The 144179-nt window shown below is 36.5% G+C and overlaps 1 protein-coding gene, 1 long non-coding RNA gene and 2 pseudogenes across 3 annotated transcripts; 1 reads left to right on the forward strand and 3 right to left on the reverse strand.

Annotated features, from left to right (window-relative positions):
- Nucleotides 1-33100: 33100 nt before the first annotated feature.
- LOC131440008 (uncharacterized) lies at nt 33101-40030 on the reverse strand. The gene is made up of 3 exons (XM_058611095.1): nt 39997-40030; nt 34727-36963; nt 33101-33538 (listed from the first exon to the last, which is right to left on the reverse strand). Exons 1-3 carry the CDS (start codon nt 40028-40030, stop codon nt 33101-33103), a joined length of 2709 nt encoding a protein of 902 aa, XP_058467078.1.
- An 8832-nt stretch (nt 40031-48862) lies between these two features.
- LOC131440010 (tetratricopeptide repeat protein 21B-like) lies at nt 48863-56012 on the reverse strand (annotated as a pseudogene).
- Nucleotides 56013-57354: 1342 nt separating this feature from the next.
- LOC131440014 (uncharacterized) lies at nt 57355-59125 on the forward strand. Of its 2 annotated transcripts, XR_009231297.1 has the most exons (4): nt 57355-57619; nt 57690-57902; nt 57965-58428; nt 58487-59125. It is a non-coding gene; the product is annotated as an uncharacterized LOC131440014 (long non-coding RNA). The 2 variants fall into 2 exon arrangements; XR_009231296.1 differs by having other exon boundaries at nt 57379-57619; nt 57965-59125.
- Nucleotides 59126-59382: 257 nt separating this feature from the next.
- Nucleotides 59383-65099, reverse strand: LOC131440013 (aminopeptidase N-like; annotated as a pseudogene).
- Between the last annotated feature and the right edge of the window lie 79080 nt (nt 65100-144179).

A 144179-nucleotide genomic window follows, 5' to 3' on the forward strand; every position in this document is an offset into this window, starting at 1 on the left:
TTTGGTTTGGTGAACTTTCTTTGATTTCAGATTGTCATTTAAATTTAAATTTTGACTCACTCTCAGTCAGTAGACCTTTCCAACCGTGCCGAAATGAGATTTTTAGGACCAATAGAAAAAAAGGTATGGCCAGAGGGCAGAAAGTTGGTATGATTTTTGATAACGAAGTGCCGACTTTAGTAACAGCTACTGATGTTCTTCATTCATGAACCATTCCTAGATTAGGAGTAAAAATTGATGCTACTCCTGGATGATTAAATCAAACTAATTTTTTTTATAAATCAACCAGGTCTATTTTTGGTCAATGTTCAGAACCGTTTGCGGAGCTAACCATAGATTTATACTTATTGTAGTTGAAAGTATTCCTATATTTTTTTTTTGCCTTTGGCGACTTCCGGTTCAACAATATTCGTTACAAACCATCACAATATTGGTATGTTTTTCGAACGGGTTTGATGAGTAGATGTCAGAAAACGATGTTTGAAGTTGATTCAATATCCAAGATGGCGACTTCCGGTTTGTTGATATTCCTTGAAAACCCATACAATATGGACGATATTTTCGGAACGGAATTGATGAGTAGACGGGTCAGACCGGACGATGTTTGAGGTAGTTTTGAAATCCAAATTGCTGCGTCAATTGCTTAAAATTGCAAGTTCAGTTATTTATTTGAGTCCAAACGCGTCTTCAATTGGCCCAAACGCGATTCGAAATATATATCAACCCAGAGTGTTCCGAAATTTCAAATTATTTGCATTTGAATAACTGTGAACAGTTTCGTCCAATGTACTCGAACCATCCCGTTTGACTTCTTTTTGTTTTAAAATTGCATTGTAGAGTAGATTTTCGGGGCGGTATTGGAACAACGTATTTTCAACGCTTTTTAGAACAGTTTTTAGGTTTCTATTGCTGTGTGAATGGGCTAAATTTTAATCATTTAGAATCATGATTCATATATAATTCCCACAAACGAATTATATACAAATGGACTACGTCGACTTCCGAGATGTGGATAATAGAATTATTTTACTATTTTATAATCAAACTAGCCCGTCCCGTCGAACTTCGTCTCGACCAAAATAGTTTTCTTGAAATCTCTGTGAACTTTCACTGAAATTACTGTCGTAACTTTGTTTATCTTCTCTTCTGTTGAATACGAAGCCATTCAACAGAAGCCATACAGGATCGGAATAATGGTTTCTCTTATTCAATATGAGTTTTTTTCGAACAGATTTGACAAGTGGACAAGTCTGACGAAAACGATGTTTCGAGCCGTTTCTAAATCCAAGATGGCGACTTCCAATATGAGTATTTTTCGAACGGATTTGATGTGTGGATGACTGATTCTGAACGACGTTCGAAGCCGTTTCCGTTAATCCAAGATCCAAGACTTCCGGCTTTCATCGATATTCGTGATAAACCATCATAATATGAGTTTTGTCGTGAATACGACTTACTTACGACTTTCAGAAAGTTGATATGATTTTTGATAACGAAGTGCCGAATTCTGGGAAGCCTTTCTTTTTTGCTAATGTTTATATAAAAGGATTCCCTAATTAAAATAATTCTTTTTTTTTTATATGAAGGGCAAAAAAGTGATTGAAAACCGTTCAATTTGACCGTATTGGAGTCAAAATCCTGGATCCAATGGATCGACTCGGTCTGTGCCCCAAAAGGAAGAGAAGGAGTCAAAATTGAACGACTTTGATATCCTCTTATGTTGGACTTAGCTCACTTAGCGCATAATGAAACCACAAAATTAACATTGTTGAACAGATCTATGATTGATGATTCATGATTTCAACAAAGGCCGGATCTAGAAATGGTAAAGAAAAACGACGTATTCTTGCGCGTTCTTAAATTCGCGATAAGAATATTCCTAGAATGAAAACGCACTGAACTGCTAGAAGTACTGCTTTTTCACTCAAATGTTTGAAAATTCAACGCTTACTCTAATGTATGAATAAAGAAGAACTCGAGAGAACTCATGGCCTTAGTAGATTTTACTCAAATCCATACTCAAATCCATTTGACATATTGTTCCAGTTAAAGAATTTGAGTAAACGCAACTCAAACCATTAGTTATGTGTTTTCAAAGAGCCAACTATACCGATTTCTCGGTATTTATACCGACGGTATTTATACCGACTCGATACAGGAATACAGATATGCTCTCTCAAAATACCGATATTTCAATTTTCATACAGATAAATACCGATTTTCAGTTTTTGTGTTGGATTCCATAGGGGTAAACCAGGTCGAGCGACTTTTTGTTTTTTTTTTTTGGTCGCAAAATCAGTTTTCGCACAAAATTGATGTTTGATTTTTCGAGAAAGCTATTGTACAGATAGCAGATAGTTTTTTCTCGCCAAATACAGATTTTTGGAAAAAACAGAGCACGTTGGCAGTGAGACATTTTTTTTTTTTTGCTCACCAAGTTAGTTTCGAACAGCTACTATACTATGATGGAACGGGAAATGGTCACAGATTTTCACAGACAGGGTTTTGGCTTGATCACAGATTTTTCATAAAATGACCTGACATCCCTGTGCCTTTTTTTTTTGTTTTTTTTTTTTTTTTGGATAGTTCATTTCACGGCATTCACATATTTTCATAGCAATTGGTGAATTTAATGTTTTTATGTAAGTTATTAATCATTTGTAAGAAAGTTGATAAATCATTGCGTTTGATGATACAGAATATATCATCAACGTATCTCCACCAGCGATTAGGTAATAATCCCTGGTTTAAATAATTCGCATAAAAACGGGGAGAGCGGATTACCCATTGGTTCCCCCTAGTAACTCAGAGTTCGCAGATTTCTTTCCCCAACCTTTGAGAAGGCTATGTGAAAATATGAGAATGGTATTTTTTAGTGTTTTTGAAAACTGCTAATATTAATATTGCGCCATCGTGCAGGTCTAGCCGAAAATTCTGAGTACGCAGATTTCTTTCCCCAACCTTTGAGAAGGCTATGTGAAAATATGAGAATGGTATTTTTTAGTGTTTTTCAGTAGAATATGGGATCACCCTTCATACCTTCATTAGAGTGCAGAAATAATAAGTTGTAGAAGGCTTTTTGAATATATTCACAAAATGAAAACTTACCGCTAGGAATCAGTATTATCTATTTTTCGCAAGCAATCAATTCGCACCACTATTTTTTCTTTACAAATCTAGAAATTTTCACACCTTTACGTCCGAAAATGTTATGTTATTTGACAGATCTTTATTTCTGCTGATAGTGTGTATAGTGATGATTACTGAAATTCTTCATTATTTTTTATTAATTTTCCGGATATTGGTAAAACAACTTTCACTGCAGTTCGTCAAGAGAAATGACATTTCAGAGTTCACAGACCATGTCAGGCAAATAATAAATAATCGTAACTTTTACATAGGATTTTCCGATATTCAGTATAGTTCCGTAGATAGATGACCGTAAGTTGGATAAATTTTACGTATCTTTCAGTAAAAATAATATTTTACAGATCGTTGCTGGAAAAATTATTACCGAACACAAAAATAGAAAATTTTTGTGTATAAGAAATTGCTTTGAAGTTTGTTCTGTCGGGTATTCACACATTCACGTATGAGTAATTCCTTAAAACGGACTGTTCAGAATAGAAATCAGTGCATTTGTTCAATTTTAGCTTACATTAGCTGGTATTACATATTTTCACATTGATCTTTGGTGATATTTCTTCTGTTTGAGCTAAAGCGAGTGTGTGTCGAATTCCGATCCGTTGATTGTAAGTTAAGTAATCAGAAAAATAATGGAGCGAAACGTTGACCACTTAGTCTTTTGACAAGTTGTAATAGCAATTCTATGAGCAACATGTTTGAGAATTCCGATTTCCATTGTTCATTACTTTCTTGGAGGAAAATAGGACCATTCCACCACAATGAAATAGCAATGAGAAATCTTTTTTGTTTACACACCTCGCGATCATCAGATCAGCTGGGTTTTCTTTTGAACTGACATGATGCCGCCATTCTAGTATAGATGATCTTTGTTGAATAATAGTAACTCGATTAGCAATGGGGATGTAGGCTATTTGTTAGCGGGTTTACTGATAAAATTTAAGGTTAGCATTGAATCTGCCCAATAGTTCTACTGATTCTTCTTCTCGAATGTACATAACGCGAGGAATTGGGATGATTTGGGACAGTCCAACTATTTGTTGATTATACCATTCCCACTGCAGTCTTCCAGTCAGTTCTTTGGGTATTGCAGAATCCCAGTCTAATATTTAGCTTTTCAAAAATATTTTGCATGAGTATTTTTCCGTGATCAATCACAGGGCTTAATATTCCCAGAGTATCGAATATTTTCTGGATTTCAGACAGTATTTGTTTTTTTTGTCGTTTTTTGTTTATATTCCGTTTCGCTGCTGAAACCTAAACTGTCGGTTTTAGAATTCCAATTTAATTCCAAAATTTTAATTGATTTTCCTGGTTCATTTGCAATGTAACCTGAATTGGATTTCCATTTGTGAAATTCAAATCCAGCGTTTTGCATTGTTTCTGCATTAACTGCTGTTTTATTGTTATCCAGCGCTAATTTGTTTCAAATTATTTATAAATCTTAGGCAATAAGCAACGATTCTTTGTAATTTTGTGTAACTTGTAACTATTTTTCAAGAATTTCCCATTGTGTGTTTTCATTTTTGCCTTTCTCATATAGAAAGGTTATGCAATCACTTGAAAAACCGACTAGAGAAAATTTGTAGTTTTGCTTTGTAGTTTTGCTCAAAATTGCTACAGTGCTGCTCTAATAGTGTAACAGTCTTCTGTGCAATTTGTGAAAAGAAGGTCTAAATATGCGTTTTGTTGATTTTTTTTTGCGGAGTTTACTTGATGTAGGCCAAAATTAGAAATTTTGTCGAAAAAGTAGTGCAATGTTTCGCGCTTTCTCCTACTGTGGACTGTAGGTGTAAGATTGATTCATTTTTTCAATGTCAGAAATGAAGTCCGCATTACATGTTGTTGATCGAAGTCACCAAAAATATGAAGCTTTACTTCAGAGGTTCCATATTCGAAGTAATTTACGACAACTAGAACTAGAAAGTTATGACAAATTGCGTTTGCCCGAAATAAAAAAAAGGCAGGTAGGTCAGGCAGATTAATCACAGATGTTTCACAGATTTTGAATTTTCTGCACAGATTTCTGAAAATGACACAGATTTTCACAGATTTCTGAAAATGATCACACAGATTCCGATGAATAAATGACCGATTTTCACACACAGATTTTGTTTGGACAGAAGATCATCGAGCGAGCACAGTTTAGCCAAAGCCAAAGGGTAGGGGAAAGTCTTATAAAGCCTGCTCCTGCTAGCCAAAATGCCCTCCTTCCTTTCTTAAAAGCATTTAAGACTTTTCTAAACCAAAAATTTATCACTAACACTAACACTTTTCGTAGGATCTTTCTGCTATGAAAGTTTGGTATTTGTCGTTTGCTAGAAAGTATGAAAAAACTGAAAATTCCATTTGGCAGCTTTTCGATGTAAGATTTTGCTTCGACTAAATAAGCGTTTTATCCGCCATTTCTTTGACATTCTGATTATCTCAAAACAGTTGGACTTTATGGACATTTCAAGAAGCATAATGCATCTCATTGTTGTGGGGTAAAATGTCTTTCGTTGTGTGTGTGTCATGCCATTGACATATTGTTGTGAGACATATTTTACGGCTGCTGGAGCATGGCAATGTCTGAGGCAAGCGAAAAAAAAACTAAGAATGTGGTCATTTTGAAAAATGTGTTTATATCAATCTGAGAATTCTCATCTTTTCTATTTGAGTCATTGAAAATGTTATGTTCCTTAGCCGCATTGCAATGAAATACTCACATTCTCGAGTAAAATATATTAATACACTTGGAAATATCTTAATAATTTCTTAAGGCGGGGGCATATTATAACACTTCATTCAGCACATTCAGCATTCAGCGGTTGAGGAAAAAGGTACCGAAAACAAAAGGCGGAGCGTGTTTTTTGCTCACTAAATTGAATTCGATCTGCCTATACTGCCTGTGTGTGCCGATGATGGCCGATGATGATGTGGTACTACGGCGGGACGGACGGAGGAAAATGGGTAGGTAGTGAGACCTTTTGTTTTTTTTATTTTTTGCTCACCAAATTGTGTGATTGTGAACTGACACACTGCTATTGGGGTACGCCGCAAAACGAACGGTCACAGCAGATTTATTTTCACAGACACAGGTTTTGTTTGGGTTTGGTCACAGAATTTTTGGAAAAAATGGCCTGCCATCCCTGTGCTGGGTTGTTGCGCGCAGCATATCGCTCGCTAACACGAGTTGAGAATTATATACTCTCGTCGTTGTCTCTGACTCTGGGGGGGTGGGGTCTTTCATCACGTTCATCATAATAATTCGTATTTTTTTTTGGTTTGGTGAACTTTCTTTGATTTCAGATTGTCATTTAAATTTAAATTTTGACTCACTCTCAGTCAGTAGACCTTTCCAACCGTGCCGAAATGAGATTTTTAGGACCAATAGAAAAAAAGGTATGGCCAGAGGGCAGAAAGTTGGTATGATTTTTGATAACGAAGTGCCGACTTTAGTAACAGCTACTGATGTTCTTCATTCATGAACCATTCCTAGATTAGGAGTAAAAATTGATGCTACTCCTGGATGATTAAATCAAACTAATTTTTTTTATAAATCAACCAGGTCTATTTTTGGTCAATGTTCAGAACCGTTTGCGGAGCTAACCATAGATTTATACTTATTGTAGTTGAAAGTATTCCTATATTTTTTTTTTTGCCTTTGGCGACTTCCGGTTCAACAATATTCGTTACAAACCATCACAATATTGGTATGTTTTTCGAACGGGTTTGATGAGTAGATGTCAGAAAACGATGTTTGAAGTTGATTCAATATCCAAGATGGCGACTTCCGGTTTGTTGATATTCCTTGAAAACCCATACAATATGGACGATATTTTCGGAACGGAATTGATGAGTAGACGGGTCAGACCGGACGATGTTTGAGGTAGTTTTGAAATCCAAATTGCTGCGTCAATTGCTTAAAATTGCAAGTTCAGTTATTTATTTGAGTCCAAACGCGTCTTCAATTGGCCCAAACGCGATTCGAAATATATATCAACCCAGAGTGTTCCGAAATTTCAAATTATTTGCATTTGAATAACTGTGAACAGTTTCGTCCAATGTACTCGAACCATCCCGTTTGACTTCTTTTTGTTTTAAAATTGCATTGTAGAGTAGATTTTCGGGGCGGTATTGGAACAACGTATTTTCAACGCTTTTTAGAACAGTTTTTAGGTTTCTATTGCTGTGTGAATGGGCTAAATTTTAATCATTTAGAATCATGATTCATATATAATTCCCACAAACGAATTATATACAAATGGACTACGTCGACTTCCGAGATGTGGATAATAGAATTATTTTACTATTTTATAATCAAACTAGCCCGTCCCGTCGAACTTCGTCTCGACCAAAATAGTTTTCTTGAAATCTCTGTGAACTTTCACTGAAATTACTGTCGTAACTTTGTTTATCTTCTCTTCTGTTGAATACGAAGCCATTCAACAGAAGCCATACAGGATCGGAATAATGGTTTCTCTTATTCAATATGAGTTTTTTTCGAACAGATTTGACAAGTGGACAAGTCTGACGAAAACGATGTTTCGAGCCGTTTCTAAATCCAAGATGGCGACTTCCAATATGAGTATTTTTCGAACGGATTTGATGTGTGGATGACTGATTCTGAACGACGTTCGAAGCCGTTTCCGTTAATCCAAGATCCAAGACTTCCGGCTTTCATCGATATTCGTGATAAACCATCATAATATGAGTTTTGTCGTGAATACGACTTACTTACGACTTTCAGAAAGTTGATATGATTTTTGATAACGAAGTGCCGAATTCTGGGAAGCCTTTCTTTTTTGCTAATGTTTATATAAAAGGATTCCCTAATTAAAATAATTCTTTTTTTTTTTATATGAAGGGCAAAAAAGTGATTGAAAACCGTTCAATTTGACCGTATTGGAGTCAAAATCCTGGATCCAATGGATCGACTCGGTCTGTGCCCCAAAAGGAAGAGAAGGAGTCAAAATTGAACGACTTTGATATCCTCTTATGTTGGACTTAGCTTACTTAGCGCATAATGAAACCACAAAATTAACATTGTTGAACAGATCTATGATTGATGATTCATGATTTCAACAAAGGCCGGATCTAGAAATGGTAAAGAAAAACGACGTATTCTTGCGCGTTCTTAAATTCGCGATAAGAATATTCCTAGAATGAAAACGCACTGAACTGCTAGAAGTACTGCTTTTTCACTCAAATGTTTGAAAATTCAACGCTTACTCTAATGTATGAATAAAGAAGAACTCGAGAGAACTCATGGCCTTAGTAGATTTTACTCAAATCCATACTCAAATCCATTTGACATATTGTTCCAGTTAAAGAATTTGAGTAAACGCAACTCAAACCATTAGTTATGTGTTTTCAAAGAGCCAACTATACCGATTTCTCGGTATTTATACCGACGGTATTTATACCGACTCGATACAGGAATACAGATATGCTCTCTCAAAATACCGATATTTCAATTTTCATACAGATAAATACCGATTTTCAGTTTTTGTGTTGGATTCCATAGGGGTAAACCAGGTCGAGCGACTTTTTGTTTTTTTTTTTTGGTCGCAAAATCAGTTTTCGCACAAAATTGATGTTTGATTTTTCGAGAAAGCTATTGTACAGATAGCAGATAGTTTTTTCTCGCCAAATACAGATTTTTGGAAAAAACAGAGCACGTTGGCAGTGAGACATTTTTTTTTTTTTTGCTCACCAAGTTAGTTTCGAACAGCTACTATACTATGATGGAACGGGAAATGGTCACAGATTTTCACAGACAGGGTTTTGGCTTGATCACAGATTTTTCATAAAATGACCTGACATCCCTGTGCCTTTTTTTTTTTGTTTTTTTTTTTTTTGGATAGTTCATTTCACGGCATTCACATATTTTCATAGCAATTGGTGAATTTAATGTTTTTATGTAAGTTATTAATCATTTGTAAGAAAGTTGATAAATCATTGCGTTTGATGATACAGAATATATCATCAACGTATCTCCACCAGCGATTAGGTAATAATCCCTGGTTTTTCAAAAGTTCTTCAAGATTTGCCATAAATAATTCGCATAAAAACGGGGAGAGCGGATTACCCATTGGTTCCCCCTAGTAACTCAGAGTTCGCAGATTTCTTTCCCCAACCTTTGAGAAGGCTATGTGAAAATATGAGAATGGTATTTTTTAGTGTTTTTGAAAACTGCTAATATTAATATTGCGCCATCGTGCAGGTCTAGCCGAAAATTCTGAGTACGCAGATTTCTTTCCCCAACCTTTGAGAAGGCTATGTGAAAATATGAGAATGGTATTTTTTAGTGTTTTTCAGTAGAATATGGGATCACCCTTCATACCTTCATTAGAGTGCAGAAATAATAAGTTGTAGAAGGCTTTTTGAATATATTCACAAAATGAAAACTTACCGCTAGGAATCAGTATTATCTATTTTTCGCAAGCAATCAATTCGCACCACTATTTTTTCTTTACAAATCTAGAAATTTTCACACCTTTACGTCCGAAAATGTTATGTTATTTGACAGATCTTTATTTCTGCTGATAGTGTGTATAGTGATGATTACTGAAATTCTTCATTATTTTTTATTAATTTTCCGGATATTGGTAAAACAACTTTCACTGCAGTTCGTCAAGAGAAATGACATTTCAGAGTTCACAGACCATGTCAGGCAAATAATAAATAATCGTAACTTTTACATAGGATTTTCCGATATTCAGTATAGTTCCGTAGATAGATGACCGTAAGTTGGATAAATTTTACGTATCTTTCAGTAAAAATAATATTTTACAGATCGTTGCTGGAAAAATTATTACCGAACACAAAAATAGAAATTTTTTGTGTATAAGAAATTGCTTTGAAGTTTGTTCTGTCGGGTATTCACACATTCACGTATGAGTAATTCCTTAAAACGGACTGTTCAGAATAGAAATCAGTGCATTTGTTCAATTTTAGCTTACATTAGCTGGTATTACATATTTTCCACATTGATCTTTGGTGATATTTCTTCTTTTTGAGCTAAAGCGAGTGTGTGTCGAATTCCGATCCGTTGATTGTAAGTTAAGTAATCAGAAAAATAATGGAGCGAAACGTTGACCACTTAGTCTTTTGACAAGTTGTAATAGCAATTCTATGAGCAACATGTTTGAGAATTCCGATTTCCATTGTTCATTACTTTCTTGGAGGAAAATAGGACCATTCCACCACAATGAAATAGCAATGAGAAATCTTTTTTGTTTACACACCTCGCGATCATCAGATCAGCTGGGTTTTCTTTTGAACTGACATGATGCCGCCATTCTAGTATAGATGATCTTTGTTGAATAATAGTAACTCGATTAGCAATGGGGATGTAGGCTATTTGTTAGCGGGTTTACTGATAAAATTCAAGGTTAGCATTGAATCTGCCCAATAGTTCTACTGATTCTTCTTCTCGAATGTACATAACGCGAGGAATTGGGATGATTTGGGACAGTCCAACTATTTGTTGATTATACCATTCCCACTGCAGTCTTCCAGTCAGTTCTTTGGGTATTGCAGAATCCCAGTCTAATATTTAGCTTTTCAAAAATATTTTGCATGAGTATTTTTCCGTGATCAATCACAGGGCTTAATATTCCCAGAGTATCGAATATTTTCTGGATTTCAGACAGTATTTGTTTTTTTTGTCGTTTTTTGTTTATATTCCGTTTCGCTGCTGAAACCTAAACTGTCGGTTTTAGAATTCCAATTTAATTCCAAAATTTTAATTGATTTTCCTGGTTCATTTGCAATGTAACCTGAATTGGATTTCCATTTGTGAAATTCAAATCCAGCGTTTTGCATTGTTTCTGCATTAACTGCTGTTTTATTGTTATCCAGCGCTAATTTGTTTCAAATTATTTATAAATCTTAGGCAATAAGCAACGATTCTTTGTAATTTTGTGTAACTTGTAACTATTTTTCAAGAATTTCCCATTGTGTGTTTTCATTTTTGCCTTTCTCATATAGAAAGGTTATGCAATCACTTGAAAAACCGACTAGAGAAAATTTGTAGTTTTGCTTTGTAGTTTTGCTCAAAATTGCTACAGTGCTGCTCTAATAGTGTAACAGTCTTCTGTGCAATTTGTGAAAAGAAGGTCTAAATATGCGTTTTGTTGATTTTTTTTGCGGAGTTTACTTGATGTAGGCCAAAATTAGAAATTTTGTCGAAAAAGTAGTGCAATGTTTCGCGCTTTCTCCTACTGTGGACTGTAGGTGTAAGATTGATTCATTTTTTCAATGTCAGAAATGAAGTCCGCATTACATGTTGTTGATCGAAGTCACCAAAAATATGAAGCTTTACTTCAGAGGTTCCATATTCGAAGTAATTTACGACAACTAGAACTAGAAAGTTATGACAAATTGCGTTTGCCCGAAATAAAAAAAGGCAGGTAGGTCAGGCAGATTAATCACAGATGTTTCACAGATTTTGAATTTTCTGCACAGATTTCTGAAAATGACACAGATTTTCACAGATTTCTGAAAATGATCACACAGATTCCGATGAATAAATGACCGATTTTCACACACAGATTTTGTTTGGACAGAAGATCATCGAGCGAGCACAGTTTAGCCAAAGCCAAAGGGTAGGGGAAAGTCTTATAAAGCCTGCTCCTGCTAGCCAAAATGCCCTCCTTCCTTTCTTAAAAGCATTTAAGACTTTTCTAAACCAAAAATTTATCACTAACACTAACACTTTTCGTAGGATCTTTCTGCTATGAAAGTTTGGTATTTGTCGTTTGCTAGAAAGTATGAAAAAACTGAAAATTCCATTTGGCAGCTTTTCGATGTAAGATTTTGCTTCGACTAAATAAGCGTTTTATCCGCCATTTCTTTGACATTCTGATTATCTCAAAACAGTTGGACTTTATGGACATTTCAAGAAGCATAATGCATCTCATTGTTGTGGGGTAAAATGTCTTTCGTTGTGTGTGTGTCATGCCATTGACATATTGTTGTGAGACATATTTTACGGCTGCTGGAGCATGGCAATGTCTGAGGCAAGCGAAAAAAAAACTAAGAATGTGGTCATTTTGAAAAATGTGTTTATATCAATCTGAGAATTCTCATCTTTTCTATTTGAGTCATTGAAAATGTTATGTTCCTTAGCCGCATTGCAATGAAATACTCACATTCTCGAGTAAAATATATTAATACACTTGGAAATATCTTAATAATTTCTTAAGGCGGGGGCATATTATAACACTTCATTCAGCACATTCAGCATTCAGCGGTTGAGGAAAAAGGTACCGAAAACAAAAGGCGGAGCGTGTTTTTTGCTCACTAAATTGAATTCGATCTGCCTATACTGCCTGTGTGTGCCGATGATGGCCGATGATGATGTGGTACTACGGCGGGACGGACGGAGGAAAATGGGTAGGTAGTGAGACCTTTTGTTTTTTTTATTTTTTGCTCACCAAATTGTGTGATTGTGAACTGACACACTGCTATTGGGGTACGCCGTAAAACGAACGGTCACAGCAGATTTATTTTCACAGACACAGGTTTTGTTTGGGTTTGGTCACAGAATTTTTGGAAAAAATGGCCTGCCATCCCTGTGCTGGGTTGTTGCGCGCAGCATATCGCTCGCTAACACGAGTTGAGAATTATATACTCTCGTCGTTGTCTCTGACTCTGGGGGGGTGGGGTCTTTCATCACGTTCATCATAATAATTCGTATTTTTTTTTGGTTTGGTGAACTTTCTTTGATTTCAGATTGTCATTTAAATTTAAATTTTGACTCACTCTCAGTCAGTAGACCTTTCCAACCGTGCCGAAATGAGATTTTTAGGACCAATAGAAAAAAAGGTATGGCCAGAGGGCAGAAAGTTGGTATGATTTTTGATAACGAAGTGCCGACTTTAGTAACAGCTACTGATGTTCTTCATTCATGAACCATTCCTAGATTAGGAGTAAAAATTGATGCTACTCCTGGATGATTAAATCAAACTAATTTTTTTTATAAATCAACCAGGTCTATTTTTGGTCAATGTTCAGAACCGTTTGCGGAGCTAACCATAGATTTATACTTATTGTAGTTGAAAGTATTCCTATATTTTTTTTTTTGCCTTTGGCGACTTCCGGTTCAACAATATTCGTTACAAACCATCACAATATTGGTATGTTTTTCGAACGGGTTTGATGAGTAGATGTCAGAAAACGATGTTTGAAGTTGATTCAATATCCAAGATGGCGACTTCCGGTTTGTTGATATTCCTTGAAAACCCATACAATATGGACGATATTTTCGGAACGGAATTGATGAGTAGACGGGTCAGACCGGACGATGTTTGAGGTAGTTTTGAAATCCAAATTGCTGCGTCAATTGCTTAAAATTGCAAGTTCAGTTATTTATTTGAGTCCAAACGCGTCTTCAATTGGCCCAAACGCGATTCGAAATATATATCAACCCAGAGTGTTCCGAAATTTCAAATTATTTGCATTTGAATAACTGTGAACAGTTTCGTCCAATGTACTCGAACCATCCCGTTTGACTTCTTTTTGTTTTAAAATTGCATTGTAGAGTAGATTTTCGGGGCGGTATTGGAACAACGTATTTTCAACGCTTTTTAGAACAGTTTTTAGGTTTCTATTGCTGTGTGAATGGGCTAAATTTTAATCATTTAGAATCATGATTCATATATAATTCCCACAAACGAATTATATACAAATGGACTACGTCGACTTCCGAGATGTGGATAATAGAATTATTTTACTATTTTATAATCAAACTAGCCCGTCCCGTCGAACTTCGTCTCGACCAAAATAGTTTTCTTGAAATCTCTGTGAACTTTCACTGAAATTACTGTCGTAACTTTGTTTATCTTCTCTTCTGTTGAATACGAAGCCATTCAACAGAAGCCATACAGGATCGGAATAATGGTTTCTCTTATTCAATATGAGTTTTTTTCGAACAGATTTGACAAGTGGACAAGTCTGACGAAAACGATGTTTCGAGCCGTTTCTAAATCCAAGATGGCGACTTCCAATATGAGTATTTTTCGAACGGATTTGATGTGTGGATGACTGATTCTGAACGACGTTCGAAGCCGTTTCCGTTAATCCAAGATCCAAGACTTCCGGCTTTCATCGATATTCGTGATAAACCATCATAATATGAGTTTTGTCGTGAATACGACTTACTTACGACTTTCAGAAAGTTGATATGATTTTTGATAACGAAGTGCCGAATTCTGGGAAGCCTTTCTTTTTTGCTAATGTTTATATAAAAGGATTCCCTAATTAAAATAATTCTTTTTTTTTTTATATGAAGGGCAAAAAAGTGATTGAAAACCGTTCAATTTGACCGTATTGGAGTCAAAATCCTGGATCCAATGGATCGACTCGGTCTGTGCCCCAAAAGGAAGAGAAGGAGTCAAAATTGAACGACTTTGATATCCTCTTATGTTGGACTTAGCTCACTTAGCGCATAATGAAACCACAAAATTAACATTGTTGAACAGATCTATGATTGATGATTCATGATTTCAACAAAGGCCGGATCTAGAAATGGTAAAGAAAAACGACGTATTCTTGCGCGTTCTTAAATTCGCGATAAGAATATTCCTAGAATGAAAACGCACTGAACTGCTAGAAGTACTGCTTTTTCACTCAAATGTTTGAAAATTCAACGCTTACTCTAATGTATGAATAAAGAAGAACTCGAGAGAACTCATGGCCTTAGTAGATTTTACTCAAATCCATACTCAAATCCATTTGACATATTGTTCCAGTTAAAGAATTTGAGTAAACGCAACTCAAACCATTAGTTATGTGTTTTCAAAGAGCCAACTATACCGATTTCTCGGTATTTATACCGACGGTATTTATACCGACTCGATACAGGAATACAGATATGCTCTCTCAAAATACCGATATTTCAATTTTCATACAGATAAATACCGATTTTCAGTTTTTGTGTTGGATTCCATAGGGGTAAACCAGGTCGAGCGACTTTTTGTTTTTTTTTTTTTGGTCGCAAAATCAGTTTTCGCACAAAATTGATGTTTGATTTTTCGAGAAAGCTATTGTACAGATAGCAGATAGTTTTTTCTCGCCAAATACAGATTTTTGGAAAAAACAGAGCACGTTGGCAGTGAGACATTTTTTTTTTTTGCTCACCAAGTTAGTTTCGAACAGCTACTATACTATGATGGAACGGGAAATGGTCACAGATTTTCACAGACAGGGTTTTGGCTTGATCACAGATTTTTCATAAAATGACCTGACATCCCTGTGCCTTTTTTTTTTGTTTTTTTTTTTTTTTTTGGATAGTTCATTTCACGGCATTCACATATTTTCATAGCAATTGGTGAATTTAATGTTTTTATGTAAGTTATTAATCATTTGTAAGAAAGTTGATAAATCATTGCGTTTGATGATACAGAATATATCATCAACGTATCTCCACCAGCGATTAGGTAATAATCCCTGGTTTTTCAAAAGTTCTTCAAGATTTGCCATAAATAATTCGCATAAAAACGGGGAGAGCGGATTACCCATTGGTTCCCCCTAGTAACTCAGAGTTCGCAGATTTCTTTCCCCAACCTTTGAGAAGGCTATGTGAAAATATGAGAATGGTATTTTTTAGTGTTTTTGAAAACTGCTAATATTAATATTGCGCCATCGTGCAGGTCTAGCCGAAAATTCTGAGTACGCAGATTTCTTTCCCCAACCTTTGAGAAGGCTATGTGAAAATATGAGAATGGTATTTTTTAGTGTTTTTCAGTAGAATATGGGATCACCCTTCATACCTTCATTAGAGTGCAGAAATAATAAGTTGTAGAAGGCTTTTTGAATATATTCACAAAATGAAAACTTACCGCTAGGAATCAGTATTATCTATTTTTCGCAAGCAATCAATTCGCACCACTATTTTTTCTTTACAAATCTAGAAATTTTCACACCTTTACGTCCGAAAATGTTATGTTATTTGACAGATCTTTATTTCTGCTGATAGTGTGTATAGTGATGATTACTGAAATTCTTCATTATTTTTTATTAATTTTCCGGATATTGGTAAAACAACTTTCACTGCAGTTCGTCAAGAGAAATGACATTTCAGAGTTCACAGACCATGTCAGGCAAATAATAAATAATCGTAACTTTTACATAGGATTTTCCGATATTCAGTATAGTTCCGTAGATAGATGACCGTAAGTTGGATAAATTTTACGTATCTTTCAGTAAAAATAATATTTTACAGATCGTTGCTGGAAAAATTATTACCGAACACAAAAATAGAAATTTTTTGTGTATAAGAAATTGCTTTGAAGTTTGTTCTGTCGGGTATTCACACATTCACGTATGAGTAATTCCTTAAAACGGACTGTTCAGAATAGAAATCAGTGCATTTGTTCAATTTTAGCTTACATTAGCTGGTATTACATATTTTCCACATTGATCTTTGGTGATATTTCTTCTTTTTGAGCTAAAGCGAGTGTGTGTCGAATTCCGATCCGTTGATTGTAAGTTAAGTAATCAGAAAAATAATGGAGCGAAACGTTGACCACTTAGTCTTTTGACAAGTTGTAATAGCAATTCTATGAGCAACATGTTTGAGAATTCCGATTTCCATTGTTCATTACTTTCTTGGAGGAAAATAGGACCATTCCACCACAATGAAATAGCAATGAGAAATCTTTTTTGTTTACACACCTCGCGATCATCAGATCAGCTGGGTTTTCTTTTGAACTGACATGATGCCGCCATTCTAGTATAGATGATCTTTGTTGAATAATAGTAACTCGATTAGCAATGGGGATGTAGGCTATTTGTTAGCGGGTTTACTGATAAAATTCAAGGTTAGCATTGAATCTGCCCAATAGTTCTACTGATTCTTCTTCTCGAATGTACATAACGCGAGGAATTGGGATGATTTGGGACAGTCCAACTATTTGTTGATTATACCATTCCCACTGCAGTCTTCCAGTCAGTTCTTTGGGTATTGCAGAATCCCAGTCTAATATTTAGCTTTTCAAAAATATTTTGCATGAGTATTTTTCCGTGATCAATCACAGGGCTTAATATTCCCAGAGTATCGAATATTTTCTGGATTTCAGACAGTATTTGTTTTTTTTGTCGTTTTTTGTTTATATTCCGTTTCGCTGCTGAAACCTAAACTGTCGGTTTTAGAATTCCAATTTAATTCCAAAATTTTAATTGATTTTCCTGGTTCATTTGCAATGTAACCTGAATTGGATTTCCATTTGTGAAATTCAAATCCAGCGTTTTGCATTGTTTCTGCATTAACTGCTGTTTTATTGTTATCCAGCGCTAATTTGTTTCAAATTATTTATAAATCTTAGGCAATAAGCAACGATTCTTTGTAATTTTGTGTAACTTGTAACTATTTTTCAAGAATTTCCCATTGTGTGTTTTCATTTTTGCCTTTCTCATATAGAAAGGTTATGCAATCACTTGAAAAACCGACTAGAGAAAATTTGTAGTTTTGCTTTGTAGTTTTGCTCAAAATTGCTACAGTGCTGCTCTAATAGTGTAACAGTCTTCTGTGCAATTTGTGAAAAGAAGGTCTAAATATGCGTTTTGTTGATTTTTTTTTGCGGAGTTTACTTGATGTAGGCCAAAATTAGAAATTTTGTCGAAAAAGTAGTGCAATGTTTCGCGCTTTCTCCTACTGTGGACTGTAGGTGTAAGATTGATTCATTTTTTCAATGTCAGAAATGAAGTCCGCATTACATGTTGTTGATCGAAGTCACCAAAAATATGAAGCTTTACTTCAGAGGTTCCATATTCGAAGTAATTTACGACAACTAGAACTAGAAAGTTATGACAAATTGCGTTTGCCCGAAATAAAAAAAGGCAGGTAGGTCAGGCAGATTAATCACAGATGTTTCACAGATTTTGAATTTTCTGCACAGATTTCTGAAAATGACACAGATTTTCACAGATTTCTGAAAATGATCACACAGATTCCGATGAATAAATGACCGATTTTCACACACAGATTTTGTTTGGACAGAAGATCATCGAGCGAGCACAGTTTAGCCAAAGCCAAAGGGTAGGGGAAAGTCTTATAAAGCCTGCTCCTGCTAGCCAAAATGCCCTCCTTCCTTTCTTAAAAGCATTTAAGACTTTTCTAAACCAAAAATTTATCACTAACACTAACACTTTTCGTAGGATCTTTCTGCTATGAAAGTTTGGTATTTGTCGTTTGCTAGAAAGTATGAAAAAACTGAAAATTCCATTTGGCAGCTTTTCGATGTAAGATTTTGCTTCGACTAAATAAGCGTTTTATCCGCCATTTCTTTGACATTCTGATTATCTCAAAACAGTTGGACTTTATGGACATTTCAAGAAGCATAATGCATCTCATTGTTGTGGGGTAAAATGTCTTTCGTTGTGTGTGTGTCATGCCATTGACATATTGTTGTGAGACATATTTTACGGCTGCTGGAGCATGGCAATGTCTGAGGCAAGCGAAAAAAAAACTAAGAATGTGGTCATTTTGAAAAATGTGTTTATATCAATCTGAGAATTCTCATCTTTTCTATTTGAGTCATTGAAAATGTTATGTTCCTTAGCCGCATTGCAATGAAATACTCACATTCTCGAGTAAAATATATTAATACACTTGGAAATATCTTAATAATTTCTTAAGGCGGGGGCATATTATAACACTTCATTCAGCACATTCAGCATTCAGCGGTTGAGGAAAAAGGTACCGAAAACAAAAGGCGGAGCGTGTTTTTTGCTCACTAAATTGAATTCGATCTGCCTATACTGCCTGTGTGTGCCGATGATGGCCGATGATGATGTGGTACTACGGCGGGACGGACGGAGGAAAATGGGTAGGTAGTGAGACCTTTTGTTTTTTTTATTTTTTGCTCACCAAATTGTGTGATTGTGAACTGACACACTGCTATTGGGGTACGCCGCAAAACGAACGGTCACAGCAGATTTATTTTCACAGACACAGGTTTTGTTTGGGTTTGGTCACAGAATTTTTGGAAAAAATGGCCTGCCATCCCTGTGCTGGGTTGTTGCGCGCAGCATATCGCTCGCTAACACGAGTTGAGAATTATATACTCTCGTCGTTGTCTCTGACTCTGGGGGGGTGGGGTCTTTCATCACGTTCATCATAATAATTCGTATTTTTTTTGGTTTGGTGAACTTTCTTTGATTTCAGATTGTCATTTAAATTTAAATTTTGACTCACTCTCAGTCAGTAGACCTTTCCAACCGTGCCGAAATGAGATTTTTAGGACCAATAGAAAAAAAGGTATGGCCAGAGGGCAGAAAGTTGGTATGATTTTTGATAACGAAGTGCCGACTTTAGTAACAGCTACTGATGTTCTTCATTCATGAACCATTCCTAGATTAGGAGTAAAAATTGATGCTACTCCTGGATGATTAAATCAAACTAATTTTTTTTATAAATCAACCAGGTCTATTTTTGGTCAATGTTCAGAACCGTTTGCGGAGCTAACCATAGATTTATACTTATTGTAGTTGAAAGTATTCCTATATTTTTTTTTTGCCTTTGGCGACTTCCGGTTCAACAATATTCGTTACAAACCATCACAATATTGGTATGTTTTTCGAACGGGTTTGATGAGTAGATGTCAGAAAACGATGTTTGAAGTTGATTCAATATCCAAGATGGCGACTTCCGGTTTGTTGATATTCCTTGAAAACCCATACAATATGGACGATATTTTCGGAACGGAATTGATGAGTAGACGGGTCAGACCGGACGATGTTTGAGGTAGTTTTGAAATCCAAATTGCTGCGTCAATTGCTTAAAATTGCAAGTTCAGTTATTTATTTGAGTCCAAACGCGTCTTCAATTGGCCCAAACGCGATTCGAAATATATATCAACCCAGAGTGTTCCGAAATTTCAAATTATTTGCATTTGAATAACTGTGAACAGTTTCGTCCAATGTACTCGAACCATCCCGTTTGACTTCTTTTTGTTTTAAAATTGCATTGTAGAGTAGATTTTCGGGGCGGTATTGGAACAACGTATTTTCAACGCTTTTTAGAACAGTTTTTAGGTTTCTATTGCTGTGTGAATGGGCTAAATTTTAATCATTTAGAATCATGATTCATATATAATTCCCACAAACGAATTATATACAAATGGACTACGTCGACTTCCGAGATGTGGATAATAGAATTATTTTACTATTTTATAATCAAACTAGCCCGTCCCGTCGAACTTCGTCTCGACCAAAATAGTTTTCTTGAAATCTCTGTGAACTTTCACTGAAATTACTGTCGTAACTTTGTTTATCTTCTCTTCTGTTGAATACGAAGCCATTCAACAGAAGCCATACAGGATCGGAATAATGGTTTCTCTTATTCAATATGAGTTTTTTTCGAACAGATTTGACAAGTGGACAAGTCTGACGAAAACGATGTTTCGAGCCGTTTCTAAATCCAAGATGGCGACTTCCAATATGAGTATTTTTCGAACGGATTTGATGTGTGGATGACTGATTCTGAACGACGTTCGAAGCCGTTTCCGTTAATCCAAGATCCAAGACTTCCGGCTTTCATCGATATTCGTGATAAACCATCATAATATGAGTTTTGTCGTGAATACGACTTACTTACGACTTTCAGAAAGTTGATATGATTTTTGATAACGAAGTGCCGAATTCTGGGAAGCCTTTCTTTTTTGCTAATGTTTATATAAAAGGATTCCCTAATTAAAATAATTCTTTTTTTTTTTTATATGAAGGGCAAAAAAGTGATTGAAAACCGTTCAATTTGACCGTATTGGAGTCAAAATCCTGGATCCAATGGATCGACTCGGTCTGTGCCCCAAAAGGAAGAGAAGGAGTCAAAATTGAACGACTTTGATATCCTCTTATGTTGGACTTAGCTCACTTAGCGCATAATGAAACCACAAAATTAACATTGTTGAACAGATCTATGATTGATGATTCATGATTTCAACAAAGGCCGGATCTAGAAATGGTAAAGAAAAACGACGTATTCTTGCGCGTTCTTAAATTCGCGATAAGAATATTCCTAGAATGAAAACGCACTGAACTGCTAGAAGTACTGCTTTTTCACTCAAATGTTTGAAAATTCAACGCTTACTCTAATGTATGAATAAAGAAGAACTCGAGAGAACTCATGGCCTTAGTAGATTTTACTCAAATCCATACTCAAATCCATTTGACATATTGTTCCAGTTAAAGAATTTGAGTAAACGCAACTCAAACCATTAGTTATGTGTTTTCAAAGAGCCAACTATACCGATTTCTCGGTATTTATACCGACGGTATTTATACCGACTCGATACAGGAATACAGATATGCTCTCTCAAAATACCGATATTTCAATTTTCATACAGATAAATACCGATTTTCAGTTTTTGTGTTGGATTCCATAGGGGTAAACCAGGTCGAGCGACTTTTTGTTTTTTTTTTGGTCGCAAAATCAGTTTTCGCACAAAATTGATGTTTGATTTTTCGAGAAAGCTATTGTACAGATAGCAGATAGTTTTTTCTCGCCAAATACAGATTTTTGGAAAAAACAGAGCACGTTGGCAGTGAGACATTTTTTTTTTTTGCTCACCAAGTTAGTTTCGAACAGCTACTATACTATGATGGAACGGGAAATGGTCACAGATTTTCACAGACAGGGTTTTGGCTTGATCACAGATTTTTCATAAAATGACCTGACATCCCTGTGCCTTTTTTTTTTGTTTTTTTTTTTTTTTGGATAGTTCATTTCACGGCATTCACATATTTTCATAGCAATTGGTGAATTTAATGTTTTTATGTAAGTTATTAATCATTTGTAAGAAAGTTGATAAATCATTGCGTTTGATGATACAGAATATATCATCAACGTATCTCCACCAGCGATTAGGTAATAATCCCTGGTTTTTCAAAAGTTCTTCAAGATTTGCCATAAATAATTCGCATAAAAACGGGGAGAGCGGATTACCCATTGGTTCCCCCTAGTAACTCAGAGTTCGCAGATTTCTTTCCCCAACCTTTGAGAAGGCTATGTGAAAATATGAGAATGGTATTTTTTAGTGTTTTTGAAAACTGCTAATATTAATATTGCGCCATCGTGCAGGTCTAGCCGAAAATTCTGAGTACGCAGATTTCTTTCCCCAACCTTTGAGAAGGCTATGTGAAAATATGAGAATGGTATTTTTTAGTGTTTTTCAGTAGAATATGGGATCACCCTTCATACCTTCATTAGAGTGCAGAAATAATAAGTTGTAGAAGGCTTTTTGAATATATTCACAAAATGAAAACTTACCGCTAGGAATCAGTATTATCTATTTTTCGCAAGCAATCAATTCGCACCACTATTTTTTCTTTACAAATCTAGAAATTTTCACACCTTTACGTCCGAAAATGTTATGTTATTTGACAGATCTTTATTTCTGCTGATAGTGTGTATAGTGATGATTACTGAAATTCTTCATTATTTTTTATTAATTTTCCGGATATTGGTAAAACAACTTTCACTGCAGTTCGTCAAGAGAAATGACATTTCAGAGTTCACAGACCATGTCAGGCAAATAATAAATAATCGTAACTTTTACATAGGATTTTCCGATATTCAGTATAGTTCCGTAGATAGATGACCGTAAGTTGGATAAATTTTACGTATCTTTCAGTAAAAATAATATTTTACAGATCGTTGCTGGAAAAATTATTACCGAACACAAAAATAGAAATTTTTTGTGTATAAGAAATTGCTTTGAAGTTTGTTCTGTCGGGTATTCACACATTCACGTATGAGTAATTCCTTAAAACGGACTGTTCAGAATAGAAATCAGTGCATTTGTTCAATTTTAGCTTACATTAGCTGGTATTACATATTTTCACATTGATCTTTGGTGATATTTCTTCTTTTTGAGCTAAAGCGAGTGTGTGTCGAATTCCGATCCGTTGATTGTAAGTTAAGTAATCAGAAAAATAATGGAGCGAAACGTTGACCACTTAGTCTTTTGACAAGTTGTAATAGCAATTCTATGAGCAACATGTTTGAGAATTCCGATTTCCATTGTTCATTACTTTCTTGGAGGAAAATAGGACCATTCCACCACAATGAAATAGCAATGAGAAATCTTTTTTGTTTACACACCTCGCGATCATCAGATCAGCTGGGTTTTCTTTTGAACTGACATGATGCCGCCATTCTAGTATAGATGATCTTTGTTGAATAATAGTAACTCGATTAGCAATGGGGATGTAGGCTATTTGTTAGCGGGTTTACTGATAAAATTCAAGGTTAGCATTGAATCTGCCCAATAGTTCTACTGATTCTTCTTCTCGAATGTACATAACGCGAGGAATTGGGATGATTTGGGACAGTCCAACTATTTGTTGATTATACCATTCCCACTGCAGTCTTCCAGTCAGTTCTTTGGGTATTGCAGAATCCCAGTCTAATATTTAGCTTTTCAAAAATATTTTGCATGAGTATTTTTCCGTGATCAATCACAGGGCTTAATATTCCCAGAGTATCGAATATTTTCTGGATTTCAGACAGTATTTGTTTTTTTTGTCGTTTTTTGTTTATATTCCGTTTCGCTGCTGAAACCTAAACTGTCGGTTTTAGAATTCCAATTTAATTCCAAAATTTTAATTGATTTTCCTGGTTCATTTGCAATGTAACCTGAATTGGATTTCCATTTGTGAAATTCAAATCCAGCGTTTTGCATTGTTTCTGCATTAACTGCTGTTTTATTGTTATCCAGCGCTAATTTGTTTCAAATTATTTATAAATCTTAGGCAATAAGCAACGATTCTTTGTAATTTTGTGTAACTTGTAACTATTTTTCAAGAATTTCCCATTGTGTGTTTTCATTTTTGCCTTTCTCATATAGAAAGGTTATGCAATCACTTGAAAAACCGACTAGAGAAAATTTGTAGTTTTGCTTTGTAGTTTTGCTCAAAATTGCTACAGTGCTGCTCTAATAGTGTAACAGTCTTCTGTGCAATTTGTGAAAAGAAGGTCTAAATATGCGTTTTGTTGATTTTTTTTTTGCGGAGTTTACTTGATGTAGGCCAAAATTAGAAATTTTGTCGAAAAAGTAGTGCAATGTTTCGCGCTTTCTCCTACTGTGGACTGTAGGTGTAAGATTGATTCATTTTTTCAATGTCAGAAATGAAGTCCGCATTACATGTTGTTGATCGAAGTCACCAAAAATATGAAGCTTTACTTCAGAGGTTCCATATTCGAAGTAATTTACGACAACTAGAACTAGAAAGTTATGACAAATTGCGTTTGCCCGAAATAAAAAAAGGCAGGTAGGTCAGGCAGATTAATCACAGATGTTTCACAGATTTTGAATTTTCTGCACAGATTTCTGAAAATGACACAGATTTTCACAGATTTCTGAAAATGATCACACAGATTCCGATGAATAAATGACCGATTTTCACACACAGATTTTGTTTGGACAGAAGATCATCGAGCGAGCACAGTTTAGCCAAAGCCAAAGGGTAGGGGAAAGTCTTATAAAGCCTGCTCCTGCTAGCCAAAATGCCCTCCTTCCTTTCTTAAAAGCATTTAAGACTTTTCTAAACCAAAAATTTATCACTAACACTAACACTTTTCGTAGGATCTTTCTGCTATGAAAGTTTGGTATTTGTCGTTTGCTAGAAAGTATGAAAAAACTGAAAATTCCATTTGGCAGCTTTTCGATGTAAGATTTTGCTTCGACTAAATAAGCGTTTTATCCGCCATTTCTTTGACATTCTGATTATCTCAAAACAGTTGGACTTTATGGACATTTCAAGAAGCATAATGCATCTCATTGTTGTGGGGTAAAATGTCTTTCGTTGTGTGTGTGTCATGCCATTGACATATTGTTGTGAGACATATTTTACGGCTGCTGGAGCATGGCAATGTCTGAGGCAAGCGAAAAAAAAACTAAGAATGTGGTCATTTTGAAAAATGTGTTTATATCAATCTGAGAATTCTCATCTTTTCTATTTGAGTCATTGAAAATGTTATGTTCCTTAGCCGCATTGCAATGAAATACTCACATTCTCGAGTAAAATATATTAATACACTTGGAAATATCTTAATAATTTCTTAAGGCGGGGGCATATTATAACACTTCATTCAGCACATTCAGCATTCAGCGGTTGAGGAAAAAGGTACCGAAAACAAAAGGCGGAGCGTGTTTTTTGCTCACTAAATTGAATTCGATCTGCCTATACTGCCTGTGTGTGCCGATGATGGCCGATGATGATGTGGTACTACGGCGGGACGGACGGAGGAAAATGGGTAGGTAGTGAGACCTTTTGTTTTTTTTATTTTTTGCTCACCAAATTGTGTGATTGTGAACTGACACACTGCTATTGGGGTACGCCGCAAAACGAACGGTCACAGCAGATTTATTTTCACAGACACAGGTTTTGTTTGGGTTTGGTCACAGAATTTTTGGAAAAAATGGCCTGCCATCCCTGTGCTGGGTTGTTGCGCGCAGCATATCGCTCGCTAACACGAGTTGAGAATTATATACTCTCGTCGTTGTCTCTGACTCTGGGGGGGTGGGGTCTTTCATCACGTTCATCATAATAATTCGTATTTTTTTTTGGTTTGGTGAACTTTCTTTGATTTCAGATTGTCATTTAAATTTAAATTTTGACTCACTCTCAGTCAGTAGACCTTTCCAACCGTGCCGAAATGAGATTTTTAGGACCAATAGAAAAAAAGGTATGGCCAGAGGGCAGAAAGTTGGTATGATTTTTGATAACGAAGTGCCGACTTTAGTAACAGCTACTGATGTTCTTCATTCATGAACCATTCCTAGATTAGGAGTAAAAATTGATGCTACTCCTGGATGATTAAATCAAACTAATTTTTTTTATAAATCAACCAGGTCTATTTTTGGTCAATGTTCAGAACCGTTTGCGGAGCTAACCATAGATTTATACTTATTGTAGTTGAAAGTATTCCTATATTTTTTTTTTGCCTTTGGCGACTTCCGGTTCAACAATATTCGTTACAAACCATCACAATATTGGTATGTTTTTCGAACGGGTTTGATGAGTAGATGTCAGAAAACGATGTTTGAAGTTGATTCAATATCCAAGATGGCGACTTCCGGTTTGTTGATATTCCTTGAAAACCCATACAATATGGACGATATTTTCGGAACGGAATTGATGAGTAGACGGGTCAGACCGGACGATGTTTGAGGTAGTTTTGAAATCCAAATTGCTGCGTCAATTGCTTAAAATTGCAAGTTCAGTTATTTATTTGAGTCCAAACGCGTCTTCAATTGGCCCAAACGCGATTCGAAATATATATCAACCCAGAGTGTTCCGAAATTTCAAATTATTTGCATTTGAATAACTGTGAACAGTTTCGTCCAATGTACTCGAACCATCCCGTTTGACTTCTTTTTGTTTTAAAATTGCATTGTAGAGTAGATTTTCGGGGCGGTATTGGAACAACGTATTTTCAACGCTTTTTAGAACAGTTTTTAGGTTTCTATTGCTGTGTGAATGGGCTAAATTTTAATCATTTAGAATCATGATTCATATATAATTCCCACAAACGAATTATATACAAATGGACTACGTCGACTTCCGAGATGTGGATAATAGAATTATTTTACTATTTTATAATCAAACTAGCCCGTCCCGTCGAACTTCGTCTCGACCAAAATAGTTTTCTTGAAATCTCTGTGAACTTTCACTGAAATTACTGTCGTAACTTTGTTTATCTTCTCTTCTGTTGAATACGAAGCCATTCAACAGAAGCCATACAGGATCGGAATAATGGTTTCTCTTATTCAATATGAGTTTTTTTCGAACAGATTTGACAAGTGGACAAGTCTGACGAAAACGATGTTTCGAGCCGTTTCTAAATCCAAGATGGCGACTTCCAATATGAGTATTTTTCGAACGGATTTGATGTGTGGATGACTGATTCTGAACGACGTTCGAAGCCGTTTCCGTTAATCCAAGATCCAAGACTTCCGGCTTTCATCGATATTCGTGATAAACCATCATAATATGAGTTTTGTCGTGAATACGACTTACTTACGACTTTCAGAAAGTTGATATGATTTTTGATAACGAAGTGCCGAATTCTGGGAAGCCTTTCTTTTTTGCTAATGTTTATATAAAAGGATTCCCTAATTAAAATAATTCTTTTTTTTTTTATATGAAGGGCAAAAAAGTGATTGAAAACCGTTCAATTTGACCGTATTGGAGTCAAAATCCTGGATCCAATGGATCGACTCGGTCTGTGCCCCAAAAGGAAGAGAAGGAGTCAAAATTGAACGACTTTGATATCCTCTTATGTTGGACTTAGCTCACTTAGCGCATAATGAAACCACAAAATTAACATTGTTGAACAGATCTATGATTGATGATTCATGATTTCAACAAAGGCCGGATCTAGAAATGGTAAAGAAAAACGACGTATTCTTGCGCGTTCTTAAATTCGCGATAAGAATATTCCTAGAATGAAAACGCACTGAACTGCTAGAAGTACTGCTTTTTCACTCAAATGTTTGAAAATTCAACGCTTACTCTAATGTATGAATAAAGAAGAACTCGAGAGAACTCATGGCCTTAGTAGATTTTACTCAAATCCATACTCAAATCCATACTCAAATCCATTTGACATATTGTTCCAGTTAAAGAATTTGAGTAAACGCAACTCAAACCATTAGTTATGTGTTTTCAAAGAGCCAACTATACCGATTTCTCGGTATTTATACCGACGGTATTTATACCGACTCGATACAGGAATACAGATATGCTCTCTCAAAATACCGATATTTCAATTTTCATACAGATAAATACCGATTTTCAGTTTTTGTGTTGGATTCCATAGGGGTAAACCAGGTCGAGCGACTTTTTGTTTTTTTTTTTTTGGTCGCAAAATCAGTTTTCGCACAAAATTGATGTTTGATTTTTCGAGAAAGCTATTGTACAGATAGCAGATAGTTTTTTCTCGCCAAATACAGATTTTTGGAAAAAACAGAGCACGTTGGCAGTGAGACATTTTTTTTTTTGCTCACCAAGTTAGTTTCGAACAGCTACTATACTATGATGGAACGGGAAATGGTCACAGATTTTCACAGACAGGGTTTTGGCTTGATCACAGATTTTTCATAAAATGACCTGACATCCCTGTGCCTTTTTTTTTTGTTTTTTTTTTTTTTTTGGATAGTTCATTTCACGGCATTCACATATTTTCATAGCAATTGGTGAATTTAATGTTTTTATGTAAGTTATTAATCATTTGTAAGAAAGTTGATAAATCATTGCGTTTGATGATACAGAATATATCATCAACGTATCTCCACCAGCGATTAGGTAATAATCCCTGGTTTTTCAAAAGTTCTTCAAGATTTGCCATAAATAATTCGCATAAAAACGGGGAGAGCGGATTACCCATTGGTTCCCCCTAGTAACTCAGAGTTCGCAGATTTCTTTCCCCAACCTTTGAGAAGGCTATGTGAAAATATGAGAATGGTATTTTTTAGTGTTTTTGAAAACTGCTAATATTAATATTGCGCCATCGTGCAGGTCTAGCCGAAAATTCTGAGTACGCAGATTTCTTTCCCCAACCTTTGAGAAGGCTATGTGAAAATATGAGAATGGTATTTTTTAGTGTTTTTCAGTAGAATATGGGATCACCCTTCATACCTTCATTAGAGTGCAGAAATAATAAGTTGTAGAAGGCTTTTTGAATATATTCACAAAATGAAAACTTACCGCTAGGAATCAGTATTATCTATTTTTCGCAAGCAATCAATTCGCACCACTATTTTTTCTTTACAAATCTAGAAATTTTCACACCTTTACGTCCGAAAATGTTATGTTATTTGACAGATCTTTATTTCTGCTGATAGTGTGTATAGTGATGATTACTGAAATTCTTCATTATTTTTTATTAATTTTCCGGATATTGGTAAAACAACTTTCACTGCAGTTCGTCAAGAGAAATGACATTTCAGAGTTCACAGACCATGTCAGGCAAATAATAAATAATCGTAACTTTTACATAGGATTTTCCGATATTCAGTATAGTTCCGTAGATAGATGACCGTAAGTTGGATAAATTTTACGTATCTTTCAGTAAAAATAATATTTTACAGATCGTTGCTGGAAAAATTATTACCGAACACAAAAATAGAAATTTTTTGTGTATAAGAAATTGCTTTGAAGTTTGTTCTGTCGGGTATTCACACATTCACGTATGAGTAATTCCTTAAAACGGACTGTTCAGAATAGAAATCAGTGCATTTGTTCAATTTTAGCTTACATTAGCTGGTATTACATATTTTCACATTGATCTTTGGTGATATTTCTTCTTTTTGAGCTAAAGCGAGTGTGTGTCGAATTCCGATCCGTTGATTGTAAGTTAAGTAATCAGAAAAATAATGGAGCGAAACGTTGACCACTTAGTCTTTTGACAAGTTGTAATAGCAATTCTATGAGCAACATGTTTGAGAATTCCGATTTCCATTGTTCATTACTTTCTTGGAGGAAAATAGGACCATTCCACCACAATGAAATAGCAATGAGAAATCTTTTTTGTTTACACACCTCGCGATCATCAGATCAGCTGGGTTTTCTTTTGAACTGACATGATGCCGCCATTCTAGTATAGATGATCTTTGTTGAATAATAGTAACTCGATTAGCAATGGGGATGTAGGCTATTTGTTAGCGGGTTTACTGATAAAATTCAAGGTTAGCATTGAATCTGCCCAATAGTTCTACTGATTCTTCTTCTCGAATGTACATAACGCGAGGAATTGGGATGATTTGGGACAGTCCAACTATTTGTTGATTATACCATTCCCACTGCAGTCTTCCAGTCAGTTCTTTGGGTATTGCAGAATCCCAGTCTAATATTTAGCTTTTCAAAAATATTTTGCATGAGTATTTTTCCGTGATCAATCACAGGGCTTAATATTCCCAGAGTATCGAATATTTTCTGGATTTCAGACAGTATTTGTTTTTTTTGTCGTTTTTTGTTTATATTCCGTTTCGCTGCTGAAACCTAAACTGTCGGTTTTAGAACTCCAATTTAATTCCAAAATTTTAATTGATTTTCCTGGTTCATTTGCAATGTAACCTGAATTGGATTTCCATTTGTGAAATTCAAATCCAGCGTTTTGCATTGTTTCTGCATTAACTGCTGTTTTATTGTTATCCAGCGCTAATTTGTTTCAAATTATTTATAAATCTTAGGCAATAAGCAACGATTCTTTGTAATTTTGTGTAACTTGTAACTATTTTTCAAGAATTTCCCATTGTGTGTTTTCATTTTTGCCTTTCTCATATAGAAAGGTTATGCAATCACTTGAAAAACCGACTAGTGAAAATTTGTAGTTTTGCTTTGTAGTTTTGCTCAAAATTGCTACAGTGCTGCTCTAATAGTGTAACAGTCTTCTGTGCAATTTGTGAAAAGAAGGTCTAAATATGCGTTTTGTTGATTTTTTTTTTGCGGAGTTTACTTGATGTAGGCCAAAATTAGAAATTTTGTCGAAAAAGTAGTGCAATGTTTCGCGCTTTCTCCTACTGTGGACTGTAGGTGTAAGATTGATTCATTTTTTCAATGTCAGAAATGAAGTCCGCATTACATGTTGTTGATCGAAGTCACAAAAAATATGAAGCTTTACTTCAGAGGTTCCATATTCGAAGTAATTTACGACAACTAGAACTAGAAAGTTATGACAAATTGCGTTTGCCCGAAATAAAAAAAGGCAGGTAGGTCAGGCAGATTAATCACAGATGTTTCACAGATTTTGAATTTTCTGCACAGATTTCTGAAAATGACACAGATTTTCACAGATTTCTGAAAATGATCACACAGATTCCGATGAATAAATGACCGATTTTCACACACAGATTTTGTTTGGACAGAAGATCATCGAGCGAGCACAGTTTAGCCAAAGCCAAAGGGTAGGGGAAAGTCTTATAAAGCCTGCTCCTGCTAGCCAAAATGCCCTCCTTCCTTTCTTAAAAGCATTTAAGACTTTTCTAAACCAAAAATTTATCACTAACACTAACACTTTTCGTAGGATCTTTCTGCTATGAAAGTTTGGTATTTGTCGTTTGCTAGAAAGTATGAAAAAACTGAAAATTCCATTTGGCAGCTTTTCGATGTAAGATTTTGCTTCGACTAAATAAGCGTTTTATCCGCCATTTCTTTGACATTCTGATTATCTCAAAACAGTTGGACTTTATGGACATTTCAAGAAGCATAATGCATCTCATTGTTGTGGGGTAAAATGTCTTTCGTTGTGTGTGTGTGTGTCATGCCATTGACATATTGTTGTGAGACACATATTTTACGGCTGCTGGAGCATGGCAATGTCTGAGGCAAGCGAAAAAAAAACTAAGAATGTGATCATTTTGAAAAATGTGTTTATATAAATCTGAGAATTCTTTATGGTTGCATTTTTTAAGTTAGACCATGACCTTTCGATTGCTGTGCGAATGAGCTAAATCGGCCGGATAGGGCCGGAGATATGTCACTTTTTCACTTCAGGGTCCGATTTGAGGGTTTCAGACTTTGCTGGCTGGAATGAGGTGGCCCAAAATGTTGGAACTGGACAGCTAAAGTGAAAAATGCTCCTAGCGCCGAAACTATGCCAGTCGTCGGAGAGAAGTGTTATATGGACGAAATGTAGCCGTAAAAGTAGACGACCTTTCCAACAACTTTTACTTATTTTTTTATTTATTTATTTATTTCGTCAAGCAAATGTACACATACTACATACAAACCGGGATTTTTAGAAATGTTTACCTAGATACTACTACTCTATGCATTTCTACTGCTGGACTGGGGAAGCTGGAATTTCATGTCATTTTTGGGCCAACTTCCGAAGGTCGCGATTGTAGTGGCGCATTATCGACACCACGATCGACCATCGATCATTGATTGGGCTATATGTTTGCATAATTTGTTCTAGTGTTTCTGTTTCTAAAAATAATTTCCCCCGTTTCCGGCCGGCCCCGTATTCGAGACCCCGGCGGCTATCAGTCTATAGTCCTATTTTTCCTACTGAAAGTTATTGAGTTACATTTTTTTTTTGTTGTTTTTTACATTGAGTTGGAGTTTGCACAACTTTTGCAGCCAGCACCAAACCAAACCAAACCAAACCAAAGTCGGTGGAATAGATTGATGTTCGTTCTGGAATTGGATTACATACATTACATAGAATTTGATTCAATTCAATAATCGGCCTCAAACGAATTCAAGTACTAATACTAATTTCGACTTCCGAGATGTTGATAATCGAATTATTTTACCATTCAACGGATATCACCAATTAGAACTTAACACAGTAACAGCTACTGAGCTAGTTCTGTTCATTCATGAACCGAGATTCCTAGATTAGGAGTAAAAATTGATGCTACTCCTGGATGATTAAATCAAACTAATTTTTTTTTTTTATTAATCAACCAGGTCTATTTTTGGTCAATGTTCAGAACCGTTTGCGGAGCTAACCATCATAGATTTATACTTATTGTAGTTGAAAGTATTCCTATATATTTTTTTTTTGCCTTTGGCGACAGATCCGATTCAACAATATTCGTCTTCAAACCGTATCACCATATTGGTATTGGTTTCGAATACGGGTTTGATGAGTAGACGACGGGTCAGAAAACGACGATGTTTGAAGTTGATTCAATATCCGACTGATGGCGACTTCCGGTTTGTTGATATTCCTTGAAAACCCATACAATATGGACGATATTTTCGGAACGGAATTGATGAGTAGACGGGTCAGACCGGACGATGTTTGAGGTAGTTTTGAAATCCAAATTGCTGCGTCGGTTGGGGGGGGAATTTTTACATTTTATACTTTACAGTTCATTTCTTACAGACTAGAGTGGGGGGGGTTATTACGTATTACATTTCATTTCTTACAGACTAGAGTGGGGGGGGATTATTACAAAGACTAGAGTGAGAGGGGGGAGGGTCGTTACATTGTTTCGTTATTTTTAGCGGTTTATGCTGTATCGGGGGGGGCTGTGTGTTTCTTTTGTTGACTGGGTGATGTGTTCCGGGTTGTCTTCGGCCGCGGTGAACATCCCCGGGCATAAGCCCGACGGATGGCCGCTTGCTGATGGTATATAGGTGTGGGGCTCCATGTGGTGTCAGTGAGTTCCTGGCTATCGGTCCGGTGTTGCTGTTGAGTATTCCTGGCTGTCCTGCGGGTTACGGGTTGTCCTCGGCCGCGGTGAACATCCCCGGGCGTAGGCCCGGCGGATGGCCGCTTGCTGGTTGGGGTGTAGGGTTCCTTGTAGTGCTGAAGTGTTCCTGGCTGTCGATCCATTGTGGCTGTAGAGGGTTCCTGGCTGTCCTGTAGGTTACGGGTTTCGCTGACATCGCCCGTGGTTCCGCTCGTCTCCGGTCCCACCGAACGTTCCGCTTCGGTAGGCCATTGCTACTTGAACTATGCCGGGAAATGTCAGGTAAAAAGCAATTTCTGGGGGCAAGCCCCCGGCTGATGATTCGCGGGATGAGCGCGGCGGTTGGTTGTACCGAGAAAGAAAAAGAAAGAAGGGGGGGTTTTAGAGGTTGAGATGGGGTGACGGGTTAGTGGTTTTGGTGTCGTTGTGGGGGGTAGATGATGTAGGCTGTTGGGGTTGGTTTGTAAGTGGTAGGGTTGGGTTGGTAGGCAGACGGTAAGCGGGGAGGCAAGCGTTTGGATTAGTGGGGGGGTTGTGTGAGGGGCAGTTGAGGGGCTATGGCAGGTGAAGAACGGCGACTTGGCGGAGGAGACATGGGCTGATTGTTATTTTTGATGCTGTGGAGTTGTTCGGCAGAGGTGAAAGAGCGGACTGGGTTAGAACTAGTGGGGTAAGGGGTCGGCAGAGGAGACTGGATTTAGACCGGGGGGTAGCGACGTATAGGCTGATTGTTATTTTGGGTACTGTGGGGTTGTTCGGCAGATGGTGAAAGAGCGGACTGGGTTAGAACTGATGGGGTAAGGGGTCGGCAGAGGAGACTGGGTTTAGACCGGGGGGTAGCGATGTATAAAGTGGTTATTGCGAGGGGGGAACTATTTGGCAGAGTAGACATGGGCTGTTAGACGTGGCTGTTGGGTTAGATTTTCGAGGGGTATAGAAGAAGACGGGGGTTGGGTCTGGTGGGGCAGGTGATCGGCGGAAGAGATGAGGTGTAGACCGGTGGGGGCAAGACTTATGTGTGGGCTATTGCGTGGCTTTTGTTGGTGGGGGGAACATGGGCTGTTGGTTGTTAACAGGGCAATGGGGCTGATCCGCAGGTGGTGGAGGAGAGGGCCGGGAAGTTGGTGGGGTGGACGAACAGAAGGAGACGTGAGGTTTGGGTCGGTTGGTTTGGGGATTGTTGAAAGGGGAGTGGGGTCGGGGTTGTTAACTATGGTGGACAGCGGACAAAACTCTGTGTGGGATAGATTTTAAAGATGTTAGGGGGTTCTAGATGCTGTCAAAGAGCCTGGCATCTTTGAGGAAACAAATTAGTTTTGCTTCGGATACCGGCTCGTTTGACAGCGAGTTACGTAGGGAAAGGCCCATATCGTAATGCTCGCGTAGATTGTCGAACTCGGGGCAATTAACGATTATATGTTCGACGGTGAGCCTTTCCCTACAGGTGTTACAGGTGGGGGGGGCACACGAGTGATGCAGTGTTGGTGAGTTATTTTTGTGTGGCCCGTTCTTAGCCTGGACAGTGCCCGCTGCTCCCTGCGGTCCGGACGATCCGACCATTTGGTCAGATCGCCCTTGATCATGGGCAGGACCCCCGCTGCGGCCCTCCAGTGCCGCGTGAAGTGCTCAGCGAGTTTAACCCGGAACTGTGTGATGACGTCGGCAGCTGGAGTTAGCCGGGCGAATCTTGTGGCGTTCCTGCCCATGGCCGCAAGAAGGTCCGCTTCTTCGTTGCCCGGGATCCCACTATGCCCAGGAACCCAGCATATTGTGGTCTTATCACCACAATATGCCTCGATTGCCTGGACAAAGGGGTGTCTGGAACTTCCGGACTCCAAAGCGGTAATAACCGCTAAGGAGTCCGAGAAGATCACAGCCTCGGATCCCGGGGGGATCCTCTCGATACATGCGAATATCGCGGCGGCTTCCGCAGAGAACACGGAGCACTGCGGGGGTAGGCTGCGGAAGATGGAGACGTTTGGACCCCACACTCCGATTCCTGTTCCTTGGTCAGTTCGTGATCCGTCTGTGTAATAGGCTGGAATGTTATGAAATCTGTCCGAAATTAGCTGGAGGAAATTACTTTTAGCAGCCGCAGGAAGAGGTTTGGCTCCGGTGGTTTGTGCCAATGAAGTTTCGAGTTTGGGGAGAGTTTCCTGATACCAGGGTTTCTTCCCAACTCGATGAAGGCGAGCCAGTTTCGGGAGGTTTTTGTTGGCGAAACTTTGGTGCAGCTGTTTGGCAATTTGCGATAGTAAGCAATTTCCTTCGGCTGTTCTCTCCAAGTACCCCAGGGATCGACGGAGTATGATCAGGGCTGAAAACCAGCGGAATGGGAGGAGTCCCGATTCGACGCAGGCTGCCATGGCTGGGGTACTCGGGAGAAGGTTGGAGGCGTTCCTAACTGATCGGTTGTAGGTGGGAGCAAGAACCTTTATCAGGTTGTCCCGACTCACAGCCGTTGCCTCAATCCCGTAAAAAATGCGACTCCATATCAGTGATTGGGCGATGTTGATCGCTTTTTGGCGATTCCATTGAGGATGCCCTGAACTGATGGTCCGTATCAGCCTAAGTCGGGATTCGCAATCCTTTTTGACTTGGCTGAAGTGATTTGTGAAACCCAGGGTTCGGTCGAAGATAATGCCGAGTATTTTGGGGAATTTCACAAACGGAACTTGGACTGTTCCTATGTGGACCGGGGAGTCGCTATTGAAATGAGAAGACCTACAGAAATGGGAGAGAGTACATTTCTCAGGGGCGATGTTGAAGCCCACGCTATCCGCCCATTTACGGATAGCGTTCGCCGCCTGTTGGGTAGTTCTTCGGATAATTTTCCTCGATTTACCAGTTACTATGATGACAATATCATCCGCGTATACGAAGATACGCACGTTTTTAGGAAGAGATTTAAAAACCGAGTTCATTGCCACTAGGAATAAGGTTACAGCAAGTACTGAACCTTGGGGGACGCCGTTTTTTTCTGCGAATGGTCGGGAGAGGGATCCACCTATGCAGACTTGGAAGTTCCTTTGGTTTAGGAAGTCTGCCAAAAAGGTACCCATTCGCCCGTTGATGCCCCAGTCAACCAGTTGTTGAAGGACCCCTTCCCGGTTGACTGTGTTGTACGCTTTAGCTATGTCTATGCATAGCGCATCAACGTGTAGCCCTTCATTGATTGCACTGTGGATTGTATCGCACAGTGCCGTCAAGTGAGCTCCTGTTCCTTTCCCTTGGCGGAAGCCAAATTGCCTATGATCAAGTAGACGGCGCTCTTCAAGAAGGGTGACGAGACGCCTGTTTACAAGTCTCTCTAGGATTTTTCCGGTACACGAGAGAAGGCTTATAGGTCTGAAGTTTTGGGCGGAAAAGGAGCCCGTGTGACCTTTGGGGATAGGAACTATGTGGGCAGTTTTCCAGCTTACTGGAAACACCCCGGAAGACCATATTTCGTTGAAAAGGTGCAGGAGTGCTGAGCGGCCTGCGGGCGGAAGATGCCGGAGCATATCGTAATTGATATTGTCCGGGCCCGTAGATTTACCTTTTGCGGAGTTGAGTGAGAAGTTCAACTCCTCCGCGGAAAACGGTCTGTTGTATATTTCGGATTGTCCAGGTGGAAAGGACACCGGGGGGCGCTGAGCCTTCCGAAGTTGGTTGAGGAAGGCTTCGGGTAACGCCGTGTCTGCCGACAGGGACTCGAAATATTTTCCTAAGTGGTTGGCAATGTCGGTTGGGTCGGAGGAGTACCGACCGTTTATATCGAGGGAGAAACCTTTCGTTCTACGCTTACCCCGTAGGGCATTAACTCTCCTTCAAAGTTCTTTGGTGGAGGACTCTGCCGAGATTCCACTGAGAAACCTATTCCAGCTATCGGCTTTAGCCTTAGCGATGGTTTCCCGTGCGAGATTTCTTTGGCGACGAAATTCTTGCGCCTTGGAATCTCTCGATGGGTGGTCGAGTGGGGTTTTGCGTAGGGCTCTGAGGGCCTTTTCACGGGATTTATAACCCTATCTGTATCCGTCCCATAATTCATCAGTTCGATTTCAAGCCACTTAGAGTAACTATCCACCATCAGAAGGAAACATTTTTGATCGAAATAAAAAAATCAGCATGTAATCTGCTAAACGGACGTGTCGTGGGGATCCAAGCCGAAGAACAATCTTTCTTTGGAACAGGAGTTGTTTTCAAGCAAGACTGACACTGTTTGACAAACTTTTCTATATCTGTGTTTATTCCTAACCAGAATGAACATCGCCTAGCCATCTGTTTCATCTTTACTATGCCATTATGATTGGCATGTAAGAGGTTCAGGATTTTACCTCGCATAGAAAAGGGAATGAACACCCTATCTTTGTATAGCAAGCAACCATTCGATTCTTCTAAATCATCCTTTAGAGAATGAAGAGGTTGCATTGAGGCCAGCCGTTTTTTAAAAAATGTTTTATCCTAGACAAAAATTTATCTCTATCCGCTTCCTCTGCTATTACTAAAAAATTTAAAGGAATCTCATTGAAAAAGTTTATGTTTTTGATTTCTCCCGTGTCTATATTTGATGGCACCTGTTGTGTTAATGGGAAACGAGAGCAGAAATCTGCGTTTCCCATTTGCGAAGCAGGTCTGTACCGAATTTCGTACTGGTAGATATACAACTCCATCACATATCGCTGTAATCTCGTAACACATAATTGATTTTTCCCTTCTTTCCCGAAAATTCTCAACAACGGTTAATGATCCGTATATATCGTAAACTTCTGCCCGAATAAATATTTATGGAATTTTTTAATCGTGCATACCAATGCCAGCGCCTCTAGATGTAAAATTGGGTATGATTGTTGAGCGGTGTTTAAAGAAAATGATGAGAAACTAATTGGCTTCTCCTTGCCACCGATCACATGTGCTATTACCACCACTATTGGTTTCGCTGGGTCATAGTATTCCAACAATCCTGTCTTCAATAATGCTTCTTTGCTGTTCACGAAGGCTTCTTGGCAACTGTCGTCCCATACAAACCTCACATTTTTCTTTAGCAGACCATACAAGGGTTTAAGTTTTCCTGATAAATGAGCTATGAATTTTCCGTAGTAATTCAACAAACCCAGATAGGCTTTCAGCTCTGAAACATTAGTAGGAGTTTTAGCTTGTTGAATCGTCAAAATTTTTTCTGATGATGGTAAAAGTCCTTTGTCGGTTATAACATGGCCCAAATAAGGTAAACTGAACACAAAGAACTTACATTTTGAAAAATTCACCTTTACATTGGCTTTGCAAAGTCTACCGAGAACTAGCAATAACTTCTCTTTGCAATCTTTTTCTGTTGCCCCACCGATCAGCACATCATCCAGATAACAGCACACCAATTTCAAACCCACTTAAATCTGGTCCATGATTTGCTGGAATATGGACGCACTGGAAGATGCCCCCTGCGGTAATCGGTTATAGGTATATAAACCTTTGATGGTATTTATGACTAAATATTTTCGAGACCGCACTGACAGCTGAAGCTGCGTATACGCCCCCGTCAGATCAAGGGAACAAAACACCTTGCAACCCGAAATAGATGCAAAGATATCTTGCGCTAAAGGAAGAGGATATGTATTTGGTATGATGACTTTATTGATAGATCTTATCTCTTTATCTTTTTTTAGTACAATGACAACTGGTGAGGCCCACTCACTCACATCAACTGGTGTAATAACTCTCTGTTTCTCCAACTGTTCTAGATGATCTATCACTTTCTGTCTTAATTGATACGGGACATCATACGCTTTTTTAAATATCGGTTGTTCTGTTTTAAAAGCTGAAACGGCCTCGAAACCTGTAATTGGTTCAGATAAGTCGCTCTCAAAAACATTTGGAAATAGAGATTTTATTATACCTAAGTTATCGTCATGCTTTTTATCAATATCCAAATTATTCACAGCCATCGATCCCAAAAACATGTTTCTCCAAATTGGATAAAAAATGTCGAGCCAGTTTCTTCCTAGCAAAGGAGTGAAACTATGCTTTCTATCCAGCACAATCAAACCTAATTCTCTTTCCATTTCATTCACCCTGACCCGCGCGAAAACATTTTCGTAAATATCTAGTGGCCTACCATTTACCACAATCAGTTTGCTTTGACTGTGTTTTATGGGTAATTTGTAAAATTTAGTCATATATGTTGATTTGCTGATAACTGATACAGCTGCACCACAATCAATCTACATTCTAAGACTTACACCTTCTATATTAGCTTTCACTAAACATGGCTCGCTAATATGGTTTACAGATGAAATCATCATACATGGATAAACATCATCATCCGCATCACTCTGTTCTGTAATTCGTAAAGTTTTAAAATCATAGGTTTCATCTTAGTTATCTCCCTGGTCAATAAAGTTTACAGATCTACGATTTTCCCTACTTCTACAATTTCTCTTAATGTGGCCCCGCTTTTTACATCGGTTACATATCAAATGGGTATGGTTATCTCTTGACCTATCATAATTGTTTCGGGAAAAGGAACGGCGAACATAGCCGTTTCTGTCGAAATATCTAGACCTGCCGCCACTGCGACTACGACTGGGAGTTCGATCTCGAAATCTGACAAACGGTCTACTTTGTCTACTCAACTCACCCCGGAGCTCAGCATCTCTGTTACCCAATCGGTGTTTCACAGAGAGAATTTTACCTGCATCGTCCCCAAGAAATTTCGCTCTCAAGTTTGCTAACTCACTTCTCACCACAAGCTGCTCCACTTCTTCCAACATTACACCGTCCTGCATTAATAATTTTTTTTAAACATTCATCTCTTAAGCCCAATATGATTCGATCTTATACAGTTTCATCTTCATGATCCCCAAAACCGCAATTTTCTCCCAGTAACTTTATAGCAAGTATATAATTCTCTGCAGACTTTTCTATGCCCTGCACTCTGTTGTGAAATTTATAGCGGTACATCATATTTGGTTCAATTTTATCCAAACGATCCTTTAATTTACCGATCATATCAACATAATTTATCGTATTTAAATCTCTTCCTGGATAGAGTAACTTAAGCTCTTCAAAAATGACAGGTCCGCTCAAAGTAATAAATAAACTTCGTTTTCTTTCATCTTGTACATTGTTTAGCTGATAAAGGAACCCCATACGTTCCATATAATGACTGAAGCTAGACCCTCTTATATAATGATCAACGCTGCCAATTAAAGACATGCTGAATCTTAAATATGTTATACAGGAAATAATATCAGAAAAGGAGTGAAAAAGAATAAATTAGAGCGACTTACGTGACCTGAAACTCAATCTTGCTCACTTATGCTTCTTGCTGCTCTCCGCTCACGAACGCGCCTCTCTCGAATTAAAGACTCACGGACTCTCAGGTCACTTTCTTTGCTCACCAGCCCTTTGCTCACTGGGTCTCGGCTCACGGATACTCAGCTCGGTTAGTAAACGGATTCTTGGCTCACTAAACTCCGTCTTACTTAGCTCAAAGTCTATCAACTTTATCGAATCAAATACTCTCAAATCACTAAGCTCACCGCAATAACTCACAATTCACAGGATTTTTTTTGCCTGAAACACGCACTTTATAGATTCATAGCAGCCAGATTATTCTGCTCACCGATTGCACTCACTGGCGGGAATTTTACTTATCCAGCATCCACTTTTTATTTACTGGCCAGATAACATGCGATTTTAGACTTAGAATTTATTTTCTTTTTTTTCCTTTTTTAACACTGAATTATAAACTTCACGGAGCACGCTAGTATAAGCGAATTACCCTGACCTTAATAAAACCTGGCGTATGCCGACCCACGCCACTTTTCAAAATGGCGATACTTGTTAGAAACTGTATTACCCAGAATGGTCGTTTGCTTGTTAAACAATGCCTCTTTTCTTTTATAGCGCACGCAACCTAGAACAAATGGTAAAACTTTTAGGCAAAACTAAATTTCACTGGGTGCGAATTATCACACGCTTACCGTTGCACATAGCCGACTTATGAACTATTGCAATTTTCGACTCGTCGCCACTGTTATAGATGAGTACTAGGGGTTTCTCAGTAATCATAACACTAGACACGTTAGGTTTAGTCAACGACTGGTAAGAGAGACCAGCTCTATGTTGTACGTCTCTTTTATATAAAGTTTTGCAAAGCTACTTACTCTCACATGCTGAGAAGTGTACTAATAAAGGGTTTAGACAAATAGTTCGAACAAGTACATTACAGCATGCACATGATGTTTTGTGTGCACCGCGTAAAATTGTTTGACTTCAATTATTATTTCAGGGGAAAATTGTTTTTCTGTAAAATATGAGTATTCATGATTTTTAATATAAAACATTGTTCTCGGAATCGCAATAATCCTTTTTTGCCACGAGATTCCCTACTTTCGTAACAAAATATCTTTAAGTGTCAAGATGTGATGGCGATTCCCTCAAAGCTAAATAGTGAAAATTGCACCATTTCGCAACTTTTCCAAAACTGTACACTGAAATGAAAATCTTATGTATAATCATTAGATTTGTCTAATGAATCATATGCAGAATATAATTTATAGAAGTTACATGGAAACGTATAATCTTTATTTAAAGTGTACGTTAAATCTAAATAGACATTACCACAATGAAAGTTATAAGAATATCCCATATAATGTATATGGAAATCCGATGAAACCTAACTCGTTACATAATTTATATTCATTGGATATGTCTTATGGATCGTACGCAGATGGTATTTCTCAAAAAACATATGACAACTTATGACCTTTAATGGAACTCTACATAAAATCTAAATGATGTTCAATAAATTTTATATCGTTTTGTGGAGCTGTATGGATGGTATGCTCTGTCGCCAACCGTGCATAAACTTCTGGTGCATGGAACTGCAATTATAAAACATGCTTTGCTTCCTATTGGTATGTACAGTAAGGAAGCGCAAGAGGATCGAAATAAATCAATTCGCAAGTATAGGCAGTTACATCCGCAGAAATTCAATCGTTTAGTGAATCTAGAGGATGTATTCAAACGATTTCTTTTTAAGTCTGATCCTGTAATAGCATTATCGAATAGAGTAACAACCAACGTGAGTGTACTCCATCTTCCCCATTATGCAGCTGAATTAGTTTTGACACGCTAGAAGACAGCAATACATTATTTTAATATATATAGCTAATAAATGTCTTACATGAAAGAGCATTTTTCACTGAAAAAAACCCAATGTTTGAACACAATTTAAAAAATTTAAAAAATATCTCCTCCGCCATTTTTTTATAAACATGCTCGAAAGTATTTTCTATCAAATGAAAGAAACCGATTTTTTTTCATTTGCTCCAATGTTAGATATAGCAGTTTAAAAATGATCTGTTTTTGAACTAGTTTAGCTCATAACTTCGGTTCAGAAAACGCTACCTGAATGCGCTAGTCATGAAAAAAATTGGTTTCAACAAACTCTAAAAGATATTCAAAGACTTCAAAATCGAGAAGTGAAAATAAGAAAGCTAGAGCTAAAAATCTGATTTTTTAGGAACACCCTAAGTTGCTCTATTAAAATAGCTGTAATACTAAAATTGTTAGAGATACTAAAATAGTGTTTTCGGCAAAGTTGCTTGATATAAGTTTTCCTACAATTTTCCCGAAGGATGCAGTCCTCTATCTCAACACATACGGAAAATAATTTTTGAATCACCCTAATAATTAGAACCACCTTAATACCATATGCTTCAAAATATGGCTTATCTTTCACTGATCATTTGTTCTGAAGACATCATAGCTCTAAAGTATAAGGCTAAGCCACAAATGTTTTTATCCCCCTAAATTGTGGATCCGGACCACTGTGCATTGTCAATGTCTAATATATCTTTACGAATCAATTCGGTCTTTTCTATTTCGATAATCGACGGTAGTTTGAAGCATTTTTTTTTGTCGTGAATACGACTTACTTTACTATGGGGCGCCTTTTCAAAATTAGCCATATGGAAGAATGGGCAGAACTTAATCGCGAATATCTCGACTTGTATTAATGGTAGCAACATAATTCTTTCACCATTTCATCAAAAATATGATCAGGAATTCAGGATAATATTTTGAACAGTGTGCGATAACCACAAACAACTCAAAAATTAAGTTTTCTTAAAATTTGAAAACAACGCGGAAAACTTTTTACTTTCGCTTGGGTTTTTCGCGCAAGGACGACGATTTTGAGATAGTCAGGCACATATCTTCAACTGAATGCGTATAAAAGGGGAACCGTGGTCGAAAATCGATCATTTCTTCTTGTGCGTTCGATGGAAGCAGACGTCGTGGGAGTGGAATCATCAACCAGCAGCGAGAGAGAATGCACCTTCTGCGTGGTTAATAAAAACCTCAAACGCTCAGGTCGCATCTCTCATTCGCTTGCTGGCCATCGAGGCGCGAGGACCAGCCAGCAGCAGCAGCGGGAGTTAAATTTTCCACCAGCAGCGAGAGAGAATGCACCTTCTGCGTGGTTAATAAAAACCTCAAACGCTCAGGTCGCATCTCTCATTCGCTTGCTGGCCATCGAGGCGAGAGGACCAGCCAGCAGCAGCAGCGGGAGTTAAACTTTCCACCAGCAGCGAGAGAGAATGCACCTTCTGCGTGGTTAATAAAAACCTCAAACGCTCAGGTCGCATCTCTCATTCGCTTGCTGGCCATCGAGGCGCCTGGACCAGCCAGCAGCAGCAGCGGGAGTTAAACTTTCCACCAGCAGCGAGAGAGAATGCACCTTCTGCGTGGTTAATAAAAAACTCAAACGCTCAGGTCGCATCTCTCATTCGCTTGCTGGCCATCGAGGCGCGAGGGCCAGCCAGCAGCAGCAGCGGGAGTTAAACTTTCCACCAGCAGCGAGAGAGAATGCACCTTCTGCGTGGTTAATAAAAACCTCAAACGCTCAGGTCGCATCTCTCATTCGCTTGCTGGCCATCGAGGCGCGAGGACCAGCCAGCAGCAGCAGCGGGAGTTAAACTTTCCACCAGCAGCGAGAGAGAATGCACCTTCTGCGTGGTTAATAAAAACCTCAAACGCTCAGGTCGCATCTCTCATTCGCTTGCTGGCCATCGAGGCGAGAGGACCAGCCAGCAGCAGCAGCGACGGAGAATGCACCTTCTGCGTGGTTTAAATCCTCAAACGCTCAGGTCGCATCTCTCATTCGTTTGCTGGCCACCAAGGCGAGAACCAGCAGCGACTGAAACTGGATTCTGAGTGTTATTGGATCTAAATTTAGGTCTTGAACTCAGGGTCCAGTTCTCTATTCCAGACTTCTATTCGGTTGTTCTTAAAACCATAATAATACTCCTAAAGAATTATGCGGAATTTACTTTACTGTACCTCTATACAACCCATTTTTGTCGTGAATACGACTTACTTTACTATGGGGTGCCTTTTCAAAATTTACCCTCTGAGAGAGTGATAAGAATCAGAACGCGTTCTAAGGAAGAGAACAAAATATCTGCTGCTGTACAACAAATCGTCCGGGAAAAATGTTCCGAAAAGTGGTGAATATCGCAGTGAGTTCCTCAATTTGGTCCTTGTGAATGCTAGAAACGAGTCCCTTCAGCATATTGATAGTTTCTTTCAATAAAATATGCAAATCCGAAATGAAATAATCGACATTAAAATTCTGTATGCGGCTATTTTTATAGCCGTTAGGACCGCCCATTAGTGAGAAAGCTACAAACGAAATCAGGTAGAAACAAGCCTCTCAACAAAACTTGAATCAGTTTGGATTGTATCGCCACTGCGAGCAGATGTGTTTTGTGTCGTCTGCACGCTTTCGACAAGAGCGCTTACGTCACAGCTGCCAGTCATTAGCATTGGGAAAAAAAGTACGGGTGTGTAATGTCAGAGACATAACTGGATGTCGTGAATACGAATATGACACGCTTTATTTATACTTCCGAATTCGAATTGGTAGTTGATCGATTGTTTGAATTGTGCAACTTCCCCCTCTTTCATTACTAGAATTTTAAACGATGCGCCTAGACTAGATTACAGATTAGTTACATTAATCATTCTGAAACGCAATTAAATATTATGAAATAAGCAGTATAGTTCTTTATAATAAAATAATCGATACGTTGACAACGACAGCCAAATTCGAAATGAATGGCTTCCGAGTCGGTGCTATGCATTTTATATAGCAAATCAAAAGGAAGTTCTACAAACTGCAACTAATTTAAAAATGGACTGTATAGAGTACAGAAAAGTAAAATTTCGCTTAATTCTTTGGGAGTATTATTGTGGTTCTAAAAAGAACCGATTTGAAGAATTCTGAAATTAATAACTGGAACTGAGTTCAAGAATTAAATTTAGAACATAGAACAGACTCAGAACTCAATTGGATTTTAGTTCTAGAACTACAATCATTTTCCAGAATCCAATTCAGCACGCAGACTCTGAATTCTAAACTCATATTCCGGAACTAAGCTCTGAAATTTGAAGACGATTTTTCGCCATAAATAAAAAATGGGTTGTATAGAGGTACAGTAAAGTAAATTCCGCATAATCCTTTAGGAGTATTATTATGGTTTTAAGAAGAACCGAATAGAAGTCTGGAATAGAGAACTGGACCCTGAGTTCAAGACCTAAATTTAAATCCAATAACAGACTCAGAATCCAGTTTCAGTCGCTGCTGGTTCTCGCCTTGGTGGCCAGCAAGCGAATAAGAGATGCAACCTGAGCGTTTGAGGTTTTTACTAACCACGCAGAAGGTGCATTCTCCGTCGCTGCTGGTTAACTCTCGCTGCTGCTGCTGGTTAGGGTCCTCTCGTTTCGATGGCCAGCAAGCGAATGAGAGATGCGACCTGAGCGTTTGAGGTTTTTATTAACCACGCAGAAGGTGCATTCTCTTTCGCTGCTGGTGGAAAGTTTAATTCCCGCTGCTGCTGCTGGCTGGTCCTTTAGCCTCGATGGCCCGCAAGCGAATGAGAGATGCGACCTGTGCGTTTGAGGTTTTTATTAACCACGCAGAAGGTGCATTCTCCGTCGCTGCTGGTTAACTCTCGCTGCTGCTGCTGGTTAAGGTCCTCTCGCCTCGATGGCCAGCAAGCGAATGAGAGATGCGACCTGAGCGTTTGAGGTTTTTATTAACCACGCAGAAGGTGCATTCTCTCTCGCTGCTGGTGGAAAGTTTAATTCCCGCTGCTGCTGCTGGCTGGTCCTCTCGCCTCGATGGCCAGCAAGCGAATGAGAGATGCGACCTGAGCGTTTGAGGTTTTTATTAACCACGCAGAAGGTGCATTCTCCGTCGCTGCTGGTTAACTCTCGCTGCTGCTGCTGGTTAAGGTCCTCTCGTCTCGATGGCCAGCAAGCGAATGAGAGATGCGACCTGAGCGTTTGAGGTTTTTATTAACCACGCAGAAGGTGCATTCTCCGTCGCTGCTGGTTAACTCTCGCTGCTGCTGCTGGTTAAGGTCCTCTCGTCTCGATGGCCAGCAAGCGAATGAGAGATGCGACCTGAGCGTTTGAGGTTTTTATTAACCACGCAGAAGGTGCATTCTCCGTCGCTGCTGGTTAACTCTCGCTGCTGCTGCTGGTTAAGGTCCTCTCGCCTCGATGGCCAGCAAGCGAATGAGAGATGCGACCTGAGCGTTTGAGGTTTTTATTAACCACGCAGAAGGTGCATTCTCTTTCGCTGCTGGTGGAAAGTTTAATTCCCGCTGCTGCTGCTGGCTGGTCCTTTAGCCTCGATGGCCCGCAAGCGAATGAGAGATGCGACCTGTGCGTTTGAGGTTTTTATTAACCACGCAGAAGGTGCATTCTCCGTCGCTGCTGGTTAACTCTCGCTGCTGCTGCTGGTTAAGGTCCTCTCGCCTCGATGGCCAGCAAGCGAATGAGAGATGCGACCTGAGCGTTTGAGGTTTTTATTAACCACGCAGAAGGTGCATTCTCTCTCGCTGCTGGTGGAAAGTTTAATTCCCGCTGCTGCTGCTGGCTGGTCCTCTCGCCTCGATGGCCAGCAAGCGAATGAGAGATGCGACCTGAGCGTTTGAGGTTTTTATTAACCACGCAGAAGGTGCATTCTCCGTCGCTGCTGGTTAACTCTCGCTGCTGCTGCTGGTTAAGGTCCTCTCGTCTCGATGGCCAGCAAGCGAATGAGAGATGCGACCTGAGCGTTTGAGGTTTTTATTAACCACGCAGAAGGTGCATTCTCCGTCGCTGCTGGTTAACTCTCGCTGCTGCTGCTGGTTAAGGTCCTCTCGCCTCGATGGCCAGCAAGCGAATGAGAGATGCGACCTGAGCGTTTGAGGTTTTTATTAACCACGCAGAAGGTGCATTCTCTGTCGCTGCTGGTTGATGATTCCACTCCCACGACGTCTGCTTCCATCGAACGCACGAAAAGAAATGATCGATTTTCGACCACGGTTCCCCTTTTATACGCATTCAGTTGAAGATATGTGCCTGACTACCTCAAAATCGTCGTCCTTGCGCGAAAAACCCAAGCGAAAGTAAAAAGTTTTCCGCGTTGTTTTCAAATTTTAAGAAAACTTAATTTTTGAGTTGTTTGTGGTTATCGCACACTGTTCAAAATATTATCCTAAATTCCTGATCATATTTTTGATGAAATGGTGAAAGAATTATGTTGCTACCATTAATACAAGTCGAGATATTCGCGATTAAGTTCTGCCCATTCTTCCATATGGCTAATTTTGAAAAGGCGCCCCATAGTAAAGTAAGTCGTATTCACGACAAAACAACGATGGAGAGCATTGCACAATATCAGCCGTTCTAATGGCTCTAAAAGTTTTCTAAAGAACTATTAGGATTTGTTGTTCGCAAATCGTAGGGAAATATCCTCAGTTTACGGCAAATCAAGAACAGTTTGCTTAGATTTGTGCACTTTTCGCTGTGTGAAACTCACAGTAATCGAGATCAAGTGAAGCTTTCTTTGTTTTTGCGAAAAATGTTCCAGAGTTTAATGTCGTAGAGAATTACGCAATTTGACTTTTCTGAATGCTAGAAACGAGTCCCTTCAGCATATTGATAGTTTCTTTCAATAAATTATGCAAATCCGAAATGAAATAATCAACATTAAAATTCTGAATGCGGCTATTTTTATAGCCGTTAGGACCGCCCATTAGTGAAAAAGCTACAAACGAAATCACATAAAAGGAAATCTCTTAACAAAAATTGAATCAGTTTGGATTCTATCGCCCCTATGAGCAGATGTGTTTTGTGTCGTCTGCACAGCTAGTTTCGCTTTCGACAAGAGCGAATTCGTCACAGCTGCCAGTCATTAGCATTGGGAAAAAACAACGGTGGAGAGCATTGCACAATATCAGCCGTTCTAATGGCTCTAAAAGTTTTCTAAAGAACTATTAGGATTTGTTGTTTGCAAATCGTAGGGAAATATCCTCAGTTTACTACAAATCAAGAACAGTTTGCTTAGATTTGTGCACTTTTCGCTGTGTGAAATTCACAGTAATCGAGATCAAGTGAAGCTTTCTTTGTTTTTGCGAAAAATGTGAAAAAGGGGAATGCGTGCATAATTCATACAATTGATATTCGGAAGTGTTAAGGAACATGTCAGTTGTTTTCGTATTCACGACATCCAGTTATGTCTCTGACATTACCCACCCGCCTTTTTCTTTGAGGTAACTGAAAAATTTATGATCAGTGTTAATCGAGCTAAACAATTTTCTCATTTCCGTAATATAACATTCGAATTTGAACTGATCATCTATATTAGATAGTGTCATGTGTAGATTTTCAAATTTGTCTGCTATTTCATTAAGTAATTGACTAACTTGAAATTGGATATCGTAAACATTAGATCTAGTAATATTATTTCTTGCATGTAATTTAAAAGTAAAAGCTGTTGCTGATGATAAAAATGTATGAGTATTAGATAAGGCTTTACTATAGTCTGTTGTACAATGATTTTCTAGAACATCACCTATCTTTAAGTTTGTACTTTGTAACAAATTCGAAACTCCTTGGTGTCCCGGGTTGGCGGTTCAATGCATAGGACGCTGGTCTTACAAGCCAGTTGTCGTATGTTCGAGCCCCGACCTGAAAGGATTCTTAGTGTCAATAGGATCGTAGTACTAGCCATGCAATGATTATCTACTCTAAGAACCGGCTGCGAAGTCTGGTGAAACAGAAAGGCCAAATTCCACAAAACGAATGTAATGCCAAGACTTTGCTTTGCTGGTGTGCTTGGCCTATTACTGGTATATTCGAAAAATTATAGGAACTGCCATCATCATTGACAGCATTTACTCTCAATTCTTGGTGATTTGATATGTGCTTCTTAAAAGGATATAATTTGGAAACGATTTGAGTGCATCGTTGGATTGTGCATCTATATCTGTAAGATGTCGGTGTTCGGTGAAAGTTCTTTAGTTGATCTAAATATGACTCGCAGCTGATGAAGCTTTCATTGCAATCGAATAGCATGCACTTTATTAACATTTTTGTTTAAGATTATTCAAGTAGGCAGTTAGTTTATTTATGCTGGCATATGTTTCTCGTTTTTCTATTTCATATACGTACGAACTCAAAAAATACCAAACTAGTTTGGAGAGTTTTGAATATGATAGATCCAATATCAATATCAACGTATCAATCGGTTTTTGGCACTTTATCTTTTTTCTGTGTTCGTCCTCTTTTGCATCAGATTTCCGCTTTTTTTGCTTCAAATTTCCTATCTTATTTGCAACTTTGCCACCGAAGTTTTTTCGGTCCCTAGTTCTAGGAATGTAATAATTTACCTGCAAGATATAAAGTTTAACTATTCGCGTATCATATAGAGAAATAAATTATATTTACTGCCTTTTCGTGTGGAAAAAGATTGGTTATAACACACCAGCTAGTTGTAACTGCTTAGCCTCTGAAAGTTCTCCGTCCTTAGCACATATTGTAATTTCTTTCCCCTCCTCGGTTCGGGTCAGAAGCGCTAATAAAACACTGGGTGATAGTTTTCTACCTGTTCATGTACCTTCAATAATTGTTCCTGTGCGTTCTGCACTTGTTTCCCTTATTTCTGTACCTACAGCTGTCCAGGCGAACTTCGTACCGCTGAAAAATTATCTTTGGATGGAAATTATTTCGAACACTAACAAAATCAGAATCATCAAACGACCTGTGCGAAAGTAGGTATCAGAAGAGTGTGGTCATGATTGTTAGTGTTCAATAAAGTTGAATGATAATATGAATCTCAATAATTTTTCAGTTTGTGAGGAAGTCGATGAATCGTTTCAAACAGGTGAAAAATGTCAATGTGATGATTTCCAAACCCCGTTCAATCGATGATGTCCGTAGAAGCAGCAAGAGTTGTTAGTTAGAGTATATTGTGCGGATCTGTTCATAGCCACATAAACGTAAATAATTTGAAATGTCGAATTACTCTGCAGAAACCGATGTTTAGAGAAAAATATGCCCAAAAACATCTCGAGCGGGTTGATTTAATTTGGTTCGTGTCTGGGCCAATCTAAGACGTTTGGTCCCACATGAACCAATGGCCCCAACTGGTGATGCTAGTTTTACTTTTCGGGCATTGGTAATGCTTATGTAAAATTTAAGCCGAAAAAAACATAAAACATCCTTTGGATTCAAATGGAATTGTTCCATTGCACACTTTAAATCTTACTGTTTTTGGATGAAAGTTTAGCGCATTGTGACAGCAATAATTACATCCATCGTGAAGATAGAAATTTGCATTTCTGGAATTTTATTAAAACAATGAATCATAAAATAACGTGCTCTCGACAATCACTTTCTTTTTTTATTTCGTTCTTTAATTTGAATTGACGGCATTGAACACAATTTATATATCGAAAAATGGAAACCTGTATGTTGTTCATTTGGCGCCCATACCTAATTGAACATGTCGTTCGAAATAAAGAAACACGTGAATCAAGTAGGCTCAATAAAATTTGAACACAAATCAGCTCGTTTGGCGCCAAACGATTTTATTAATGATCTAGTATTCAAATTTTGCTCTCCAGCGGGCAAGCATTACACAACTCGATATGCGCCAAACAAGCATCGAAGATCTAGCATGCATTGAGCAGAAAATTTCCAAGTCCATACAAAACATTTTTCAAAATTTTCTCCACTTTTCCGAAGGATTTTCCTTATGTACTATAGCCTATAGCCAGCACACACTTTTTTTCGCTATTATATATATACAATTGTATACAATTGTGTCACTCCTTTATTTTTGAATCGTGGTTTACAATGAGTGAATATTCAATGTTTTAAGTTGTTTCTGCATTTATCGAGAATATTTTTCTTCATTGATGGATAATCCGGGTGAATTTTCAACACCTGTTGACAAACATCAATTGCATCTACGAACCGTTTTAGTTTCATGTAATTGAGCGCCAGTTTGTATGCTATGTTTGGTTTTGATCCACCACTGCATTTCCAGGCACTGTCATAATGTGTAATTGCAGATCGGTAATTCTGTTCTTTTACCGATATTTTTCCCTTTAGTTCGTACGCTTTAGTACAAGATTTAATGTGTTCTAACACACGTGGTAATAGTTCTGACGATAATTCAAATTTACTGACTTGTAAGTATGAATCAGCCAATAGCAACCAAGATTTCTCAAGGTAACCTGCTTCTTCAAAAGTCCAACAATTCTTTTTTATTCTTTTCAGTTGATTTTTAGCTCGTTGCGATTGTTTCAGCATCACATGAGCTGATGCCATGCCATACACAGCTCCCACATTTTCCTTGTATTCTACCTGTGAAGCGTTGCCTGTAAAATCTTGTAACGCCCGATCTATATTGCTCTTCTGACGGGAGGCAAGTAAAAGGAAATTTTGTAACAAACGATGATTCAGCGCTTCATTATCGATCACACCTGGCCGAGGTTTCAATTCTTTCAGCAATCTTTCAGCTGTTTTTAATGCCATCCCACGTGAATTTTTAATTTCTAAATCATCTGGCCCTATATCGATTACTCCTTCAGTGGGCAAATCACCGTCAGGGTTCAAACAAATTTCTATCATATTATATATAGCTTGTTGACCCCATTCAGGATCTTTACGACAATTGTTAAAATATCTTAGGGCACTATTTGGATTTCCACTATACCAATCATTAAGACCTTTGCAATAATTCAAACCAGCTTCTCCATCTGGTCGTAGACATACATTCTGTGCTCTATGGATAAATGGTTGAATGTCTTGAAGTGTTTATTGCATCCGTCGCATCACTTCTATTAATCTTGCTAGCGCAGTCCAATAGTTTGGTTGAGCTTATAAAAGTTGTGAAAAATGATAGGTTGCATTCTCGAAGTCCATCTAAGAATTAGGTTCAAAGTCATTTTAACTATGTATGTTTGTATCATTACTTACCCGTCTAAATGATAAATCAGCCATCATTATAGAAATTGTTTCATTATTCGAGTCATACTGTAAAATTTCATTGCACATAAATTGACATTGATCCATGTTGTTCGTCTGCATGTATGAACGAGCTAATGCAGCTAATAAATTCGTATCAGTAGGTGTTAGCTTCAATGCTTCTTTGTAGTGGTGAATAGCTTGCTCATTATCCCTTAGTGCAATTGCCTGCTCTGCCATCAAAACACAAATCCTACAAGAACAAAAATGTTCCCTTAACATTAACATCAAAAAGACTAGAGTTTAGTGTATATCTATCTGGTCCAAAGGAGTCAAAATGCATAGTGAAAGAATAACTAAAGCGTAAAAAAATTTTTTTTTGATTTGTACATAATTTTAAGTTATTTGACTATAATTACTAATATCAAGTTTTCAATTTGATATGCAATAAAAATCACGTAGAAGTTACCACAGAGACTGGACTCAAATCCGTGGCTGGCTACTTTTCGGGTTGTTTGTTTTGCCAATTAAAAACCCCAAATTTAAAACTAGCTCAAGGCGACTATACGTCTTAACAAGAATAAAACAAATCATGTAATATCTAGCGTTATAGAATGCGATTATTGATACATACATAACCAAAATTTTATTTTGCTCATGCTGTACGAAGTTCGATTTCATCAGCATCCGTTTCAATATCTTGTATTGATTATCTCTGGCCTCTTTAAGAGTGTTCAGAGAAGATGACAAATACCCCGCTTTCTCACGAATCCTAGCCAGGAGCAATAATTGCTTTGTTCTATTTTGTAATCTTGTTATATCATCAGCTTCACTGTGAAGGAAAATAAATATGATAAAATGTTTTGTTCCATTTTGACAGTATTACCTTTTAGATAACTCAATTTCATCTACCAGAATTTGTTCAGCAAGCAAAGTTTTAATGAAGAATTTCCAGGAGTTTCGATTACTTCCTGATAGTAAGAAATCGCTTTTTTGTATTGGTGTGTCTTAACATAAGCTCTGCCCAGTTTGCTAATCAATAAAATATCTCTTGAATTAAACTTATGAGCTTGCTTGTAGGCTTCAATTGCATCATCAGGCTCCTGTATGTACATATATGCGTCCCCTAACATCAAGTAACTCGACGGAACGGGATTAGAGGACACTTGCTCCTTGAAACATTGCGCGTACGCTAAACGATCTTTCTTGTGTTCCAAATAAAAGCGAGCCGTTTTAGTTTTTGCTCTAATATAATACGGCTCATTTGGAGAAACAATTTCAAGTAAATCAACAGCTTTTTTGAAATTACCTAGCTGCATATAGAAATGAGCTAACGCTACTGCTACGCTGCCTTTTACGAATGTTGAAGAAAACTCGGCGGATACTATTTGTATGAGTTTCAAAGCCTCGGATTGTTGATTTAATAAAACATGCATGTTAATTACTTCTAAATACAGTGTCAGTAGATCCGTAATGTTGAGAGAATTTCTATTCGATTCACTATTGAATGTATTCATTGGATTGTTGCCATTGTGATTTATACCGCATATACTCATTGCTGTAAGGAAGCTTTTCAAGCTGTCTTCATATAGTTGTTGATTCTTCAAAATAATACCCTGTAGTGAATGAAATATCGCATGGTCACGAACTTTGAAATCTATACTTAGGCAAATTTCCAAACATTGTGCTGCCTTGGTGTAGTGTTTCTGCTCTATATATATTTGAGCAATAAGTAAATGGGCATCAGTATATGCTGAATCCACGATTCTATGAAGCGTTTTCATGGCTGCTAGCAAGTCTCCCGTAAGAAATTGAACCTTCGCAAGTGAGTATAAACCTTCCACAAATCCAGGACAAGCTTTTATAGCGGCATCTAATATATTTGCACTATGACGAAGAGCAGGGTGCAATGTATCAGTAGATATCATTTCAGCATCTCGATCTACTGGAGAGTATTTCAACCATTCTTTCACTAGTTCAAGTAAAAAATCGGGGTTCAGTTCTCTAAGATAATCTAGTCCGTATGGTAGTGTACTCAAATTTCTAAAATGATATTCACTTGCTTCTATCAGGAACTGCATCGCTTTTTCTGGATCGTCTTGGTGAATTTTAGATGATATTGATAAAAGTAGAGGCATTTTGTTTTCTCCTTGAATTTCAGAGAGAAATTCGATTTGTTGTAAGACTTGTTCTGACACTCCAGTATCCATTACTTGACATAAAGTCAATCCGCATAAAGCATATAAAGAGGTATTGTCTATTTTAGATGCAGTTTTAAACCATTTTGTGGCTTCTTTGTATTTCTGCATCAAAATGCATTGATATCCTAGCTCCGTTATATAATCAGGGTTGGTTGGGGCAATTTTGTGTGCTTTTTCTACAAAATGGTAAGTTTCAGATAAAATTGATTGCTTTCTTCCACAAATTCTCGAAAACAGTTGACTCATGCGCATAAAAATTAAACCATTAGCCGGCTCTACTTTTTCTATTGTCTTAAATAAGTACTGCAAAGCAGTAACACTACCTGCATAGTTTCCATCCTTAACTATTAACATCAATATTTTCACTTGACGTGCTTCTAAGTTACTTGGTTCAAAAGTAAGAACCATTGTCGCTGTTTCCATCGTATCATAATAATTCCAACTAGAAAGATGACATTTCATTTTTTCAACGAGTGGTATGTTCAAATTAGGGTTACGTACTGAAAGACAGTTCAAAACAGAGATAGCTTTTTCGAAATCACCTGGCCAATACTTGCATCAATATACATTCCATGTTCGACTGCTTCATTGAACAAAACAAGGATGACTGACGCTCTATTTTTGTTCAAGTACAATTCACACCATCGTATTAAAGCAGATATTTCAGGAATATTTGTGTTTATACGTTGAGCCTTCTCTAGATATTCCCGTGCTCTATCAATTTTCCCCGTTAGGAATAAGAATATGGACGCGTAATAAACTGATAATGGTGTTAAACGCTTTCTTTCATGTTTTAAAGTATTGTCTAAATTAATAAGTTCTTCTTTATCAACCACACCGCATCGTTTGTGTGCATACAGTAGACTTAGGACGACAGCCAAACAAAAATCTTTATCGGCCAGCAATTGATTCAATTCACGGATACCCTCTTGTAGTTTAATGCCCTCAAGTATCAACGCGACACCGTTGAAGAATCTAAAACTAGTATCATTTGGGTACTTTGTTATCGCTTCTATTACTACACGATGCATTATTCGAAACAATTTCGCTCGGCCGTAATATAATATTACACTTTTATAATCGTTTTCATCCATTTCTAAGCACTAAATACAAACTGTAGATCTTAACAAACTTTAAAAAAGTGAAAACTATGATCTGAACCGTAAACATCAGAAAACACTATTCTTGCTGTTTGTTTACGGCTCATGTTGCTATTAGAGATAGGAAACTTATCGATATTTATCGATAATATCGATATGAAATTGAAATCGCTGACATCGATAATTTACAGCGTTGACAAAATATATCGATATTCAATATTACAGCCTTGGAACAAAGATGCCATTTATACAGATTTATCTGTGTCATACAGATTTCAACATGCCCATTAGAGATGATCGGGTTTAGGGTATTTATACCCGAACCCGAGCCCTTTGAATATTTGTCGGGTTCGGGTACAGAAAAAAATAATCTCGGGTTCGAGTCGGGTACGGGTAAAAGGTTCGGGTTATATAAATTCTTACCCGATCATTTCCAATGCCCATACAAATTTAATACGTAATACAGATTTTTTAAATTTTATGCAGATTTCAGCAGTTTCCACAAAAAATAAAAACGAACAATTCAAGTTTTATCACCTGAGCATAGCAGAAGAATTGTGGAAGAGACGAGATAAAAGTCTTTTAATCAATGACAAATCATAAATATCTATTCATGATTGTACAGAAATTTGAAGATTAGTACTGAGTTATACTTATATAAATATTTGGAACATAGCGAAATTTGAACCGATATTCATTACTCATTGCGTTATGAAACTTTTTGAGATTAATAGTTGTATGACCTAATTTGAGGTTCATATTAAGCGCTGACATCTCATGTCAACTTATAAAGATAAAATTATAATAGTATATTATAAAATTCAATTCAATTTTATTGATTTTCGATCGTTGATCAAAGTTACAAATACCAGAACTCATCGCTGCATTTTCTGCAGCGAGATATGAGGATCTCCAGAGTGACGGTTCATTGAATTTCTCATTCTAAAACCATAATGTGTGGCAATAACATTAGTACATTGTGAAAAGTTCGCCTTGATTATCAATACAGATTTTGAATACAGACTAATAAAGATTTTTTATGAAACTATCTGGCATCTCTGCCTCAAGCCAAAATCAAGAAAACTCAACAACAATACCCTTGTGGCAAATCATTGAACCTATATAGAACTGTGGCCAGGGATGCCAAGTCATTTTAAAAAAATCTGTTTCTGTCTCAAAAATTTATCTTTATTTGTCTGGGTCCAACTATATACAAGGAAATTTTGACCGGGCTTCATTTTCAGTGAGCAAAAAAAAAGGTCTCACCAACTATCTTATAGAGGACAAAACCGTTAAGATCTGGTAAGATCTGACAAAATCTTGGAAAATTTGTAAAATTTGGGAAAATTTGTAAAATCTGGCAAAAGATCTGGTTCGTTAGAGTGTCTGGTGAACAAGAAAAATCTGGCATTTGCCAGATAAATCTGACAACTTGGCAACGACAACTGTGGCAAATAATTAAAGCCTAGAACTCAAAATCCTAGTGACTATTTTGTGGTGAAAACGAACATCATAATATATTACATTACTCGGCTGATGTATCGATTATTTATACTTGTCATATGTGGCAACCCTGGACAGATGTTTCGTGATGAAAACAAGTACATTTCAGAATGGCGACGTAACATTTGCGGTTGTAATGTAAATAAACTTTCAGAAAATCTAAAACCAAATTATCAATTTGAAAAAGGTATCCACCTTGGAAAACGTGATATTTAACCCCTTGTTAAACACTATAAAGGTAATTCCAATTCACTATCTGTAAGATTATTATGGTCTAATCAGCTTCAAGATGCATAATTTCGATATAGATGAATTCGTTGCGATTCACCCTACGTTCATTATTCTCCAAAGCCAATGATGTAGTACACAACTGCGAGCTGTCAGAGTTTAGTGTCCAATTCAACCAAAACAAAGCTTTCGTAAGGTACACATTAGACGATAGCAGAAAAAGCATTGTAGTAAATCATACCGAGGTACCGCAAATTTTTCAAGGACGGGGTGTAGGTAAACAATTGGCAGAGGTATTCGATCCAATTACACAGTTTGTATAATAATTCTATGTTCAGATTCATTCTCATTTAAGGCCATTATTCAGTATGCGATACAAGAAAAATTGAAAATATCCTTCGATTGCAAGTTTACCGAAAAATACTACAATGAACATAAAAATCGATTTTTAGGTTGATCGGGATCATCTTTAAGCTTGTATTTACGAAACAATATAAATCAGGTTTTCCATAAATCAACATACACGTACAGAATACACAACGGCCGCTTACAGAAAAAGCGAGAAGCTAAACTAAACTGTAGTAAATGTGAGAACCTTATATTCCGTATTACAATTTTCCAACATTCACTATAAACACGAATCCCGGATGACTTTGCACTCGCTGAGAGTCAGTTCTCAAAAACATAAATGCTTTTTCTTTCGTCATGTGTTTAAATTAACAGATTTCTCTTGTCTACCTAAAAGCAAAGCCGTGGTATTACATTTCTGTAGCGGAATTTGACCTTCTGTTTCAACAGACTTCGTAGCCTATTCAGAGTGTACAGAACCCATGCATGGTTGGTGCTACGATTCTACTGACACTGCGAATCCTTCCAGGTCGGGACTCGAACATACGACAACTGGTTTGTAAGACCAGTGCGCTATACATTAACCGCCAACCCGGGACATCTACCTACTCCCTTTCATTTGTTGTTAGCAGCGATGCCATAATCAGTGCTATATTGACGGATGAGTGTACTATACCCTAGAGTGCCTATAAACAGAGTGACGACAGCTGTTCGTTTGGAATGACAGATTTGTTCCAAACGAGCAAACGACCTGTCAAATATAATGCGAAACTAACGCGACTGCCAACATTTCGGATTAAATGTATTGAACTGTTGCCAACATTACGGATGACATGTCACTCTGGTTGTAGGCACTCTACGATACCCTATACATACATGATTGTGTGCAGGCCGAAAATTCGACCCCAGAGGAATTGCAACATTACAGGTCCCTATACATGAGAATAAACCCTCCGTGTATTTCTCAAACAAAACGCGACTCTCGCATTAATTGCACCTTAAGACCTTTCCGCACTCGGCCGGGGAAGCCCATCAGGCAGGTTCTTTTCTCTTCGACTTTGACAGCGTGCTGTTTGTGCTTGTATTGGTATAACGGTCGCAACGATACACAAATTTGAATCATTGAATATTTTGTTATTATTAAGAATAATAAACACTGTTAAATCCTTTTTCGATTTTCGATGCCCCTGAAAAAGTCCGGGCCCAAGGGAATTTGATGTCTCAAACCACTTCCAGTTCTGTTTTAAGTAAACAGCCTTGTTACTGCAAGAGAATTAACTGAGCCTTCTCAAGCTTTCGAATTACAAACAAGGTAAACAATATTTTATGTTTCTATTTTGGAGCTTTCTACCGTATGTCATCCAGAATACCAAAAAGAATAATAACATGTTGATAAAAATTAGTAAAATATCATTTTATTCGTAATGGACTTTGATAAACTTTAAAACAATTTGAATCGTTTGTAATATACTTTTGGAGCTATTTGTTTTTTCCATACAAGTAACTTCATTATCATATCTCGCATACGTTTCAAAATTTCTTTATCAATAGTTTGAAATGTGTAAGAGTACTTGAAAAATATTTGCTCATACATTGTAAACTCATTTTCTGTTGAAATTTTATTTATCAGTATGGAAATATCTTTCAGTGTAATGTAACTACGGAGATTAATCCATTCATCCAATAAATATTCTAATGTGTACTTGAGAGCTATTTTATTTTGACTTAAGGAGGAAAGAATGTTATGCTTGTACATTTTAAATTGATGATTGTCAAGTAATTCAAGATTTTTTTTAATCAAACTGATTTCGCGAGTACAACCTAAAGCTCTGACAAGAATTATTCGAAGATTTATATCCTCAGATGTCAAATACGTTTGCCTAGTCAGCTGCCACTCCTCAATCCCACTGTATCTGATAACAGTACATATTGAGAAAGAAAGCTTATTTTCCGGAACATCAAAGGGTGATGTTTTTTTCTCTACAAATATAGCGTTGAAGATACGTCTTTGATCTTCAATGCACGCTGACACCCCTAATCGACACGCCCACTCTATCAAAAGAGACGTAATCATAGGATTACGGGATTGTTCAGGAGATATCGAAATATTTTTATACGTTTCAACTATCAGGTATTCTAAGAATTTCTGAAATAAATAAAAGATTAATAATTTAAAATAGTGGTAAGTTATTTACCCACCTCGAGATGACCGTAGTTGGGATGATCTTCTAAGGCGTTATATAAAAATTTAAGATTGTCTAATGCACTTTTCCAAGGTTGATAGAGATCATTATTTTTTCGGAGAAAAGAAATTACGTTGAATGCAATAGAATAGTCTAATAAACCAAGTCTAGCTAAATTTAGAGCGTCGTCAACTATAACGGTTAAGGTGCCGTAATGAAATGATTTGAAATTATCATTGAGAATTCTAGCCAATTTCACCCAATGAACTCGTTCGTAGTTTACTCTATAATACCCTAGAACAAACATTTAAAATACAATTAGTTCAAAATTGTTATCTTTATACAGCTTACCGATTCCACTTGGATTCACTATCACCCATGTGCTGTTTGTATTCAATTCACAACTTGCTTCGGTGGTAAGTGAGGCACTTGAATCCTTCAACCATAGTATTTTCTCAAAAAAATGTCTGTTGGTTAATGTCGTTGGTGAATGTTACTGGAATTGTCCAAATTTGTTCTCCTATATCCTCTTCGAACGGAATCATATTTTGATGCAAACTAAAACCACTATTATTATTTCGTTTTATTTCAATAATTGGGTATTTCTCCATTGTAGTCCAACTGAGTAGGAAATTGATGAACGTTGCATCCGTATGACGTTTGATAATATTTAGAATACCTTTAATATCGACAGTTTCATTATTCATTCTTTGAATGATATACTTTCTTATAAATGCATCAAAAGTTGTTTCACCCAATGTATAATTCATCATACGCAAAAGACTGAGACCTTTAAATCTATTTAGTTCAAAATGTGCCTCATCTTGCCAATGAGTTGTAATAACATTTAAAGCAGTGGTTCTTGTATTTATTTCTTCTTGCATAGCTCGCAGTTTACCTTCTAATAAAAAATCATCTACGGAGTAAGTAGTATTGTTTATCTGCGAGAAAAATAATCTATATGGAATGTGTAACTTATAAAGCTTGAATCTTACAAATTTTAGGGCGATTGTCTCTAAATATAATGGAATTGATTCGTGTAACCAGTACAACTCTTTGTTCTTGTAGTCTGCAAGGGTATGAATCCATAGTTTTGCCAATTCATTAGAAACAACTCGTAATAATATTCCATCCGTTGTGGGAAAGTAATTTAAATCAGTAATTAATCTTTTTTCACTAAAAAGGAAATGAAATCTATACATCTATATCTATATAAAAATGCAGAGCTCATTCTTTGTAATCGCATCACGTAAGAACGGATGGACGGATTAACATTATTCTTTTTTTTTTTTGTTTGATCAGTTTTTACTCCCACAGGGTTCGTACATAATAAAAATGAGGAAAACTGGCCGCAAAAGGGGGAAAAATTCATAAAGTTGTTTTGTATGGACAATGGTGTATCAAAATTATTGTTTGCCAAATGACTCAATGACGGAATGCATATGACTATTCTAGAATTACCGCTGTTGATAGAAGGAAAAGTTTTGATATCGTTTACCAGTTGATAATAAGTTATGTGTGATGGAGTTAGATGAATAATATTAGGCATCGTAGGTGTGAGTTTAACTTATCAGAACATGTTTTAATGAATCAATGAAAAGATTAAGCTGTAGAAGCACTAACGAACCAAACAGATTTTCCTTGCATTTTGCTTTTGAATAATTTAGATTATACTAAGCGCAAATAATAAGTGGCAATAAGATATCAATCTTCAAGATGATTACCATAATGGATTCAAACTGCCATAGTTCATATTCTGCAAATAAAGTTCAAATGGGTAAGATAAACAACAAATTGAAATTTAAGCGTCGTCTCTTCAAGAAACCGCTTCCACTGTACCAGAAAAATATCCACTTCATTAGAGCTTTAAAGTACGTGTGGCACTTTTTGGCAACTTGTACGTACAGAACAAGTTTTGAGAAAACTTTTTCTCTGCTTTAAAGCTGAGAAATCAACTGCTTCAAAGTTTGTTTTGTTGTGTCAGGCGAACATTCAAGCATGGATAATTCCTTACTGTTCAAAATGCTTTGTATGCTACTTAAGCCAAATCTATTTTTCACGAACTTTTGGTAACTTGGACAAAAGACAAATCAGAAATTTATCCTACTCTACCGAATGAACACAACTCTAGCAGAGAAGCTTTTCAACAGTGTGTTAAGTTTATCAAAACAAACCAGAATGGTTAGCGAACGAATGTGTGTCGAGTTCTATTGATTGTAGGCAGACCATGTCAGCTTGGAGCGAAATCAATCTTCAGTTCAACAACGCCATCGCACGGCATCACATTCAACATATCATGACAATTGTATGGGTTCCCGAAATACATATAAGCAGTAGCCTACGTATAGTGAAAACAACAAAGTAACACAAATCAAACACATTTCTGACGGATCGAGCGTAAGCGAGTGATGACCGGCTATTAAATAAATATAGTAAACTTTGCGCGTGCTTAGTGGTTTAAACCGAAGTGCAATATCCATAGAGTAGTACATATATAGTGTAAAGTGTAAGCGGTTTAAATTAAACTGTTAAGCGGATATGGCTAAGAAATTGAAACTAAATATTGTACTTATTGAACAAACCAAAAAAAAAAATCTAAATGTTTATTTTCGCGCCTAAGAATTAAAGTTTGTATGGGATTCACTATGGGGATGATTGACACGATTTTTTGATTGATTATTTTCTACGTACCTAGACAAAATCATTCCTTCTTTTATTTCACTGACGGTGTTGTCTGTATTAGGAATTGTAACATATTTAATAATTCGATAGGGAAATTTCATGCCCATATATCCTTCGTATATGTTTATAACTTCTGCGAATTTAGAAACTATGCCTTTCATATAGTTGTGATATATATTCCTTGTGTATGCAATGAGGTAAATCTCTGGTGTTAGTTCGTACCGTTCTGGTGACATATCGGTTATAATGAAACCTATCTCGGATGCTCGAATCATTCCTGTAGTATTATACGTATCAACCACAAACTCATCCCTTTCCCTGAAATAAAATAATGTTTCAATTATCAACCGTCAATTTTCTACACATAGATACTCATACATTAGCTCCGACATTTCTAAATTCATGCCAGATGCAGTATTCATATGAAATTTCCTTGCTATATTAATTTCAAATGGCGACCTATAGTTATAGTTTGTCCTATTATCATTCATTATTCATCGTTTGGAAGAAATCGGGATTTGGCTAACATACCGAAAATTATGATCATCCATGCATGGGTATAACTTTCTTGCATTGTTAGGTTCCAATATGGTGGCCGCTAAATATCTAAAATGATAACAAAATCAATAGAACTATACCGTATTTATTACATCAATGCACATACTTATGAATCCCATTTCCATCTTTGTAATGAGTATAATATAAACCTTTTTCGTTAGTCATATTGCCTGTAAAATTCACTTTTACTATGTAATAAATATCTTTTTTCATTTCGGTCCCAAGATAGATAATCATTTTTTCATTTGATTCGTCGAATTCTAAATCTAGTATCTTTATTGTGACAAAGTCATCCGAGGGGAAAATTGGATGAAAATATTTGCTCCTTCCTGCACCATCATTAGTGAAAGTATTTATATTTTTATCACCGTTATTCCCATCACTAGACATGGTTGAAAAATCCATTGAATTATTCATTCTTTCAATTTTGTCATTGTAGATCGTGTCTCGTTTGTTCCTGATACGCGGTAATATATCCTCTTCGCTTAGATCCCAATCTAGATCCTCGTCAAAATCTAAGTTTGTTAATCGTATACTTTTTAAAACGGTTACATCATCTAATTTAATGTACAAATTTTTAACGTTAAGCTCTATTCTTTTATTATTATGCTTTTTTGATGTTACTGTAATCCAAACAATTCCATTATACGAGAAGGGTTTACTTGTTTCATTGAAAATCGGTTGAATAAAAAGCCTATAATGTTTCGGAATAACATGCTTTGGGATTCGCGATCGTTTGTCTATCAGATAGGCACGATGATTAAGAAAATCTTCCAACGTTATATTTGGTTTATGCTAGAATAACAATATATTCGAATGACTTTTTAAATATGAGTTTCAATCACTTACCTCGTATGCATACTTGGTACTAAAAAATATAGTGAAAGATATGAAAAAAATAAATATAAAAATCACCACTGCTATACTGATGCCACGACAGATAGATACAAAACATCCTCCTTTCCTCGAATATTCAATATTATTATCTTCTGGCGATGCAAAAGAAAATTTTTGAATGCCAGAAATGTGATATTCGGAATGATCATTATAACTATACACTAATCTACGACTTTGGCCTGCTTTATTCATATCAGCTGAACACTTTGTCTTCTATGGTTATTCTTCCAACGGATAATACGATAAAGAAAAAAATTATAGCATTTTAAATTGACTCTTTGTGTATACTGATCACGATGAAGCATCTGCTCTCACCAAAATGTAAATCTCCACTGATACGGATAAGCAGCATCTCTGTTTATTAGCTCTACAATAAAAGTATTATAACTACTACCACTACAGTACTTTAAAATACAATGCAGGTTATTTTATTTATCAACACCCACAAACTGCATCGACTTTCTTGTTCTGAAGTCAGATCGAACACAGTGTAAAGACCCAACATATGCAGGAGTGAACGATCTAAACAAAATTTTTAGAAAAGAATCTTATCATAGTGTAAATATTATATTACGAAACTGGAATGTGTCAACGTATAAACTGCTGAATAGTTCATTGTTGATTGAAGCACGAGAAAACGTGTCATTTTGCTGTTGTTAATCACAATAGTTGGTGTAATAGTTTTAGTTTTTAAAACGAGACCTGGAGGACGGAGTGTCATACATCATTCGTATCAGTTCGTAACAAACTCAACCTGTCGGTATGTGTGAGTGTATGTATGTGTTGGTAGGTGTGTGTGTATGTATGTATGTATGTATGTATGTATGTATGTAACATTTTCGGGCACTCACTCTTCGCGAAGATTACTTAACCGAGTTTTGTTTTTGAAAAATGCTAATTTTAATATTGCGCCATATATCGTTTATTTATACCCGGCTTTAACATAATTTTGGTCGTTCGCCGGCTATTGCGCCATCGTGCAGGTCTAGCCGAAAATTTTAAGTACGCAGATTTCTTCCCCTTTTGAGAAATAGTTGTCATATTGCTAAATATTGTTACCACGAATATTTCTTGTAAAAGTATTTATTTTATTTCATTACTTTGTTCTGTTGAAAAGCATTAACAATCTTATTTTTGTCGCGTTTCCTTGCGCGAATAACTTGCATGCAAGTTATTTTTGCTTGTAGTTGATAGCGCATTTAACTCAGGTGTGTAACTGGACCGCCTGAACGTGCTTCCGAGGGGTGTAAGCGGGTGATTTATGCGCCACTCTCGATGAGAGACCACCCGCCAGATGTGTGGCTGCCCGGCCTTTTGAGACTTCTCGGGAGAAGGTTCCGGTTTCCCTCTTTGTAGGGTGGAAGCAAGCTAGTCGACCAAAAGCGCGTCCGAGTCGCGCGTGTCATACAAACTACGTCACGTCCGAAATGTTCAATGCGATCTCAGTCCGAAAACGATATTCTCACACGGTCGTAATCATCACGGGCAAAGTCTAACTTCCCAAATTAACCCATCTGCAGAAAACTTGAGAGTGGTTCCGGTAGGTTTCAGGGCCAACCTCCCCAGTATAAACAAAATACAACAAAAAAACTACAAACGAGACGGAACTCTGGACTTGAAAAGCTTCATCAATCTGAAAATTGGAGAACTACATCAAATCACAAAAAAAGGTTTTTACAAAATCACAAATCCAACATTTATTGGCCTTTATCGGTTTTCCCGATCATGTTCTCTGTTCACTCTACGCTAGCTAGCAATGTTCATTCTTTCTCCTTTCCCTCATCTATCCTAACTGGCGATTTTTTTTTTATTGTCTGCGGTGCGTGCTTTCGGTGTTCATTGTGCACCTCACTTGCCTCTTATCTCATTGTGCAAAATCACTTGGCAATTTCTTTAATTATTATATATATATCGATATGCAAATTCGACGGTAGGGTAAGGCCGTCAATAGTGACCCCATGCGCATGGACTTCACAACAAATATATATTGTACTCACGACCTAGGATTTACGTGTTGGCGGGGGACGGCGATTCCTACTGGTGCTACTGATGATGACGATGATGATGCTAACGATGCGACGCGATGCTGCGACGAGTGCGTTTCCCTCGATCGAGCTGAACGGGCGACGCTGGTCTCCCCCGCCGATTTGTGGACTTACGACGACGGGATACTGCCGTCGAGTTTTCCGATCGTCACCAGAAAACTTAACAGCGTTGATGATGGTTGTCTACTAACCCTGCCAAGGCGCAAGATTGACGGATGCTGCCTTCTTCCGGCCCAGTGTATCGCCGGGACCAAACCTTGAGACAGATCGTGGGGTCAAGAGCGGTCTCTAATGTACGGGTGTGATGTGTCGGGTACTTCGACGGTAGCCACAAACCTGTGAAAGAAATTGCCATTGCACAGAAAACGCATAAGCACGTGCACCTTGGTAGTGTCACAATTTACAAGTTTACCTTGATATCTGGGTTTCTACACACACGCGAACCGCCAAATTAAACGATTGGGAATCTAACTGCGTTTCTATTCTATTTGAGAAAGGAACAAATTTACATTTTGATGAAGAATTTCAAGTTACATTTAAAATTTACCGAACTTAACACAACACGGCGCGAACTGAAATCGAACCACTCTTGCCTCTTTCACTGATAAGTTCAAAGTGGTTTATTGGGCTTTGAGAATCCTCAGAATAACCGCGGTTTGTACATCTTCGTTAGCGGATCTGACGCATTTTCCACGAAGTGGATAATAGCGATAGTTCCGAATTCGCATTGATCAACCCGAACTTCCCCAGTCGCATGATCGCATCTCGTTTCTGCGAACGACCCCAATCAAACCAACCACCGCCAGACCGAAACAGAGCATTCTCCCGAAAGATTAACGCGGTCATGAACTTTGTAAAGGTCGATGGCCTCTTTCGGTAACCCAAACAAACACCCCATCGGCTGCGACGCCAGGCAAAGCAGAAAGCAATTGGCGCGTACTAAGAACGGCGGGAAATCAGCTGCTGTGTCTTAGGGCAAATCTCTTACTTAGAGCTTTTTCATCATAACGGGATGATTCGATTTTGTGAACCTCTTTTAATATCGTTTCGTATATTTATTATATTAAATTTTAATACAAGAATCTATAAACATTATTATTAAAGATCATTCACCTACTAACTATTATTTACAAAAAATATCTATTCTAATTCTGTACTCGTTACAGGTGCCTGCATTTCCCTGCATTATGAATTTACAACTGGCTAAAAGAAAAAGATGTTTACTAACAAAATCAGTTATAGTTTGTGAAGTAGTGCATATATTATATCACAGTATATAATATACTTTATAATAATTTTGTTATGTTACTATAGAGGCCGCTATAGTCCGATGCTTCTTTGTACATAAATTTTGCTTCCCATTAGATTTCACATTTAATTTCACTTAGTAGATTGAAAGTAACCATGATAGGGGCGTCTTTTGGACTTAATAATCACTTATCACCAGAAATTGATTAAATTATTCGCACTTAATCGATAAAAATGATTGGTTTTGCGAAGATTGTAAACTAATCAAAAGATCTGCGTGAAGCTCGATAAGAGCCATCTATTTGCGAATAGCTGCCCTCAGTTGGATAACACTCACCACGGCTATCTGGTGGTGAATTTTTGGCAGATTGATTTGTAGAGCGCGACTGCTGCCATCTATTACTGAAAGAGCTTTCATTAAACAGCTGAACTGCCATCTGGTGAAATATATGATAAACATTATCCATCGATAGAACCAAAATGTCACATTCGAACTATATATATATATGAAAAGTTGCTGTTCAATTGTAGATGATTAATACGCAAGCTTGCCGTAAGATCGTCGTTCACTGATGCGTCGCATCCCTAGTGCTTCCTACCACCTGGCGCCGATGGCACGGTTCCAATAGGCCCGCATAGAGTGGTAGTCACGTATGTTGGATCGATAGCGAATTCGGTAATCCGATGGGTGAACATGTAGGCGTTATGGCTCGTGTGTTACTACAACAGTCTATTTAAAAAAATACCAACTGTCAAAAAAGTTGGTAAAATATTTTTTTAAATTTTTTTTTGAGAGTTTTTGGAACATTTTTTAGCAGTTTTAAACAATTTTTAGAGGAGATTTCGAGAAATTCTAGGGAAATTGATTCATAATGAAAAGGTATTTCGGATGAAACAATAAATACAATCGTAGAAAGCTACTACCATTAATGAATCTATCTACAAGGTGAGATGAAAAAACTGCAACAAAGTAAAACGCCATAATTTTTTCATTTTTTTTTTAAATTTTATTGAATGAAAGCAAAAAATGTCGGAAATAACATCAAATTTGAGAATCGGTTTAGATTTGTTCGAATTGGCCACCTTTGGCACGAACTATGGCCTTCAAACGGCCAATGAAACCATCACACGCTGCCCGAAAGTGGCTCTGCGGTATTTTGTCCCATTCTCGGCGAAGCGCTTGCTTGAGATGATCGACACTTTGGTATTTTTTAGTGCCAACCTTGCTTTCCAAAATACCCCAGGCACAATAGTCCAACGGATTGGCATCCGGAGATTTTGGTGGCCATTGTGCGGTGGAAATGAAGCGAGGAACCTCATTTCTTAACCATTCTTGGGTGGCGCGTGCTGAGTGCGATGGTGCTGAGTCCTGTTGGAATGTCCAAGGTCTGCGGCCGAAATGTTTGCGTGCCCAGGGCTTCAGAACTCCCTCCAAAATATTTTCGCGATAGATTTGCGCATTTATTTTGACCCCACGGTCGATGAATACGAGCGGCGAGCGACCATCGGCTGTTATGGCGGCCCACACCATCACCATGGCCGGCTTTTGAGTTCTGGTGGCCAACCGAAGTTGCAAATTTTCAGCTGACCTCTCTGGCAAGTAAACACGATCATTTTGTTTGTTTACAAACTGCTGGATAACGAATGGTTTCTCATCGGAGAAAACCAAATTCGGCAGTTCACCACTTTCGGCCAAGCGAAGCAACTCTTTAGCTTTTTCGAGTCTAACTTTTTTTTGCGCATCAGTAAGATCTTGCACTTTTTGGAACTTCAATGGCTTTAGTCCAAGCTCATTTTTCAATATTTGCCGAATGGCATATTGCGATATGTTCAGCTCACGAGCCATTTTTCGGCCACTGCGACGCGGATTTCGTTCAATTCGCTTCTTCACTTTTCGAACCATTTCTGCCGATGTTGCTGTTTTTTTTCGTCCACTTCCTTGACGTCGGGCTACGCTACCAGTATCACGGTAACGAGCGATGGTACGAGACACAAAAGATTTATTCACTTTTAAATGCTGGAGGGCTCTAACGATAGCCACTTGTGGTTTTCCAGCCAAATGCAAAGCAATCACACTATCACACTTGAATTCCATCACAAATAACTTTTTTTCTGAAAAATTCCCACCAAAATGCTTTTGTGCGCTTGTAAATAATATAATGAGCTGTCACTAGAATAAATCTGACAGCTGTGGGACGAGCGGTTTAGAAATGACAGCAGTCTGAAGTTGGTTGCAGTTTTTTCATCTCACCTTGTATCTAATCTAAATATATAAAAATGCAGAGATCATTCTTTGTAATCGCATCACGTAAGAACGGATGGATGGAAGAAAAATTTTCCGGAAAAGTGGGAAGACCCATAAGTTGTTTTGTATGGACAATAGAATTTTCCGTTGAAATAGTCGTCATTGATTGCTAGATCTACGATTGATGTTGGCGCGCAAGAGTTGCATAAGTGTTTGGTCGTCGAAGAAAAGAATACTAGATCGTTGAAAAAATTGTTTGGCGGGCAAAGTTTAGTAGTGGAGATTTCCCGTGCATCATTCAGAGCCACGTGCTTAATTGGGTATTAAAACGTGACAAATGACTCCATGACGGAATGCATATGACTGTTTTCTAGAAAACCGCTGTAGGCAGCAGAAAAAGTTCTGATATCATTTACCTGTTGATGAATTGTGATTAATGATAAATATTGGCCATCCCGGCCTAACAAATCAGTAATTTTTTTTATAAATCAATGCAAAGTTTGTGCTGTAGAAGCGTCAAGCTAAGAGTTTTTCCGTGCAGTTTGTTTTCTAATGATTTAGATTATACTAAGCCTCTCCAAGCAACCAAAGGTCCACAGTACCTGAAATATATTCACTTTATTAGAGCTCTAAAGTTTGCGTGGCGCTTTTTGGCAACTTAAACATACAGAACAAGTTCTGAGAAAACTTTCCCGCTGCCTTAAAGCTGTGCAAGGAACTGCTCTCTGTCCAGTGAATTGACTTAAAGGATGAGATGACAATCTATGCATTTGCTAATTTTTTGCTTAACAGAAGTGTTTCACATTTTCACATTAATTTTTGGTGATTTTTTTTTGGGCTAAAGCGTATTGAATTCTATTGATTGTAGGTTAAGTAATCAGAAAAATAAGGAAAAAGAGTCGGAGGAAAGAATACTAGATCGTTGAAAAAATTGTTTGGAGCGCAACGAGATGCTTTGTGTGGTCAATCTAAAGATTTTCCTTGCATTTCTCTTTCTAATGATTTAGATTAGACTATGCGTGGCTATCAGATATCAATGATTACCATAATGAATTGGGACTGTCATTTCATGTTGCATATTCTATGAAAAATGTTCAGACTGGTAAGATCAATATCAAATTAAAATTTAAGCGTCGTCTCCAAGCAATCAGAAGTTCCACGATACCTGAAAATATCCACTTTATTAGAGCTCTAAAGTACGCATGGTACTTTTTGATAATTTGAACGTACAGAACAGATTCTGAGAAAAATTTCTCGCTGCTTAAAAGCTGTACACACCAAATTATTTTTACGGATGTCGGTACAGTTTTACTGACTTTCAAACAGCTGTACATTCGGTAATCCGTTCAGTAAAAGTTTTATTTGCTGAAAGATCGGTACAGTTCCACTGAACTTCGATCTGTCATAATTCTAATGACTTCTCCATTATTCAATACCGACGTTCGGCGAAATTCACAAAATAATCCTAAAAATATGTAAACGTCTTGACCCGTAAAGTATTACAATTTTTTGGTAAAAGGAAGGAGCATTTTTGTTTTCAAAACATATTTTCATCCGATTAATTTATTAATTTGCGTGTGATGAATGAATTTAATTACATTTGCTCATCAGAAATAATATATTCAAATAAAATGATCAAATATCTTTCGGATGCAATTCAGTAGAATATGGGATCACCCTTCATATTTTTAGAGTGCAGAAATAATAAGTTGTAGAAGGCTTTTTGAATATATTCACAAAATGAAAAATTACCGCTAGGAATCAGTATTATCTATTTTTCGCAAGCAATCAATTCGCACCACTATTTTTTCTTTACAAATCTAGAAATTTTCACACCTTTACGTCCGAAAATGTTATGTTATTTGACAGATCTTTATTTCTGCTGATAGTGTGTACATATAGTGATGATTACTGAAATTCTTCATTATTTTTTATTAATTTTCCGGATATTGGTAAAACAACTTTCACTGCAGTTCGTCAAGAGAAATGACATTTCAGAGTTCACAGACCATGTCAGGCAAATAATAAATAATCGTAACTTTTACATAGGATTTTCCGATATTCAGTATAGTTCCGTAGATAGATGACCGTAAGTTGGATAAATTTTACGTATCTTTCAGTAAAAATAATATTTTACAGTAATCGTTGCCGGAAAAATTATTACCGAACACAAAAATAGAAATTTTTTGTGTATAAGAAATTGCTTTGAAGTTTGTTCTGTCGGGTATTCACACATTCACGTATGAGTAATTCCTTAAAACGGACTGTTCAGAATAGAAATCAGTGCATTTGTTCAATTTTAGCTTACATTAGCTGGTATTACATATTTTCACATTGATCTTTCGTGATATTTCTTCTTTTTGAGCTAAAGCGAGTGTGTGTCGAATTCCGATCCGTTGATTGTAAGTTAAGTAATCAGAAAAATAATGGAGCGAAACGTTGACCACTTAGTCTTTTGACAAGTTGTAATAGCAATTCTATGAGCAACATGTTTGAGAATTCCGATTTCCATTGTTCATTACTTTCTTGGAGGAAAATAGGACCATTCCACCACAATGAAATAGCAATGGGAAATCTTTTTTGTTTACACACCTCGCGATCATCTGATCAGCTGGGTTTTTTTTTTTGAACTGACATGATGCCGCCATTCTAGTATAGATGATCTTTGTTGAATAATAGTAACTCGATTAGCAATGGGGATGTAGGCTATTTGTTAGCGGGTTTACTGATAAAATTCAAGGTTAGCATTGAATCTGCCCAATAGTTCTACTGATTCTTCTTCTCGAATGTACATAACGAGGAACTGGGATGATTTGGGACAGTCCAACTATTTGTTGATTATACCATTCCCACTGCAGTCTTCCAGTCAGTTCTTTGGGTATTGCAGAATCCCAGTCTAATTTAGCTTTTCAAAAATATTTTGCATGAGTATTTTTCCGTGATCAATCACAGGGCTTAATATTCCCAGAGTATCGAATATTTTCTGGATTTCAGACAGTTTTTTTTTTTGTCGTTTTTTGTTTATATTCCGTTTCGCTGCTGAAACCTAAACTGTCGGTTTTAGAATTCCAATTTAATTCCAAAATTTTAATTGATTTTCCTGGTTCATTTGCAATGTAACCTGAATTGGATTTCCATTTGTGAAATTCAAATCCAGCGTTTTGCATTGTTTCTGCATTAACTGCTGTTTTATTGTTATCCAGCGCTAATTTGTTTCAAATTATTTATAAATCTTAGGCAATAAGCAACGATTCTTTGTAATTTTGTGTAACTTGTAACTATTTTTCAAGAATTTCCCATTGTGTGTTTTCATTTTTGCCTTTCTCATATAGAAAGGTTATGCAATCACTTGAAAAACCGACTAGTGAAAATTTGTAGTTTTGCTTTGTAGTTTTGCTCAAAATTGCTACAGTGCTGCTCTAATAGTGTAACAGTCTTCTGTGCAATTTGTGAAAAGAAGGTCTAAATATGCGTTTCGTTGATTTTTTTTTGCGGAGTTTACTTGATGTAGGCCAAAATTAGAAATTTTGTCGAAAAAGTAGTGCAATGTTTCGCGCTTTCTCCTACTGTGGACTGTAGGTGTAAGATTGATTCATTTTTTCAATGTCAGAAATGAAGTCCGCATTACATGTTGTTGATCGAAGTCACCAAAAATATGAAGCTTTACTTCAGAGGTTCCATATTCGAAGTAATTTACGACAACTAGAACTAGAAAGTTATGACAAATTGCGTTTGCCCGAAATAAAAAAAGGCAGGTAGGTCAGGCAGATTAATCACAGATGTTTCACAGATTTTGAATTTTCTGCACAGATTTCTGAAAATGACACAGATTTTCACAGATTTCTGAAAATGATAACACAGATTCGGATGAATAAATGACCGATTTTCACACACAGATTTTGTTTGGACAGAAGATCATCGAGCGAGCACAGTTTAGCCAAAGCCAAAGGGTAGGGGAAAGTCTTATAAAGCCTGCTCCTGCTAGCCAAAATGCCCTCCTTCCTTTCTTAAAAGCATTTAAGACTTTTCTAAACCAAAAATTTATCACTAACACTAACACTTTTCGTAGGATCTTTCTGCTATGAAAGTTTGGTATTTGTCGTTTGCTAGAAAGTATGAAAAAACTGAAAATTCCATTTGGCAGCTTTTCGATGTAAGATTTTGCTTCGACTAAATAAGCGTTTTATCCGCCATTTCTTTGACATTCTGATTATCTCAAAACAGTTGGACTTTATGGACATTTCAAGAAGCATAATGCATCTCATTGTTGTGGGGTAAAATGTCTTTCGTTGTGTGTGTGTGTCATGCCATTGACATATTGTTGTGAGACATATTTTACGGCTGCTGGAGCATGGCAATGTCTGAGGCAAGCGAAAAAAAAAAAAACTAAGAATGTGGTCATTTTGAAAAATGTGTTTATATCAATCTGAGAATTCTCATCTTTTCTATTTGAGTCATTGAAAATGTTATGTTCCTTAGCCGCCGCATTGCAATGAAATACTCACATTCTCGAGTAAAATATATTAATACACTTGGAAATATCTTAATAATTTCTTAAGCGGGGCATATTATAACACTTCACTCACCTTCATACCTAGAGCGGTTGAAGAAAAAAGGTACCGAAAACAAAGGCGGAGCGTGTTTTTTGCTCACTAAATTGAATTCGATCTGCCTATACTGCCTGCACGGAGAAAAAACTATGGTACTATCAACCATATTGAAGATTACTTCAACCGAATTTCTACATTAAAATTTGCACAAACATGTTTTTGATGGCAGATTAGTGCAATGAATTTAAGCTTCAAATATAACAACATTTAATTTTTTATCAGAAAATGGCAACATGATCCAACTTTGGATTACAAAATAGATTTTCACCTTTAATAGAACAATTAAATCTAAATTTTCATGACTATACAATTGTAATAATAATCCTAATTACCTCATTAATTACTTATATTATAATTATGTTATTTTTTAATAAATTTACTAATCGATTTTTATTACATGGACAATCAATTGAAATTATTTGAAAATTTTTACCTGCGATTATTTTAATTACATTTACATATAATTACTTTAAAAGCTATTGGTCATCAATGATATTGAAGATATGAATATTCAAATTTTAATAATTTAGAATTTGATTTAAATATAATTCCCTCAAACGAATTAAATACTAATGGATTTCGACTTTTAGATGTTGATAATCGAATTATTTTACCATTCAATAATCACCAATTAGAACTTTAGTAACAGCTACTGATGTTCTTCATTCATGAACCATTCCTAGATTAGGAGTAAAAATTGATGCTACTCCTGGATGATTAAATCAAACTAATTTTTTTTATAAATCAACCAGGTCTATTTTTGGTCAATGTTCAGAAATTTGCGGAGCTAACCATAGATTTATACTTATTGTAGTTGAAAGTATTCCTATATTTTTTTTGCCTTTGGCGACTTCCGGTTCAACAATATTCGTTACAAACCATCACAATATTGGTATGTTTTTCGAACGGGTTTGATGAGTAGATGTCAGAAAACGATGTTTGAAGTTGATTCAATATCCAAGATGGCGACTTCCGGTTTGTTGATATTCCTTGAAAACCCATACAATATGGACGATATTTTCGGAACGGAATTGATGAGTAGACGGGTCAGACCGGACGATGTTTGAGGTAGTTTTGAAATCCAAATTGCTGCGTCAATTGTTTAAAATTGCAAGTTCAGTTATTTATTTGAGTCCAAACGCGTCTTCAATTGGCCCAAACGCGATTCGAAATATATATCAACCCAGAGTGTTCCGAAATTTCAAATTATTTGCATTTGAGTAACTATGAACAGTTTCGTCCAATGTACTCGAACCATCCCGTTTGACTTCTTTTTGTTTTAAAATTACATTGTAGAGTAGATTTTAGGGCGGTATTGGAACAACGTATTTTCAACGCTTTTTAGAACAGTTTTTAGGTTTCTATTGCTGTGTGAATGGGCTAAATTTTAATCATTTAGAATCATGATTCATATATAATTCCCACAAACGAATTATATACTAATGGATTTCGACTTCCGAGATGTGGATAATAGAATTATTTTACTATTTTATAATCAAACTAGCCCGTCCCGTCGAACTTCGTCTCGACCAAAATAGTTTTCTTGAAATCTCTGTGAACTTTCACTGAAATTAATGTCGTAACTTTGTTTATCTTCTCTTCTGTTGAATACGAAGCCATTCAACAGAAGCCATACAGGATCGGAATAATGGTTTCTCTTATTCAATATGAGTTTTTTTCGAACAGATTTGACAAGTGGACAAGTTCAGAAAACGATGTTTCGAGCCGTTTCTAAATCCAAGATGGCGACTTCCAATATGAGTATTTTTCGAACGGATTTGATGTGTGGATGACTGATTCTGAACGACGTTCGAAGCCGTTTCCGTTAATCCAAGATCCAAGACTTCCGGCTTTCATCGATATTCGTGATAAACCATCATAATATGAGTTTTGTCGTGAATACGACTTACTTACGACTTTCAGAAAGTTGATATGATTTTTGATAACGAAGTGCCGAATTCTGGGAAGCCTTTCTGTTTTTGCTAATGTTTATATAAAAGGATTCCCTAATTAAAATAATTCTTTTTTTTTTATATGAAGGGCAAAAAAGTGATTGAAAACCGTTCAATTTGACCGTATTGGAGTCAAAATCCTGGATCCAATGGATCGACTCGGTCTGTGCCAAAAGGAAGAGAAGGAGTCAAAATTGAACTTATAAAGCCTGCTCCTGCTAGCCAAAATGCCCTCCTTCCTTTCTTAAAAGCATTTAAGACTTTTCTAAACCAAAAATTTATCACTAACACTAACACTTTTCGTAGGATCTTTCTGCTATGAAAGTTTGGTATTTGTCGTTTGCTAGAAAGTATGAAAAAACTGAAAATTCCATTTGGCAGCTTTTCGATGTAAGATTTTGCTTCGACTAAATAAGCGTTTTATCCGCCATTTCTTTGACATTCTGATTATCTCAAAACAGTTGGACTTTATGGACATTTCAAGAAGCATAATGCATCTCATTGTTGTGGGGTAAAATGTCTTTCGTTGTGTGTGTGTGTCATGCCATTGACATATTGTTGTGAGACATATTTTACGGCTGCTGGAGCATGGCAATGTCTGAGGCAAGCGAAAAAAAAAAACTAAGAATGTGGTCATTTTGAAAAATGTGTTTATATCAATCTGAGAATTCTCATCTTTTCTATTTGAGTCATTGAAAATGTTATGTTCCTTAGCCGCCGCATTGCAATGAAATACTCACATTCTCGAGTAAAATATATTAATACACTTGGAAATATCTTAATAATTTCTTAAGCGGGCCATATTATAACACTTCACTCACCTTCATACCTAGAGCGGTTGAAGAAAAAAGGTACCGAAAACAAAGGCGGAGCGTGTTTTTTGCTCACTAAATTGAATTCGATCTGCCTATACTGCCTGCACGGAGAAAAAACTATGGTACTATCAACCATATTGAAGATTACTTCAACCGAATTTCTACATTAAAATTTGCACAAACATGTTTTTGATGGCAGATTAGTGCAATGAATTTAAGCTTCAAATATAACAACATTTAATTTTTTATCAGAAAATGGCAACATGATCCAACTTTGGATTACAAAATAGATTTTCACCTTTAATAGAACAATTAAATCTAAATTTTCATGACTATACAATTGTAATAATAATCCTTATTACCTCATTAATTACTTATATTATAATTATGTTATTTTTTAATAAATTTACTAATCGATTTTTATTACATGGACAATCAATTGAAATTATTTGAAAATTTTTACCTGCGATTATTTTAATTACATTTACATATAATTACTTTAAAAGCTATTGGTCATCAATGATATTGAAGATATGAATATTCAAATTTTAATAATTTAGAATTTGATTCAAATATAATTCCCTCAAACGAATTAAATACTAATGGATTTCGACTTTTAGATGTTGATAATCGAATTATTTTACCATTCAATAATCACCAATTAGAACTTTAGTAACAGCTACTGATGTTCTTCATTCATGAACCATTCCTAGATTAGGAGTAAAAATTGATGCTACTCCTGGATGATTAAATCAAACTAATTTTTTTAATAAATCAACCAGGTCTATTTTTGGTCAATGTTCAGAAATTTGCGGAGCTAACCATAGATTTATACTTATTGTAGTTGAAAGTATTCCTATATTTTTTTTTGCCTTTGGCGACTTCCGGTTCAACAATATTCGTTACAAACCATCACAATATTGGTATGTTTTTCGAACGGGTTTGATGAGTAGATGTCAGAAAACGATGTTTGAAGTTGATTCAATATCCAAGATGGCGACTTCCGGTTTGTTGATATTCCTTGAAAACCCATACAATATGGACGATATTTTCGGAACGGAATTGATGAGTAGACGGGTCAGACCGGACGATGTTTGAGGTAGTTTTGAAATCCAAATTGCTGCGTCAATTGTTTAAAATTGCAAGTTCAGTTATTTATTTGAGTCCAAACGCGTCTTCAATTGGCCCAAACGCGATTCGAAATATATATCAACCCAGAGTGTTCCGAAATTTCAAATTATTTGCATTTGAGTAACTATGAACAGTTTCGTCCAATGTACTCGAACCATCCCGTTTGACTTCTTTTTGTTTTAAAATTACATTGTAGAGTAGATTTTAGGGCGGTATTGGAACAACGTATTTTCAACGCTTTTTAGAACAGTTTTTAGGTTTCTATTGCTGTGTGAATGGGCTAAATTTTAATCATTTAGAATCATGATTCATATATAATTCCCACAAACGAATTATATACTAATGGATTTCGACTTCCGAGATGTGGATAATAGAATTATTTTACTATTTTATAATCAAATTAGCCCGTCCCGTCGAACTTCGTCTCGACCAAAATAGTTTTCTTGAAATCTCTGTGAACTTTCACTGAAATGGTCGTAACTTTGTTTATCTTCTCTTCTGTTGAATACGAAGCCATTCAACACAAGCCATACAGGATCGGAATAATGGTTTCTCTTATTCAATATGAGTTTTTTTCGAACAGATTTGACAAGTGGACAAGTTCAGAAAACGATGTTTCGAGCCGTTTCTAAATCCAAGATGGCGACTTCCAATATGAGTATTTTTCGAACGGATTTGATGTGTGGATGACTGATTCTGAACGACGTTCGAAGCCGTTTCCGTTAATTTCAAGATCCAAGACTTCCGGCTTTCATCGATATTCGTGATAAACCATCATAATATGAGTTTTGTCGTGAATACGACTTACTTACGACTTTCAGAAAGTTGATATGATTTTTGATAACGAAGTGCCGAATTCTGGGAAGCCTTTCTGTTTTTGCTAATGTTTATATAAAAGGATTCCCTAATTAAAATAATTCTTTTTTTTTTATATGAAGGGCAAAAAAGTGATTGAAAACCGTTCAATTTGACCGTATTGGAGTCAAAATCCTGGATCCAATGGATCGACTCGGTCTGTGCCAAAAGGAAGAGAAGGAGTCAAAATTGAACGACTTTGATATCCTCTTATGTTGGACTTCTCACTTAGCGCATAATGAAACCACAAAATTAACATTGTTGAACACATCTATGATTGATGATTCATGATTTCAACAAAGGCCGGATCTAGAAATGGTAAAGAAAAACGACGTATTAATTAATTAATTTATAAAGTTTTTATTTTGACCCGGTTTTAACCTAATTATGGTCTTATCGCCGGGTGTGTCAGTGGGGGGGGGGGGGGAGTTTTGGGTGGGGGGGGTTTTTAGGGTTGGGTGGTTAGGAGGGGGTATTTTTACATTTCATACGTTTTACAATTCATTTCTTACAGACTAGAGTGAGAGAGAGTGGGGGGTGAGAGACATTACATTTTTGTGTTTTGGTGGTTTATATTGTATCGGGGGGAGAGTCGGGGGGGGGGGACAAGATGTGTGGCTTTATTGTTAACTGGTTATGTATGCTAGGGTGGGGCAAGTTGGGGGCTGATAGAGATAGAGACGGGTTGTGGGAGGTTTACGGCTATGATTCAATGGTTAAATGGGAGAGCAAGGGTGGAGAGAGAGACGGGTGGGGGTGGTGGAAGGCTTAAAACTATAGTTTGGGACGAATTGTTGTTCTTCGGCTGCGGTCAACATCCCCGGAGACGAACTCCGGCGGATGGCCGCTTGTTGGACATCCTACTTCGGTGTGTGGGAGGGTGTTGTTGATCTTCGGCTGCGGTGAACATCCCCGGGGCGAACCCCGGCGGATGGCCGCTTGTTGGGGGTGGTAGTGGAGGGTTGGTGCTGGTCGTCGATGTTCTGCGTTGACTTCGGCCGCGGTGAACATCCCCGGGTACGTGCCCGGTGGATGGCCGCTTGCTGATGGTTTCTTGTGTGTGTCGATGTGGTCCTGGCTGTCGATTCACTGTCGCTGTTGTGTGTTCCTGGCTGTGCAGCAGGTTGCGGGTTCCGGTGCAGTCGCCCTCGGTCGCCGCTCGTCTCCGGTCCCACCGAACGTTCCTGGGTTTCGGTAGGCCGTTTCTGCTTAGACTATGCCGGGAAAGGTCGGGTAAAAACATCTGGGGGCAAGCCCCCGGCTGATGGCTCACAGGTTGAGTGCGGCGGTTGGTTGTACCGAGAATGAAAAGAAGGGGGGGTTTAGAGATTAAGTTGGTTGAGGGATAGAGTAATGGGTGGTTGGTTTTGGCGACATTGTTGGGGGTGGGGGGTGATTGGGCGGAGAAGATATGGGCTGTTAGTGGTAATAAAGGCTGTTGGGGTTGGTTTGCAAGTGGTTGAGGAGAAGACTGGGTTGGTGGGCAGACGATCAGCAGAAAAGATGGGGTTTAGATCAGTGGGGGTGCGACTTGTGCAAGGGGCTATTGCGGGGCTATTGTTGGTGACGGGGGGCGATTTGGCGGAGAAGACATGGGCTGTTAGTTGTTATTATCGAAGCTGTTGGGGTTGATCGGCAGGTGGTGGAAGAGAAGACTGGGTTAGAACTGGTGGGGTAGATGATCGGCAGAGGAGATGAGATTTAGACCGGGAGGGGTGAGGCATAGACAAGTGGTTATTGCGGGGCTATTGTGAGGGAGGGGGACGATTTGACACAGTAGACATGGGTTTGATTTTCAAGGGGTGGAGAAGAAGACGGGGTTGGGTCTGGTGGGCAAGGCAGTCGGCAGAGGAGATGAGGTGTAGACCAGTAGGGGCAAGACTTATGTAGGTGGCTATTGCGGGGCTATTGTTGGTGGTGGGGGGCGATTTGGCGGAGAAGAAATGGACTGTTAGTTGTTATCGGGGGAGTTGGGGTTGATCCGCAGGTGGTGGGAGAAAAGACTTGAAAAATGGTAATTTTAATATTGCGCCATCGTGCAGGTCTAGCCAAAAATTCTGAGTACGCAGATTTCTTTTCCCAACCTTTGAGGAAGCTATGTGAAAATATGAGAATGGTATTTTTTCGTGTTTTTGAAAAATACTAATGTTAATATTTCGCCATCGTGCAGGTCTAACCGAAAATTCTGAGAACGCAGATTTCTTTCTCCAACCTTTGAGAAGGCTATGTGAAAATATGAGAAAGGTATTTTTTCGTGTTTTTGAAAAATGCTAATATTAATATTGCGCTATCGTGCAGGTCTAGCCAAAAATTCTGAGTACGCAGATTTCTTTTTCCAACCTTTCAGAAAGCTATGTGAAAATATGAGAAAGGTATTTTTTCGTGTTTTTGAAAAATGCTAATATTAATATTGCGCCATCGTGCAGGTCTAGCCGAAAATTCTGAGTACGCAGATTTCTTTCCCCAACCTTTGAGAAGGCTATGTGAAAATATGAGAATGGTATTATTTCGTGTTTTTGAAAAATACTAATATTAATATTGCGCCATCGAGCAGGTCTAGCCGAAAATTCTGAGTACGCAGATTTCTTTCCCCAACCTTTGAGAAAGCTATGTGAAAATATGAGAATGGTATTTTTTCGTGTTTTTGAAAAATGCTAATTTTAATATTGCGCCTTCGTGCAGGTCTAGCCGAAAATTCTGAGTACGCAGATTTCTTCTTCCAACCTTTCAGAAGGCTATGTGAAAATATGAGAAAGGTATTTTTTCGTGTTTTTGAAAAATGGTTATTTTAATATTGCGCCTTCGTGCAGGTCTAGCCGAAATTTCTGAGTACGCAGATTTCTTCCCCCAACCTTTGAGAAAGCTATGTGAAAATATGAGAATGGTATTTTTTCGTGTTTTTGAAAAATGCTAATTTCAATATTGCGCCTTCGTGCAGGTCTAGCCGAAAATTCAGAATACGCAGATTTCTTCTTCCAACCTTTCAGAAGGCTATGTGAAAATATGAGAAAGGTATTTTTTCGTGTTTTTGAAAAATGGTAATTTTAATATTGCGCCATCGTGCAGGTCTAGCCGAAAATTCTGAGTACGCAGATTTCTTCCCCCAACCTTTGAGAAAGCTATGTGAAAATATAAGAATGGTATTTTTTCGTGTTTTTGAAAAATACTAATATTAATATTGCGCCATCGTGCAGGTCTAGCCGAAAATTCTGAGTACGCAGATTTCATTCCCCAACCTTTCAGAAGGCTATGTGAAAATATGAAAATGGTATATTTGCGTGTTTTTGAAAAATACTAATATTAATATTGCGCCATCGTGCAGGTCTAGCCGAAAATTCTGAGTACGCAGATTTCTTTCCCCAACCTTTGAGAAGGCTATGTGAAAATATGAGAATGGTATTTTTTCGTGTTTTTGAAAAATGCTAATATTAATATTGCGCAATCGTGCAGGTCTAGCCGAAAATTCTGAGTACGCAGATTTCTTTTTCCAACCTTTCAGAAAGCTATGTGAAAATATGAGAAAGGTATTTTTTCGTGTTTTTGAAAAATGCTAATATTAATATTGCGCCATCGTGCAGGTCTAGCCGAAAATTCTGAGTACGCAGATTTCTTTCCCCAACCTTTGAGAAGGCTATGTGAAAATATGAGAATGGTATTATTTCGTGTTTTTGAAAAATGCTAATATTAATATTGCGCCATTGTGCAGGTCTAGCCGAAAATTCTGAGTACGCAGATTTCTTTCCCCAACCTTTGAGAAAGCTATGTGAAAATATGAGAATGGTATTTTTTCGTGTTTTTGAAAAATACTAATATTAATATTGTGCAATCGTGCAGGTCTAGCCGAAAATTCTGAGTACGCAGATTTCTTTTTCCAACCTTTCAGAAAGCTATGTGAAAATATGAGAAAGGTATTTTTTCGTGTTTTTGAAAAATACTAGTATTAATATTGCGCCATCGTGCAGGTCTAGCCGAAAATTCTGAGTACGCAGATTTCTTTCCCCAACCTTTGAGAAGGCTATGTGAAAATATGAGAATGGTATTTTTTCGTGTTTTTGAAGAATGCTAATATTAATATTGCGCCATTGTGCAGGTCTAGCCAAAAATTCTGAGTACGCAGATTTCTTTCCCCAACCATTGAGAAGGCTATGTGAAAATATGAAAATGGTATTTTTTGCGTGTTCTTGAAAAATACTAATATTAATATTGCGCCATCGTGCAGGTCTAGCCGAAAATTCTGGGTACGCAGATTTCTTTCCCCAACCTTTGAGAAAGCTATGTGAAAATATGAAAATGGTATTTTTGCGTGTTCTTGAAAAATACTAATATTAATATTGCGCCATCGTGCAGGTCTAGCCGAAAATTCTGAGTACGCAGATTTCTTTCCCCAACCTTTGAGAAAGCTATGTGAAAATATGAGAATGGTATTTTTTCGTGTTTTTGAAAAATGCTAATATTAATATTGCGCCATCGTGCAGGTCTAGCCGAAAATTCTGAGTACGCAGATTTCTTTTTCCAACCTTTCAGAAAGCTATGTGAAAATATGAGAAAGGTATTTTTTCGTGTTTTTGAAAAATGGTAATTTTAATATTGCGCCTTCGTGCAGGTCTAGCCGAAAATTCTGAGTACGCAGATTTCTTCTTCCAACCTTTCAGAAGGCTATGTGAAAATATGAGAAAAGTATTTTTTCGTGTTTTTGAAAAATGGTAATTTTAATATTGCGCCTTCGTGCAGGTCTAGCCGAAATTTCTGAGTACGCAGATTTTTTCCCCAACCTTTGAGAAAGCTATGTGAAAATATGAGAATGGTATTTTTTCGTGTTTTTGAAAAATGCTAATATTAATATTGCGACATCGTGTAGGTTTAGCGGAAAATTCTGAGTACGCAGATTTCTTTCCCCAACCTTTGAGAAAGCTATGTGAAAATATGAGAATGGTATTTTTTCGTGTTTTTGAAAAATACTAATATTAATATTGCGTCATCGTGCAGGTCTAGCCGAAAATTCTGAGTACGCAGATTTCTTTCCCCAACCTTTGAGAAAGCTATGTGAAAATATGAGAATGGTATTTTTTCGTGTTTTTGAAAAATACTAATATTAATATTGCGCCATCGTGCAGGTCTAGCCGAAAATTCTGAGTACGCAGATTTCTTTCCCCAACCTTTGAGAAAGCTATGTGAAAATATGAGAATGGTATTTTTTCGTGTTTTTGAAAAATGCTAATATTAATATTGCGCCATCGTGCAGGTCTAGCCGAAAATTCTGAGTACGCAGATTTCTTTCCCCAACCTTTGAGAAAGCTATGTGAAAATATGAGAATGGTATTTTTTCGTGTTTTTGAAAAATACTAATAATAATATTGCGCCATCGTGCAGGTCTAGCCGAAAATTCTGAGTACCCAGATTTCTTTCCCCAACCTTTGAGAAAGCTATGTGAAAATATGAGAATGTTATTTTTTCGTGTTTTTGAAAAATACTAATATTAATATTGCGCCATCGTGCAGGTCTAGCCGAAAATTCTGAGTACGCAGATTTCTTTTTCCAACCTTTCAGAAAGCTATGTGAAAATATGAGAAAGGTATTTTTTCGTGTTTTTGAAAAATGGTAATTTTAATATTGCGCCTTCGTGCAGGTCTAGCCGAAAATTCTGAGTACGCAGATTTCTTCTTCCAACCTTTCAGAAGGCTATGTGAAAATATGAGAAAAGTATTTTTTCGTGTTTTTGAAAAATGGTAATTTTAATATTGCGCCTTCGTGCAGGTCTAGCCGAAATTTCTGAGTACGCAGATTTTTTTCCCCAACCTTTCAGAACAATATGTAAAAATATGAGAATGGTATTTTTTCGTGTTTTTGAAAAATACTAATATTAATATTGCGCCATCGTGCAGGTCTAGCCGAAAATTCTGAGTACGCAGATTTCTTTCCCCAACCTTTGAGAAAGCTATGTGAAAATATGAGAATGGTATTTTTTCGTGTTTTGAAAAATACTAATATTAATATTGCGCCATCGTGCAGGTCTTGCCGAAAATTCTGAGTACGCAGATTTCTTTTTCCAACCTTTCAGAAAGCTATGTGAAAATATGAGAAAGGTATTTTTTCGTGTTTATGAAAAATGGTAATTTTAATATTGCGCCTTCGTGCAGGTCTAGCCGAAATTTCTGAGTACGCAGATTTCTTTCCCCAACCTTTCAGAAGGATATGTGAAAATATGAAAATGGTATATTTGCGTGTTTTTGAAAAATGCTAATATTAATATTGCGCCTTCGTGCAGGTCTAGCCGAAAATTCTGAGTACGCAGATTTCTTTCCCCAACCTTTCAGAAGGCTATGTAAAAATAAGAGAATGGTATTTTTTCGTGTTTTTGAAAAATGCCAATTTCAATATTGCGCCTTCGTGCAGGTCTAGCCGAAAATTCTGAGTACGCAGATTTCTTTCCCCAACCTTTGAGAAGGCTATGTGAAAATATGAGAATGGTATTTTTTCGTGTTTTTGAAAAATGCTAATATTAATATTGCGCCATCGTGCAGGTCTAGCCGAAAATTCTGGGTACGCAGATTTCTTTCCCCAACCTTTGAGAAAGCTATGTGAAAATATGAAAATGGTATTTTTGCGTGTTCTTGAAAAATACTAATATTAATATTGCGCCATCGTGCAGGTCTAGCCGAAAATTCTGAGTACGCAGATTTCTTTTTCCAACCTTTGAGAAAGCTATGTGAAAATATGAGAATGGTATTTTTTCGTGTTTTTAAAAAATGCTAATATTAATATTGCGCCATCGTGCAGGTCTAGCCGAAAATTCTGAGTACGCAGATTTCTTTTTCCAACCTTTCAGAAAGCTATGTGAAAATATGAGAAAGGTATTTTTTCGTGTTTTTGAAAAATGGTAATTTTAATATTGCGCCTTCGTGCAGGTCTAGCCGAAAATTCTGAGTACGCAGATTTCTTCTTCCAACCTTTCAGAAGGCTATGTGAAAATATGAGAAAAGTATTTTTTCGTGTTTTTGAAAAATGGTAATTTTAATATTGCGCCTTCGTGCAGGTCTAGCCGAAATTTCTGAGTACGCAGATTTTTTCCCCAACCTTTGAGAAAGCTATGTGAAAATATGAAAATGGTATTTTTTCGTGTTTTTGAAAAATGCTAATATTAATATTGCGACATCGTGTAGGTTTAGCCGAAAATTCTGAGTACGCAGATTTCTTTCCCCAACCTTTGAGAAAGCTATGTGAAAATATGAGAATGGTATTTTTTCGTGTTTTTGAAAAATACTAATATTAATATTGCGCCATCGTGCAGGTCTAGCCGAAAATTCTGAGTACGCAGATTTCTTCTTCCAACCTTTCAGAAAGCTATGTGAAAATATGAGAAAGGTATTTTTTCGTGTTTTTGAAAAATACTAGTATTAATATTGCGCCATCGTGCAGGTCTAGCCGAAAATTCTGAGTACGCAGATTTCTTCTTCCAACCTTTCAGAAGGCTATGTGAAAATATGAGAAAAGTATTTTTTCGTGTTTTTGAAAAATGGTAATTTTAATATTGCGCCTTCGTGCAGGTCTAGCCGAAATTTCTGAGTACGCAGATTTTTTCCCCAACCTTTGAGAAAGCTATGTGAAAATATGAAAATGGTATTTTTTCGTGTTTTTGAAAAATGCTAATATTAATATTGCGACATCGTGTAGGTTTAGCCGAAAATTCTGAGTACGCAGATTTCTTTCCCCAACCTTTGAGAAAGCTATGTGAAAATATGAAAATGGTATTTTTTCGTGTTTTTGAAAAATGCTAATATTAATATTGCGACATCGTGTAGGTCTAGCCGAAAATTCTGAGTACGCAGATTTCTTTTTCCAACCTTTCAGAAAGCTATGTGAAAATATGAGAAAGGTATTTTTTCGTGTTTTTGAAAAATGGTAATTTTAATATTGCGCCTTCGTGCAGGTCTAGCCGAAAATTCTGAGTACGCAGATTTCTTCTTCCAACCTTTCAGAAGGCTATGTGAAAATATGAGAAAAGTATTTTTTCGTGTTTTTGAAAAATGGTAATTTTAATATTGCGCCTTCGTGCAGGTCTAGCCGAAATTTCTGAGTACGCAGATTTTTTTCCCCAACCTTTCAGAACAATATGTAAAAATATGAGAATGGTATTTTTTCGTGTTTTTGAAAAATACTAATATTAATATTGCGCCATCGTGCAGGTCTAGCCGAAAATTCTGAGTACGCAGATTTCTTTCCCCAACCTTTGAGAAAGCTATGTGAAAATATGAGAATGGTATTTTTTCGTGTTTTGAAAAATACTAATATTAATATTGCGCCATCGTGCAGGTCTTGCCGAAAATTCTGAGTACGCAGATTTCTTTTTCCAACCTTTCAGAAAGCTATGTGAAAATATGAGAAAGGTATTTTTTCGTGTTTTTGAAAAATGGTAATTTTAATATTGCGCCTTCGTGCAGGTCTAGCCGAAAATTCTGAGTACGCAGATTTCTTCTTCCAACCTTTCAGAAGGCTATGTGAAAATATGAGAAAAGTATTTTTTCGTGTTTTTGAAAAATGGTAATTTTAATATTGCGCCTTCGTGCAGGTCTAGCCGAAATTTCTGAGTACGCAGATTTTTTCCCCAACCTTTGAGAAAGCTATGTGAAAATATGAGAATGGTATTTTTTCGTGTTTTTGAAAAATGCTAATATTAATATTGCGACATCGTGTAGGTTTAGCGGAAAATTCTGAGTACGCAGATTTCTTTCCCCAACCTTTGAGAAAGCTATGTGAAAATATGAGAATGGTATTTTTTCGTGTTTTTGAAAAATACTAATATTAATATTGCGTCATCGTGCAGGTCTAGCCGAAAATTCTGAGTACGCAGATTTCTTTCCCCAACCTTTGAGAAAGCTATGTGAAAATATGAGAATGGTATTTTTTCGTGTTTTTGAAAAATACTAATATTAATATTGCGCCATCGTGCAGGTCTAGCCGAAAATTCTGAGTACGCAGATTTCTTTCCCCAACCTTTGAGAAAGCTATGTGAAAATATGAGAATGGTATTTTTTCGTGTTTTTGAAAAATGCTAATATTAATATTGCGCCATCGTGCAGGTCTAGCCGAAAATTCTGAGTACGCAGATTTCTTTCCCCAACCTTTGAGAAAGCTATGTGAAAATATGAGAATGGTATTTTTTCGTGTTTTTGAAAAATACTAATAATAATATTGCGCCATCGTGCAGGTCTAGCCGAAAATTCTGAGTACCCAGATTTCTTTCCCCAACCTTTGAGAAAGCTATGTGAAAATATGAGAATGTTATTTTTTCGTGTTTTTGAAAAATACTAATATTAATATTGCGCCATCGTGCAGGTCTAGCCGAAAATTCTGAGTACGCAGATTTCTTTTTCCAACCTTTCAGAAAGCTATGTGAAAATATGAGAAAGGTATTTTTTCGTGTTTTTGAAAAATGGTAATTTTAATATTGCGCCTTCGTGCAGGTCTAGCCGAAAATTCTGAGTACGCAGATTTCTTCTTCCAACCTTTCAGAAGGCTATGTGAAAATATGAGAAAAGTATTTTTTCGTGTTTTTGAAAAATGGTAATTTTAATATTGCGCCTTCGTGCAGGTCTAGCCGAAATTTCTGAGTACGCAGATTTTTTTCCCCAACCTTTCAGAACAATATGTAAAAATATGAGAATGGTATTTTTTCGTGTTTTTGAAAAATACTAATATTAATATTGCGCCATCGTGCAGGTCTAGCCGAAAATTCTGAGTACGCAGATTTCTTTCCCCAACCTTTGAGAAAGCTATGTGAAAATATGAGAATGGTATTTTTTCGTGTTTTGAAAAATACTAATATTAATATTGCGCCATCGTGCAGGTCTTGCCGAAAATTCTGAGTACGCAGATTTCTTTTTCCAACCTTTCAGAAAGCTATGTGAAAATATGAGAAAGGTATTTTTTCGTGTTTATGAAAAATGGTAATTTTAATATTGCGCCTTCGTGCAGGTCTAGCCGAAATTTCTGAGTACGCAGATTTCTTTCCCCAACCTTTCAGAAGGATATGTGAAAATATGAAAATGGTATATTTGCGTGTTTTTGAAAAATGCTAATATTAATATTGCGCCTTCGTGCAGGTCTAGCCGAAAATTCTGAGTACGCAGATTTCTTTCCCCAACCTTTCAGAAGGCTATGTAAAAATAAGAGAATGGTATTTTTTCGTGTTTTTGAAAAATGCCAATTTCAATATTGCGCCTTCGTGCAGGTCTAGCCGAAAATTCTGAGTACGCAGATTTCTTTCCCCAACCTTTGAGAAGGCTATGTGAAAATATGAGAATGGTATTTTTTCGTGTTTTTGAAAAATGCTAATATTAATATTGCGCCATCGTGCAGGTCTAGCCGAAAATTCTGGGTACGCAGATTTCTTTCCCCAACCTTTGAGAAAGCTATGTGAAAATATGAAAATGGTATTTTTGCGTGTTCTTGAAAAATACTAATATTAATATTGCGCCATCGTGCAGGTCTAGCCGAAAATTCTGAGTACGCAGATTTCTTTTTCCAACCTTTGAGAAAGCTATGTGAAAATATGAGAATGGTATTTTTTCGTGTTTTTGAAAAATGCTAATATTAATATTGCGCCATCGTGCAGGTCTAGCCGAAAATTCTGAGTACGCAGATTTCTTTTTCCAACCTTTCAGAAAGCTATGTGAAAATATGAGAAAGGTATTTTTTCGTGTTTTTGAAAAATGGTAATTTTAATATTGCGCCTTCGTGCAGGTCTAGCCGAAAATTCTGAGTACGCAGATTTCTTCTTCCAACCTTTCAGAAGGCTATGTGAAAATATGAGAAAAGTATTTTTTCGTGTTTTTGAAAAATGGTAATTTTAATATTGCGCCTTCGTGCAGGTCTAGCCGAAATTTCTGAGTACGCAGATTTTTTCCCCAACCTTTGAGAAAGCTATGTGAAAATATGAAAATGGTATTTTTTCGTGTTTTTGAAAAATGCTAATATTAATATTGCGACATCGTGTAGGTTTAGCCGAAAATTCTGAGTACGCAGATTTCTTTCCCCAACCTTTGAGAAAGCTATGTGAAAATATGAGAATGGTATTTTTTCGTGTTTTTGAAAAATACTAATATTAATATTGCGCCATCGTGCAGGTCTAGCCGAAAATTCTGAGTACGCAGATTTCTTCTTCCAACCTTTCAGAAAGCTATGTGAAAATATGAGAAAGGTATTTTTTCGTGTTTTTGAAAAATGGTAATTTTAATATTGCGCCTTCGTGCAGGTCTAGCCGAAAATTCTGAGTACGCAGATTTCTTCTTCCAACCTTTCAGAAGGCTATGTGAAAATATGAGAAAAGTATTTTTTCGTGTTTTTGAAAAATGGTAATTTTAATATTGCGCCTTCGTGCAGGTCTAGCCGAAATTTCTGAGTACGCAGATTTTTTCCCCAACCTTTGAGAAAGCTATGTGAAAATATGAAAATGGTATTTTTTCGTGTTTTTGAAAAATGCTAATATTAATATTGCGACATCGTGTAGGTTTAGCCGAAAATTCTGAGTACGCAGATTTCTTTCCCCAACCTTTGAGAAAGCTATGTGAAAATATGAAAATGGTATTTTTTCGTGTTTTTGAAAAATGCTAATATTAATATTGCGACATCGTGTAGGTTTAGCCGAAAATTCTGAGTACGCAGATTTCTTTCCCCAACCTTTGAGAAAGCTATGTGAAAATATGAGAATGGTATTTTTTCGTGTTTTTGAAAAATACTAATATTAATATTGCGCCATCGTGCAGGTCTAGCCGAAAATTCTGAGTACGCAGATTTCTTTCCCCAACCTTTGAGAAAGCTATGTGAAAATATGAGAATGGTATTTTTTCGTGTTTTTGAAAAATACTAATATTAATATTGCGCCATCGTGCAGGTCTAGCCGAAAATTCTGAGTACGCAGATTTCTTTCCCCAACCTTTGAGAAAGCTATGTGAAAATATGAGAATGGTATTTTTTCGTGTTTTTGAAAAATACTAATAATAATATTGCGCCATCGTGCAGGTCTAGCCGAAAATTCTGAGTACCCAGATTTCTTTCCCCAACCTTTGAGAAAGCTATGTGAAATTATGAGAATGGTATTTTTTCGTGTTTTTGAAAAATACTAATATTAATATTGCGCCATCGTGCAGGTCTAGCCGAAAATTCTGAGTACGCAGATTTCTTTTTCCAACCTTTCAGAAAGCTATGTGAAAATATGAGAAAGGTATTTTTTCGTGTTTTTGAAAAATGGTAATTTTAATATTGCGCCTTCGTGCAGGTCTAGCCGAAAATTCTGAGTACGCAGATTTCTTCTTCCAACCTTTCAGAAGGCTATGTGAAAATATGAGAAAAGTATTTTTTCGTGTTTTTGAAAAATGGTAATTTTAATATTGCGCCTTCGTGCAGGTCTAGCCGAAATTTCTGAGTACGCAGATTTTTTTCCCCAACCTTTCAGAACAATATGTAAAAATATGAGAATGGTATTTTTTCGTGTTTTTGAAAAATACTAATATTAATATTGCGCCATCGTGCAGGTCTAGCCGAAAATTCTGAGTACGCAGATTTCTTTCCCCAACCTTTGAGAAAGCTATGTGAAAATATGAGAATGGTATTTTTTCGTGTTTTTGAAAAATACTAATATTAATATTGCGCCATCGTGCAGGTCTAGCCGAAAATTCTGAGTACGCAGATTTCTTTTTCCAACCTTTCAGAAAGCTATGTGAAAATATGAGAAAGGTATTTTTTCGTGTTTTTGAAAAATGGTAATTTTAATATTGCGCCTTCGTGCAGGTCTAGCCGAAAATTCTGAGTACGTAGATTTCTTCTTCCAACCTTTCAGAAGGCTATGTGAAAATATGAGAAAAGTATTTTTTCGTGTTTTTGAAAAATGGTAATTTTAATATTGCGCCTTCGTGCAGGTCTAGCCGAAATTTCTGAGTACGCAGATTTTTTCCCCAAACTTTGAGAAAGCTATGTGAAAATATGAAAATGGTATTTTTTCGTGTTTTTGAAAAATGCTAATATTAATATTGCGACATCGTGTAGGTTTAGCCGAAAATTCTGAGTACGCAGATTTCTTTCCCCAACCTTTGAGAAAGCTATGTGAAAATATGAAAATGGTATTTTTTCGTGTTTTTGAAAAATGCTAATATTAATATTGCGACATCGTGTAGGTTTAGCCGAAAATTCTGAGTACGCAGATTTCTTTCCCCAACCTTTGAGAAAGCTATGTGAAAATATGAGAATGGTATTTTTTCGTGTTTTTGAAAAATACTAATATTAATATTGCGCCATCGTGCAGGTCTAGCCGAAAATTCTGAGTACGCAGATTTCTTTTTCCAACCTTTCAGAAAGCTATGTGAAAATATGAGAAAGGTATTTTTTCGTGTTTTTGAAAAATGGTAATTTTAATATTGCGCCTTCGTGCAGGTCTAGCCGAAAATTCTGAGTACGCAGATTTCTTCTTCCAACCTTTCAGAAGGCTATGTGAAAATATGAGAAAAGTATTTTTTCGTGTTTTTGAAAAATGGTAATTTTAATATTGCGCCTTCGTGCAGGTCTAGCCGAAATTTCTGAGTACGCAGATTTTTTTCCCCAACCTTTCAGAACAATATGTAAAAATATGAGAATGGTATTTTTTCGTGTTTTTGAAAAATACTAATATTAATATTGCGCCATCGTGCAGGTCTAGCCGAAAATTCTGAGTACGCAGATTTCTTTCCCCAACCTTTGAGAAAGCTATGTGAAAATATGAGAATGGTATTTTTTCGTGTTTTTGAAAAATACTAATATTAATATTGCGCCATCGTGCAGGTCTAGCCGAAAATTCTGAGTACGCAGATTTCTTTTTCCAACCTTTCAGAAAGCTATGTGAAAATATGAGAAAGGTATTTTTTCGTGTTTTTGAAAAATGGTAATTTTAATATTGCGCCTTCGTGCAGGTCTAGCCGAAAATTCTGAGTACGCAGATTTCTTCTTCCAACCTTTCAGAAGGCTATGTGAAAATATGAGAAAAGTATTTTTTCGTGTTTTTGAAAAATGGTAATTTTAATATTGCGCCTTAGTGCAGGTCTAGCCGAAATTTCTGAGTACGCAGATTTTTTCCCCAACCTTTGAGAAAGCTATGTGAAAATATGAAAATGGTATTTTTTCGTGTTTTTGAAAAATGCTAATATTATTATTGCGACATCGTGTAGGTTTAGCCGAAAATTCTGAGTACGCAGATTTCTTTCCCCAACCTTTGAGAAAGCTATGTGAAAATATGAGAATGGTATTTTTTCGTGTTTTTGAAAAATACTAATATTAATATTGCGCCATCGTGCAGGTCTAGCCGAAAATTCTGAGTACGCAGATTTCTTTCCCCAACCTTTGAGAAAGCTATGTGAAAATATGAGAATGGTATTTTTTTCGTGTTTTTGAAAAATACTAATATTAATATTGCGCCATCGTGCAGGTCTAGCCGAAAATTCTGAGTACGCAGATTTCTTTCCCCAACCTTTGAGAAAGCTATGTGAAAATATGAGAATGGTATTTTTTCGTGTTTTTGAAAAATACTAATAATAATATTGCGCCATCGTGCAGGTCTAGCCGAAAATTCTGAGTACCCAGATTTCTTTCCCCAACCTTTGAGAAGGCTATGTGAAAATATGAGAATGGTATTTTTTCGTGTTTTTGAAAAATACTAATATTAATATTGCGCCATCGTGCAGGTCTAGCCGAAAATTCTGAGTACGCAGATTTCTTTTTCCAACCTTTCAGAAGGCTATGTGAAAATATGAGAAAAGTATTTTTTCGTGTTTTTGAAAAATGCTAATATTAATATTGCGACATCGTGTAGGTTTAGCCGAAAATTCTGAGTACGCAGATTTCTTTCCCCAACCTATATGAGAATGGTATTTTTTCGTGTTTTTGAAAAATGCTAATTTCAATATTGCGCCTTCGTGCAGGTCTAGCCGAAAATTCTGAATACGCAGATTTCTTCTTCCAACCTTTCAGAAGGCTATGTGAAAATATGAGAAAGGTATTTTTTCGTGTTTATGAAAAATGGTAATTTTAATATTGCGCCTTCGTGCAGGTCTAGCCGAAAATTCTGAGTACGCAGATTTCTTTCCCCAACCTTTGAGAAGGCTATGTGAAAATATGAGAATGGTATTTTTTCGTGTTTTTGAAAAATGCTAATATTAATATTGCGCCATCGTGCAGGTCTAGCCGAAAATTCTGAGTACGCAGATTTCTTTTTCCAACCTTTCAGAAAGCTATGTGAAAATATGAGAAAGGTATTTTTTCGTGTTTTTGAAAAATGGTAATTTTAATATTGCGCCTTCGTGCAGGTCTAGCCGAAAATTCTGAGTACGCAGATTTCTTCTTCCAACCTTTCAGAAGGCTATGTGAAAATATGAGAAAAGTATTTTTTCGTGTTTTTGAAAAATGGTAATTTTAATATTGCGCCTTCGTGCAGGTCTAGCCGAAATTTCTGAGTACGCAGATTTTTTTCCCCAACCTTTCAGAACAATATGTAAAAATATGAGAATGGTATTTTTTCGTGTTTTTGAAAAATACTAATATTAATATTGCGCCATCGTGCAGGTCTAGCCGAAAATTCTGAGTACGCAGATTTCTTTCCCCAACCTTTGAGAAAGCTATGTGAAAATATGAGAATGGTATTTTTTCGTGTTTTTGAAAAATACTAATATTAATATTGCGCCATCGTGCAGGTCTAGCCGAAAATTCTGAGTACGCAGATTTCTTTTTCCAACCTTTCAGAAAGCTATGTGAAAATATGAGAAAGGTATTTTTTCGTGTTTTTGAAAAATGGTAATTTTAATATTGCGCCTTCGTGCAGGTCTAGCCGAAAATTCTGAGTACGCAGATTTCTTCTTCCAACCTTTCAGAAGGCTATGTGAAAATATGAGAAAAGTATTTTTTCGTGTTTTTGAAAAATGGTAATTTTAATATTGCGCCTTCGTGCAGGTCTAGCCGAAATTTCTGAGTACGCAGATTTTTTTCCCCAACCTTTCAGAACAATATGTAAAAATATGAGAATGGTATTTTTTCGTGTTTTTGAAAAATACTAATATTAATATTGCGCCATCGTGCAGGTCTAGCCGAAAATTCTGAGTACGCAGATTTCTTTCCCCAACCTTTGAGAAAGCTATGTGAAAATATGAGAATGGTATTTTTTCGTGTTTTTGAAAAATACTAATATTAATATTGCGCCATCGTGCAGGTCTAGCCGAAAATTCTGAGTACGCAGATTTCTTTTTCCAACCTTTCAGAAAGCTATGTGAAAATATGAGAAAGGTATTTTTTCGTGTTTTTGAAAAATGGTAATTTTAATATTGCGCCTTCGTGCAGGTCTAGCCGAAAATTCTGAGTACGCAGATTTCTTCTTCCAACCTTTCAGAAGGCTATGTGAAAATATGAGAAAAGTATTTTTTCGTGTTTTTGAAAAATGGTAATTTTAATATTGCGCCTTAGTGCAGGTCTAGCCGAAATTTCTGAGTACGCAGATTTTTTCCCCAACCTTTGAGAAAGCTATGTGAAAATATGAAAATGGTATTTTTTCGTGTTTTTGAAAAATGCTAATATTAATATTGCGACATCGTGTAGGTTTAGCCGAAAATTCTGAGTACGCAGATTTCTTTCCCCAACCTTTGAGAAAGCTATGTGAAAATATGAGAATGGTATTTTTTCGTGTTTTTGAAAAATACTAATATTAATATTGCGCCATCGTGCAGGTCTAGCCGAAAATTCTGAGTACGCAGATTTCTTTCCCCAACCTTTGAGAAAGCTATGTGAAAATATGAGAATGGTATTTTTTTCGTGTTTTTGAAAAATACTAATATTAATATTGCGCCATCGTGCAGGTCTAGCCGAAAATTCTGAGTACGCAGATTTCTTTCCCCAACCTTTGAGAAAGCTATGTGAAAATATGAGAATGGTATTTTTTCGTGTTTTTGAAAAATACTAATAATAATATTGCGCCATCGTGCAGGTCTAGCCGAAAATTCTGAGTACCCAGATTTCTTTCCCCAACCTTTGAGAAGGCTATGTGAAAATATGAGAATGGTATTTTTTCGTGTTTTTGAAAAATACTAATATTAATATTGCGCCATCGTGCAGGTCTAGCCGAAAATTCTGAGTACGCAGATTTCTTTTTCCAACCTTTCAGAAGGCTATGTGAAAATATGAGAAAAGTATTTTTTCGTGTTTTTGAAAAATGCTAATATTAATATTGCGACATCGTGTAGGTTTAGCCGAAAATTCTGAGTACGCAGATTTCTTTCCCCAACCTATATGAGAATGGTATTTTTTCGTGTTTTTGAAAAATGCTAATTTCAATATTGCGCCTTCGTGCAGGTCTAGCCGAAAATTCTGAATACGCAGATTTCTTCTTCCAACCTTTCAGAAGGCTATGTGAAAATATGAGAAAGGTATTTTTTCGTGTTTATGAAAAATGGTAATTTTAATATTGCGCCTTCGTGCAGGTCTAGCCGAAAATTCTGAGTACGCAGATTTCTTTCCCCAACCTTTGAGAAGGCTATGTGAAAATATGAGAATGGTATTTTTTCGTGTTTTTGAAAAATGCTAATATTAATATTGCGCCATCGTGCAGGTCTAGCCGAAAATTCTGAGTACGCAGATTTCTTTCCCCAACCTTTGAGAAAGCTATGTGAAAATATGAGAATGGTATTTTTTCGTGTTTTTGAAAAATGCTAATATTAATATTGCGACATCTTGTAGGTTTAGCCGAAAATTCTGAGTACGCAGATTTCTTTCCCCAACCTATATGAGAATGGTATTTTTTCGTGTTTTTGAAAAATGCTATTTTCAATATTGCGCCTTCGTGCAGGTCTAGCCGAAAATTCTGAATACGCAGATTTCTTCTTCCAACCTTTCAGAAGGCTATGTGAAAATATGAGAAAGGTAATTTTTCGTGTTTATGAAAAATGGTAATTTTAATATTAATATTAGCATCCCCAACCTTTCAGAAGGATATGTGAAAATATGAAAATGGTATATTTGCGGGTTTTTGAAAAATGCTAATATTAATATTGCGCCTTCGTGCAGGTCTAGCCGAAAATTCTGAGTACGCAGATTTCTTTCCCCAACCTTTCAGAAGGCTATGTAAAAATAAGAGAATGGTATTTTTTCGTGTTTTTGAAAAATGCCAATTTCAATATTGCGCCTTCGTGCAGGTCTAGCCGAAAATTCTGAGTACGCAGATTTCTTTCCCCAACCTTTGAGAAGGCTATGTGAAAATATGAGAATGGTATTTTTTCGTGTTTTTGAAAAATGCTAATATTAATATTGCGCCATCGTGCAGGTCTAGCCGAAAATTCTGAGTACGCAGATTTCTTTCCCCAACCTTTGAGAAAGCTATGTGAAAATATGAGAATGGTATTTTTTCGTGTTTTTGAAAAATGCTAATATTAATATTGCGACATCGTGTAGGTTTAGCCGAAAATTCTGAGTACGCAGATTTCTTTCCCCAACCTATATGAGAATGGTATTTTTTCGTGTTTTTGAAAAATGCTAATTTCAATATTGCGCCTTCGTGCAGGTCTAGCCGAAAATTCTGAATACGCAGATTTCTTCTTCCAACCTTTCAGAAGGCTATGTGAAAATATGAGAAAGGTATTTTTTCGTGTTTTTGAAAAATGGTAATTTTAATATTGCGCCTTCGTGCAGGTCTAGCCGAAATTTCTGAGTACGCAGATTTCTTTCCCCAACCTTTGAGAAAGCTATGTGAAAATATGAGAATGGTATTTTTTCTGTTTTTGAAAAATACTAATATTAATATTGCGCAATCGTGCAGGTCTAGCCGAAAATTCTGAGTACGCAGATTTCTTTTTCCAACCTTTGAAAAAGCTATGTGAAAATATGAGAATGGTATTTTTTCGTGTTTTTGAAAAATGCTAATATTAATATTGCGACATCGTGTAGGTTTAGCCGAAAATTCTGAGTACGCAGATTTCTTTCCCCAACCTATATGAGAATGGTATTTTTTCGTGTTTTTGAAAAATGCTAATTTCAATATTGCGCCTTCGTGCAGGTCTAGCCGAAAATTCTGAATACGCAGATTTCTTCTTCCAACCTTTCAGAAGGCTATGTGAAAATATGAGAAAGGTATTTTTTCGTGTTTATGAAAAATGGTAATTTTAATATTGCGCCTTCGTGCAGGTCTAGCCGAAAATTCTGAGTACGCAGATTTCTTTCCCCAACCTTTGAGAAGGCTATGTGAAAATATGAGAATGGTATTTTTTCGTGTTTTTGAAAAATGCTAATATTAATATTGCGCCATCGTGCAGGTCTAGCCGAAAATTCTGAGTACGCAGATTTCTTTCCCCAACCTTTGAGAAAGCTATGTGAAAATATGAGAATGGTATTTTTTCGTGTTTTTGAAAAATGCTAATATTAATATTGCGACATCGTGTAGGTTTAGCCGAAAATTCTGAGTACGCAGATTTCTTTCCCCAACCTATATGAGAATGGTATTTTTTCGTGTTTTTGAAAAATGCTAATTTCAATATTGCGCCTTCGTGCAGGTCTAGCCGAAAATTCTGAATACGCAGATTTCTTCTTCCAACCTTTCAGAAGGCTATGTGAAAATATGAGAAAGGTATTTTTTCGTGTTTATGAAAAATGGTAATTTTAATATTGCGCCTTCGTGCAGGTCTAGCCGAAAATTCTGAGTACGCAGATTTCTTTCCCCAACCTTTGAGAAAGCTATGTGAAAATATGAGAATGGTATTTTTTCGTGTTTTTGAAAAATACTAATATTAATATTGCGACATCGTGTAGGTTTAGCCGAAAATTCTGAGTTCGCAGATTTCTTTCCCCAACCTTTGAGAAGGCTATGTGAAAATATGAGAATGGTATTTTTTCGTGTTTTTGAAAAATGCTAATATTAATATTGCGCCATCGTGCAGGTCTAGCCGAAAATTCTGAATACGCAGATTTCTTCTTCCAACCTTTCAGAAGGCTATGTGAAAATATGAGAATGGTATTTTTTCGTGTTTTTGAAAAATGCTAATATTAATATTGCGCCATCGTGCAGGTCTAGCCGAAAATTCTGAGTACGCAGATTTCTTCCCCCAACCTTTGAGAAAGCTATGTGAAAATATGAGAATGGTATTTTTTCGTGTTTTTGAAAAATACTAATATTAATATTGCGCCATCGTGCAGGTCTAGCCGAAAATTCTGAGTACGCAGATTTCTTCTTCCAACCTTTCAGAAGGCTATGTGAAAATATGAGAAAAGTATTTTTCGTGTTTTTTAAAAATGGTAATTTTAATATTGCGCCTTCGTGCAGGTCTAGCCGAAATTTCTGAGTACGCAGATTTTTTTCCCCAACCTTTCAGAAGGATATGTAAAAATATGAGAATGGTATTTTTTGGTGTTTTTGAAAAATGCTAATTTCAATATTGCGCCTTCGTGCAGGTCTAGCCGAAAATTCTGAGTACGCAGATTTCTTCCCCCAACCTTTGAGAAAGCTATGTGAAAATATGAGAATGGTATTTTTTCGTGTTTTTGAAAAATACTAATATTAATATTGCGCCATCGTGCAGGTCTAGCCGAAAATTCTGAGTACGCAGATTTCTTCTTCCAACCTTTCAGAAGGCTATGTGAAAATATGAGAAAAGTATTTTTCGTGTTTTTTAAAAATGGTAATTTTAATATTGCGCCTTCGTGCAGGTCTAGCCGAAATTTCTGAGTACGCAGATTTTTTTCCCCAACCTTTCAGAAGGATATGTAAAAATATGAGAATGGTATTTTTTCGTGTTTTTGAAAAATGCTAATTTCAATATTGCGCCTTCGTGCAGGTCTAGCCGAAAATTCTGAATACGCAGATTTCTTCTTCCAACCTTTCAGAAGGCTATGTGAAAATATGAGAAAGGTATTTTTTCGTGTTTTTGAAAAATGGTAATTTTAATATTGCGCCATCGTGCAGGTCTAGCCGAAAATTCTGAGTGCGCAGATTTCTTCCCCCAACCTTTGAGAAAGCTATGTGAAAATATGAGAATGGTATTTTTTCGTGTTTTTGAAAAATACTAATATTAATATTGCGCCATCGTGCAGGTCTAGCCGAAAATTCTGAGTACGCAGATTTCTTTTTCCAACCTTTCAGAAAGCTATGTGAAAATATGAGAAAGGTATTTTTTCGTGTTTATGAAAAATGGTAATTTTAATATAGCGCCTTCGTGCAGGTCTAGCCGAAATTTCTGAGTACGCAGATTTCTTTCCCCAACCTTTCAGAAGGATATGTGAAAATATGAAAATGGTACACACTTAAAACCATTTCTTGAGCTCGGCATAATAAAATGCCGAAACTGATCAGCAACACTTAAATTTGCTGATTGCTCAGTAATCAATACGTATGTTTCTGAACTTCGTTAATTGCATTCACTGATATTTCGGTAAAATGCTTCACTTTGCCGAAATTTGGCATAATTGCTTGCTGAATTTATCAGTAAACAATATGCCGACATCAGCAGAGACGTTTGCCGAGATTTCGGAATATGCGCTAGCTGTTGCCGAGATTCAGCACGACAGCTGTCATTTATTGCCGCGTTACATTTTCGCTTCGCATTGCGCGATTATTTTCTGATGAAATTCTCTAGTGAAAAAATGGATAATCTTCAAAGAAGCGTGGAACCACTTGCAAGTAAAAATATTGAATAAATATAGTGACATGTTTCGTTTCATCAAAAGCGACTTTATCAGAGCACTCGCGATTATAAGAGAAAAACACCCAACACGGGGCTCAAAGCGTCCTCGAGACAAAACTTTGGGGGATATGCGAAACAATAACCCAATGCATGAAATAATTCAATAGATCAAAGTAAGTTTATTTTTTGAACAATACCGTATATGCATCATTAAATATTGAACATTTTTGTAAGCCAAAAATCAATATATATTTTTATTTTCATATTTCCAGCTCGACTCAAGGTGGCCGCATCCGGAAACGCCGCTTTTTTTATGCTATACATGTTTTCATGTAAAGGCTTTAAGCACTACTGGCAACAAATTTGTATGCCTCGTTTAAGTGTTAATAAAATGAATGTTTGTTCCTGAATGGCGTGTTTATAATGTTGAGAAATTACAAACAAAATTAATTGACTAGATTTTTAATTACTGATGATTCGGTAATTTATTTTTTCATTTTATTTGATTGCCGAATATTCAGTGAACGTTTCACTGAGCAAACAGTAAATCTTATGCTGACGATATCGGCAATATTTGACGTATGTCAAATTTGAGGGTGCCGAGACGCTCAGTAATTTTATTTTTGCCGAGATGATTGCTGATTACTCGGCTGTGCGAATCTCGGCATTTTTTTGCCGAGACTCAGCTAAAAAATTTAAGTGTGTATATTTGCGTGTTTTTGAAAAATGCTAATATTAATATTGCGCCTTCGTGCAGGTCTAGCCGAAAATTCTGAGTACGCAGATTTCTTTCCCCAACCTTTCAGAAGGCTATGTAAAAATAAGAGAATGGTATTATTTCGTGTTTTTGAAAAATGCTAATTTCAATATTGCGCCTTCGTGCAGGTCTAGCCGAAAATTCTGAGTACGCAGATTTCTTTCCCCAACCTTTGAGAAGGCTATGTGAAAATATGAGAATGGTATTTTTTCGTGTTTTTGAAAAATGCTAATATTAATATTGCGCCATCGTGCAGGTCTAGCCGAAAATTCTGAGTACGCAGATTTCTTTCCCCAACCTTTGAGAAAGCTATGTGAAAATATGAGAATGGTATTTTTTCGTGTTTTTGAAAAATACTAATATTAATATTGCGCAATCGTGCAGATCTAGCCGAAAATTCTGAGTACGCAGATTTCTTTTTCCAACCTTTCAGAAAGCTATGTGAAAATATGAGAAAGGTATTTTTTCGTGTTTTTGAAAAATGGTAATTTTAATATTGCGCCTTCGTGCAGGTCTAGCCGAAATTTCTGAGTACGCAGATTTCTTTCCCCAACCTTTCAGAAGGATATGTAAAAATATGAGAATGGTATTTTTTCGTGTTTTTGAAAAATGCTAATATTAATATTGCGCCATTGTGCAGGTCTAGCCGAAAATTCTGAGTACGCAGATTTCTTTCCCCAACCTTTGAGAAAGCTATGTGAAAATATGAGAAAGGTATTTTTTCGTGTTTTTGAAAAATGGTAATTTTAATATTGTGCTTTTGTGCAGGTCTAGCCAAAAATTCTGAGTACGCAGATTTCTTTTTCCAACCTTTCAGAAAGCTATGTGAAAATATGAGAATGGTATTTTTCCGTGTTTTTGTAAAATGCTAATTTTAATATTGTGCTTTTGTGCAGGTCTAGCCAAAAATTCTGAGTACGCAGATTTCTTTTTCCAACCTTTCAGAAAGCTATGTGAAAATATGAGAATTGTATTTTTCCGTGTTTTTGAAAAATCCTAATATTACTATTGCGCAATCGTGCAGGTCTAGCCGAAAATTCTGAGTACGCAGATTTCTTTTTCCAACCTTTCAGAAAGCTATGTGAAAATATGAGAATGGTATTTTTTCGTGTTTTTGAAAAATGGTAATTTTAATATTGCGCCTTCGTGCAGGTCTAGCCGAAATTTCTGAGTACGCAGATTTCTTTCCCCAACCTTTCAGAAGGATATGTAAAAATATGAGAATGGTATTTTTTCGTGTTTTTGAAAAATGCTAATTTCAATATTGCGCCATCGTGCAGGTCTAGCCGAAAATTCTGAGTACGCAGATTTCTTTCCCCAACCTTTGAGAAGGCTATGTGAAAATATGAGAATGGTATTTTTTCGTGTTTTTGAAAAATGCTAGGTCTAGCCGAAATTTCTGAGTACGCAGATTTCTTTCCCCAACCTTTCAGAAGGATATGTAAAAATATGAGAATGGTATTTTTTCGTGTTTTTGAAAAGTGCTAATTTCAATATTGAGCCATCGTGCAGGTCTAGCCGAAAATTCTGAGTACGCAGATTTCTTTCCCCAACCTTTGAGAAGGCTATGTGAAAATATGAGAATGGTATTTTTTCGTGTTTTTGAAAAATGCTAATATTAATATTACGCCATCGTGCAGGTCTAGCCGAAATTTCTGAGTACGCAGATTTCTTCCCCCAACCTTTGAGAAAGCTATGTGAAAATATGAGAAAGGTATTTTTTCGTGTTTTTGAAAAATACTAATATTAATATTGCGCCATCGTGCAGGTCTAGCCGAAAATTCTGAGTACGCAGATTTCTTTTTCCAACCTTTCAGAAAGCTATGTGAAAATATGAGAAAGGTATTTTTTCGTGTTTTTGAAAAATACTAATATGAATATTGCGCCTTCGTGCAGGTCTAGCCGAAATTTCTGAGTACGCAGATTTCTTTCCCCAACCTTTGAGAAGGCTATGTGAAAATATGAGAATGGTATTTTTTCGTGTTTTTGAAAAATGCTAGGTCTAGCCGAAATTTCTGAGTACGCAGATTTCTTTCCCCAACCTTTCAGAAGGATATGTAAAAATATGAGAATGGTATTTTTTCGTGTTTTTGAAAAATGCTAATTTCAATATTGCGCCATCGTGCAGGTCTAGCCGAAAATTCTGAGTACGCAGATTTCTTTCCCCAACCTTTGAGAAGGCTATGTGAAAATATGAGAATGGTATTTTTTCGTGTTTTTGAAAAATGCTAATATTAATATTGAGCCATCGTGCAGGTCTAGCCGAAAATTCTGAGTACGCAGATTTCTTTTTCCAACCTTTCAGAAAGCTATGTGAAAATATGAGAAAGGTATTTTTTCGTGTTTTTGAAAAATACTAATATTAATATTGCGCCATCGTGCAGGTCTAGCCGAAAATTCTGAGTACGCAGATTTCTTTCCCCAACCTTTGAGAAGGCTATGTGAAAATATGAGAATGGTATTTTTTCGTGTTTTTGAAAAATGCTAATATTAATATTGAGCCATCGTGCAGGTCTAGCCGAAAATTCTGAGTACGCAGATTTCTTTTTCCAACCTTTCAGAAAGCTATGTGAAAATATGAGAAAGGTATTTTTTCGTGTTTTTGAAAAATACTAATATTAATATTGCGCCATCGTGCAGGTCTAGCCGAAAATTCTGAGTACGCAGATTTCTTTTTCCAACCTTTCAGAAAGCTATGTGAAAATATGAGAAAGGTATTTTTTCGTGTTTTTGAAAAATACTAATATTAATATTGCGCCATCGTGCAGGTCTAGCCGAAAATTCTGAGTACGCAGATTTCTTTCCCCAACCTTTCAGAAGGATATGTAAAAATATGAGAATGGTATTTTTTCGTGTTTTTGAAAAGTGCTAATTTCAATATTGAGCCATCGTGCAGGTCTAGCCGAAAATTCTGAGTACGCAGATTTCTTTCCCCAACCTTTGAGAAGGCTATGTGAAAATATGAGAATGGTATTTTTTCGTGTTTTTGAAAAATACTAATATTAATATTGCGCCATCGTGCAGGTCTAGCCGAAAATTCTGAGTACGCAGATTTCTTTTTCCAACCTTTCAGAAAGCTATGTGAAAATATGAGAAAGGTATTTTTTCGTGTTTTTGAAAAATACTAATATTAATATTGCGCCATCGTGCAGGTCTAGCCGAAAATTCTGAGTACGCAGATTTCTTTTTCCAACCTTTCAGAAAGCTATGTGAAAATATGAGAAAGGTATTTTTTCGTGTTTTTGAAAAATACTAATATGAATATTGCGCCTTCGTGCAGGTCTAGCCGAAATTTCTGAGTACGCAGATTTCTTTCCCCAACCTTTGAGAAGGCTATGTGAAAATATGAGAATGGTATTTTTTCGTGTTTTTGAAAAATGCTAATATTAATATTGAGCCATCGTGCAGGTCTAGCCGAAAATTCTGAGTACGCAGATTTCTTTTTCCAACCTTTCAGAAAGCTATGTGAAAATATGAGAAAGGTATTTTTTCGTGTTTTTGAAAAATACTAATATTAATATTGCGCCATCGTGCAGGTCTAGCCGAAAATTCTGAGTACGCAGATTTCTTTTTCCAACCTTTCAGAAAGCTATGTGAAAATATGAGAAAGGTATTTTTTCGTGTTTTTGAAAAATACTAATATTAATATTGCGCCATCGTGCAGGTCTAGCCGAAAATTCTGAGTACGCAGATTTCTTTCCCCAACCTTTCAGAAGGATATGTAAAAATATGAGAATGGTATTTTTTCGTGTTTTTGAAAAGTGCTAATTTCAATATTGAGCCATCGTGCAGGTCTAGCCGAAAATTCTGAGTACGCAGATTTCTTTCCCCAACCTTTGAGAAGGCTATGTGAAAATATGAGAATGGTATTTTTTCGTGTTTTTGAAAAATACTAATATTAATATTGCGCCATCGTGCAGGTCTAGCCGAAAATTCTGAGTACGCAGATTTCTTTTTCCAACCTTTCAGAAAGCTATGTGAAAATATGAGAAAGGTATTTTTTCGTGTTTTTGAAAAATACTAATATTAATATTGCGCCATTGTGCAGGTCTAGCCGAAAATTCTGAGTACGCAGATTTCTTTTTCCAACCTTTCAGAAAGCTATGTGAAAATATGAGAAAGGTATTTTTTCGTGTTTTTGAAAAATACTAATATGAATATTGCGCCTTCGTGCAGGTCTAGCCGAAATTTCTGAGTACGCAGATTTCTTTCCCCAACCTTTGAGAAGGCTATGTGAAAATATGAGAATGGTATTTTTTCGTGTTTTTGAAAAATGCTAGGTCTAGCCGAAATTTCTGAGTACGCAGATTTCTTTCCCCAACCTTTCAGAAGGATATGTAAAAATATGAGAATGGTATTTTTTCGTGTTTTTGAAAAATGCTGATTTCAATATTGCGCCATCGTGCAGGTCTAGCCGAAAATTCTGAGTACGCAGATTTCTTTCCCCAACCTTTGAGAAGGCTATGTGAAAATATGAGAATGGTATTTTTTCGTGTTTTTGAAAAATGCTAATATTAATATTGCGCCATTGGCAGGTCTAGCCGAAAATTCTGAGTACGCAGATTTCTTTTTCCAACCTTTCAGAAAGCTATGTGAAAATATGAGAAAGGTATTTTTTCGTGTTTTTGAAAAATACTAATATTAATATTGCGCCATCGTGCAGGTCTAGCCGAAAATTCTGAGTACGCAGATTTCTTTTTCCAACCTTTCAGAAAGCTATGTGAAAATATGAGTAAGGTATTTTTTCGTGTTTTTGAAAAATACTAATATTAATATTGCGCCTTCGTGCAGGTCTAGCCGAAATTTCTGAGTACGCAGATTTCTTTCCCCAACCTTTGAGAAGGCTATGTGAAAATATGAGAATGGTATTTTTTCGTGTTTTTGAAAAATGCTAATATTAATATTGCGCCATCGTGCAGGTCTAGCCAAAAATTCTGAGTACGCAGATTTCTTTCCCCAACCTTTGAGAAAGCTATGTGAAAATATGAGAATGGTATTTTTTCGTGTTTTTGAAAAATACTAATATTAATATTGCGCCATCGTGCAGGTCTAGCCGAAAATTCTGAGTACGCAGATTTCATTCCCCAACCTTTCAGAAGGATATGTAAAAATATGAGAATGGTATTTTTTCGTGTTTTTGAAAAATGCTAATATTAATATTGCGCCATCGTGCAGGTCTAGCCGAAAATTCTGAGTACGCAGATTTCTTTCCCCAACCTTTGAGAAAGCTATGTGAAAATATGAGAATGGTATTTTTTCGTGTTTTTGAAAAATACTAATATTAATATTGCGCCATCGTGCAGGTCTAGCCGAAAATTCTGAGTACGCAGATTTCTTTTTCCAACCTTTCAGAAAGCTATGTGAAAATATGAGAAAGGTATTTTTTCGTGTTTATGAAAAATGGTAATTTTAATATTGCGCCTTCGTGCAGGTCTAGCCGAAATTTCTGAGTACGCAGATTTCTTTCCCCAACCTTTCAGAAGGATATGTGAAAATATGAAAATGGTATATTTGCGTGTTTTTGAAAAATGCTAATATTAATATTGCGCCTTCGTGCAGGTCTAGCCGAAAATTCTGAGTACGCAGATTTCTTTCCCCAACCTTTCAGAAGGCTATGTAAAAATAAGAGAATGGTATTTTTTCGTGTTTTTGAAAAATGCTAATTTAAATATTGCGCCTTCGTGCAGGTCTAGCCGAAAATTCTGTGTACGCAGATTTCTTTCCCCAACCTTTGAGAAGGCTATGTGAAAATATGAGAATGGTATTTTTTCGTGTTTTTGAAAAATGCTAATATTAATATTGCGCCATCGTGCAGGTCTAGCCGAAAATTCTGAGTACGCAGATTTCTTCTTCCAACCTTTCAGAAGGCTATGTGAAAATATGAGAAAGGTATTTTTTCGTGTTTTTGAAAAATGGTAATTTTAATATTGCGCCATCGTGCAGGTCTAGCCGAAAATTCTGAGTACGCAGATTTCTTCCCCCAACCTTTGAGAAAGCTATGTGAAAATATGAGAATGGTATTTTTTCGTGTTTTTGAAAAATACTAATATTAATATTGCGCCATCGTGCAAGTCTAGCCGAAAATTCTGAGTACGCAGATTTCTTTTTCCAACCTTTCAGAAAGCTTTGTGAAAATATGAGAAAGGTATTTTTTCGTGTTTTTGAAAAATACTAATATTAATATTGCGCCTTCGTGCAGGTCTAGCCGAAATTGCTGAGTACGCAGATTTCTTTCCCCAACCTTTGAGAAGGCTATGTGAAAATATGAGAATGGTATTTTTTCGTGTTTTTGAAAAATGCTAATATTAATATTGCGCCATCGTGCAGGTCTAGCCAAAAACTCTGAGTACGCAGATTTCTTTCCCCAACCTTTGAGAAAGTTATGTGAAAATATGAGAAAGGTATTTTTTCGTGTTTTTGAAAAATACTAATATTAATATTGCGCCTTCGTGCAGGTCTAGCCGAAATTTCTGAGTACGCAGATTTCTTTCCCCAACCTTTGAGAAGGCTATGTGAAAATATGAGAATGGTATTTTTTCGTGTTTTTGAAAAATACTAATATTAATATTGCGCCATCGTGCAGGTCTAGCCGAAAATTCTGAGTACGCAGATTTCATTCCCCAACCTTTCAGAAGGATATGTAAAAATATGAGAATGGTATTTTTTCGTGTTTTTGAAAAATACTAATATTAATATTGCGCCATCGTGCAGGTCTAGCCGAAAATTCTGAGTACGCAGATTTCTTTTTCCAACCTTTCAGAAAGTTATGTGAAAATATGAGAAAGGTATTTTTTCGTGTTTTTGAAAAATACTAATATTAATATTGCGCCTTCGTGCAGGTCTAGCCGAAAATTCTGAGTACGCAGATTTCATTCCCCAACCTTTCAGAAGGATATGTAAAAATATGAGAATGGTATTTTTTCGTGTTTTTGAAAAATACTAATATTAATATTGCGCCATCGTGCAGGTCTAGCCGAAAATTCTGAGTACGCAGATTTCTTTTTCCAACCTTTCAGAAAGTTATGTGAAAATATGAGAAAGGTATTTTTTCGTGTTTATGAAAAATGGTAATTTTAATATTGCGCCTTCGTGCAGGTCTAGCCGAAATTTCTGAGTACGCAGATTTCTTTCCCCAACCTTTGAGAAAGCTATGTGAAAATATGAGAATGGTATTTTTTCGTGTTTTTGAAAAATACTAATATTAATATTGCGCCATCGTGCAGGTCTAGCCGAAAATTCTGAGTACGCAGATTTCTTTTTCCAACCTTTCAGAAAGCTATGTGAAAATATGAGAAAGGTATTTTTTCGTGTTTATGAAAAATGGTAATTTTAATATTGCGCCTTCGTGCAGGTCTAGCCGAAATTTCTGAGTGCGCAGATTTCTTTCCCCAACCTTTCAGAAGGATATGTGAAAATATGAAAATGGTATATTTGCGAGTTTTTGAAAAATGCTAATATTAATATTGCGCCTTCGTGCAGGTCTAGCCGAAAATTCTGAGTACGCAGATTTCTTTCCCCAACCTTTCAGAAGGCTATGTAAAAATAAGAGAATGGTATTTTTTCGTGTTTTTGAAAAATGCTAATATTAATATTGCGCAATCGTGCAGGTCTAGCCGAAAATTCTGAGTACGCAGATTTCTTTTTCCAACCTTTCAGAAAGCTATGTGAAAATATGAGAAAGGTATTTTTTCGTGTTTTTGAAAAATGGTAATTTTAATATTGCGCCTTCGTGCAGGTCTAGCCGAAATTTCTGAGTACGCAGATTTCTTTCCCCAACCTTTCAGAAGGATATGTAAAAATATGAGAATGGTATTTTTTCGTGTTTTTGAAAAATGCTAATTTCAATATTGCGCCTTCGTGCAGGTCTAGCCGAAAATTCTGAGTACGCAGATTTCTTTCCCCAACCTTTGAGAAGGCTATGTGAAAATATGAGAATGGTATTTTTTCGTGTTTTTGAAAAATGCTAATATTAATATTGCGCCATCGTGCAGGTCTAGCCGAAAATTCTGAGTACGCAGATTTCTTTCCCCAACCTTTGAGAAAGCTATGTGAAAATATGAGAATGGTATTTTCTCGTGTTTTTGAAAAATGCTAATATTAATATTGCGACATCGTGTAGGTTTAGCCGAAAATTCAGAGTACGCAGATTTCTTTCCCCAACCTTTGAGAAAGCTATGTGAAAATATGAGAATGGTATTTTTTCGTGTTTTTGAAAAATACTAATATTAATATTGCGCCATCGTGCAGGTCTAGCCGAAAATTCTGAGTACGCAGATTTCTTTCCCCAACCTTTGAGAAAGCTATGTGAAAATATGAGAATGGTATTTTTTCGTGTTTTTGAAAAATACTAATATTAATATTGCGCAATCGTGCAGGTCTAGCCGAAAATTCTGAGTACGCAGATTTCTTTTTCCAACCTTTCAGAAAGCTATGTGAAAATATGAGAAAGGTATTTTTTCGTGTTTTTGAAAAATGGTAATTTTAATATTGCGCCTTCGTGCAGGTCTAGCCGAAATTTCTGAGTACGCAGATTTCTTTCCCCAACCTTTCAGAAGGATATGTAAAAATATGAGAATGGTATTTTTTCGTGTTTTTGAAAAATGGTAATTTCAATATTGCGCCTTCGTGCAGGTCTAGCCGAAAATTCTGAATACGCAGATTTCTTCTTCCAACCTTTCAGAAGGCTATGTGAAAATATGAGAAAAGTATTTTTTCGTGTTTTTGAAAAATGGTAATTTTAATATTGCGCCTTCGTGCAGGTCTAGCCGAAATTTCTGAGTACGCAGATTTTTTTCCCCAATCTTTCAGAAGGATATGTAAAAATATGAGAATGGTATTTTTTCGTGTTTTTGAAAAATGCTAATTTCAATATTGCGCCTTCGTGCAGGTCTAGCCGAAAATTCTGAATACGCAGATTTCTTCTTCCAACCTTTCAGAAGGCTATGTGAAAATATGAGAATGGTATTTTTTCGTGTTTTTGAAAAATGGTAATTTTAATATTGCGCCATCGTGCAGGTCTAGCCGAAAATTCTGAGTACGCAGATTTCTTCCCCCAACCTTTGAGAAAGCTATGTGAAAATATGAGAATGGTATTTTGTCGTGTTTTTGGAAAATACTAATATTAATATTGCGCCATCGTGCAGGTCTAGCCGAAAATTCTGAGTACGCAGATTTCTTTTTCCAACCTTTCAGAAAGCTATGTGAAAATATGAGAAAGGTATTTTTTCGTGTTTTTGAAAAATGGTAATTTTATTATTGCGCCTTCGTGCAGGTCTAGCCGAAAATTCTGAGTACGCAGATTTCTTCTTCCAACCTTTCAGAAGGCTATGTGAAAATATGAGAAAAGTATTTTTTCGTGTTTTTGAAAAATGGTAATTTTAATATTGCGCCTTCGTGCAGGTCTAGCCGAAATTTCTGAGTACGCAGATTTTTTTCCCCAACCTTTCAGAAGGATATGTAAAAATATGAGAATGGTATTTTTTCGTGTTTTTGAAAAATGCTAATTTCAATATTGCGCCTTCGTGCAGGTCTAGCCGAAAATTTTGAGTACGCAGATTTCTTCTTCCAACCTTTCAGAAGGCTATGTGAAAATATGAGAATGGTATTTTTTCGTGTTTTTGAAAAATGGTAATTTTAATATTGCGCCATCGTGCAGGTCTAGCCGAAAATTCTGAGTACGCAGATTTCTTCCCCCAACCTTTGAGAAAGCTATGTGAAAATATGAGAATGGTATTTTTTCGTGTTTTTGAAAAATACTAATATTAATATTGTGCCATCGTGCAGGTCTAGCCGAAAATTCTGAGTACGCAGATTTCTTTTTCCAACCTTTGAGAAAGCTATGTGAAAATATGAGAATGGTATTTTTTCGTGTTTTTGAAAAATGGTAATTTTAATATTGCGCCTTCGTGCAGGTCTAGCCGAAAATTCTGAGTACGCAGATTTCTTTTTCCAACCTTTGAGAAGGATATGTGAAAATATGAAAATGGTATATTTGCGTGTTTTTGAAAAATGGTAATTTTAATATTGCGCCTTCGTGCAGGTCTATCCGAAATTTCTGAGTGCGCAGATTTCTTTCCCCAACCTTTCAGAAGGATATGTGAAAATATGAAAATGGTATATTTGCGTGTTTTTGAAAAATGCTAATATTAATATTACGCCTTCGTGCAGGTCTAGCCGAAAATTCTGAGTACGCAGATTTCTTTCCCCAACCTTTCAGAAGGCTATGTAAAAATAAGAGTATGGTATTTTTTCGTGTTTATGAAAAATGCCAATTTCAATATTGCGCCTTCGTGCAGGTCTAGCCGAAAATTCTGAGTACGCAGATTTCTTTCCCCAACCTTTGAGAAGGCTATGTGAAAATATGAGAATGGTATTTTTTCGTGTTTTTGAAAAATGCTAATATTAATATTGCGCCATCGTTCAGGTCTAGCCGAAAATTCTGAGTACGCAGATTTCTTTCCCCAACCTTTGAGAAAGCTATGTGAAAATATGAGAATGGTATTTTTTCGTGTTTTTGAAAAATACTAATATTAATATTGCGCAATCGTGCAGGTCTAGCCGAAATTTCTGAGTACGCAGATTTCTTTTTCCAACCTTTCAGAAAGCTATGTGAAAATATGAGAAAGGTATTTTTTCGTGTTTTTGAAAAATGGTAATTTTAATATTGCGCCTTCGTGCAGGTCTAGCCGAAATTTCTGAGTACGCAGATTTCTTTCCCCAACCTTTCAGAAGGATATGTAAAAATAAAAGTATGGTATTTTTTCGTGTTTTTGAAAAATGCCAATTTCAATATTGCGCCTTCGTGCAGGTCTAGCCGAAATTTCTGAGTACGCAGATTTTTTTCCCAAACCTTTCAGAAGGATATGTAAAAATATGAGAATGGTATTTTTTCGTGTTTTTGAAAAATGCTAATTTCAATATTGCGCCTTCGTGCAGGTCTAGCCGAAAATTCTGAATACGCAGATTTCTTCTTCCAACCTTTCAGAAGGCTATGTGAAAATATGAGAATGGTATTTTTTCGTGTTTTTGAAAAATGGTAATTTTAATATTGCGCCATCGTGCAGGTCTAGCCGAAAATTCTGAGTACGCAGATTTCTTCCCCCAACCTTTGAGAAAGCTATGTGAAAATATGAGAATGGTATTTTTTCGTGTTTTTGAAAAATACTAATATTAATATTGCGCCATCGTGCAGGTCTAGCCGAAAATTCTGAGTACGCGGATTTCTTCTTCCAACCTTTCAGAAGGCTATGTGAAAATATGAGAATGGTATTTTTTCGTGTTTTTGAAAAATACTAATATTAATATTGTGCCATCGTGCAGGTCTAGCCGAAAATTCTGAGTATGCAGATTTCTTTTTCCAACCTTTGAGAAAGCTATGTGAAAATATGAGAATGGTATTTTTTCGTGTTTTTGAAAAATGGTAATTTTAATATTGCGCCTTCGTGCAGGTCTAGCCGAAATTTCTGAGTACGCAGATTTCTTTCCCCAACCTTTGAGAAGGCTATGTGAAAATATGAGAATGGTATTTTTTCGTGTTTTTGAAAAATGGTAATTTTAATATTGCGCCTTCGTGCAGGTCTAGCCGAAATTTCTGAGTACGCAGATTTTTTTCCCCAACCTTTCAGAAGGATATGTAAAAATAAAAGTATGGTATTTTTTCGTGTTTTTGAAAAATGCCAATTTCAATATTGCGCCTTCGTGCAGGTCTAGCCGAAAATTCTGAGTACGCAGATTTCTTTCCCCAACCTTTGAGAAGGCTATGTGAAAATATGAGAATGGTATTTTTTCGTGTTTTTGAAAAATGGTAATTTTAATATTGCGCCTTCGTGCAGGTCTAGCCGAAATTTCTGAGTACGCAGATTTTTTTCCCCAACCTTTCAGAAGGATATGTAAAAATATGAGAATGGTATTTTTTCGTGTTTTTGAAAAATGCTAATTTCAATATTGCGCCTTCGTGCAGGTCTAGCCGAAAATTCTGAATACGCAGATTTCTTCTTCCAACCTTTCAGAAGGCTATGTGAAAATATGAGAAAGGTATTTTTTCGTGTTTTTGAAAAATGGTAATTTTAATATTGCGCCTTCGTGCAGGTCTAGCCGAAAATTCTGAGTACGCAGATTTCTTTCCCCAACCTTTCAGAAGGATATGTAAAAATAAAAGTATGGTATTTTTTCGTGTTTTTGAAAAATGCCAATTTCAATATTGCGCCTTCGTGCAGGTCTAGCCGAAAATTCTGAGTACGCAGATTTCTTTCCCCAACCTTTGAGAAGGCTATGTGAAAATATGAGAATGGTATTTTTTCGTGTTTTTGAAAAATGGTAATTTTAATATTGCGCCTTCGTGCAGGTCTAGCCGAAATTTCTGAGTACGCAGATTTTTTTCCCCAACCTTTCAGAAGGATATGTAAAAATATGAGAATGGTATTTTTTCGTGTTTTTGAAAAATGCTAATTTCAATATTGCGCCTTCGTGCAGGTCTAGCCGAAAATTCTGAATACGCAGATTTCTCCTTCCAACCTTTCAGAAAGCTATGTGAAAATATGAGAAAGGTATTTTTTCGTGTTTTTGAAAAATGGTAATTTTAATATTGCGCCTTCGTGCAGGTCTAGCCGAAATTTCTGAGTACGCAGATTTTTTTCCCCAACCTTTCAGAAGGATATGTAAAAATATGAGAATGGTATTTTTTCGTGTTTTTGAAAAATGCTAATTTCAATATTGCGCCTTCGTGCAGGTCTAGCCGAAAATTCTGAATACGCAGATTTCTTCTTCCAACCTTTCAGAAGGCTATGTGAAAATATGAGAATGGTATTTTTTCGTGTTTTTGAAAAATGGTAATTTCAATATTGCGCCTTTCGTGCAGGTCTAGCCGAAAATTCTGAATACGCAGATTTCTTCTTCCAACCTTTCAGAAGGATATGTAAAAATATGAGAATGGTATTTTTTCGTGTTTTTGAAAAATGGTAATTTTAATATTGCGCCTTCGTGCAGGTCTAGCCGAAATTTCTGAGTACGCAGATTTTTTTCCCCAACCTTTCAGAAGGATATGTAAAAATATGAGAATGGTATTTTTTCGTGTTTTTGAAAAATGCTAATTTCAATATTGCGCCTTCGTGCAGGTCTAGCCGAAAATTCTGAATACGCAGATTTCTTCTTCCAACCTTTCAGAAGGCTATGTGAAAATATGAGAATGGTATTTTTTCGTGTTTTTGAAAAATGGTAATTTCAATATTGCGCCTTCGTGCAGGTCTAGCCGAAAATTCTGAATACGCAGATTTCTTCTTCCAACCTTTCAGAAGGCTATGTGAAAATATGAGAATGGTATTTTTTCGTGTTTTTGAAAAATGCCAATTTCAATATTGCGCCTTCGTGCAGGTCTAGCCGAAAATTCTGAGTACGCAGATTTCTTTCCCCAACCTTTGAGAAGGCTATGTGAAAATATGAGAATGGTATTTTTTCGTGTTTTTGAAAAATGGTAATTTTAATATTGCGCCTTCGTGCAGGTCTAGCCGAAATTTCTGAGTACGCAGATTTTTTTCCCCAACCTTTCAGAAGGATATGTAAAAATATGAGAATGGTATTTTTTCGTGTTTTTGAAAAATGCTAATTTCAATATTGCGCCTTCGTGCAGGTCTAGCCGAAAATTCTGAGTACGCAGATTTCTTTCCCCAACCTTTCAGAAGGATATGTAAAAATAAAAGTATGGTATTTTTTCGTGTTTTTGAAAAATACTAATTTCAATATTGCGCCTTCGTGCAGGTCTAGCCGAAAATTCTGAATACGCAGATTTCTTCTTCCAACCTTTCAGAAAGCTATGTGAAAATATGAGAAAGGTATTTTTTCGTGTTTTTGAAAAATGGTAATTTTAATATTGCGCCTTCGTGCAGGTCTAGCCGAAATTTCTGAGTACGCAGATTTTTTTCCCAAACCTTTCAGAAGGATATGTAAAAATATGAGAATGGTATTTTTTCGTGTTTTTGAAAAATGCTAATTTCAATATTGCGCCTTCGTGCAGGTCTAGCCGAAAATTCTGAATACGCAGATTTCTTCTTCCAACCTTTCAGAAGGCTATGTGAAAATATGAGAATGGTATTTTTTCGTGTTTTTGAAAAATGGTAATTTCAATATTGCGCCTTCGTGCAGGTCTAGCCGAAAATTCTGAATACGCAGATTTCTTCTTCCAACCTTTCAGAAGGATATGTAAAAATAAAAGTATGGTATTTTTTCGTGTTTTTGAAAAATGCCAATTTCAATATTGCGCCTTCGTGCAGGTCTAGCCGAAAATTCTGAGTACGCAGATTTCTTTCCCCAACCTTTGAGAAGGCTATGTGAAAATATGAGAATGGTATTTTTTCGTGTTTTTGAAAAATGGTAATTTTAATATTGCGCCTTCGTGCAGGTCTAGCCGAAATTTCTGAGTACGCAGATTTTTTTCCCCAACCTTTCAGAAGGATATGTAAAAATATGAGAATGGTATTTTTTCGTGTTTTTGAAAAATGCTAATTTCAATATTGCGCCTTCGTGCAGGTCTAGCCGAAAATTCTGAATACGCAGATTTCTTCTTCCAACCTTTCAGAAAGCTATGTGAAAATATGAGAAAGGTATTTTTTCGTGTTTTTGAAAAATGGTAATTTTAATATTGCGCCTTCGTGCAGGTCTAGCCGAAAATTCTGAGTACGCAGATTTCTTTCCCCAACCTTTCAGAAGGATATGTAAAAATAAAAGTATGGTATTTTTTCGTGTTTTTGAAAAATACTAATTTCAATATTGCGCCTTCGTGCAGGTCTAGCCGAAAATTCTGAATACGCAGATTTCTTCTTCCAACCTTTCAGAAAGCTATGTGAAAATATGAGAAAGGTATTTTTTCGTGTTTTTGAAAAATGGTAATTTTAATATTGCGCCTTCGTGCAGGTCTAGCCGAAATTTCTGAGTACGCAGATTTTTTTCCCCAACCTTTCAGAAGGATATGTAAAAATATGAGAATGGTATTTTTTCGTGTTTTTGAAAAATGCTAATTTCAATATTGCGCCTTCGTGCAGGTCTAGCCGAAAATTCTGAATACGCAGATTTCTTCTTCCAACCTTTCAGAAGGCTATGTGAAAATATGAGAATGGTATTTTTTCGTGTTTTTGAAAAATGGTAATTTCAATATTGCGCCTTCGTGCAGGTCTAGCCAAAAATTCTGAATACGCAGATTTCTTCTTCCAACCTTTCAGAAGGATATGTAAAAATAAAAGTATGGTATTTTTTCGTGTTTTTGAAAAATGCCAATTTCAATATTGCGCCTTCGTGCAGGTCTAGCCGAAAATTCTGAGTACGCAGATTTCTTTCCCCAACCTTTGAGAAGGCTATGTGAAAATATGAGAATGGTATTTTTTCGTGTTTTTGAAAAATGGTAATTTTAATATTGCGCCTTCGTGCAGGTCTAGCCGAAATTTCTGAGTACGCAGATTTTTTTCCCCAACCTTTCAGAAGGATATGTAAAAATATGAGAATGGTATTTTTTCGTGTTTTTGAAAAATGCTAATTTCAATATTGCGCCTTCGTGCAGGTCTAGCCGAAAATTCTGAATACGCAGATTTCTTCTTCCAACCTTTCAGAAAGCTATGTGAAAATATGAGAAAGGTATTTTTTCGTGTTTTTGAAAAATGGTAATTTTAATATTGCGCCTTCGTGCAGGTCTAGCCGAAATTTCTGAGTACGCAGATTTTTTTCCCCAACCTTTCAGAAGGATATGTAAAAATATGAGAATGGTATTTTTTCGTGTTTTTGAAAAATGCTAATTTCAATATTGCGCCTTCGTGCAGGTCTAGCCGAAAATTCTGAATACGCAGATTTCTTCTTCCAACCTTTCAGAAGGCTATGTGAAAATATGAGAATGGTATTTTTTCGTGTTTTTGAAAAATGGTAATTTCAATATTGCGCCTTCGTGCAGGTCTAGCCGAAAATTCTGAATACGCAGATTTCTTCTTCCAACCTTTCAGAAGGATATGTAAAAATAAAAGTATGGTATTTTTTCGTGTTTTTGAAAAATGCCAATTTCAATATTGCGCCTTCGTGCAGGTCTAGCCGAAAATTCTGAGTACGCAGATTTCTTTCCCCAACCTTTGAGAAGGCTATGTGAAAATATGAGAATGGTATTTTTTCGTGTTTTTGAAAAATGGTAATTTTAATATTGCGCCTTCGTGCAGGTCTAGCCGAAATTTCTGAGTACGCAGATTTTTTTCCCCAACCTTTCAGAAGGATATGTAAAAATATGAGAATGGTATTTTTTCGTGTTTTTGAAAAATGCTAATTTCAATATTGCGCCTTCGTGCAGGTCTAGCCGAAAATTCTGAATACGCAGATTTCTTCTTCCAACCTTTCAGAAAGCTATGTGAAAATATGAGAAAGGTATTTTTTCGTGTTTTTGAAAAATGGTAATTTTAATATTGCGCCTTCGTGCAGGTCTAGCCGAAATTTCTGAGTACGCAGATTTTTTTCCCCAACCTTTCAGAAGGATATGTAGAAATATGAGAATGGTATTTTTTCGTGTTTTTGAAAAATGCTAATTTCAATATTGCGCCTTCGTGCAGGTCTAGCCGAAAATTCTGAATACGCAGATTTCTTCTTCCAACCTTTCAGAAGGCTATGTGAAAATATGAGAAAGGTATTTTTTCGTGTTTTTGAAAAATGGTAATTTTAACATTGCGCCTTCGTGCAGGTCTAGCCGAAAATTCTGAGTACGCAGATTTCTTTCCCCAACCTTTCAGAAGGATATGTAAAAATAAAAGTATGGTATTTTTTCGTGTTTTTGAAAAATGGTAATTTTAATATTGCGCCTTCGTGCAGGTCTAGCCGAAATTTCTGAGTACGCAGATTTTTTTCCCCAACCTTTCAGAAGGATATGTAAAAATATGAGAATGGTATTTTTTCGTGTTGTTGAAAAATGCTAATTTCAATATTGCGCCTTCGTGCAGGTCTAGCCGAAAATTCTGAATACGCAGATTTCTTTTTTCAACCTTTCAGAAAGCTATGTGAAAATATGAGAAAGGTATTTTTTCGTGTTTTTGAAAAATGGTAATTTTAATATTGCGCCTTCGTGCAGGTCTAGCCGAAAATTCTGAGTACGCAGATTTCTTTCCCCAACCTTTCAGAAGGATATGTAAAAATAAAAGTATGGTATTTTTTCGTGTTTTTGAAAAATGCCAATTTCAATATTGCGCCTTCGTGCAGGTCTAGCCGAAAATTCTGAGTACGCAGATTTCTTTCCCCAACCTTTGAGAAGGCTATGTGAAAATATGAGAATGGTATTTTTTCGTGTTTTTGAAAAATGGTAATTTTAATATTGCGCCATCGTGCAGGTCTAGCCGAAAATTCTGAGTACGCAGATTTCTTCCCCCAACCTTTGAGAAAGCTATGTGAAAATATGAGAAAGGTATTTTTTCGTGTTTTTGAAAAATGGTAATTTTAATATTGCGCCTTCGTGCAGGTCTAGCCGAAATTTCTGAGTACGCAGATTTCTTCTTCCAACCTTTCAGAAAGCTATGTGAAAATATGAGAAAGGTATTTTTTCGTGTTTTTGAAAAATGGTAATTTCAATATTGCGCCTTCGTGCAGGTCTAGCCGAAAATTCTGAGTACGCAGATTTCTTCTTCCAACCTTTCAGAAGGATATGTAAAAATAAAAGTATGGTATTTTTTCGTGTTTTTGAAAAATGCCAATTTCAATATTGCGCCTTCGTGCAGGTCTAGCCGAAAATTCTGAGTACGCAGATTTCTTTCCCCAACCTCTGAGAAGGCTATGTGAAAATATGAGAATGGTATTTTTTCGTGTTTTTGAAAAATGGTAATTTTAATATTGCGCCTTCGTGCAGGTCTAGCCGAAATTTCTGAGTACGCAGATTTTTTTCCCCAACCTTTCAGAAGGATATGTAAAAATATGAGAATGGTATTTTTTCGTGTTTTTGAAAAATGCTAATTTCAATATTGCGCCTTCGTGCAGGTCTAGCCGAAAATTCTGAATACGCAGATTTCTTCTTCCAACCTTTCAGAAAGCTATGTGAAAATATGAGAAAGGTATTTTTTCGTGTTTTTGAAAAATGGTAATTTTAATATTGCGCCTTCGTGCAGGTCTAGCCGAAATTTCTGAGTACGCAGATTTTTTTCCCCAACCTTTCAGAAGGATATGTAAAAATATGAGAATGGTATTTTTTCGTGTTTTTGAAAAATGCTAATTTCAATATTGCGCCTTCGTGCAGGTCTAGCCGAAAATTCTGAATACGCAGATTTCTTCTTCCAACCTTTCAGAAGGCTATGTGAAAATATGAGAATGGTATTTTTTCGTGTTTTTGAAAAATGGTAATTTCAATATTGCGCCTTCGTGCAGGTCTAGCCGAAAATTCTGAGTACGCAGATTTCTTCTTCCAACCTTTCAGAAGGATATGTAAAAATAAAAGTATGGTATTTTTTCGTGTTTTTGAAAAATGCCAATTTCAATATTGCGCCTTCGTGCAGGTCTAGCCGAAAATTCTGAGTACGCAGATTTCTTTCCCCAACCTCTGAGAAGGCTATGTGAAAATATGAGAATGGTATTTTTTCGTGTTTTTGAAAAATGGTAATTTTAATATTGCGCCTTCGTGCAGGTCTAGCCGAAATTTCTGAGTACGCAGATTTTTTTCCCCAACCTTTCAGAAGGATATGTAAAAATATGAGAATGGTATTTTTTCGTGTTTTTGAAAAATGCTAATTTCAATATTGCGCCTTCGTGCAGGTCTAGCCGAAAATTCTGAATACGCAGATTTCTTCTTCCAACCTTTCAGAAAGCTATGTGAAAATATGAGAAAGGTATTTTTTCGTGTTTTTGAAAAATGGTAATTTTAATATTGCGCCTTCGTGCAGGTCTAGCCGAAATTTCTGAGTACGCAGATTTTTTTCCCCAACCTTTCAGAAGGATATGTAAAAATATGAGAATGGTATTTTTTCGTGTTTTTGAAAAATGCTAATTTCAATATTGCGCCTTCGTGCAGGTCTAGCCGAAAATTCTGAATACGCAGATTTCTTTTTCCAACCTTTCAGAAAGCTATGTGAAAATATGAGAATGGTATTTTTTCGTGTTTTTGAAAAATGCTAATTTTAATATTGCGCCTTCGTGCAGGTCTAGCCGAAATTTCTGAGTACGCAGATTTTTTTCCCCAACCTTTCAGAAGGATATGTAAAAATATGAGAATGGTATTTTTTCGTGTTTTTGAAAAATGCTAATTTCAATATTGCGCCTTCGTGCAGGTCTAGCCGAAAATTCTGAATACGCAGATTTCTTCTTCCAACCTTTCAGAAAGCTATGTGAAAATATGAGAAAGGTATTTTTTCGTGTTTTTGAAAAATGGTAATTTTAATATTGCGCCTTCGTGCAGGTCTAGCCGAAATTTCTGAGTACGCAGATTTTTTTCCCCAACCTTTCAGAAGGATATGTAAAAATATGAGAATGGTATTTTTTCGTGTTTTTGAAAAATGGTAATTTTAATATTGCGCCTTCGTGCAGGTCTAGCCGAAATTTCTGAGTACGCAGATTTTTTTCCCCAACCTTTCAGAAGGATATGTAAAAATATGAGAATGGTATTTTTTCGTGTTTTTGAAAAATGCTAATTTCAATATTGCGCCTTCGTGCAGGTCTAGCCGAAAATTCTGAATACGCAGATTTCTTCTTCCAACCTTTCAGAAAGCTATGTGAAAATATGAGAAAGGTATTTTTTCGTGTTTTTGAAAAATGGTAATTTTAATATTGCGCCTTCGTGCAGGTCTAGCCGAAATTTCTGAGTACGCAGATATTTTTCCCCAACCTTTCAGAAGGATATGTAAAAATATGAGAATGGTATTTTTTCGTGTTTTTGAAAAATGCTAATTTCAATATTGCGCCTTCGTGCAGGTCTAGCCGAAAATTCTGAATACGCAGATTTCTTTTTCCAACCTTTCAGAAAGCTATGTGAAAATATGAGAATGGTATTTTTTCGTGTTTTTGAAAAATGCTAATTTTAATATTGCGCCTTCGTGCAGGTCTAGCCGAAATTTCTGAGTACGCAGATTTTTTTCCCCAACCTTTCAGAAGGATATGTAAAAATATGAGAATGGTATTTTTTCGTGTTTTTGAAAAATGCTAATTTCAATATTGCGCCTTCGTGCAGGTCTAGCCGAAAATTCTGAATACGCAGATTTCTTCTTCCAACCTTTCAGAAAGCTATGTGAAAATATGAGAAAGGTATTTTTTCGTGTTTTTGAAAAATGGTAATTTTAATATTGCGCCTTCGTGCAGGTCTAGCCGAAATTTCTGAGTACGCAGATTTTTTTCCCCAACCTTTCAGAAGGATATGTAAAAATATGAGAATGGTATTTTTTCGTGTTTTTGAAAAATGCTAATTTCAATATTGCGCCTTCGTGCAGGTCTAGCCGAAAATTCTGAATACGCAGATTTCTTCTTCCAACCTTTCAGAAAGCTATGTGAAAATATGAGAAAGGTATTTTTTCGTGTTTTTGAAAAATGCTAATTTTAATATTGCGCCTTCGTGCAGGTCTAGCCGAAATTTCTGAGTACGCAGATTTTTTTCCCCAACCTTTCAGAAGGATATGTAAAAATATGAGAATGGTATTTTTTCGTGTTTTTGAAAAATGCTAATTTCAATATTGCGCCTTCGTGCAGGTCTAGCCGAAAATTCTGAATACGCAGATTTCTTCTTCCAACCTTTCAGAAAGCTATGTGAAAATATGAGAAAGGTATTTTTTCGTGTTTTTGAAAAATGGTAATTTTAATATTGCGCCTTCGTGCAGGTCTAGCCGAAAATTCTGAATACGCAGATTTCTTCTTCCAACCTTTCAGAAGGCTATGTGAAAATATGAGAAAGGTATTTTTTCGTGTTTTTGAAAAATGGTAATTTTAACATTGCGCCTTCGTGCAGGTCTAGCCGAAAATTCTGAGTACGCAGATTTCTTCTTCCAACCTTTCAGAAGGATATGTAAAAATAAAAGTATGGTATTTTTTCGTGTTTTTGAAAAATGCCAATTTCAATATTGCGCCTTCGTGCAGGTCTAGCCGAAAATTCTGAGTACGCAGATTTCTTTCCCCAACCTTTGAGAAGGCTATGTGAAAATATGAGAATGGTATTTTTTCGTGTTTTTGAAAAATGGTAATTTTAATATTGCGCCTTCGTGCAGGTCTAGCCGAAATTTCTGAGTACGCAGATTTTTTTCTCCAACCTTTCAGAAGGATATGTAAAAATATGAGAATGGTATTTTTTCGTGTTTTTTAAAAATGCTAATTTCAATATTGCGCCTTCGTGCAGGTCTAGCCGAAAATTCTGAATACGCAGATTTCTTCTTCCAACCTTTCAGAAAGCTATGTGAAAATATGAGAAAGGTATTTTTTCGTGTTTTTGAAAAATGGTAATTTTAATATTGCGCCTTCGTGCAGGTCTAGCCGAAATTTCTGAGTACGCAGATTTTTTTTCCCCAACCTTTCAGAAGGATATGTAAAAATATGAGAATGGTATTTTTTCGTGTTTTTGAAAAATGCTAATTTCAATATTGCGCCTTCGTGCAGGTCTAGCCGAAAATTCTGAATACGCAGATTTCTTTTTCCAACCTTTCAGAAAGCTATGTGAAAATATGAGAAACGTATTTTTTCGTGTTTTTGACAAATGGTAATTTTAATATTGCGCCTTCGTGCAGGTCTAGCCGAAATTTCTGAGTACGCAGATTTTTTTCCCCAACCTTTCAGAAGGATATGTAAAAATATGAGAATGGTATTTTTTCGTGTTTTTGAAAAATGCTAATTTCAATATTGCGCCTTCGTGCAGGTCTAGCCGAAAATTCTGAATACGCAGATTTCTTCTTCCAACCTTTCAGAAAGCTATGTGAAAATATGAGAAAGGTATTTTTTCGTGTTTTTGAAAAATGGTAATTTTAATATTGCGCCTTCGTGCAGGTCTAGCCGAAATTTCTGAGTACGCAGATTTTTTTCCCCAACCTTTCAGAAGGATATGTAAAAATATGAGAATGGTATTTTTTCGTGTTTTTGAAAAATGCTAATTTCAATATTGCGCCTTCGTGCAGGTCTAGCCGAAAATTCTGAATACGCAGATTTCTTCTTCCAACCTTTCAGAAGGCTATGTGAAAATATGAGAAAGGTATTTTTTCGTGTTTTTGAAAAATGGTAATTTTAACATTGCGCCTTCGTGCAGGTCTAGCCGAAAATTCTGAGTACGCAGATTTCTTTCCCCAACCTTTCAGAAGGATATGTAAAAATAAAAGTATGGTATTTTTTCGTGTTTTTGAAAAATGGTAATTTTAATATTGCGCCTTCGTGCAGGTCTAGCCGAAATTTCTGAGTACGCAGATTTTTTTCCCCAACCTTTCAGAAGGATATGTAAAAATATGAGAATGGTATTTTTTCGTGTTTTTGAAAAATGCTAATTTCAATATTACGCCTTCGTGCAGGTCTAGCCGAAAATTCTGAATACGCAGATTTCTTTTTTCAACCTTTCAGAAAGCTATGTGAAAATATGAGAAAGGTATTTTTTCGTGTTTTCGAAAAATGGTAATTTTAATATTGCGCCTTCGTGCAGGTCTAGCCGAAAATTCTGAGTACGCAGATTTCTTTCCCCAACCTTTCAGAAGGATATGTAAAAATAAAAGTATGGTATTTTTTCGTGTTTTTGAAAAATGCCAATTTCAATATTGCGCCTTCGTGCAGGTCTAGCCGAAAATTCTGAGTACGCAGATTTCTTTCCCCAACCTTTGAGAAGGCTATGTGAAAATATGAGAATGGTATTTTTTCGTGTTTTTGAAAAATGGTAATTTTAATATTGCGCCTTCGTGCAGGTCTAGCCGAAATTTCTGAGTACGCAGATTTTTTTCCCCAACCTTTCAGAAGGATATGTAAAAATATGAGAATGGTATTTTTTCGTGTTTTTGAAAAATGCTAATTTCAATATTGCGCCTTCGTGCAGGTCTAGCCGAAAATTCTGAATACGCAGATTTCTTCTTCCAACCTTTCAGAAAGCTATGTGAAAATATGAGAAAGGTATTTTTTCGTGTTTTTGAAAAATGGTAATTTTAATATTGCGCCTTCGTGCAGGTCTAGCCGAAATTTCTGAGTACGCAGATTTTTTTCCCCAACCTTTCAGAAGGATATGTAAAAATATGAGAATGGTATTTTTTCGTGTTTTTGAAAAATGCTAATTTCAATATTGCGCCTTCGTGCAGGTCTAGCCGAAAATTCTGAATACGCAGATTTCTTCTTCCAACCTTTCAGAAGGCTATGTGAAAATATGAGAATGGTATTTTTTCGTGTTTTTGAAAAATGGTAATTTCAATATTGCGCCTTCGTGCAGGTCTAGCCGAAAATTCTGAGTACGCAGATTTCTTCTTCCAACCTTTCAGAAGGATATGTAAAAATAAAAGTATGGTATTTTTTCGTGTTTTTGAAAAATGCCAATTTCAATATTGCGCCTTCGTGCAGGTCTAGCCGAAAATTCTGAGTACGCAGATTTCTTTCCCCAACCTTTGAGAAGGCTATGTGAAAATATGAGAATGGTATTTTTTCGTGTTTTTGAAAAATGGTAATTTTAATATTGCGCCTTCGTGCAGGTCTAGCCGAAATTTCTGAGTACGCAGATTTTTTTCCCCAACCTTTCAGAAGGATATGTAAAAATATGAGAATGGTATTTTTTCGTGTTTTTGAAAAATGCTAATTTCAATATTGCGCCTTCGTGCAGGTCTAGCCGAAAATTCTGAATACGCAGATTTCTTCTTCCAACCTTTCAGAAAGCTATGTGAAAATATGAGAAAGGTATTTTTTCGTGTTTTTGAAAAAATTTTCCATCAATGTTAACTTCCCTCTCTGAGCAGCCTAGATAGCCGTGTAGTGTCGGTAGCGGTTCCCCAACTGGCTAAGAATAACGCTACGGTCCACCTGTACCGGTGGTATAAGTCCACCAAACAGGTAAGCCGTGTGGCATCCGGCGGAATTATTTTTTACCAAGAATTGATCCACTGGTTTCCTGTTCCATGTCGTAAAAGGCCACAAAAATAGGAACTCCTAAGTCAAGGTGTATTTCCGTGCCGATGGCTGAATGGCTGCAGGAGGTTAAACATTGCAGTCGTGAACGGAATATCTTGGGTTTTTCCTCAAGGTGGTGTACTATCCCCACTTTTATGGAACCTAGTCGCTGATGGTTTGTTAAGGAAACTTAATAACCTTGGATTTCCGACTTATGGTTTTGCCGACGATTATCATATATTGATGACCGGTATAAGCATTAACACTCTCTTTGATTTAATGCAGCAAGCCTTGCGATCTGTTGAACAATGGTGTTGTCAGGTTGGATTATCTGTAAATCCGGGTAAAACATCAATGGTGCTTTTCACTCATCGTAGGATAATTACAGGAGCTCGTCCGTTGCAGTTCTTTGGTTCAGAGGTCACTGTGGTCGATCAAGTTAAATACGTCGGGGTTATTCTTGACTCAAAACTGAATTGGTCTGCTCACATTGATTTCAGGATTAAAAGAGCTTGCATGGCTTTCGGCCAATGCAGACGAGCTTTTGGAAAATCATGGGGACTCAAACCCAGATATATTCATTGGATCTACATAACTATTGTTAGACCAATTTTAGCATATGGATGTCTTGTATGGTGGCAGAAAGGAGAAGTCGCGACAGTTCAGTCAAAGCTAAATCATCTCCAAAGGATGGTCCTAATGGCGATGACAGGAGCATTCACGACAACTCCTACTGCTGCTCTAGAGGCGCTACTGTGCATTAAACCACTACATGTGTTCCTAAAACAAGAAGCATTATCTTGTGCATACCGTCTTAGGGTTACAGGGCTTTAGAACAGTAACCCATTAGATTATGCTACCAGTCACACTCGCTTGTGGTCTCAAATGGTTACGTGGGATGAGTATTTACTCGCTCCTAGTGACCTAACTCTCACATGCAGTTTTCCTTTTAAAACATTCAATGTGAGCTATCCTCTTCGTTAGAAATGGTTGTCTGGTTGTCTGGAACGACAACTTGATGAACACATAGTTTGTTATACGGACGGTTCTCTGTTGAATGGTCGTGCTGGTGCTGGTGTCTACTGTCGTGAAATGAGGCTGGAGCAGTCTCATTCACTTGGTAGATACTGTACTGTGTTCCAAGCAGAAATCTACGCGATTCTGTGTGGAGTACAATCGGCACTTCAGCAGAGGATCTGTGGTAAACGAATTTATTTTTGTTCCGACAGTCAGGCAGCCTTAAAAGCACTCAGTTCGAATGACTCACGGTCGAATCTAGTGATCGCATGTCGAACTCAAATTGAAGACCTCAGCATTTCAAATGCTGTTTACTTCTTATGGGTACCCGGCCATTCTGGTATTACTGGAAATGAATGGGCTGATGAGTTGGCTAGAGCTGGTGCAACGAATGATTTCGTTGGTCCTGAACCAGCTTTACCACTTTCAACTAGTTGGATAAAGCACAAGATACGTTCTTGGGCTGCATCCAAACATGCCAGCTACTGGCGCAGCTTGCAAACTTGCGCTCAGACAAAAGCATTTCTATCAGATTTAAATCTGAAAATGTCAAAGTGTCTACTGCATTTCTCCTAGCAACATTGCAGTATTCTGGTCAGAGCTCTGACTGGACATTGCAAACTCAATTATCACATGGCTACTATTCAACGTGCTGAGTATTATTCGTGTGATTTGTGTGAATGCGATTATGGTACTTCATATCATCTGATATGTAACTGTCCCGCATTGACGCAGCTACGTATCCGGGTTTTTGGTTCTCCATACATGGTTGAGTCTGTGTATGCGGATCTAAAATTGAAGGATATTCGCTCGTTTCTCACCCAATGTGGTAAGGAGCTATAGTCAGAAGGGTTCATCGTTCTTCCTGGAGTGAATGAATCCCTTCTGTATTCACCTTAAATAGGGTTTGGCAGATTGTTTGGCATCCTTTGGGGGGTACCGAATTTACTTCTGCTCGTACATACTGCGAGTCGTTCTGCATTCTTCCGGGAGTGCAGAATGGTGTCGCTTTAGTAAGATCTCTAAATCCTCTCGGGGGTTGGAGGTTTTATTAACAGCAGACTGTTCGGGACCTCGTAGAGGTTCAGAATTTCCTTCTGCTTCCACTAAATGTGATCCTCAGCAGATTGTTCAGCATCCCTTAGGGGTGCAGAATTTACTTCTGCTTTTATGTGTTTTTGTGTCGTCAATTTTTGCCATCCTCCTAGTCCAACCCTTACCATTTCCTTTCAATCCTTCCCTCTTATATATCGGGAAAATGATGCTAAAAACAAACTGATGGCAAGGCACAAATCTCCAAATATCAAGGGGAACGTGCCATTTGAGCCAATTTGTTCTGATTCCTGATTCCTGATTCGTGCAGGTCTAGCCGAAATTTCTGAGTACGCAGATTTTTTTCCCCAACCTTTCAGAAGGATATGTAAAAATATGAGAATGGTATTTTTTCGTGTTTTTGAAAAATGCTAATTTCAATATTGCGCCTTCGTGCAGGTCTAGCCGAAAATTCTGAATACGCAGATTTCTTCTTCCAACCTTTCAGAAAGCTATGTGAAAATATGAGAAAGGTATTTTTTCGTGTTTTTGAAAAATGGTAATTTTAATATTGCGCCTTCGTGCAGGTCTAGCCGAAATTTCTGAGTACGCAGATTTTTTTCCCCAACCTTTCAGAAGGATATGTAAAAATATGAGAATGGTATTTTTTCGTGTTTTTGAAAAATGCTAATTTCAATATTGCGCCTTCGTGCAGGTCTAGCTGAAAATTCTGAATACGCAGATTTCGTTTTCCAACCTTTCAGAAAGCTATGTGAAAATATGAGAAAGGTATTTTTTCGTGTTTTTGAAAAATGGTAATTTTAATATTGCGCCTTCGTGCAGGTCTAGCCGAAATTTCTGAGTACGCAGATTTTTTTCCCCAACCTTTCAGAAGGATATGTAAAAATATGAGAATGGTATTTTTTCGTGTTTTTGAAAAATGCTAATTTCAATATTGCGCCTTCGTGCAGGTCTAGCCGAAAATTCTGAATACGCAGATTTCTTCTTCCAACCTTTCAGAAGGCTATGTGAAAATATGAGAATGGTATTTTTTCGTGTTTTTGAAAAATGGTAATTTTAATATTGCGCCTTCGTGCAGGTCTAGCCGAAATTTCTGAGTACGCAGATTTTTTTCCCCAACCTTTCAGAAGGATATGTAAAAATATGAGAATGGTATTTTTTCGTGTTTTTGAAAAATGCTAATTTCAATATTGCGCCTTCGTGCAGGTCTAGCCGAAAATTCTGAATACGCAGATTTCTTTTTCCAACCTTTCAGAAAGCTATGTGAAAATATGAGAAAGGTATTTTTTCGTGTTTTTGAAAAATGGTAATTTTAATATTGCGCCTTCGTGCAGGTCTAGCCGAAAATTCTGAGTACGCAGATTTCTTTCCCCAACCTTTCAGAAGGATATGTAAAAATAAAAGTATGGTATTTTTTCGTGTTTTTGAAAAATGCCAATTTCAATATTGCGCCTTCGTGCAGGTCTAGCCGAAAATTCTGAGTACGCAGATTTCTTTCCCCAACCTTTGAGAAGGCTATGTGAAAATATGAGAATGGTATTTTTTCGTGTTTTTGAAAAATGGTAATTTTAATATTGCGCCTTCGTGCAGGTCTAGCCGAAATTTCTGAGTACGCAGATTTTTTTCCCCAACCTTTCAGAAGGATATGTAAAAATATGAGAATGGTATTTTTTCGTGTTTTTGAAAAATGCTAATTTCAATATTGCGCCTTCGTGCAGGTCTAGCCGAAAATTCTGAATACGCAGATTTCTTCTTCCAACCTTTCAGAAGGCTATGTGAAAATATGAGAATGGTATTTTTTCGTGTTTTTGAAAAATGGTAATTTTAATATTGCGCTTTCGTGCAGGTCTAGCCGAAATTTCTGAGTACGCAGATTTTTTTCCCCAACCTTTCAGAAGGATATGTAAAAATATGAGAATGGTATTTTTTCGTGTTTTTGAAAAATGCTAATTTCAATATTGCGCCTTCGTGCAGGTCTAGCCGAAAATTCTGAATACGCAGATTTCTTTTTCCAACCTTTCAGAAAGCTATGTGAAAATATGAGAAAGGTATTTTTTCGTGTTTTTGAAAAATGGTAATTTTAATATTGCGCCTTCGTGCAGGTCTAGCCGAAAATTCTGAGTACGCAGATTTCTTTCCCCAACCTTTCAGAAGGATATGTAAAAATAAAAGTATGGTATTTTTTCGTGTTTTTGAAAAATGCCAATTTCAATATTGCGCCTTCGTGCAGGTCTAGCCGAAAATTCTGAGTACGCAGATTTCTTTCCCCAACCTTTCAGAAGGATATGTAAAAATATGAGAATGGTATTTTTTCGTGTTTTTGAAAAATGCTAATTTCAATATTGCGCCTTCGTGCAGGTCTAGCCGAAAATTCTGAATACGCAGATTTTTTCTTCCAACCTTTCAGAAGGCTATGGAAAATATGAGAATGGTATTTTTTCGTGTTTTTGAAAAATGGTAATTTTAATATTGCGCCATCGTGCAGGTCTAGCCGAAAATTCTGAGTACGCAGATTTTCTCCCCCAACCTTTGAGAAAGCTATATGAAAATATGAGAATGGTATTTTTTCGTGTTTTTGAAAAATACTAATATTAATATTGCGCCATCGTGCAGGTCTAGCCGAAAATTCTGAGTACGCAGATTTCTTCTTCCAACCTTTCAGAAGGCTATGTGAAAATATGAGAATGGTATTTTTTCGTGTTTTTGAAAAATACTAATATTAATATTGTGCCATCGTGCAGGTCTAGCCGAAAATTCTGAGTACGCAGATTTCTTTTTCCAACCTTTGAGAAAGCTATGTGAAAATATGAGAATGGTATTTTTTCGTGTTTTTGAAAAATGGTAATTTTAATATTGCGCCATCGTGCAGGTCTAGCCGAAAATTCTGAGTACGCAGATTTCTTCCCCCAACCTTTGAGAAAGCTATGTGAAAATATGAGAATGGTATTTTTTCGTGTTTTTGAAAAATACTAATATTAATATTGCGCCATCGTGCAGGTCTAGCCGAAAATTCTGAGTACGCAGATTTCTTCTTCCAACCTTTCAGAAGGCTATGTGAAAATATGAGAATGGTATTTTTTCGTGTTTTTGAAAAATACTAATATTAATATTGCGCCTTCGTGCAGGTCTAGCCGAAAATTCTGAGTACGCAGATTTCTTTTTCCAACCTTTGAGAAGGATATGTGAAAATATGAAAATGGTATATTTGCGTGTTTTTGAAAAATGGTAATTTTAATATTGCGCCTTCGTGCAGGTCTATCCGAAATTTCTGAGTGCGCAGATTTCATTCCCCAACCTTTCAGAAGGATATGTGAAAATATGAAAATGGTATATTTGCGTGTTTTTGAAAAAAAAAGAGAAAGGTATTTTTTCGTGTTTTTGAAAAATGGTAATTTTAATATTGCGCCTTCGTGCAGGTCTAGCCGAAATTTCTGAGTACGCAGATTTCTTTCCCCAACCTTTCAGAAGGATATGTAAAAATAAAAGTATGGTATTTTTTCGTGTTTTTGAAAAATGCCAATTTCAATATTGCGCCTTCGTGCAGGTCTAGCCGAAAATTCTGAGTACGCAGATTTCTTTCCCCAACCTTTGAGAAGGCTATGTGAAAATATGAGAATGGTATTTTTTCGTGTTTTTGAAAAATGCTAATATTAATATTGCGCCATCGTGCAGGTCTAGCCGAAAATTCTGAGTACGCAGATTTCTTTCCCCAACATTTGAGAAAGCTATGTGAAAATATGAGAATGGTATTTTTTCGTGTTTTTGAAAAATACTAATATTAATATTGCGCCTTCGTGCAGGTCTAGCCGAAAATTCTGAGTACGCAGATTTCTTTCCCCAACCTTTGAGAAAGCTATGTGAAAATATGAGAATGGTATTTTTTCGTGTTTTTGAAAAATACTAATATTAATATTGCGCAATCGTGCAGGTCTAGCCGAAAATTCTGAGTACGCAGATTTCTTTTTCCAACCTTTCAGAAAGCTATGTGAAAATATGAGAATGGTATTTTTTCGTGTTTTTGAAAAATGCTAATTTCAATATTGCGCCTTCGTGCAGGTCTAGCCGAAAATTCTGAGTACGCAGATTTCTTTCCCCAACCTTTGAGAAAGCTATGTGAAAATATGAGAATGGTATTTTTTCGTGTTTTTGAAAAATGCTAATATTAATATTGCGCCATCGTGCAGGTCTAGCCGAAAATTCTGAGTACGCAGATTTCTTTCCCCAACCTTTGAGAAAGCTATGTGAAAATATGAGAATGGTATTTTTTCGTGTTTTTGAAAAATGCTAATATTAATATTGCGACATCGTGTAGGTTTAGCCGAAAATTCTGAGTACGCAGATTTCTTTCCCCAACCTTTGAGAAAGCTATGTGAAAATATGAGAATGGTATTTTTTCGTGTTTTTGAAAAATACTAATATTAATATTGCGCAATCGTGCAGGTCTAGCCGAAAATTCTGAGTACGCGGTTTTTTTCCAACCTTTCAGAAAGCTATGTGAAAATATGAGAATGGTATTTTTTCGTGTTTTTGAAAAATGCTAATTTCAATATTGCGCCTTCGTGCAGGTCTAGCCGAAAATTCTGAGTACGCAGATTTCTTTCCCCAACCTTTGAGAAGGCTATGTGAAAATATGAGAATGGTATTTTTTCGTGTTTTTGAAAAATGCTAATATTAATATTGCGCCATCGTGCAGGTCTAGCCGAAAATTCTGAGTACGCAGATTTCTTTCCCCAACCTTTGAGAAGGCTATGTGAAAATATGAGAATGGTATTTTTTCGTGTTTTTGAAAAATGCTAATATTAATATTGCGCCATCGTGCAGGTCTAGCCGAAAATTCTGAGTACGCAGATTTCTTTCCCCAACCTTTGAGAAAGCTATGTGAAAATATGAGAATGGTATTTTTCCGTGTTTTTGAAAAATACTAATATTAATATTGCGCAATCGTGCAGGTCTAGCCGAAAATTCTGAGTACGCAGATTTCTTTTTCCAACCTTTCAGAAAGCTATGTGAAAATATGAGAATGGTATTTTTTCGTGTTTTTGAAAAATGCTAATTTCAATATTGCGCCTTCGTGCAGGTCTAGCCGAAAATTCTGAGTACGCAGATTTCTTTCCCCAACCTTTGAGAAGGCTATGTGAAAATATGAGAATGGTATTTTTTCGTGTTTTTGAAAAATGCTAATATTAATATTGCGCCATCGTGCAGGTCTAGCCGAAAATTCTGAGTACGCAGATTTCTTTCCCCAACCTTTGAGAAAGCTATGTGAAAATATGAGAATGGTATTTTTTCGTGTTTTTGAAAAATGCTAATATTAATATTGCGCCATCGTGCAGGTCTAGCCGAAAATTCTGAGTACGCAGATTTCTTTCCCCAACCTTTGAGAAGGCTATGTGAAAATATGAGAATGGTATTTTTTCGTGTTTTTGAAAAATGCTAATATTAATATTGCGCCATCGTGCAGGTCTAGCCGAAAATTCTGAGTACGCAGATTTCTTTCCCCAACCTTTGAGAAAGCTATGTGAAAATATGAGAATGGTATTTTTCCGTGTTTTTGAAAAATACTAATATTAATATTGCGCAATCGTGCAGGTCTAGCCGAAAATTCTGAGTACGCAGATTTCTTTTTCCAACCTTTCAGAAAGCTATGTGAAAATATGAGAATGGTATTTTTTCGTGTTTTTGAAAAATGCTAATTTCAATATTGCGCCTTCGTGCAGGTCTAGCCGAAAATTCTGAGTACGCAGATTTCTTTCCCCAACCTTTGAGAAGGCTATGTGAAAATATGAGAATGGTATTTTTTCGTGTTTTTGAAAAATGCTAATATTAATATTGCGCCATCGTGCAGGTCTAACCGAAAATTCTGAGTACGCAGATTTCTTTCCCCAACCTTTGAGAAAGCTATGTGAAAATATGAGAATGGTATTTTTTCGTGTTTTTGAAAAATGCTAATATTAATATTGCGACATCGTGGAGGTTTAGCCGAAAATTCTGAGTACGCAGATTTCTTTCCCCAACCTTTGAGAAAGCTATGTGAAAATATGAGAATGGTATTTTTTCGTGTTTTTGAAAAATACTAATATTAATATTGCGCAATCGTGCAGGTCTAGCCGAAAATTCTGAGTACGCAGATTTCTTTTTCCAACCTTTCAGAAAGCTATGTGAAAATATGAGAATGGTATTTTTTCGTGTTTTTGAAAAATGCTAATTTCAATATTGCGCCTTCGTGCAGGTCTAGCCGAAAATTCTGAGTACGCAGATTTCTTTCCCCAACCTTTGAGAAGGCTATGTGAAAATATGAGAATGGTATTTTTTCGTGTTTTTGAAAAATGCTAATATTAATATTGCGCCATCGTGCAGGTCTAGCCGAAAATTCTGAGTACGCAGATTTCTTTCCCCAACCTTTGAGAAGGCTATGTGAAAATATGAGAATGGTATTTTTTCGTTTTTTTGAAAAATGCTAATATTAATATTGCGCCATCGTGCAGGTCTAGCCGAAAATTCTGAGTACGCAGATTTCTTTCCCCAACCTTTGAGAAAGCTATGTGAAAATATGAGAATGGTATTTTTCCGTGTTTTTGAAAAATACTAATATTAATATTGCGCAATCGTGCAGGTCTAGCCGAAAATTCTGAGTACGCAGATTTCTTTTTCCAACCTTTCAGAAAGCTATGTGAAAATATGAGAATGGTATTTTTTCGTGTTTTTGAAAAATGCTAATTTCAATATTGCGCCTTCGTGCAGGTCTAGCCGAAAATTCTGAGTACGCAGATTTCTTTCCCCAACCTTTGAGAAGGCTATGTGAAAATATGAGAATGGTATTTTTTCGTGTTTTTGAAAAATGCTAATATTAATATTGCGCCATCGTGCAGGTCTAGCCGAAAATTCTGAGTACGCAGATTTCTTTCCCCAACCTTTGAGAAAGCTATGTGAAAATATGAGAATGGTATTTTTTCGTGTTTTTGAAAAATACTAATAATAATATTGCGCAATCGTGCAGATCTAGCCGAAAATTCTGAGTACGCAGATTTCTTTCCCCAACCTTTCAGAAGGATATGTAAAAATATGAGAATGGTATTTTTTCGTGTTTTTGTAAAATGCTAATTTTAATATTGTGCTTTTGTGTAGGTCTAGCCAAAAATTCTGAGTACGCAGATTTCTTTTTCCAACCTTTCAGAAAGCTATGTGAAAATATGAGAATGGTATTTTTCCGTGTTTTTGAAAAATCCTAATATTAATATTGCGCAATCGTGCAGGTCTAGCCGAAAATTCTGAGTACGCAGATTTCTTTTTCCAACCTTTCAGAAAGCTATGTGAAAATATGAGAAAGGTATTTTTTCGTGTTTTTGAAAAATGGTAATTTTAATATTGCGCCTTCGTGCAGGTCTAGCCGAAATTTCTGAGTACGCAGATTTCTTTCCCCAACCTTTCAGAAGGATATGTAAAAATATGAGAATGGTATTTTTTCGTGTTTTTGAAAAATGCTAATTTCAATATTGCGCCATCGTGCAGGTCTAGCCGAAAATTCTGAGTACGCAGATTTCTTTCCCCAACCTTTGAGAAGGCTATGTGAAAATATGAGAATGGTATTTTTTCGTGTTTTTGAAAAATGCTAGGTCTAGCCGAAATTTCTGAGTACGCAGATTTCTTTCCCCAACCTTTCAGAAGGATATGTAAAAATATGAGAATGATATTTTTTCGTGTTTTTGAAAAATGCTAATTTCAATATTGCGCCATCGTGCAGGTCTAGCCGAAAATTCTGAGTACGCAGATTTCTTTTTCCAACCTTTCAGAAAGTTATGTGAAAATATGAGAAAGGTATTTTTTCGTGTTTTTGAAAAATACTAATATTAATATTGCGCCTTCGTGCAGGTCTAGCCGAAATTTCTGAGTACGCAGATTTCTTTCCCCAACCTTTGAGAAGGCTATGTAAAAATATGAGAATGATATTTTTTCGTGTTTTTGAAAAATGCTAATTTCAATATTGCGCCATCGTGCAGGTCTAGCCGAAAATTCTGAGTACGCAGATTTCTTTCCCCAACCTTTGAGAAAGTTTTTGAAAAATGGTAATTTCAATATTGCGCCTTCGTGCAGGTCTAGCCGAAAATTCTGAGTACGCAGATTTCTTTTTCCAACCTTTCAGAAAGCGATGTGAAAATATGAGAATGGTATTTTTTCGTGTTTTTGAAAAATGCTAATATTAATATTGCGCCATCGTGCAGGTCTAGCCGAAATTTCTGAGTACGCAGATTTCTTTCCCCAACCTTTGAGAAAGTTTTTGAAAAATGGTAATTTTAATATTGCGCCATCGTGCAGGTCTAGCCGAAAATTCTGAGTACGCAGATTTCTTCCCCCAACCTTTGAGAAAGCTATGTGAAAATATGAGAATGGTATTTTTTCGTGTTTTTGAAAAATGCTAATTTCAATATTGCGCCATCGTGCAGGTCTAGCCGAAAATTCTGAGTACGCAGATTTCTTTCCCCAACCTTTGAGAAAGTTTTTGAAAAATGGTAATTTCAATATTGCGCCTTCGTGCAGGTCTAGCCGAAAATTCTGAGTACGCAGATTTCTTTTTCCAACCTTTCAGAAGGCTATGTGAAAATATGAGAATGGTATTTTTTCGTGTTTTTGAAAAATGCTAATATTAATATTGCGCCATCGTGCAGGTCTAGCCGAAATTTCTGAGTACGCAGATTTCTTTCCCCAACCTTTGAGAAAGTTTTTGAAAAATGGTAATTTTAATATTGCGCCATCGTGCAGGTCTAGCCGAAAATTCTGAGTACGCAGATTTCTTCCCCCAACCTTTGAGAAAGCTATGTGAAAATATGAGAATGGTATTTTTTCGTGTTTTTGAAAAATACTAATATTAATATTGCGCCATCGTGCAGGTCTAGCCGAAAATTCTGAGTACGCAGATTTCTTTCCCCAACCTTTAAGAAAGCTATGTGAAAATATGAGAATAGTATTGTGTCGTGTTTTTGAAAAATGCTAATATTAATATTGTGCCATCGTGCAGGTCTAGCCGAAAATTCTGAGTACGCAGATTTCTTTTTCCAACCTTTCAGAAAGCGATGTGAAAATATGAGAATGGTATTTTTTCGTGTTTTTGAAAAATACTAATATTAATATTGCGCCATCGTGCAGGTCTAGCCGAAAATTCTGAGTACGCAGATTTCTTTTTCCAACCTTTCAGAAAGCGATGTGAAAATATGAGAAAGGTATTTTTTCGTGTTTTTGAAAAATGCTAATATTAATATTGCGCCATCGTGCAGGTCTAGCCGAAATTTCTGAGTACGCAGATTTCTTTCCCCAACCTTTGAGAAAGTTTTTGAAAAATGGTAATTTTAATATTGCGCCATCGTGCAGGTCTAGCCGAAAATTCTGAGTACGCAGATTTCTTCCCCCAACCTTTGAGAAAGCTATGTGAAAATATGAGAATGGTATTTTTTCGTGTTTTTGAAAAATACTAATATTAATATTGCGCCATCGTGCAGGTCTAGCCGAAAATTCTGAGTACGCAGATTTCTTTTTCCAACCTTTCAGAAAGCGATGTGAAAATATGACAAAGGTATTTTTTCGTGTTTTTGAAAAATACTAATATTAATATTGCGCCTTCGCGCAGGTCTAGCCGAAATTTCTGAGTACGCAGATTTCTTTCCCCAACCTTTGAGAAGGCTATGTGAAAATATGAGAATGGTATTTTTTCGTGTTTTTGAAAAATGCTAATATTAATATTGCGCCATCGTGCAGGTCTAGCCAAAAATTCTGAGTACGCAGATTTCTTTCCCCAACCTTTGAGAAAGCTATGTGAAAATATGAGAATGGTATTTTTTCGTGTTTTTGAAAAATACTAATATTAATATTGCGCCATCGTGCAGGTCTAGCCGAAAATTCTGAGCACGCAGATTTCTTTTTCCAACCTTTCAGAAAGCGATGTGAAAATATGAGAATGGTATTTTTTCGTGTTTTTGAAAAATACTAATATTAATATTGCGCCATCGTGCAGGTCTAGCCGAAAATTCTGAGTACGCAGATTTCTTTTTCCAACCTTTCAGAAAGCGATGTGAAAATATGAGAAAGGTATTTTTTCGTGTTTTTGAAAAATGCTAATATTAATATTGCGCCATCGTGCAGGTCTAGCCGAAATTTCTGAGTACGCAGATTTCTTTCCCCAACCTTTGAGAAAGTTTTTGAAAAATGGTAATTTTAATATTGCGCCATCGTGCAGGTCTAGCCGAAAATTCTGAGTACGCAGATTTCTTCCCCCAACCTTTGAGAAAGCTATGTGAAAATATGAGAATGGTATTTTTTCGTGTTTTTGAAAAATACTAATATTAATATTGCGCCATCGTGCAGGTCTAGCCGAAAATTCTGAGTACGCAGATTTCTTTTTCCAACCTTTCAGAAAGCGATGTGAAAATATGAGAAAGGTATTTTTTCGTGTTTTTGAAAAATACTAATATTAATATTGCGCCTTCGTGCAGGTCTAGCCGAAATTTCTGAGTACGCAGATTTCTTTCCCCAACCTTTGAGAAGGCTATGTGAAAATATGAGAATGGTATTTTTTCGTGTTTTTGAAAAATGCTAATATTAATATTGCGCCATCGTGCAGGTCTAGCCAAAAATTCTGAGTACGCAGATTTCTTTCCCCAACCTTTGAGAAAGCTATGTGAAAATATGAGAATGGTATTTTTTCGTGTTTTTGAAAAATACTAATATTAATATTGCGCCATCGTGCAGGTCTAGCCGAAAATTCTGAGTACGCAGATTTCATTCCCCAACCTTTCAGAAGGATATGTAAAAATATGAGAATGGTATTTTTTCGTGTTTTTGAAAAATACTAATATTAATATTGCGCCATCGTGCAGGTCTAGCCGAAAATTCTGAGTACGCAGATTTCTTTTTCCAACCTTTCAGAAAGTTATGTGAAAATATGAGAAAGGTATTTTTTCGTGTTTTTGAAAAATACTAATATTAATATTGCGCCTTCGTGCAGGTCTAGCCGAAATTTCTGAGTACGCAGATTTCTTTCCCCAACCTTTGAGAAGGCTATGTGAAAATATGAGAATGGTATTTTTTCGTGTTTTTGAAAAATGCTAATATTAATATTGCGCCATCGTGCAGGTCTAGCCGAAATTTCTGAGTACGCAGATTTCTTTCCCCAACCTTTGAGAAAGTTTTTGAAAAATGGTAATTTTAATATTGCGCCATCGTGCAGGTCTAGCCGAAAATTCTGAGTACGCAGATTTCTTTTTCCAACCTTTCAGAAAGTTATGTGAAAATATGAGAAAGGTATTTTTTCGTGTTTTTGAAAAATACTAATATTAATATTGCGCCTTCGTGCAGGTCTAGCCGAAATTTCTGAGTACGCAGATTTCTTTCCCCAACCTTTGAGAAGGCTATGTAAAAATATGAGAATGATATTTTTTCGTGTTTTTGAAAAATGCTAATTTCAATATTGCGCCATCGTGCAGGTCTAGCCGAAAATTCTGAGTACGCAGATTTCTTTCCCCAACCTTTGAGAAAGTTTTTGAAAAATGGTAATTTTAATATTGCGCCATCGTGCAGGTCTAGCCGAAAATTCTGAGTACGCAGATTTCTTTTTCCAACCTTTCAGAAAGCGATGTGAAAATATGAGAATGGTATTTTTTCGTGTTTTTGAAAAATACTAATATTAATATTGCGCCATCGTGCAGGTCTAGCCGAAAATTCTGAGTACGCAGATTTCTTTTTCCAACCTTTCAGAAGGCTATGTGAAAATATGAGAATGGTATTTTTTCGTGTTTTTGAAAAATGCTAATATTAATATTGCGCCATCGTGCAGGTCTAGCCGAAATTTCTGAGTACGCAGATTTCTTTCCCCAACCTTTGAGAAAGTTTTTGAAAAATGGTAATTTTAATATTGCGCCATCGTGCAGGTCTAGCCGAAAATTCTGAGTACGCAGATTTCTTCCCCCAACCTTTGAGAAAGCTATGTGAAAATATGAGAATGGTATTTTTTCGTGTTTTTGAAAAATACTAATATTAATATTGCGCCATCGTGCAGGTCTAGCCGAAAATTCTGAGTACGCAGATTTCTTTTTCCAACCTTTCAGAAAGCGATGTGAAAATATGAGAAAGGTATTTTTTCGTGTTTTTGAAAAATACTAATATTAATATTGCGCCTTCGTGCAGGTCTAGCCGAAATTTCTGAGTACGCAGATTTCTTTCCCCAACCTTTGAGAAGGCTATGTGAAAATATGAGAATGGTATTTTTTCGTGTTTTTGAAAAATGCTAATATTAATATTGCGCCATCGTGCAGGTCTAGCCAAAAATTCTGAGTACGCAGATTTCTTTCCCCAACCTTTGAGAAAGCTATGTGGAAATATGAGAATGGTATTTTTTCGTGTTTTTGAAAAATACTAATATTAATATTGCGCCATCGTGCAGGTCTAGCCGAAAATTCTGAGTACGCAGATTTCATTCCCCAACCTTTCAGAAGGATATGTAAAAATATGAGAATGGTATTTTTTCGTGTTTTTGAAAAATACTAATATTAATATTGCGCCATCGTGCAGGTCTAGCCGAAAATTCTGAGTACGCAGATTTCTTTTTCCAACCTTTCAGAAAGTTATGTGAAAATATGAGAAAGGTATTTTTTCGTGTTTTTGAAAAATACTAATATTAATATTGCGCCTTCGTGCAGGTCTAGCCGAAATTTCTGAGTACGCAGATTTCTTTCCCCAACCTTTGAGAAGGCTATGTGAAAATATGAGAATGGTATTTTTTCGTGTTTTTGAAAAATACTAATATTAATATTGCGCCATCGTGCAGGTCTAGCCGAAAATTCTGAGTACGCAGATTTCTTTTTCCAACCTTTCAGAAAGCTATATGAAAATATGAGAAAGGTATTTTTTCGTGTTTATGAAAAATGGTAATTTTAATATTGCGCCTTCGTGCAGGTCTAGCCGAAATTTCTGAGTGCGCAGATTTCTTTCCCCAACCTTACAGAAGGATATGTGAAAATATGAAAATGGTATATTTGCGAGTTTTTGAAAAATGCTAATATTAATATTGCGCCATCGTGCAGGTCTAGCCGAAAATTCTGAGTACGCAGATTTCTTTTTCCAGCCTTTCAGAAAGCTATGTGAAAATATGAGAAAGGTATTTTTTCGTGTTTATGAAAAATGGTAATTTTAATATTGCGCCTTCGTGCAGGTCTAGCCGAAATTTCTGAGTACGCAGATTTCTTTCCCCAACCTTTGAGAAAGCTATGTGAAAATATGAGAATGGTATTTTTTCGTGTTTTTGAAAAATACTAATATTAATATTGCGCCATCGTGCAGGTCTAGCCGAAAATTCTGAGTACGCAGATTTCTTTTTCCAACCTTTCAGAAAGCTATGTGAAAATATGAGAAAGGTATTTTTTCGTGTTTATGAAAAATGGTAATTTTAATATTGCGCCTTCGTGCAGGTCTAGCCGAAATTTCTGAGTGCGCAGATTTCTTTCCCCAACCTTTCAGAAGGATATGTGAAAATATGAAAATGGTATATTTGCGAGTTTTTGAAAAATGCTAATATTAATATTGCGCCTTCGTGCAGGTCTAGCCGAAAATTCTGAGTACGCAGATTTCTTTCCCCAACCTTTCAGAAGGCTATGTAAAAATAAGAGAATGGTATTTTTTCGTGTTTTTGAAAAATGCCAATTTCAATATTGCGCCTTCGTGCAGGTCTAGCCGAAAATTCTGAGTACGCAGATTTCTTTCCCCAACCTTTGAGAAGGCTATGTGAAAATATGCGAATGGTATTTTTTCGTGTTTTTGAAAAATACTAATATTAATATTGCGCAATCGTGCAGGTCTAGCCGAAAATTCTGAGTACGCAGATTTCTTTTTCCAACCTTTCAGAAAGCTATGTGAAAATATGAGAAAGGTATTTTTTCGTGTTTTTGAAAAATGGTAATTTTAATATTGCGCCTTCGTGCAGGTCTAGCCGAAATTTCTGAGTACGCAGATTTCTTTCCCCAACCTTTCAGAAGGATATGTAAAAATATGAGAATGGTATTTTTTCGTGTTTTTGAAAAATGCTAATTTCAATATTGCGCCTTCGTGCAGGTCTAGCCGAAAATTCTGAGTACGCAGATTTCTTTCCCCAACCTTTGAGAAGGCTATGTGAAAATATGAGAATGGTATTTTTTCGTGTTTTTGAAAAATGCTAATATTAATATTGCGACATCGTGTAGGTTTAGCCGAAAATTCTGAGTACGCAGATTTCTTTCCCCAACCTTTGAGAAAGCTATGTGAAAATATGAGAATGGTATTTTTTCGTGTTTTTGAAAAATACTAATATTAATATTGCGCCATCGTGCAGGTCTAGCCGAAAATTCTGAGTACGCAGATTTCTTTCCCCAACCTTTGAGAAAGCTATGTGAAAATATGAGAATGGTATTTTTTCGTGTTTTTGAAAAATACTAATATTAATATTGCGCAATCGTGCAGGTCTAGCCGAAAATTCTGAATACGCAGATTTCTTTTTCCAACCTTTCAGAAAGCTATGTGAAAATATGAGAAAGGTATTTTTTCGTGTTTTTGAAAAATGGTAATTTTAATATTGCGCCTTCGTGCAGGTCTAGCCGAAATTTCTGAGTACGCAGATTTCTTTCCCCAACCTTTCAGAAGGATATGTAAAAATATGAGAATGGTATTTTTTCGTGTTTTTGAAAAATGCTAATTTCAATATTGCGCCTTCGTGCAGGTCTAGCCGAAAATTCTGAGTACGCAGATTTCTTTCCCCAACCTTTGAGAAGGCTATGTGAAAATATGAGAATGGTATTTTTTCGTGTTTTTGAAAAATGCTAATATTAATATTGCGCCATCGTGCAGGTCTAGCCGAAAATTCTGAGTACGCAGATTTCTTTCCCCAACCTTTGAGAAAGCTATGTGAAAATATGAGAATGGTATTTTCTCGTGTTTTTGAAAAATGCTAATATTAATATTGCGACATCGTGTAGGTTTAGCCGAAAATTCTGAGTACGCAGATTTCTTTCCCCAAACTTTGAGAAAGCTATGTGAAAATATGAGAATGGTATTTTTTCGTGTTTTTGAAAAATACCAATATTAATATTGCGCCATCGTGCAGGTCTAGCCGAAAATTCTGAGTACGCAGATTTCTTTCCCCAACCTTTGAGAAAGCTATGTGAAAATATGAGAATGGTATTTTGTCGTGTTTTTGAAAAATACTAATATTAATATTGCGCCATCGTGCAGGTCTAGCCGAAAATTCTGAGTACGCAGATTTCTTTTTCCAACCTTTCAGAAAGCTATGTGAAAATATGAGAAAGGTATTTTTTCGTGTTTTTGAAATATGGTAATTTTAATATTGCGCCTTCGTGCAGGTCTAGCCGAAAATTCTGAGTACGCAGATTTCTTCTTCCAACCTTTCAGAAGGCTATGTGAAAATATGAGAAAAGTATTTTTTCGTGTTTTTGAAAAATGGTAATTTTAATATTGCGCCTTCGTGCAGGTCTAGCCGAAATTTCTGAGTACGCAGATTTTTTTCCCCAACCTTTCAGAAGGATATGTAAAAATATGAGAATGGTATTTTTTCGTGTTTTTGAAAAATGCTAATTTCAATATTGCGCCTTCGTGCAGGTCTAGCCGAAAATTCTGAATACGCAGATTTCTTCGTCCAACCTTTCAGAAGGCTATGTGAAAATATGAGAATGGTATTTTTTCGTGTTTTTGAAAAATGGTAATTTTAATATTGCGCCTTCGTGCAGGTCTAGCCGAAAATTCTGAGTACGCAGATTTCTTCCCCCAACCTTTGAGAAAGCTATGTGAAAATATGAGAATGGTATTTTTTCGTGTTTTTGAAAAATACTAATATTAATATTGCGCCATCGTGCAGGTCTAGCCGAAAATTCTGAGTACGCAGATTTCTTCTTCCAACCTTTCAGAAGGCTATGTGAAAATATGAGAATGGTATTTTTTCGTGTTTTTGAAAAATACTAATATTAATATTGTGCCATTGTGCAGGTCTAGCCGAAAATTCTGAGTACGCAGATTTCTTTTTCCAACCTTTGAGAAGGATATGTGAAAATATGAAAATGGTATATTTGCGTGTTTTTGAAAAATGGTAATTTTAATATTGCGCCTTCGTGCAGGTCTAGCCGAAAATTCTGAGTACGCAGATTTCTTCCCCCAACCTTTGAGAAAGCTATGTGAAAATATGAGAATGGTATTTTTTCGTGTTTTTGAAAAATACTAATATTAATATTGCGCCATCGTGCAGGTCTAGCCGAAAATTCTGAGTACGCAGATTTCTTCTTCCAACCTTTCAGAAGGCTATGTGATAATATGAGAATGGTATTTTTTCGTGTTTTTGAAAAATACTAATATTAATATTGTGCCATCGTGCAGGTCTAGCCGAAAATTCTGAATACGCAGATTTCTTCGTCCAACCTTTCAGAAGGCTATGTGAAAATATGAGAATGGTATTTTTTCGTGTTT

Source organism: Malaya genurostris, unplaced genomic scaffold (genome assembly GCF_030247185.1).
Source record: "Malaya genurostris strain Urasoe2022 unplaced genomic scaffold, Malgen_1.1 HiC_scaffold_4, whole genome shotgun sequence".
Taxonomy (NCBI): domain Eukaryota; kingdom Metazoa; phylum Arthropoda; class Insecta; order Diptera; family Culicidae; genus Malaya; species Malaya genurostris.

Excerpts from the sequence above, each read along its gene's own strand:
- LOC131440008 (XM_058611095.1), bottom strand. The coding sequence starts at position 40,030 with ATGTTGGAAGAAGTGGAGCAGCTTGTGGTGAGAA. Across the intron at positions 36,964-39,996 it reads GGAGCAGCTTGTGGTGAGAA|ACACGGCGTTACCCGAAGCC; the intron begins GTGAGTTAGCAA and ends CCCTGTCGGCAG. Across the intron at positions 33,539-34,726 it reads CCCCCCCACCTGTAACACCT|CAATGGCCTACCGAAGCGGA; the intron begins GTAGGGAAAGGC and ends TAGTTCAAGTAG.